Here is a 138,382-nt window from a genome sequence, read left to right as displayed (position 1 = left end):
CACCTTGTCATCAATCTTTTAGTCAATTTTATTGTCTCTTTCATAGAGACAGAGCTGCTGGTGGACAGGTACAACTGGTGATATTGAAGTAGCCTTGTAGTATGAATCAAAGGAAAGAGGAAACCTTGGATGTAAAGAAGCTTCTGTTCATCCTACTAAAATCTTAACTTCTAGAATATTTAATGTGGTCTTGTACTTAAATGATCTCTATTGCTTTGTGGAATGAAAACAATAAACAGTTTCTGATTGCTTAATGGCTTAAGTGCAGCTGGGGCATGCAATCAATCTGAAAAGCAATTTATATTTCAAAACTGTGGAGGTTATTGCTATGATGCATCTAACCATAATGACAAGGGGAAAATATAACTTCTTTTGAGAGCTGTGGAAGTGCTCTGTGGCCAGTCAGTCAGATGCACTGCCAAGTGTGTCCTAGGCTGTGGAGAACTGAGCAGGGCTAAAGCAGTGAACTGACCAAACTAGCCAAAGAGGTACCTTGGAAACACTGAGGCCTAACTTAGGTGAGTGCATAAAGGGAGAGGATGAGTCCTGGAGGCTCTCCTACCAGATCTGTCCCCCCTGCAAGCAGAGCAGCTCAGAGACAAATGCTCCTAATGGTGATAATTATACAAGTGAAAAAGTGGAAACGGGATGTAGGCAACCAAATGGACCTCTTGAAACTAGTCTTTCATTTTGCTGATAGCATTTGAAACCATTAGCATATCCCAACCAACTTTGGGAGAGGTGAGAGTCTAGGTACTATGTTCCTCTAACTTGTGTGAAACTTGGCCGATGGACAGTGGAGAAAGCCTTATGTCAGTGGTGATAGGAAGGGAGAACTCACCCTTGGACATTCTCTTTGGCCCCAGGAGCTGACTGGGAGCAGCTGCTTGGGTGGTGAGCAGCCTCCAGCACATGCCCAGCCTGGCATGGGTGGGGTGGGGAGCCAAACCTGCTGCTTGGAGCTGGTGGTTCTGCCTGAGAGCAAAAGGGACAGTAGCGGAGAGCTGAGTCCCGAGGAAGTGCTGAGGATACCATAGCTCCTCTGGGAAGAGGCACTGGGATAACTGGGAGTGCCATATCATGGGGAGCAAAGCTGTGCTAGTGCTGCTTGTCCAGCTGTTTTGTTGCTTGAGTTTCATAACCTGCTGCTGCATATGGCACCTCCTGCTATCTGTGGATACCTGAAAACTCACTTGTATCTGCAGAGCTAATCTTCCTTCAGGCAGGAGTTGCTATGTTGAAACGGATGTGGCTCTATACTCTTCTTCCTTGCTCTGGTGTCTGACTTGCATGATAAGCATACAGCTACTCCTTAACTATACAGTTTATAAATCCTGACCTTTACTTTGACAGTTATTAGCCCTAATGCACATGGAAGTAGTTCATTGTAACTTAGCTATTTCTAATTGCACTACAGTTACTCTGTTAGTTGTCTTGTATTGAAAGTCATTTGCCAGCAGGAAACATGCCTGTTAACAAGAACTGGAAACACGCAATATTTCTCTAAAGCAGACTTTAGCAGCCATAGGTCAGACTACAGTCAGCCAAGGAGTTCATCTGACTTAGCAACAGAGGATCCTCAAGGAGGAGACGACACAGGACAAGCATGCAGTGCTGCTTTGACAGACTACTCCTGCAGCTCAGGTTCAGCCTTCCTGAGCCAGACGGGTATCACATAGTTGATAACACATGATGGACCAATCAGTCTCCCCAATGTCCCGTGACAAGGTGTTCCACGGTTTAACTGTATCAAGCTACACCTTTTGTTTTGAACCAGCTTTGCTAGTTCAAATTGATGCTTCTATTCATTGAGATTAATGTCTTTTCACCTCTTTGCCAGGCTAAGGAGTCCTGGTCTGCTTTAGCTGGTTCATGGCTTTGAACCTCCTTGCTTACCTTCTCTGCACCTTTTTAGTTCTGTAACATCCTCCTGTGATGAAGAAACCAAAACTGAATGTAATACGCAAAATGGGAGCAACCACAAATCCATACAATGGTTGAATCTCTCTCCATCTCCCTATTCGATTTGCCTTTTTGACTGACTGAGTGCTGAACAACATTTTATGAGAACTATCTATTGTAGCCCCAAACCCATTTCTGACTGGGAACAGTCAGCTATCATGGGCCTTTAAAGTTGGGCAGATACTTCCCCAGGTACATCACTTTAATTTCATTGGCTGTTTTGTTATCCAGTCACTCAGAACTCAGGTCCTCGTGCAATTCCTCCTCATCAGCCCTGGTCTTCACTGTTCTGAATAACGCAGAATCATCAGAAGACTTTGTAGCTTCAGTTTTTGGAAAAAGAAGCAGAGCTTAAAGGAAAGAAAATGAGGCTGTGAATGCCTGAAAGCTCTAGGCTACTTCAGATCTCTGAGCAAAGGCCATTCTGTTCACATGAATCTCCCTTTGGCCTGTACTGTCTGGAGGAAATTGCTGGAGGAAATAATCAAAGTTCCTTTCCCAAGGATGTTCTAAATATCATCTTCATAGGCTCTGTTTAAGGTACAAAGTGATATAACCCTACAGAGTGCATTTTGTCTGCTCAGACCAAAGGCTAAACACTTCAGATGGAACTGTAAAGTGCTGCTTATTTAAATAAGAGATTCTTACAGCTATGCATGCACTTTTGCCTAATGAGTAAATAAGAAATATTCTGTTTCTTTAAAACAATATACAGTTCCCTTCAGTGCCTGGAGAATTATGCAGGTTTGTGGGGTGTGTCATGTAATAGCAATCTAATACAGCTATGTGGAAGCAAAGGCGTCCCAAAACTTGCTTTTTTATTTTTATATTTGTTTCTGGTTAGTCAACAAGGAGAGCTGACTTGCTCCACAGTGGCTGGCTATGTGCAAAACAGTCCATTAGAAATGGGTCAACATGAAGGCAGGTTCCCCATGTTGGCAACTTCAGGACTGTTCCCCATCAGGGAGCAAGTCACACAAACAACTGCGCTGCCTAAACTGCACTCCCCTCTTCCCCGGGGAGCTTCCTGAATGCTCCTATTCATCCCTGTCTGACAGCTGACTGATGGATGCGGGTTCTTCTGGCTTCTCACAGCCATCTACAAAATGTATATATTGATTGGATCATCTTGGGATAGATTGGAATAAACTCATTACCATAGGCCCCTTCTATAATGTAACAAAGCTTTTATGAGTCAATGGCCTCCTCATCCTTTTTTTTAAAAAAAAAAAAAAAAAAAAAAGACTTTTTGCAAACTTTGGGATAAGGTTCCTGAAGAACTTACTGTCAGCAAATGATAAGTATTTTGAACTAATGAGGCGCTCTAAGAAAAGAGCAAAAATACATACTGACAAAGCAGTGGTTTTTTGATACAAATAGAACCAAAAATACTGGTCTCTTTCAGCGGCTACTGTGTTAAATGTTATAGTATCCACTGAAACATGTGGTTGCTGCTGTGCTAAATTTGCATTTGCGGGCACCATGGAATTTGCAATTACTGCTCAGCAGTGTGAGAGCCTGCAAGGCAGTGACCACTAATAAAGGGCTCTGCCAACTGATCCATACCAGCATTTGTTTTGGGCATAGAGTGCTGTTTCACTTGCCTTCTGCTGGATGAAGTCTGGAAAAGGGAAAGGCTATCTGGAGTAAAAAAGGATACTGAATGAGTGTGCTTGATGCATATTAAAAATGCAGCATGTTAGTGCACAGGGTGCTTGTTGGTAGCCCCCAGAAGATGCGGTGCTCTGCTTGGCATGCTCAGCTCACCATGCACATTTATTATAACTAAGCAAGTGAGCAACTGGAGTAGCTCTCTCCTGTTCAACAGCTTCTGAATTAAAAAGCCAGTCCAACTCATTAGTTCCTTTCCAGGTCAAAGCTGTGTTTTAAACAGACAGACCCAGTGGGGGGAAGTAGTCATGTAAAGCAAAAGAACCTTTGATAGAAAAGGGATTAAAATTAGCATTTAAAATAACTATCTCTTGGCTCTGTCCCCTGATGTAACTGTTTTAAAAGTTAATTCTGATCCTCTTATTTCCTAGGCTGCTTTTAGCATGGAAAACCAAAGAATTTATTTGCAATTCTAACCTGTGCTTTAACAAATGGAAAACTCAGAGAAGAGTTATTGGAAGCCAGTAATTGCTAGACAACTGTCACACTACATCAGATCTGTGATCCTTCCTAGCACTGAAAGTGGGTGATTCCAAACCTCAAGAGACAGAGTAAGAAACTAAAGGAGGCAGAGGTGGGGCACTCTGCCTAGGTATGTCATATTGAGCCTCAATAGTTAGATGAATCCTCCTAATAAAATCAGAGTTGTAGCAGACCACATAGGGTCAAGTCCACTCAGATCACTGATAACCTTGGTGACTGTCATCCTCCTACTGCACCAGTAATTCTTCAAGGGGACAGCTGCAGGATGTGGCTATGTCAGTAATGTTATTTTCCTTTGTCATCCACTTAGAATTACACCTCCCTTACTGATGGCCAGAATAAAAACATACTGATGGATGCACACAGAAGCAGCCATATGGTACTTATTTAATTACAGCTAACAACTTTTGTGTGTGTGCCAGCATATGTCAGTGCTTCCCATGGCTTATTTGAATATGATCTACAGGTTAGGCAGTGAAAGGGAAAGTGCAGTTTGGCTTTACAGCCTGCGGAGCATACGGCTGCACCAAAAGGTACCACGGAGTGAGGGGATGCCTTGTCCCCGTGGGAGCTGCCATAACTCAGGCAATGGGGCAGGGGCGCTGGCTGTGTGGGGGAGATACAGGAACCGCTCCTGCAGGGCTTAAGAATACTGAACAGGAGAATTAAAGCCTTTAGAGATGGAATAGTTTCTGCTTTCATAATATTTTTCTTTTCAGTCTCCGCAGGAGTTGGCACAGCTTGGTATGCTACAAAGCAGTCTTTTTCCCTTGTTCAGAACATCTTTAATCCTTGGCAGGACTGTCTTAACTCTGCATGTAGATAGGAATAAACTCCAGCAAAGCTGGGGCCTCCTGCAAGGCCACTTGCTTGGGTCTGTCCACTCCCGGCCTTTGTGTGAGCATGCACGCTTTCCCTGCATGATGTTCTTGTGACAGACCAGTGGATGTGAAGCAGAGCAGGGGCAACATCCCATCCCACAAGCACAATAGGAAAAGGAAGTAATAAGTCTCTAAGGTCAAGATGGGGAGTGGTATTTGTGGACTTGGAGGAAAGGCAACTGAAAATGCGCAGGGAGCATGTGAGCTTAATGACTGCAGTGAAAGTGAAGACTGTATTGATTGTATGATCAGCCCATCACAGGGTGAGTGTGAGCGGTAAGTTCTGTGCTGGTGTTTCAGGCTCTCCTTGCCAGAGTGGAGCTATCTGAAACAACTGCAAAGTTTGGCAGTGTGACCTGAACTGGCCGCATCTGCATGAATCCAAGAGCTCTTCTGGCTTCACTTTGTTCCCTGGGTAGCCCTGCTGCCATCAGGAGCTTTATGGCAGCAGAAAACCAAGAGGTACTTATTGCTGGAATATCCTCCAAACTGCTTGTCTGCTCCAGGCTTCTCTAAGTGCTGGATACATGCAGCAACCTGCAAAGGGTGGAGCCCAAAGCACCCGTTTGTCACTGGGAAAAGTCTTTTGAGGAAAGCAGAATAATAGCAGAATGCCTCACCAACCCTCTTTGAAGGTAGCAGTAGGCTCACCATTGTAACGGAGGTTGTTAGGACCTAATCTCTTGTTTAATGAAAGCTAATTGATTTCTGTGGGCATTTGGTGCCTATGTACATTTTAAGATCTAGATTTTTTAAGAATTCCAGGTAAGAATACAAAAGCAGTGTAAAACATCTAAGGTCATGTGTTTCAGCTAGGGAGACAACTTCATGCTGTTAGCAATATGCTCAAATAACATTTCAAAAAATCTTTCTGAAGAGAAAGAATCGAGGCGATAACAAAAGTAATAATTGCTGAACTTGCTTCTGGACTTTCTTCTTCTGTTTTCAAAATACAGAAGTGTTATTGTGCAAGCTGATTCTGCAGTTTCTTGATACGGATGGGATTATGATATAATGCAGATGGGAGCAGTTGAAATGCTTTCAGATGAAGGTGACAAAATCAGATTAGCGTAGTAACTCGGTGACGTTTCTTTCCTTTTTCCCCACCCTTCCTTAAATGGTGCTGCTATTCTACGGCAATAGAAATCCTTCTGGAGTTTTATAGCTGACTCTGAGCTACAGACCTTTACTACTCCAAGAAGAAGAAAAGGGGAGAGGTAATTTCTAAAATGAAATTAAATTAGCCACAAAATAAAATATTTCCAAGACACTTAATTTTTTGTCAGTTCAGAGGACCTTTCTGGATTTATGCCACCTAAAAATAAAATACCAGTACACAGTTCATTACTGTAGTTCTTTTAATATTTTATGTTGCAATTAAGAAACTGTAAGGAAATGTAATTGGGTCTTGTTATGCCAAAGCTGTTAATTGGAATCTATTTTGGAATGGATTCTTCTAATAAAGAAATAATATGCTTTGAATAAATACTAATCTTCTATAATCTGTTATACAGCTTATTTTTCAGAAACACTGTAACTGGCAAAAAGATGAAGTTTATTGGCTTGTTTTTCTTCTGTATGCTGATGAACATGCTAACAGGTAAGATTGCTGCTATATTTATTCTTGTTTAATTTTTCAAGAAACCAGAAATTTTTTTGTTGTTACTAAATAGAAGGAAATGAATTAGTATCGAATATTGCTTGTGTATTAGTTGTGCTTGCTCTGGCTGTTAATGAACAGTATTTGGTTTATGCTACTGAATGACTGCAAACAAGGAATTCTTTATTCAGCTGTTTCATGAAACAAAAGGTTTGTCTACAAGTAGGGACCTACTTGTGCTTTAAAGAACTCACCAGCTTCTAGCTACACAGCAAACCTTTTGTAAACAGAAAGCCCTTCTGGATGAGACCTGGTACTGACGAGTTTTCTGTTTGTTTACAGATGCCCGGTCAATCCAGGATGGAGATGGTAACTCTTAATGTGTCTTTCCTTTCTTTTGCATCACTAACAATTAGAGTCATTTGTAACTCCCAGACCTGATCCCTACCAGCGATTTCAGCAGGAACGCTTACTAACCTCAGCGGGCTGTGATTCAGACTCTGTTTTCATCTAGTTCTGGTAGAGAAAGAGGACAGAATTTTAAGAAATTTCTTTAGAAAATCACTTAAAGGCTGACATATTAGTAAGCATAATGACAGAGCTAATATAGTTGCAATCTTAAAATAAAAAAAAAAACCCTGCAGCAAATATGATTCATTAAAGGCAAATCCTCAAGGGCGTTACGGTCAAGTCATTAGTTATCTGCTGTATGCAAACATAACTTTAAACACACCAGACTTCTAACCACACTAGGCTCTGAGAATTTTGGCTGTCCTGAACCTTAATACTAGGTGTGTGTTTACTTGTTGGCCAAAAGTAAGTTCCACAGCAAAAATCTTAAAACTTACAAATTGCCACAAATCCAACTGAAAAAAGAAATATTGGAACAATTCCCTCAAAGTTGCACAAATGTGTCTGCAGTAACAATGTCCTATTGTTGGCGTGCATCTCAGTATAAACGGCATGATAGCCGGTAGCATCCTGAGTACACAGATACAAATATGTAGAGAGTATCATAACAGATATGGAAAAACAGAAATGTATACAGAATAACAGCAGAGTAGGATCTTAATTCGGTTACTTTTAAAAAACATTTTTCCTCTGCTCCATTATCTTTCCTTATATCTCTAAACATCTATTGACTATATCACCTGCGTTTTCACAAATATAAGGTATAGAGGGTACTATTATATCCATGTGCAGTAAATATTTTTTGTGGCAACTGAAGTCAAGTGTCAATCTAAAAATAAAACCTCCAGGTAGTATTCTGTTACTCATTATCAGCATTTGTTTTTTTCTTTCACACTGGGCCAATTGGCAGACTGCAAAGTGAATCTAAGGTCAGCTGATAAAAACAATGAATTCTGCTCTGCAGACTGCATTTGGCTGGCTCATTTGATTTGTTATATGCCATCTGTGCTTGTGCACTGCAAATTTTACTTCTATGAAATTAAGGTCTAAGGACAGGATTGTTGAAGGGTCTTAATTCTCACTAAAGACCCTGGTCAAAGGGGAGTCTAATTAATGGAATGACTCCCATTTATTTAAATGGGCTTTAATTTATATCAGAATAGTGGGTTTAGCTCTGTAGCACAGAAGGACATTTGTAACTATGGTCTCAGCCAGTGTTCACATTTTTAATGCGCTTCTGTGCTTGGCTGGATTTGGGTCCAATGGAGGTCAGCTCTTGGCATTTTCAGAACTTGCTTTGCTCTCCTTTCCCTGCTGAATTTGAAATCTTTTTTCAGTGAGTATCTCAATTTGCCTCAGATATTCCTAGAATATGTGGCCATCCTCAAAGTGGCAGTGCCTTTCTCCATTTACTGCCTGCTGAGAAGAGGCGTGATCTGAGGTCTGGGGCGATGCCTGGGCAGCCCCTGCAGCCCCGGCTTGCGCTGTGGTTTGCCCGGCTGCGTTTGCACTGAGACTGATGGGGAACAGCTGCCTGGCTTGAGGCACTGGCTCTGCTGTCAGAGGGATGACCTGTGTGCAGGCAGCTGTGGGCGCAGACCATAGAGTGATACCCTTGTTCCTGCCCATTTTTATGTGGCAGAAGAAATGCAGTAGAGGAGGAATGGGAAAAAGTGACTTGCAGTTGCTTCTTACTTTCCAGCAGTCAGGTGCCTTTCTAGGAATTAGGTAGCCTCAGGAAGTGTTGAATTGCTCCAACTGCTGAGAGCCCTATATACGAGTCTAGCGTCCCTTCTTTCATGCCCTCTGCCATGTCCAACTGTCATTCCTGTTGCAGCTGGAGCAGAGGATAATGGCTCCATCAGAAAACCACCCCTTTTTGAGGAGAGGGGGGTCTAAGAGCTGAACCACATAAAAGAGCACAGGTCAGAGGAAGTCACTAGCCTCCCAGTAAGAGTTAGATCCCTAAACCATGTTGGCTCCTAGCCCTGAGCTTTAACAGAAATGCTTTGTATTTTATTAATCTAATTCTGCAGTTTTTCATTGTAGATCTCTACCAGGAACCTGTAGCCATGCCATACTGGCCTTTCTCAGCCAATGACTTCTGGTCATACGTGGAATATTTCCGGACCCTGGGAGCCTACAACAGGATCACTGAAATGGCCAGAACCTTCTTTGCTCAATTCCCTTTTGGAAGTCATCTTGGTTATAATGTCCCAAACCACGAGCACTAATCACTTTGCTCATCTCTGCCGAAGCGGGTGCTGAGATGTTTAAGGGAATGTGTGGCTGCCAGTGAATGCACCAGAGCTGCCAGTTCAGGCACTTGCATTATTTTCAGCACTCTTTAAACCCTGTAGCAGTCATATATACTACTTCTTGCTTTATAAAATCACAGACAAAATTAGCTTTCTTTTTAGAATTTATGCCTTTGTGCAAAACCAATAAACTCCTTGATTTTTGATTGTTGTTTGTTTGAATTTTTAAATGTACAGTGCTCTTGCAGACTTGTGTGAAGATGCTGATCTCTTTGATCATGTGCTGCCAGATCTTTTGCTTTTAGTGTCAGACCCTCTAAACCCTGATTTTGCCCTGTTGTGCTTGTTTTGTCTGGTTGCAGAGCAGAAGAGCGTTATTTGTGCTGCTAGCATTGCTGGCATAACAGACGCTACGTTGACAGAGGGCTGGGTATAAAAACACTTTGCTACAGTGTGCGCCGTCCCCTCCACTTGGTGATAATGCCTGGTCTATTCTCTGTCTTATCCCCATTATTGGAGATGGAGAACCAGTGTAATTTACTGCAACAGAGATGCTCCTTGCAACAAAATAATGCTCTCTTAGCTGTCTCCAACTAGTTCAAAGTTATTTTGTTCAGTTCAGCAAAGGTTTTAACCGCTGGGCCAACCTAGGCCTATTTGCTCAGCCACAGCTGAAAGAAGAAATAGTCTCGGGGTTGCAAAAAACCAAAGGATGTTGTTTGTCTTCTGTTCGTACAGTTTCTCCTTTCTTTTCCCCTTCTTATTGGCAAGAGGGGACAGTAGATTTTCTTGCCTTGTTTTCAGCAGCCTTGCAAGGGGCAGCTTGCTGCCAGACCTCCCCTCCTTTGCACGGTGTGGCTACCCGGCTGTTGTTCTGCAGTGACAATTTTCCTCTGCTCTGAGCAAGCTGAAATGACAGCAGGGAAGAAAGCTTTTTGCCTCCAGAATACTGCGGGCCCTGTTCAAGTACAACTGGTGAGCGCCCCTGGGGGGCCTGGGGCTGCCCCTCCACCCAGACAGACAGACACCCTGCCGAGCGCCCCGCGGCGCAGCACCCACACACCGGGGACCAAGATGGCGCCGGCCGCGCCCCGTCGCCATGCCAACCGCCACGGGCCCGCCTCCGGGGAGCGACCATAGAGAGGCTGCACCGCCTAGCGTACAGAGCGGCCGCACAGCTGCTCGAGGACGCCGTAAAGCGGAAGCTGAGCGGCGGGCGGCCGGAAGCGGGGTCGCGGGGGTGAGGAGGAGGGTCGCGCCATGAAGCCGGCTGTGGACGAGATGTTCCCGGAGGGTGCGGGGCCGTACGTGGACCTCGACGAGGTGCGGGCCTGAGCGGGGAGGTGGGCTGGGGCCGCCGGGGCCGGGCTGCCGCGCCGCGGCGGGGCTTCAGCGCTTGCGTTTCCAGGCAGGGGGAAGCACGGGCCTGCTGATGGACCTCGCCGCCAACGAGAAAGCGGTGCACGCCGACTTCTTCAACGGTAAGGGCCGCTGCGGCGGGGGCAGCGCCGCCGGCCTCCCAGCACCCCCGGCCGCGCTGGCGTCGTTCTGCCCCGCTCCCTGCTTGCGGCTCTCGCTCCCTGCGTTTTTAATGGGCGCCGCTCATAAACAGCCTTCCCAGGTTAAATCCTGCGGGCGGCAGTGAAATGCTGCCTGCCTCTCCTCTCCCCAGCTTCTTGACTGATTTAAGAGTGTGAGGTGGTTTAGTGAACGAGCTGCTCTTGTAAGCAAAATTTTGTATATGTATGAACAGGAGTTTACTGATTGTTTTAGGTATAGATATTTTTTAGGTAAATCTTTAATCTCGCAGGATATATACATGTTTATATAAGTGTGTGCGTGTGTATAAAGCCAAATGGAACTTTGGCTTTGGTATGTCTTCTGCAACTGAATGTCAGCCGCTCTCACACTCACACCCACGTATGTATATTGTTGTTTAGCTGGTTTTAGTTATAGATGGAAACAGCCATCCAGCCATGTAGGTCATCTTATGTCTGGTCAATAAATGCTTTTAAAAAGTACTTCTTCACAACTCAGGAGTGAATGTCTGACTTAGATATGTTATTGAGTATTTGCTGTTGTGTTGTTGGTGTCACTAATAGTGGTGTTCCTTCTGAGATTAAGTAGCTTTCTCACGCTGCTCAATATTTAGAATACAGGTGGGAAAAAAAGCCCCCCTTCCCCCCCCCCCCAAAAAAAAGCTAAAAATAACTTTAGTTTTCAACATACTTTATACAATTGTGAGGCAACTCTCCATTGTAAGAGCCAGCGTATTCAGGAACAAATATTTTCTTGAAGTTCTGTCATAAAGCTGAGATGTTATATCCCAGAGCTATTCTAGTTTGGCACTCTCCTAAATAGAGATCAGGTCTCAGTTTATTGTATAGCAATGGTTGTATTTGACTTCTGTAAGAACAAAGACTTTGTTTCAGTTATGTTGCTAGTCTATGCTCAATACCCAAAGAAGACACAAAACTGAGCAGTTAAGTAAGGTACTTCCCAGAATGACTAGAGCAATTGTGCTTAGATAGCTGTATTGCACTACTGTGAGTGAGACTAGGATTTTGTGGGTTGGGGGGAATGGGGGTGGGAAAGGCAGTGAAAAATGTTAGCAGCATCTTCTCAGCTAAAAACTTTTTTTTTGGAAGTGATTTTTAACAGTAATTCATAAATGTGAAACCAGAAACTGTCAATCTGTGAAGCTCATAAGCATGTATGCTGGGATGCTATGAACTGAAGCCAAAATTCTGCAGAAGTGTCTGCACCTGAGATCTGTGCCATGCAGTCGGCACTTGTTTAGTTCTGGAGTCTGGGCTTCGTGGCTGATCCATTCTGAATGTGATAGCTACTTAATGTATCTAGTTTTAAAAAAAACCCAAACAGTTTTTCAAGCTTTACTTTGCTTTCATGAATTTAATTGCAAAGCTTGTATGGTACAAGTGAAGTAGTGTGTTTAATTGACTTGTGGTACCGCTTACATACTTGAGTCTGCCTTCCGTCTCTTTCTCCTCCCCTGCTCCAATGGGACCCTTCTAGTGATAGTGTGGGAACTGTTACATACGTAATTCATGGGGATTTTTTTCTGTCTTTAGTCCAAATAATGAAAAAAAGTACTTGTGTAGTATGTATATGGTGTGTATATGTAAAGCAGTTTAATATTTTTAAGATTAATTTACCTTATTTTATTTTTCCTAACTAGATTTTGAAGATCTCTTTGATGACGATGACATCCAGTGAACTTAGTCTTCCAGCTATGCAGTGCTGAGGTGTGGAATTCTGCTCTAGGATCACCTGTGGTGTCCATTATTTATTAAAAGAATCAAAACAGAAAAAATGGGGGTGGGTGGGAAACAAGACACGTAAGCTTCTTGGGAATATGAAAACCAGATCGTTGAAGATAACTGTAAAAGGAATTGTGGACTGCCACCTCTAGGACGCTGTGTAGGGGGTTTTTTTGTTGGTTTTTTTTGTTTTGTTCCTTGTTTCTGTTTAATTTTACTTGCTGATGTGCTCATTTAATAAAATCTTGACAAAATCTCCTTCTGACGTGTACTCTGAAAGTAGTAGATAGTGCTGTGTTCTGAACTTGCATACAGGACTGTTATTTTTATGAAATCATTAACTGGTGCTTTTAGATATTATACAAAGATACCTGGCAAGGCATATTACTGCTTAAGAAGGTCTTGTTCATCCCACAACATAGGATTACCTAGGACTAAGAAGGTTACTTTTCTGAATAGTGTCTTTGATGCATGTATTTACCAGTACAGCTAAGAAGATTGTGTGTTTTTTCCAGTTTCAAGTTAGATATTCAGCTTCTGTAGATACTGCAGCTTTAATCTAGAAGGCACAGGAATAAAAAGTAGTAGTTTTATCATGATATTTTAAGGAGGAAAAAATGTTATGGCTCTGGACCATGGAAATCCTTGGATTTAAACATCTAGTTTAATTGTTGAAATTGATTCTTCTCTTCATTCTGCAGAGTATGTATTTTAGGATTCTTTTTTCAGCCAGCAGGTAATGTGTTTGTATTGAGCTGTACAGTGTATATGAATCTTTGTATCAGATGATTTTTGTTGTGCAGACTTTGACACAGGTTTTCATTTGTAGAAGAAAAGCAAATATATATGACATTGTGCCCTTCAGTGACCACAGTGACTTTGAGAACAAAAGGAGCAGAGGAGTTCTTAATGTTTTGTTTCATACTCAAGAACTTTATCCTGTCTTGTCTTAAATTAGTGCTATATTCCATACCATTCCATCAGAGAAATCACCCTTATGACTGATCTTTCTTAGGATCTGTATTTAAAGTCCAAGATTGTCCTATGTAAGTGGAGAGCATACCTAAATGCAGTCGATTGTGTTTTATCAGACTTAGTCCACTGAGGTTGTCCTTACTTGAGTAGAGTGTATGAATTACTCAAATTCAGATAATCCTGAAGTAATATAAGTCATCAGCAAATTTAAGTAATTCTTAGATCCTCCTTTTCAGTAAGGAAAAAAAAAAACATTGTCAGTGTTAGCTTTAGCTCTTTATCTGAATTTTGTATCCAAATTTGATGAGGGAGGGAAAGGAATAGGGAAGGTTGTACGGTGAAGCTTTTAACCTTCAGTTCCTCTTTAGTTTGACTTCTGTTTAGATTGTACCCTATCAAACCATTACTACTTCACACTTATTACCTGGAGTGCTGATAACTGTCTGTACTAAACAATATGAAAAATCCAGAATGAAACCCTTCCCTCTCAACCTTTATATACTTTCTTTGCTTGTTCTTTGATCTTAAAGCTATGTATCCCCTTTTTGAAATCTTAAATGTAACAGTAAGTATGCTGACCTCTAGGCTTAAAAACGTAGACATGACAAAACTGTAGTCTTACTGCGCATTGTGTAGCAGAACTGTGTTGTTACACAATAAGTCATCTTACTGTGTTCCTGTGGATTTCTTAATATCCCTTGTTTCATCATTCAGATGATACTAAAGCAGTATTCTGACATTTACTCTTAGTGTGCGACATTACAGCATGTCCCTTCGGAATAATGTTGCTGATGCAGCTTCCTTTTCATTTTTAGTATGTGCTTGCTTAAAGAGGAAGAGTTAAGCTTTCTGCATCAAAAGCTATGTAAACATTTTCATTGCTGAGTGGTAGCAACTTCATTTGGACTGTTTTAGTTTTGCACCTCGAAACTAGTTTTGAAGCAATAAGCTGTTACCAGTAAATGGAGGCTGGAGCAGGCACCGAAGATGAAAAAGTTTTAATTAAGAAACAAATGTTGCCTTCTTTTCTTTTCTTTTCTTTTCTTTTTTTTTTTTTTTAAGCTTCTTACTTTTGGTGGTGCCCAGTTTCTTCAAGATAGCACCTGCTTTTGTTTTGGAACACTTCCTTGTCCTAGTTTAACATATATTTCTACTTCATTTTTCGTTTATATTTGTTAAACTGTGAGAAACTCAAGCCTTAAGTTTGCTCACAGCAGGCAAAGTATATTCCATTATATCAATCCATTCTGAATAGTTAATCTTCCTACATGAATAATGTTTCAATCTGTTCCGTCCTCTTTTTAGAGACATTCAAACTTCAGCAAAGAGCTGGTTTGAAGGTGCTAATGCTAGTTTTGCGTGATCAAAACATGGAACTGATCTTTATGAAAGTGGGTAGAGTGCAAGTAATCCTTGTGGGCCCAGCACAGTCTAAACTAAAGAAGAGTTTTCATTCCAAGTCGGTTTTTGTATTTGCAGCTAACTCCCTACTTTGTTCCCTCTGCCTCCAGAATCTGTCTGTCATGCTAAAAACAGTGTAAGAATTACTGATGATGGGAAGTGGTATGTATGCTATCTGTAGGGAAGGAACTTACTCTGTATCATGTGTAAAAGTTTTGGGTGAGTAAAATCCCTTATGAAGAATGCTGCTGAATTTCATGAGCTGTCTTAGTGTGCACTGATAGCAGTGCACACTTGCTGTGAATTCTAGTTAACTGTTTCACATTGCTTCCCAGGTGCAGAGCTCACACTTAAGGTCTCATACCTTCCATGTTTTTTTTCTTTCTGTCAGCGTGAAGTGAAGTGAATGTGAACATTCTTCAAAGTCGGAGCAGCATACCAAGGGTTGGCCGAGGCACTGACAGCCAGTGCCACACCAGAAGGCATGCAGGGAGAGCACGTGCAGGGTATGCTGTGAGCACCTCCACTGACTCTGAGAAAAGTGTACGAGTTTTGTGTTGTTAGCTGTCTTTATATGCTAAAGCACTATCTTCTTTGCAGTGAGAGTGGGTGAGTGGAGTGTGTGTGCATATAGTTTCCTCCTGAAAAAGATTGTATATTTGTAAGAATTCTCATTAGGAACTGTGGTTTGTTTGGATACTTTTTGGAGTCATATTAAAATGGAATGGCCAGTCTGGAGAACAGAATGCCCTTGAGTGTTGAATTGCTTCTGAATTACCATTTGTCAAGTCTTTCTGTCTAATTAGTCTGCAGGCAATTAGCCTGTTGTCAGGAGATAATTGCAAGGTGTCAGAATCTCTAATAAAAATTGATTTAAAGGGCATTTGTCTGCCTTAACTATTTCACTTACTGAGCTTTGGCTGCTACACGTTTAGTGGAGATTGACAACACTCATCATAGGTGCTTGAGTAAAAGAATGAATCTGACTTATCAGCATTTAACACACAGGTAGGCTGGTGTATGTTACTTTATAAGCTGCTGGATGCTCAGTGTATCTAGACTGAAAAGGTTTATGGAGGTAGCGAGTTTAGTGTCACGAGTTGTCCCACTGACTTCTGTGGGACAGCTTGCAGTGTGTGAAGTTGAGCGTCTGCCTGAGTCTTGGCGGGATGAGGTCCTAAGTGATAAAATACTTCAGAATGAGCACAGCCAATTGTGCAGCACAGGTGAAGGGAGAAATGGCTGTGAAACGCTTTCCTTTTGATAGTCTCACAAAGCTGATTCTCCATTTGCAGGTAATTGGGAAGTGTTATAGTATATACTTAAGAATGTGCAGTTCACTTTCAACTGAAAATAGTGTCATTGTGAGGATTGTTTTTAGAGAGTTACAAGGTTAAAAGCTTTACTCTGTACATAACATTTGTGTAGTGCTTTTTCTGAGCTAGCTACCAGGCTAGCAGGAGAACCTGGAGCTCCAGTGCTCTTCGTGTGCTCTGAGAAGAATAGACAAGCTCAGACCTAGTGTGGTATTGGGTTTTCCTGGGTTCCTTTGTTTGGGGCTTTTTGTAGTTGACTTCTAGGGAAGGAAGAGAAAAGGGTTTCCTTTCAATATTTTACTTGAATAACGGTAGTAGGTATTTTTCTCAGTAAAGAAGGAATTGATTTAAGATGAATAAATTGAGTTCTTTGAATAAACTGAGCTTCTCTGGGGTGTTGGGAAGCTGGCAGTCATCTTCCTCTTCTAAATGCGCAGTTGTTCTGCACATCAAAACAAGCTTCCTAGATGACAATATGGCACTGTTCTCTGCAAGCCCCCACCCTTCTCAGCAAAGAGGGGTGGAATGTGACTCTACTGTCAGGGCTCTTCTGAAAAAGCGCTAGCATAACACGAGTTGAAGTCCTTGGCAGTAGGGATGGGTCTGAGGACAAGGATGTGCTTCCATGTTACTACTTCCAGTTTTTCCTCTCTTACAGACTGCCTTTTGTGTTCTCTCAAATGTCTGTCTTTGCTAAGCAGTAGAGTCAGAATCGTAATCCAAATTAGGGCTCTTTTCTCAAGTTACTACAGGGACTTCAGAGCACAGGGACAGGGAGACAGTGCCTTCTAAAGCTTTTTAAACTGACAAATAGGAGCTATTTTTTGTGAATATTTTTTCTTGTTTATGAAACTTCATTTTGCATGTAGCAAACTTTCAGTCATCTGTAACTTTAATGATGGTTGCCCTAGTTTGCAGTTGGGGCATGCATGTATGAACCTTGTATAACTATGTAAGTTGTTTTGAGAGAAAAGAGCCTGGTTGGTATATCACTGTGAGCATACAGTCATACAGTTTACAGTATTACATACAGATTGGGTCACTGCAGGTGAGGGACTGTGTGTCAACAAGGGAATGTATCAAAGCTTTGACCAAGCAGATAGTCATGTACAAAGCATCTCTGGTACAGAGAGGAGTTATCCATACCAATGTCCAGGTAGTGTCCCTGATCCAGCTGAAGATGCTCCCATGAGGGCACTTGCAGGGGAAAGCTGGCCCTCAGACACTGGCTGTCCTGTCTGAGAGCTTTCTCATCAATGTGTGCTCTGATTCACAGATCACGATACAGCTTGTTTAGCAACATGCTGCTGCAGTCTTTCGGCTGGCACATTCTGTCTGCGAGATCTGCCTCCTGCCCCTCTGTGTTGAGGGGCAAGAGATACCTGGCCTTGCCTTTCAAAACCTGGAAGGACCCTCCATGCACTCATCTTCAAGTTGTTTGTTTTTCCCCTCTGGGTGTCACAGATGACACTGCTAAGCTGGCTGTGTGGTCTCTTACTGCTTTGAAATATTTTCTGCATCACTATGGTGCAGGTACTGTGGTGTGGTGGGGTGTGTTTTCACCTCCTCTGTGATGACAGATTGTCTTTGCCTTAGAGTATGTAACAAAATATGGTGCACATCTAAAATAGCTTCTCTAAACAATGACTTTTCAAGGAGGTGGAGAAAGTCTTGCTGGCCTAAGGACAGATGTGTGTTCGTTCATACCCATTCTTCCTTCCCCTTCCTGATTCTGTAATGGGTTTTAGAGATGAGCTTCAAGTGGGATCTACCCCTTTTCCTCCCTCCACAGTGTCCTTTTATGACTTTATGGGAAGGATCCCACAGATTTCCTTTGGGGAGGGAATTGTCTGGTATACCACATAGAGGAAGTTATCAGGTGGTGGGTTGGTGGTGTTTGTTTCCTTTTCATTGGGAATAAACCTTCCTGCAGGCCCCCCCCCCCCCCCCCCCATTGGAATGGTGGAAGATTAACAAGCTGAGCCTGCAGGCCTGACGTATGTGTAAGAAAATTACGCAGCTGTCCTGAAAAAGCAACTGCATTATGTAGAACTGGTATCCTGGCGTGAGTCTAAGGGTGAACTGAGGATGAGGTTTTCTGACTTATAATCTCAGCTGTTATCAGGCTGAGAGTCTTTTCATCATATACCTACATCTAACACAAACACATGCCATAAAAACATGGCAGTCTTGCTCCTGGTTGGGGTACACTCAGGATTGATTCCCTCCTAAGTAGTCAAAGGGTAAACTTAAGTTTGATGGCATGAAAGTACAATGATTGATTAGGTAAATGTGGGACTTTATTCTAATTGCTGTGTCTTTTTCCATGCCTAAGTGCCTCTAGCGAGTTTACATTTGGCAAGTAAATATGATACAGTCTTAGAGAAAAAACATCTATGTCTCTTTCTTGTAGCTGTTCACAGTTCAGTGCAGCTCCTGTTTGTATTCCTAGTAATTACTGGCACAAGTGATTACATGGGGTTGAGGCACAATTATGATCAGCTTATAATTGTGTCTGAAAGGGGCATGAATACTTTCACAGATGGTTTCCCTGCTGGAATGAGAGACTCCTAGCCAGACTCTCCTTTTTCATGCCAGCTGTAAACATGTTACTTCTCACTAGCTGCTAGTGCAGTGACTTTGATCTTTTATTAATGGGTGTTCTTGCAAGAATTTTCTAATCCTACCCCTTCTCTCTGCAGTCTGTGGGGTTGTGCTCTTCATGGACTTGTGACACAGTGCTAGTTCAGAGCTTTCCAGCTGCTTAGTGTCTGAGCAGCAAGGCAAGGAGGAAAGGGTCAAAAGGACCATTATGATTGAAGGATCCGAGTGCTCTTTTTATAACCTGCCCTTATTACAAGTGACAAATAAAATGTCATTCTTGGTGTCTTAGTCATACTATTTGTGGTCTAATAGAAGCTGCTGGCAACGTTTACACCAAGAACAGTCTAATTTGTGTTCCTATGGTAATACATTAGTTCCAGAGACAACACCAGCCATTTAAACCTGCACAGCTAGAATGACAAAATAGTGAGACCTAATTTTGTACTGGGCATCTACTGTAGGAGTGGTGTGATTTTTTGGGGTTCTTTTTATTTGGTTTTTTTTTTTTTTTTTAATGCATTTAAATTTGTCTGGGAGCAGATGGTTCTGGGTCCTTTGCATATGCTAATGTCATTCTCAGCTGTTTTGTTATATTTTAATTGGTTGTTCAAAGCACTGCAATCCAGGGGAGCCAGCCCATGCCTGAGATGACAGTACCTATTTTGGGCAGGTTTGACACCCCAGAAGATTATGGAGGGTGAGTATAAACACACAGTGCTTTAGTAATGGAAAAGGCTGCCTGCATTTAAGGGGGGGGGAAACAAAAAAACCCTGAGCTCTTTGGCCATGACCTCATCACCCTCCCAAACCCCATGGGCAGCTCTCCTCCAAATGCAGCACGGGGCCAGGGGGCAGCTCCCTGCCCTTGGGCTACTGCGATCAGCCTGGCTGGGTGCCTGTTAGAGCTGCTTCAGTCGGTGCCTGCCGTCCGAGGAACAGCTGAGGCGTCGAGGAGAGCTGCAGGTACAAACCCATAGCATGCGTAGGGATTTGGACACTGAGGTAGCCATTAGGACTTGCTGAAGACTTAAGGCCTGGTGGGGTCATGGCCAGCCATGCTCAGCTGCTCCTTCTGAAGCTCTCTAGCACAATTTTGGTGCAAGTGTCTCGTTGAGCACCTGCAGGGCCTGGGCCTGCCTCAGGAGGTAGTAATGGAGCTCCTAAGGACGGCTTTAGGGCTTGACTCCAGCTGCAATGGAGCAGGAGTGTTTCTGCACCTGCCCTGCTCAGTGCAGGCTGTGGCTGTGTTCGCGTCGCTTATTGGGGTGAGCCCCCGGCAGGAGAGCGTTTGTCCCCAGGGATTGCTGGGACGGGGTGGCTGCCGCTTCTGGAGGTGCAAAGTGGCTTTTGGGCGGATCAGTCTGGTGTTGGCTGGTTTCTGAGGTGCCTGGAGGTGACAAGGGGTGACACAGGCTGCATGGCACATCCTCGTCATGCAGCAGAGAGCAAGCGGGTGTCTCTGGGGGGCGTGGGAGGAACGTGTGTCTCTGCTAACATGCCAAAGGGTGAGTATTCTGGTGAAACCATGTTTGTGTATTGACAGCTCTAATGGTGTGGAAAAGTCAGTATAAAAAACACCAGTACTTTCAATGGCTTTCACTTACTGTGTCTATGGTGTTTTCTTTCCTGATAAACATACAGTTAAGATAGAAACTGTACTGTTCTCTCTTTAAATGGAACTGGGAAGTCTCTACTTCCCAGATCTTGAGGTTTAACTCTGTTAAATGCTTTTGAAAATACCCTGTGAAGACAGAAGTCCTACTGTGCTTGAGGAGGAGGGAAGCTGAGAGAAGGCTTGCAGCAGAGTTGCTTTGCTGTCTGGCTGCCCTGTTACAGCTGTGCCCTGAATTACTGAACAGGCAGTAGCCCTCAAAAGGCAGACTGCCCCCTTTTTTATGCATGCTTACTGCTCACAGAGGCAACAGTGTTTGTGCTTGTGTATATTTTACGCAGTATTTGCACGTAAGCACTACTGTGTTTGGAGTGCCACGCAGCACTTGGGGGAGAGTGCTTGTTAAACATAACTACAGGAGATCCCCACTGCAAACTGAAAACAATCTGCTGTGTGATACAGTGGGAGAAGTATGCGGGGAAATAAGGTGCATCAGGCAGGAACCAGCAGTGTGGACAGTGCGGGGGTATAGGACTGCTCATGGCTGCAGGGGTGCTAGAGTGGCGTAAGCACAGCTTGTGAGGAGCTGGGGTATTGCCAAGGCGGGACTGTGTTCCTTCTATTCAATATTTGTTTTCAGCAAAGCAAAAATGGCCTGGCCACTTGTATGTAAGAAGTCCAGTTAAGAAGAGAGCTGTGTGAGTCAGAAGCGAGAGCAGAAGCAGTGCAACCTAGCAGCAGCAGAGCAGCTGCCGGCAAGCCCACCCCTCACTCTCGCTGGTGCTGCCCTTGCCCTGGCAGCTCATCTCGCACTCTAAGGGGGATGAAGATCTCTGCAAATGCCTTGTGGCCAGGCTCAAGCCTGGAGTGAGGGGTGCCAGCCTGGACTCCTGCCGTGGCTGGGCAGCATCCCGTGGCCTGGCTCTGCCAGCGGCCCTGTGTGGTGGCAGTACCACTGAGCGGGCTGATGTGCTTTGGTGGGTACGGTCCTGCCTTGCTGCTTCACCCTTCCCATCTGGAAATGGCTGAAGGTCAGTTCTCTCCTGATGGCAAGTTTGTCAGCCCTGTGGTTCCCTGCTCTGGACCCAAAGTCCCCGAATCTCTCGGGTACCAAATTCATGCTCGGTGGCTCTCTGTGAGCAGAGCAATGCAGATCATGGGGACCTTAATTCCCATGTCCCTAGGCAGCCTGCGAGGAGGCAGTCCTGCACATGAGGCTGCAGTTTATAGGAGAAGAGTTTGGAAAAGCCAACTACAGGGGTATAAAGAGGCTACACACTTAATGACATAGATAAAACACATATATGAATATTCAGCATCCTTGTGGGGCTTTGTTAGCTTGTAGCCATGATAGTGTATGTGTGTGTAAATAGAGTATGCATTTTATAAATATACTGCTGTCACTCCTGTGACATTTTTATGAGTATTTCTCAATACGTGGCCTCCGAGCACACCTACAGCTGGGACAATGGAACCAGGATGGTTCCACGATGGTGACTCCAGGCCTCTTCCATGTGCTGCAAGGTCCGATGGCATCTGGCTGCTGGAGTGGGATGATGCGGAAGGTGAGCGACGCTCTGGGATTTGGAGGGACTGCTCGAAGGGATGGTGTAGACCCAGTCCCTGAGTTTCTGTCACACACTGCACTTGTGACACTACAGCCATGGTAATTTCAGGTGGGAGGTGGTGTTGGTGTGGGTGGATGTTGTATTGATATAGATCACACAGATGATGGGTCTGTTAGTGTGGATGAGAAATCCTGGTCTCTCCCTCTAGCTTTAAGCACACAAATGTGCAACATCAGATGTATGTGGCAGTGTGAAAAGCTGTATTTAAGTCTCTCAGGTCCTAGTGCATGGGATAAAACTGTAAACATATATGCTCCTGCTGTGTGGTAGCAGGGAAAGGAAAAATCCATTTTGGCTGCTTCTTTAGGAACCAGTCTTTAAACTAGTGTTTTTCTGATGTTTATCCTGACTGTCTTTTAGTGCTTTGGTCATTTCCATTTTCACTGCCTCCAGAAAATCTGCGTGAATATATTTGAAAAAACATTGCAAAAGCTCGAACTTGCTCCTTTAGATTTAAGCCTCTTATGTTATTTGATCCAGCAATTGCTGCATTTTTAAATCTCCTTTTGCTTATGGATTAGTCCAGTTTCTTCCCCCCCCCCCCCCACTCTCCCCCATTCCCTCACCATTAATTCACACAATAGAAGTTGGGTTTTTCCCAGTTGTCTGAATTCAACATGATCAGCTAAAGCATTTGTTTAGTCCTTGCTAAATCTCGTATGCGCATTTCGGTGTTCAAAGTCTCCTGGGCTACAGGAGCTTCTCTCTTTGTCTGGCCAGTCATGATGAATTCAGACTTGACAGTTTTGGGTAAACACTCTGGAAACCAAAGTTCATTTCCTTCAAGAAGGAGGCAATGCAGTGTAAGGTGGTGAGATACTAAAGCCTTCATGGAAGCTGGGAAGATGGGCAGTTTCTCAGGAAAGCAAGAGGGAGCCATGTGCGTGTTTACTAGCTCAGGGTGCCACCGCCTTGTCATCTGGGTTGGTACTGCGCTTTAGTCTGCCAGCTCCCACTGCAGAGCTGGGGCGCTCTGGGGACTTGGGCAGCTACTGGCATGGCTCTCTGCTAGGAGAGCTTTCATCTTAAATTAGAATCTATTACTCAGTGCAAGGAGCTGAGTTCTTCATGCGCACTGTGCAGATGTATGTTGTAAATCTGGAGCAGTAAAATAGGCATGAGAGCCTTTATCTGGATAAAGACTCTGGCTTTAGTCTTTATGTGGCCTGAGGACCAGAGTGAATTTTGAGATCTGTTTGCAAAACTAATACTTGCAGATGTGTTGCTGGAGAATCTTGTTTGTTGCTGCATCTGGCCAGAGACAGGGGAATTGCATTCCTTGAGATGCTCTAGCTGGTATCTGGCTGGCTGATAGTGGAAATACCAAAACTCAAAACTAAAAAAAGAGAGAGAGAGAAACCCAGCTTAAGTTCAGCTTTACTAAAACACACAGACTGACTTGACTTGTTTAATGGGGATTCAATCACCTGAAGGAAAGGATAATTCTGTGATGGAGATGATGTGAAGGACTCTCTGGATGTAGTCAAAGCATGTTTAGATACTACAATTATCTCCACAGAATCATTGTCTTAGCTCATGTAAATCAAATAAGCTGCTATTCTAGTGCCATTCTGTTTGTCTGAGGCTTCTGGACATGTGTATCTGTGTCTGCTTCTGGGACATGTCACTCTTCCTGGCTCTGGGCTGCAGAGCTGATCTCCCGCATGTGTCTCCAGGACTCTGCAGAGCTCCCCCCGCCTTTGCCGTGGGTCCAAATCTGGACAAATGCACAGAGTTCCTAAATTCCACCTGGACAAAACTTCTTAGGAGAAAGGAGAAGATTTCTCCTCAGGAAGGAGGGTATATACCCTAAAAATGGATGCGTGGAAACCTTCTGGACAGTGCTTTCAGTAAAGCTTTATCTTAAATACCTTGTATTGTGGACTTGGCCACAATTGGCCAAACCATGTGTTTGCACATTCCTCCATTGCTGTGTCTGGAGTTCGTGGGAGCCCAATGCCTTTGGGAAAGCTTCAGTTCTTCCGCTAATGTTTCAGCCAGCGGATGGTTTCTCCAGTTTCCCTGCTAAACTTCCCCCCCCCCCCCCATCCCCGAGCTACCTGGTGAGGCTAAAAAAATGTCCCTTTCTTTAAACCGTTCCCAATGACACATATAAAAATGCTGGGACATTCTTACTGAGAGTTTTTTATTGTTATTTGTAATGTGATAATTCACTGGAGTGTAGAAAATGCTGCTTTTGGAAGTATTTTCATTTGAAGCTCTTAACGCTGTTCCGTGCTTGTAATAATACATTAGCTGTGATGTGTGTTAGCTTGTTCTGAAGCTTAACAGGAGTCATCGTCTTTGAACATATCTGAGAAGCTATCAAATCATCTTTTAGCTGAAAGTCGACAGACCTCCTTGGAAAAGGAGTTTGTGGCAGGACTGTTACTGGTCTCAGCCTTAGTACTCTCCGCAGCATTGAGCCAACCTTGCAGAGAGCTGGGGCAGATCCCAGGTGTTAATCCTGGTAGCCCTTTCAATGTGTGAAGCTGCACCAACTGAAGCTCTGCCCAACTGACATGCTAGCCTTTACTAATGGCCTGCTTACTGAGTGGGAAAAATGGTTGCTTGTCCTCAACTTCTGACTGCACTTGGGAGCTATTCAGGTAGGAGATGGGACAGGATCTCTGCTATCTTGCCCCATGCCTACAGCCTCTGGGCTGAACGAGATGACATCACTGCCAGGGCAGTGGCTTGGGAAGGGACACCTCCACCCTGATGTCTTCTCTGCCCAGGAACCTCTGGGGGCCTTCTGCTCTCTGGGTCAGGGATGATGTTTGCAGGGGAGCTGCTCTTGTTTCCAAGTGTTGCCATCTCTGAGACCAACAGGTCTGTAACCCCTTCAGGATGCCCAAAGCCACATGGTCAAAGGGCTGCTTTTGTTATGTAGCCTGGTGGGTGTCCGTAAGGCTTTTCAGATGAATAAAAAGAGAAGATCCCTGCCCCGAGTATGCAATCTAAATTAGAGATAATGTTGGGGGATAAGCATAAAAGGAAAACCAAAGCATTGAAATCAGTAAGAGGTAAAAATCTGAATACATGTAGGGATCTGGGTTGAAGAAGGGAAACAACAGACCATGGGTGGAAGTCAAAGTCCTGATAAGATAGGGGGATTTCAACAGCAAAAACAAGCCATCTGTTGCCAGTTGAAAATGAGAACAGATAGAGTTTTCATGAATAGTTTTCTCCCTGTTCTACTCAAATTGTAAAATGTTGGCTGAATTGTGTGACAATATTTTGAATGAATTTTTAAGTGGTTATTTTAAATTTTGTATTTAAATGTAACAATTATTTTAGTGTTAAATTTTTCTAAAAAGCCAACCTATTTCAGGAGTTACTGTTTCATGATGTTCTAGGAAGGGTGTTTAACTTTGGACCCAGATTTTTGTAAGGAGAACAAGAGCAGGGGTATGAGTGAACTCTTGGTCCCACTGATGAAGTCCTTTGTATAACCTCATTGATTTCCCAGGAGATAGGATTCCACCCTTGGCAATTGTAGTACCCGCAAAAGACGACTTTCCAAGAAGTATAGTATAGCTATAGTGCCCTAGAACTCAATTTTGGGGTTAAGCCACCGTGTCCTCTCCCATGTACAACCTCCTGCTTTAGTGGAGATCCAAGTCTGGATAAAGGAGGAATCCCATGAAAGTAGAATCGTTGATGTTGTCAGCGTAGACGCCGTTGTTTTCCCCTTCCCCGTACACTTGAAGCCAGACTTCTTCCCCGGCACTGAGGTGAAGCAACACAGAACCGCTCGCTTGGTCGACGTTGTTCTTCTGGAACTGGTCGTAGGTGAAGAGCACTGCCTTGTCCTTCTTGTACAGGCTGACCTTGACGTCTGACAGGTACACCGTGAGGTGGTAGGCGAAATAGTACATGCCGGGGATGCTGCAGTGGAACTTGCCTGTGGTCGCGTCGTAGTGGCTCTGCTCATTGTAGAAGATCTTGCTGAATAGGATGGGGACGTTGGGGTGAGGAGCTCTGCCCGCGAGCCCCACGCTGAAGGCGGAGCGGTAAACGTAGGCACCTTCTCCCTTCTCCCCTTTCATCCCTGGGTTTCCTGGAAATCCTCTTGGGCCTTCAACTCCACGGCTTCCTATTTCGCCGTTGTCGCCTTTGGGGCCTTGCTCACCTAGGGGACAGAGCTGGGGTTGATGAGGTGGTTTGCGCTGTGCCGGCAGCTGCTACGCACTGCCCCAAAATACAGAAGGAACAGCTCGACATCGTGAAACGAGGGTTGTCCTCTAAGGGAGGGCATGGTTGCACGAGGAGGCATGGGGACGTTATGGCTGCGGGCATGTGAGGAGTGCGTGCCTGGTGCTTGGCAGGAGGAGAGGGCGAGGGGCAAGGGAGTTACCTGCACGCAGGAACACTGCAGGACTGTTTAGGAAAGGCTGGATTAGTTCAACATCCCCAGGACCTGAGACAGCAGGTTTAAAACCCGCTCTGCACCATGCTGCGGTCCTCTCTGACGGTGCGGCGAGCACTCCTTCAGGCACTACCGTGCTGTGTGTGTGCAGAGCTGCTGACAGCGAGCGTCTGGAAAGCCTCGTTAATTAGAAATGAACAAACGACCAAACTGAACCCTTTGGCTTGCTGAGAGCAGCCGAAGCACGGCCCATGCAGCAGAGAAAGCAGGTCCTCCCCCTGCGCCGTTTCGAGCAGTAAGTGCTTCGTTACTCCCAGCCACAGGGTTTGCTTGTTCTCTGGCCTCTTTTTCTCCTGTCTTGTGCTCTCCCTTCTTTAAGAAGGGACATGTTGTTTATCTGAAGACAGCTGGGAGATTTGGGGTGTACTGGGCACTCAGGGAAATCAGTGGTAGTCTTTCTGTTGACCCCCCATAAATATTGTATCTGGCTCCTACTGAGACGTCTTTCTCCCCTGAAGCTCAGGAGAGGCTCTCGGAGGCTGGGTTTCGTGCTTGGACGGGTGCTGCCTGGACAGAGGAGGACAGGGCTGAGCCCAACGCACGGGCGCTCCGCGTCACGAGCCTCTCCTGCGGTTTCCACGGGTGGGTGCCGGGGGGTGTGTGCGCTCTGTGACCCCCACCCTGTCCACCCACTCGGGGCTCCCGGCTCGTGGGGGCGCAAGGCTTGGGGCTGCCGCGGGCTCCAGCAGCGACCTTCCCAAAGCTCCTCACCAACCTTGCTCGCCTTTCTCTCCCTTTTGTCCGTCTTTGCCGTCCTTCCCGTCGCGGCCGGGGAGCCCGTTGTGGCCGGGGTAGCCGGGCGCTCCCCCCATCCAGTTGGCACACGGCGTCTTGGGGTCGGGCTGGGTCTCCTGCGCGGCTGTCTCCGTGCCGTGGAGGGTCGCCAGCAGCAGCGAGCACAGGAGGAAGCGGGCTGCGCCCCACATCCCGGATCCCGAAATGGACAACGCCTTCCTCGCCTTTAAAGGTTAAAAAAACCCCAAAAAACAAAAAAACAAAAGAAACCAATGGAATAATGAAGGGGCACACAATAAATGAGACTGAACTGACATGCCCAACGGGAAGCAATTCTGCGTGGCAGAATGACCCTTCCGCGCTCAGCGCTCTTCTGGCGTGAGCTCCGGCACGGGGGGTCGGGATCAGGCCCCCGGGAGCAGCGGCTGACCTCGGCCCTGGAGGAGAGCCGGCGCGGGGAGGAGCAGACCCGGAGGTACTCGCTCCCCAGGCGCTCGCAGAGCTCCTCCGCGCTGGTGTGGCCGTCGCCGAGCCCGGCAGACATCGGGATACCCGGGGCTGGTGTCTCTGCGATGCTCTGGTGAGTTGGTGACAACGCGCTTCAACCGCTGCTCAGCCGAGCGACCGGCTGACTGAGAGTACGGGTCTGGCAGCGCTCGTGTCAAACCCCGCAGCCTTTGTGCTGAGCAGGTGGCTTCTTGCTGCCTACAGAGTTTGCTAACCTTGGTCTGTTTAATGGCAGCAGAAATTACTGAGAGCTTCAATCGCTTCCGAGTGACACAAACTTTAATACTTTTTTCCACTGGAGTTATGCTGTGGGACTAAAACACCATGATTTGCAGAGCACCTAGGAATTGCGGAGTCCCATTCTTCCTTGGAACCAGTTGCTTTGCTACCCGAAGCAATTAGTGCAGCTTCCCCAAATGAGCTGCTTGGTAACGCGCTATGGCCACCTCGAGGCTTTGCTCTAAGGCTCACGGAGATCCATGGGACCTCCGCGGGTTTTGGATCAGGCTTTTAGGAAGCAGGCACTTTAAAATGACCATTGTTGTGTGATAGTGCTCCCTGGGCAGAGATTATACCCTGGAACAAAAAGGTATCCTGTTATGAGCGTTTTAAGTGGCGTAATGGGCAATAAAAAAGTGAATAACAGCATGGCCATTAGAGTCCCTTAGCTCTGTAATTTCCAAGAAAAATAGTATTTCAGAGTAACTCCTTTGATGGGTTGATTTTCCTTATGAAAGCTATTTAAATGTCATATTTTAAATAATGTCTTACTAGCTCTGGCATAATGGCTTCCAAGGAAGTTAAATAACAAAGAGGTTACCACCCCTTCAGTTTTTGCAGGATGTGTGTGTGTGGGGGGGGCTTTACGGAAAACTGCAAAGTTCTGCAGAATAAGACTCCAGGAGGCAGTAACAAACAAAAATAGGGAAGTCTTAAAACCGTGCCCATTTCGCCTGGCTCTGCCACTCCAATAGCCACTGCGCTGGGGATGTCACCCTTGTCCGCAGGCAGTTTCGGGGCTGAGGTGTGCGACGCCTGCGTGTTTGCAGACCGGGCTAGCTACTGCAGCTTGTAATTCAGCATTACCGTGTCTTTGTGCTTTGGCAGGGAAAAAGCCCTTGTTCCTTTGGAGCAAGGGATGTGGCAGAGCCTCCTGAGCCAGGGCGGACAAGCGAAACGGGTGTAAAGTCCTGACGGTGGTGGCTGAGGAGGGAGCGCTGCCGGGAGCGCCTGGCGAGCTGCGGCGTGGGCACGCTGCGAGGCGGCCGCTCGGCCGTGCCGGGAGCGGGGGCCCCGCTCGGCTCAGCTCCCCGCGCCTGCCTGACGGCAAACCCTCCCCAGAGCCGGCAAGGGGGTCGTGGCCCCTCGGCTGTGTCGCTGCACTGCGAAAGCATGACAGCATTAAATAAAAACCTGTGCAAAAATCACATTTCTTCGGCTGTGTTTTGGTGATCTTGTTTGCGGTTTGTTCCGTTTTCTCTCATGTTGCCCAGGATCGGAATAGCTTAAAGACTTCAGCGGGGGCAGGGCAGGGTGGGGGGTCGCCTCCCCGGCTGGGGCTTCTCCAGCCCCCTCCGAGAAGGCGCCGGCGATGCTCAGCCCGCGGCATCCCTGCCGGGCTCCTCGCTGTTGTTGTGTTATGCTGTCTGCTTTTCTCCCTTCTAATACGAAAACCAGTGATAGGCAAATACAAAATGAATTTCATGAGAAATTACTGTAATTTGACTCTGATCGTAAGCGCTCTGCTTACTTGAGAAACTGAATTCTTTGGTATAAGCGTGTCTCGTGTAAGAAAACTTCTAAGCCGTGTTTGCTAGGGCTGAGTTAGAGCACAGCTACGGCTGTAATAGCCCGTTGCAAAGTCTTTACCGCTTCTTGTTGTACTTCAGTCTGACACTCCTTAACGTAACATCAAATGATCTGCAGATGTGGTTATGTCTGAATGCCAGCTGCACCTTTTCGGACAAGTGATAAATAAACTAAGAACTTTCAATGTGCTTCAGTTAATATAGAAGCTACCAAGGGAGTAAAAGCTCCTGTGCATTATATAGAGTTTGTTTGTTTATCAGCGGATATATCATCCATAAGAGTAATACCATTAAGAAGTGCTACATGGTGACTCAGACCGTGATTCAGAATTAAAATTTCATATAACACTATATATACATACATATATGTGAGAGAACTCTTTTCACAAAGCACAGAAAAAAATATCAAGCTGTGTGTTCCTACTCCAATATTTCCTTGCAAAGGGAACTAACCAGTGGCTTGGGTTATGTTGATCTCTTTCCCTTTTGTAATCACATCTATGTAATCCAGATAGCGTACTTTCTGCTGGCGTTACAGCGGTGACTTGCTCCACGGGGCTCACAACTGACGTCGGAGGAGCACGGGTTTCTGGCTATGAGCGGACACCACTCGGTGAGATCTGGACCCAAACCCCTCGCCCTGGGATTCTTCTAGGGAAGAGGTGAATCAGAAGGTAGCACTGCACTACTTACTGTAAAAGCCACGTATTTCTCACTGTTCTTCCTGACCACTTTTGATTTAGGAGTTTTGATCTCTAAATGAAGAGTGTCCCTAGAAGCAGGAGTATAAATCTAAATGAGATCTGCTATTCTTGGTTAAAATAGTTGCTAGCTATTCTGAGAATAACTCTAATGAAGAAAACTTCCTGTGAACAGAAAAGTCTGTATGATTCAGCCCAAAAGAAGAGAAAACAGAACTTAAGGGGAAAAAAAAGTCATGCTTACCAGCTGTTTTGAGTCCTAGTTGGCTTGCTGCAGTCTCTTTGGAAATGAAGTCCTGCTACTGCATCGCTATCCCTAAGGGCACGGGGAGCTGTCAGCTAAGATGCTGTGTTTTCCATTTGCTATTGCGCATGCTGATTTAAAAGTTGGGATTTCCCATTAATTTTTCCTGGCCCTCACTTAGTTTAGGGCCACTTATGTAAAATCCAGTCACAAAGTGAGAGCTTGAAAGATATCCTTAAAGAGGAAAAATAGTGCTTTGGAAATTTCAGAGGAACTGAAGCAGAAGTGGGTTGTTAGAGAAGTCTGTATTTGAAAGCTGAGTTGTCAAGGGCTTGACTTTTACAGTCCCCTGTGAACAAGCTGCAGCTCGGTGCAAATCGGGAAAGCTTGTTAGCAGCTGATGGAGAAAGTGTGTCTTCAGGCTTGCACTAATGCATTTGAATGCGTTTTTTGCAATGCGTCAGTAAATGAATTATTGTGTGAGATGCTTTTGCTTCTCTTTTAATAGCAAGTGCCATTCCAGCACGGAGGAACGCGCAGCGGCTCACGGCCCCGCCACCAAAGAAGGGAATTGCCGAGGAAAGGGGCAGTGCTGCTGGGGGAGAGAACTTCACTTTAAACAAACCGAACGACTTAGTCCTTCTAAGCGACTGGCACCTGTGAGTGCTATTGTAAATCTTCAGAGTAATTTTAGCCCCGTGGATGGTTTTCAACCTATCACAAAGTCTGGCTTTAGGCCAAAACAAAGTGGGTTTTTTTTGTATTTTTTGTTTTTTTTTTTCCTGTGTGTCTTGCCTTCCAAACTGGAAGCTGTGGGATGTTGAACCTAAAATAGATTAGGCTTTTCTCTCTGATCATTCCAGTGCAGGTCAATGTTAACTAGATGTAACCTAGACCAAACCTTTCACCTTAAAATTGGGTGAGAGTAGTTACTTTGTAGAGGAAAGGATGCAAGTTACTGCTGCCCTTAGGTCCCTACGCAGCACTAGAAGAAGAGGTGCAGTCCTCAGGAGCAAGAAAAGTTCATCCAAGTGAATGTTAACAGGACAGTGTTCCGCACTACCGAGTTGTCAGAAAGAACTGGCTGTCCAGAAAGAATAAAAGGATGTTTAAATAAATGCATAAATAGCTTCTTCTATGTGCAGCTGAGAGTCAGCAAGGGTAGGTTATAAAGTATAGAGGAGAAGAATGAGAAAGGGAGGAGCTATAAGACAGCTACTTTCTTTCTCCCTTATTTTGGTCAAGCTGCTAGTCCAGCATTTGAAGAATTTGCTTCTTTTTCTTTCTTTCCCCCCTTGCCCTGCCTCTTGACAATGATTTTTCCAGGCAATGTTGAGACTTGAAAGAATATTCCCTCATGCAATCCCGGTAAAAGGTGACAGGGATCTAGCTGGATCCATGGTTTTCTTCTAAACGTAGTTTGCTACAGCTTACAGAGAGGATTCCATCCTGCTAATGTGAAACAACTTCCCCTGAATAAAATAGTGGGCTTTGCAAGACCCGTTCCCGGGGCACTTCGCGGTCCGGCCGGCTGCACGCGGCAGCTCTGGTGCCTCCCCTGCTCCCCCGCGGCATCACCAGGAGCTCGGGGCCGTGCTGCAAGGGCAGAGCCTGGGCGTGCTCTGCCAAAGTTTCGTCTTGCCGGTCTCAAACACCGTCAAAGTGTTGTTTCCTGAGAACTCAGCGGAGGAGTGGGCTCTTGCAGCTGAAATCTGAACTTTTTTTTAAGCGGAGATTAGTTTTTCAGCTTGCTCTCCCCTGGGTGTGGGCAAAAGCTAGACTGCTTTCTATGCCAGCTCTTGGCTTGGACTCCGAAATGCATGATTTGGGTATTTATTAGGCTGCTAGTATTTGAAGATTGGACCTGACACATTTAATAGGTAATGTTCCAATTAAGGAATGGCATTTCAGTGCGGTTGTTACAAAACTACTGTGGCGACAAACTACTCAGTGGCCACCAAGCAGCTTCCAGGATGCTATCGCCGCCTTGCAGGGAACGTGTGGAAGGCCGCGCTCTGCCCGCTGTGTGTCGGGCGCTATCACCAGCAGACGCGACCTCTCGAGGCGCCTGCTCGTGTCCATGTCCTCCTGCGCCCGGGCTTTGCAGATTGGCGCCGGCTCCTGTCCCCGCTGCAGAGTGAGATGTTACAGGATGCAGCGAGCTACATCTGGCCGCGGGCCGCGAAAGCGCGCAAACCGCTCTGCGTCCTGCCCCGTGACGAGCAGCGTCCCAAACCGGGACGAGACCGGTGGCCTCCGCAGCTCGGGTGCTGTTCAGAGGCCGGTGCTCTGACCGGGGCTGGGGGTCTTTTCGGCACAGAGGGAAAGCTGCTGCCTAAGCGATGATTATTAATTCCTGGAATACCTTTTCCTATTTGCACTGTACGCGCCAGGTCTACGGCGCGGGAAGCACTGCCGATGTCTAATTTAGCCAGAAATTCTCTGGGTGAGTCTGACCTGGTTTTCTCTCCTGGGCCTCATCCAACTGCGGAGATGGATCCAAGCTTTCACTGTGAATAAAAACAAGCAGAACGTTATATTTAGCCATCTATAAACAGGAATAAAATAAAGCGTGAGGCAGTCGTCGTATCAACTGTGCTCTGCGAGCGCGGTCCCCTTCCCCGCTGGGACGATGTGGTCGGGACAGAGCGGCGCGGCGGGAGGAACGTGCCGTTCCCGGCAAAGTGTCGCGGTTGCCGGGGTCGGTCCGACCCTGCGGTCCCGGAGCCTCCCCTTGCAGCGGGAGCCGGGCAGGGAGCCACCACCGCCTCCCCACGAGGGCTGAGCCTTCATCCGCCGGGGCCCCCAAGGGGCTGAAGCTGCAAGCTTGCTTTCACCGGCCCTGTGTAATTTAACAAAGACGTGAGCTGAAATTTCTGCAGGCAAAAGGCGGCTGCCGGGGGCCCCCTTTCCCGGTGGCCCCACACTCCCCGGGGCCGGCTGGGCCCCGCATGCCCCACGGCCGGGGACAGCGCGCGTTTTCCCCTGCGCTGAGAGCAGCGAAGGCTGTTTGCTCCGCGGAGCGAGCTTGCTGACACCTCGGAAAATGCTATTTTTGTGAGCGTGAGGCCACGGCAGGGCTGCCGGTGGTAGGATGCTGCAGGACCAGCAGCAAAACCCAGCAGTCGGGGAGCCCTTCGTGGCCACAAAACAGCGGTTCTCCCCCGTTAGGTGTGTGGCATCGGGCTTCCCTCTAGCAGCTATTGCTACGGGGGGAGAGCAGCCGGGGAGGCCAAGCCCTCCGCTGCCCGCGGGCCGCCTCGTCCCCCCGAGCCTCTCTGCCCTCGCCGCGTAAATAAGTTTCACTGCCTTTGAGCTGAGTTACCAATTTCTCGACCCGTTTCCCACGGACAAACGGGCTCTTTCTTTCCCCTGTAACTGGCAGTGGAGGCAGAAAAGCTTGTGCCGGGCTGGAGCAATAGCGTCTTCTGCTTCCCAGCGCTCGCAGATGAACTTCCTCCGGCTCAAGGGATTTCTGCTTGGCTCCCGGTAAGGGATCTTTGCTCATCGGGGTTTCTCATGCAGAAAGGGGCATAGATATGTTCGTCTGGGCAATAGGGGCCTGTAAATATGACTCACAGTTTCTTCTCTTAACATTACAGCTGGTGCCAGAGTACTCATTTCTCCGTTGGGGGGTTTGGGTGCCGCGTTGGCTTAACTTTGCTGTGTCCGCCCCAGAAGCAAAGCCAAACGTCTGCACGTTGAGCCTTCGGGTCTCCTGGGCTCTGTGCTACTCCCTCCAGCTCCTGTCATCTCTCACGCAAACGTACAGCTGAGCCAGTGTGTTTCAGCACAGTTTAGCCTTGTTTGGGGATTTGGTTTGGGATGGGAAGTGACTGGGCAGGGAATAGAGTGAAAACCTCAAATATCTGGTATGCAGAGAACTCCTCCGAAATACTCCGGTGAAAACTTCATCACCAAGCTCTGCGTCCAGCGGTGAGCTCATCTTTCCTGCGGGAACCTGCGCGAGTCGGCTGCCAGCTCCCCGCTGCAGCCTCGCTCTGCTAACCGCCCCGCTGAGACAGTTAATGAGATTTCTGCTCGCCCATTAAAACCAACGGCTCAGTCCGGGCAACTGGAAGGGCAGAATTCAGATGAAATATCCCGCGCAGCTGATAATCGTGCAGTCTCCTGCAGTCTGTTTGCATGCATTGCAAAGCATTTTCAAAAGTACATACATTATTCATTAAGAGAGCATATCTGAATAATTTAAATACGGCGAACAACCGTTTTTTTGCATAAATGAACTTCCACCTTATCCGAATCAGCAAGTCCCTTCGGCTGTGTGTTCCTGACAATAGATGGTGCTCACGGCGTTCCCCAGCTGCAGCCTGCGCGGCAGCCGCCCCGGGATGCTGCCGCAGCTTTCCGGAGAGCCCGCTTCGGGGGCGAGGGAGGTGCTGGTGGCCTGTGCTGGGGCTCTGCTGCCCAAGCAAGCCCTTCTGAGCGCGTGCCCAAGTGTGCCTGCCTCCCTTCGTTCAGCCCAGAGCTTACTGCCTTTCTAATGAGCGTTTCTACACCAGAACCCTCTTTTTGTACATTCAGATCTCTTTTGCAGTCATCCTCCCCCTGGAAAACCTGCGTACTCAAATGAGCAGTGAGCAGTCGCATGATGGTTTCCTGATGGTGTCTGAAGACATTAAGAACGTAGTCAGCTTTCGATGGCAATATTGGCAGAAGGTGCTCCTGCATTTTCGGTCTGCTCGGTCCAGCCATGTCCGTTTCCCCATCTGTTTGTGGGACTGTGCTGGGAACAGGAGCAGAGATTTGACCCAGCCTAAAATAAAAAGGAAACTGAACAGGTAGGGTTTTGGGTAGGGTTTTGTCTGGGTCTTTGTTGCGTTGGTGCAGCATGACTGGGGGACAGAAACAAGTGGTGGCTGGCGGCCTGCTTTTCATCACTGAGCTGCCGAGGGACAGAAACGGCAGCATCCTCCACGGGGTGGCCATGGCCTCCTCGCTGCCCTTCCCCACAAGGCTCCCTGCTTTTAGAGCCTGTACCCCGTGCTCCTGATGTGGGGTAACACCGTTGCTGGGAAGAGCAGCACACGAAGAAAGACTATGCTTGTTCCAGGTCTGGTGGGAAAGGGGAGTGGACATCTTTCCTGAATTGCAAAATGCAGATGAAAGAACTGAAGCCAGATCCAATATTTGGCAGTACAGTGTCAGGAAATGGAAACTCGAAAGCAAGAAATCCGCAGGTCCCCCTCAGTGCTGGGGTCTCTGCTACTGACGTCAAAGCCAGCAGGACTTTGCTGCTAGCGTGGACACCTCTTCGTGCCCATGCCTGACGGTGTGCAGGAGTGTTTTGGCAGGCGCTGAGTTAGGTGAGCTTTGAAACGCCCTTGTCCCTCTGTAAGTTACAACATTGTCACCTACTTGGAGCAAGGCCGGCGCAGACAAACAGCCTCGCTCGTGCGAAAGGGGGAGGTTGTGCAATGGCACGTCCAGCCCTTCCAGCCGCCGCGCCGTGTAACGGCCTGCGTGTCCGCTTTCCACGGGATGGGCCCACGTTGCAGCAGTGAAAATATTTCCTAGCCACAGCCCTACAGAGCAACCCGAAACTGGTGCAGAGCTAATGCGCACATGTGCTTGGGAGCCGGCAGCCCCCCGAGCGTCCGCTTTCTCCTGGCCGACCTTGGCCAGCTCTGCATCGCTGGCGGGAAGGTGATGAAAACAGCGTAGCTTTGGCGGGGAACCTGCAGTGGGGCAAGGCATGTGCAGGAGGAGGATCTGCTAACTGAGAAAGTGCCACGGGTGCAAAAACCTCCCAAGGGCAGCTCAGAATTAGCCCAAGCACGGGAGGCTATGCCGAGCTTCACAAGCGTCCTGGGAGAAATGCCCAGGCTTTGGGGGGTGAGTGGTGCTGCCAGAGCCTGCCGAGGCTGCCCCGCCAGCGCGGCCCCGGGCACGCAGGGAGGGCACCTTGGGGCAGCGGGTGCACACCGTGGTCCTGCCGCGCTGCTCGCACCGGCCGCGCAACCACCCTCGGGAGAGCTCACTCACGCTGACGGCTGCTTTCGGCTGTTGCAGCCCCCAGTAAATGCACGTCTCCCTTGGGGTCTCCAGGAAGAGCTCCTCGGCTTTTGGCGGTGCTCCTGGGTTGCCATCTCTGTCTGGGCTCGTGAAACCGCAGCCTTAATCTGCTGTGTTTCAAAGCACTGCCTGGGGACTGCGCCCAGAGCCAGCCTCACGCGGGCTTCTGGGGCAGCAGCAGTGAGCTGCAGAGTGAAATAATGGCCTGCCATCCTACTTCTCTTTGCGTTACGTAAATCCACAGGAATAGTTTTTGGCAATAATGGTTTCTCCATTCACTCCAGTATTGATCCAAAGCCACCAGTCCCCAGTAACCTCCGCCTGGAAGTAGCTGACTCCCTGCTTTTTGCACAGTGATCGATGGAGCTTTTACAATGCTGGTTTTTGCAGGTCTGCCTGGGCACGGCCCTGGGGCAGCTCCGAGAGCCTCCCTGCAGGCAAGGGATCTGCAAACTCCCACTCTGCTTTGCAGGAATTAATGCAAATGCCTGGCTTTTAAGAGGCGAGATGTGACAGATGCCCAGCTCTCCCAAGGATGTGCCACTGTCCATGGGACAGCTTTTGGAAAGGCATCAGTCTGGGCTTGACGAGGGAAAGCAGGGCGTCACCTGCTCCTCACTCCATGAGATGCTGGGGCTGCTGCATGCCATGGTAAGCTAAGGCCCACCGTGGCCATCGGAGGTGGCACCGCAAGGGTGCCAGGCTCACTCAGCTGCTGCTTCCTTGCCTTGCACCTGGCACGGCCTTGAACTTGTTTTGCATCGGGTTCACCCACTTTTTCCACTTTAGGAAAAAAAAAAGGCTTAACTCTTTTGGTGAAATTCATATTTAGAAAATAAATCCTTTGATCTTCTCTTTTTCCCTCTTTCTCCAACGCACACACAGTTTTCTGCGTGTCACCACCCTGTCGCCCTGGCCTGAACCACAGCTGAGAAGACTCTGCGGTGCAGACGTGACCGCAAGCTGACACGGCAGGTAGGCTGGACAGCCCAGGTTGGATTTTGGCACCGTTTTCCCAGTGCAGGACCTGCACTGTCATTCTGGGGAGCAACTGTTGGATATTGTCTACGAAATGCAGTCCCTGTATTCTGACCCCAGGGCCAAGATTTTATTTCATGACAAATAGCCCCCGTATGACTTGCAGATAATCTGTGTTTTGTGGGTGATGTGGCTAATTTAGCACTGTGGTGAAGATGCATATCTGGTCGGGCATCTGGACAGGCCAGGACATCACTGCTGCAAAGCTGGCGTGTGCCACTCACTCCTTTATAACATGTATCTCCACCCCAGCCTGGTAATTTACAAAACTGGCCAAAAATCTTTACTTCAAAACACAAGTAAAGTGCTAAGGGATAACAGCTTCTGCATTTCACCCATCATTTGCAAAATCGAATCACTTGGAAGCAAGGACATGATTAATTAAAGTTACTACATATCCTATATTCTCCATAAAATGAAATATTTTTGTGGAGTATGAATAATGCATATTTCATCAAGAAACTGTAAATCTGACCAAAAGTGATTACTGTATGTTTTTTTCTATGGGCATATCAGGGTGTAAATCAGCATAAAATGCTCTTTGAGAAGTCACACAGAATGATACATCAATGACACTTTCAATGGATGTTTATTTACGTTTAGGAGAACGCATTTATGGTTGTTGCAAAGCTAGTATAAGACTTATAAAAATGAATAATTAAAGACATCGTAAGTGCTTGTTCTTCTGATGTGAACAGCCAAAACCGCACTGTGACTGGTTTTAGCAGTAAATTGTTTTTTTCTGGAATCAAATTACTTTGTCTCTGCTGTGCACTTTGCCTCCCTTTCATTTGAAAGACCATGACAGCTCCCTTTTAGCTATCACAATATTTTATATTTTTCCAGCTTTGGAAACTGTCTTTCAGTCTCCCAGCCCAGGAGTCAGGCCACCAGCTAGGTCACCGTGGCAGGGCTTGTTCTCGCTTGCATTGCAACGTCTTGCACAGCATCTGCCAAGACGCTCAAGTGCAAGATGAAGGCCATGGTCTGGCAAACGAGAGCAGGCTTGGGTCCTCACGCAGTGTCACTGCAGAAACGCTGACAAACTTCTGTTGAATGTAACGAGTGCTGTATTCAAAGCATGCATTTGCTGGAGTAAGCTACGCTTAGCAGCCTCAGCTACAGGCAGAGCCCTCGTGGGCTACTCTTGTGTGCTTGCAACTCAAGCCCACCACCCTCAGCAGAGGCCATGCTTCCTGCTGCTACAAAACCTCATGTTTTAAAAAGTCTTTTTTTAAAAAAAGCCTCTACAAATGCACATGCAAAACATGCAGCTGTTTGTGTTTGCAGAGACCCAAGCCCATGGTGAAAGACCAGTTATTTGCTGGTATAGGCTGGGTAGAAATGGGTGCCACGAACAGCTAGATGTACATGTTAACTACTGCACCCGCACCTTTTGTAACTGTAAGTTAGGAAAGCCACCTCAAAATTATTCATGAAGGCTGCTGTTGGCAAATGAGTATGTTGATTTTCCTAAGTGGAAGGTTTTAACCTGGACTGTAGGTATGGATAGAGTTTTTTTTTTCAAATAGAGGATAAGTATGAAGGGACAAGCAGGATATAGAGCTCAGGGAACAGGCGTGTGTGTGAGCAGCTGAGATGCTATGTGGTCCCAAAGATGCCAGGGAAGACTATTAGGGCCTCATCACTCTAATTTCATCATCACAGAGATGCAAACTCTGCAAGGATGAGCTGCCTTGATTTCACCTTGGCCACTGTCGAGAAGGGGGAGTTTGCAAGAGACTTTTGCTGTGCCTCCCTGAGGAAGACAACGTGGGGCCGGGCAGCAGTCGTGGGCCTCCCTGCCCTCAGTACCGGGGCACTGAGAAAGGCCCTCGACAAAAGCCACGGAGCTGGACAACCTGGAGAGAAAGCATTTCTATATTAAAAGGCCTTTTCTGGTGCTCCTCTGTAGGTTTTTAACATGAATCATACATCACCACCTGGCCAGTTGCCTACAGCTAGCCATCAGGCTCGCTCTCCTGCCTCCTGCTCCTCTTTGCAGTGTTTTCTATGGATTAGGTTCAACTGTATAAAGTCATCTCCTTTTACATTTATAATCCCTATGAGGCTGGTGTCTTTAGTCGAGATTATTCCTTCTTGTTGCTTTGGCAAGCCAGTACCAACTCCCTGCTGTCTCTCTTCTCAGATAACACAGAGTTCTCTGAACAGCAAGGAGAAAAACGAAAAAAGGATCTCAGTTGTTTCTTTCTGAGATAGTTACACACATCTGCTTCACTGAAAATTCCCCCGGATGCTTCTCTTTTTTGACTTTCTGTATGTTTGTATCCTTAAGACTCCGCCTGTGAAGCGCGCTGCTGGCTCATTGGTTGAGATGGGTATAGAGAATCTTTTTGATAGAAAAAAGGAGGAGAGGAGAAGAGGGGGCTTTTTGCACAACCATGGAGGAAAAATGAAAGAAATTCCAAAAATCAAACCAAGGTGGGACACGTACATTCAGCATGAAAAGCACCCAAAACCCTTTAGTCTGGGAACAGAAATGGCCTGTATTAACCCCACAAGTCCAGATAAAATGTGCAGTGTAATTCACATCATGGCAAAAACAGTCCCTGTGCCTGACCAAGACTGCTGATGCTAGGCAGAAATCCGTATTTGCATTATTACGTTATTTTTGGGAGGGCACGCCAACAGCCGGGCCCTTCCTCAGCCCATCGGCTCTCTCAGCAGGGCCACCGTCGAGCAAACTTCTCATCTGTGTGATTTTGGCCGGGGTCCGTGATGTCCCTGCTGTCGGAGCCCCTCGCTCCCTGGCACGTCGGCACCGAGATGGCACCCTGCGCCGCCCAATTGGAGGAAAGCCGCGGAAAGCACCGGGAACGGACCGTCCCTGTAGCGGAGCGAGCGGGGACGGAAGGGCAGCGCCGCCGCAGGCACGGGAACCGCCGGCTCCCGGGGGGATCTGCTCTTCCACAGCAGCGAATGATCCGCGCGGGCCGTACGCCGGCCTGAGCAGTGATGCCGGGCAGGATCAGGCCCCAGACCATAGCTCGTTTGTTTGTTTTCACTTGGCTTTGTCTCTGCAAATATTTTCGTTAGACTGAACCATAAATAATTGCTTACAGCTTTGCCATTTTGGTTTGTCATGAGCCTGCAAATATCAACATATGTTTATTGGAGATAATCAGGAAGCTTTTTGTGCTTAGTGGCTTCACCAGCTCTCACTCTGCTCTTCTTTTTGTTCCTGGGCTTTGTTTGTCTCCTACCCTCCTCTTAGTGCATGTGCCTTTTTAAATACCTCAGAAAATAATTGACTTCAGGTCTCCATCATTTTTTATGCTTATTTTTGAAATGTAGAAAATCAGCATCTTAAGCAGTGTGTGCCTCAGCCTGTGTTTCTTAGTGATTGCTGCTTGTATGATGTGTTGCTTTATGGTTCAATCACAAGTGTTATGACGTTTCCCCAGCAGACCCTGCCACCATCCCCACAAGATGTTTTCTACCTCAATAGCATTTTGCAGTTCAGGAGTGCAACATATTATAACAGTCTTTCCTGTCCTTCGGGACCACGTGCTCACGCTGCATTACTGGTAGCTTTAAAATGCAGAATGTTTCTGACTCTCTGAAATTTAGAGAAAGAAAAAGAGTAACCCCAGTGGTATTGCTCAGCCTAAGCATTTCTCCAAGACGGCGATTACCATTAACCAAAATGGCTCTCTTTTTCTCTCTTCCTTCAGCAGACCCCTCACATTTCAAGCAAGACATACAGGTCCCTTTGTAATGCAGGTTGGTGGAGGCTGGCTCTCCTGTTTCCTAGAGCAGCTCTGTTGTCTTCAGGGAGATTTCTTGCATCCTTTTCAAAGCAGAACTGACAGTGTTGCATTGCCTACAAGAAATCTTCTTCCTTCTCTATTCCATTTTACACAGTTTCTCCAAATGTGTTTGTTATTCTTCTTGTCATATCCTATATTGTTCATCTCATGTTTGTTGTTTTCTTCTTCTTCTGTGTATTCATATTTTCTGTCTATCCTAAGCAGAACATGATCCCATAAACATTTGAACCATGTTTTCCACTACCGGTGTTAGAGGACAACATAAATTAGTTGTTACAGCTACCAATAGGTCTGTGGTTGGAGACCCTGTGTATGATGAGATTTAATTGACAGGTGGGCTAGAAAACACTAGTGAAAACAGCTGATAAAGGAGTGTATGGGGAAACTGTCTCAGCTGTAGCTCATCTACATCAGAGCATCTTGTCTATGTTAGAGCTGTGTGCTAGCCCAACTCTGGGTTCAGGAGGTCTTCTGCTCTTTCTCTTGAATGAAGGTTACAAGCTATGATGGTTCAGCAAGCTTCTTGGGTCAGTCTGTGAGTTAGTTTCTGTTGCCTAACAGAACACTGATGCTTCTGGTAGATTTTAAGCTCAATATTGCTAAGCTTAGTCCTTTCCACTCTTGCTATCTGGCTCATTGGCTTCTTCACAACCTCTTCTGTTTCAGAGCTCAGGAACCTGATTTCTGTTTCTTTCCTCTTGTGGGAGAAGCTAAAGGTGTTTCCTATAATGACTTCCATGCATAAAGCAAGGCATTAAGTTAGCAGTTTTAGCAGGGAGACTGTGCATTTTGCATCTCATAGTACAACTTAGTGCTTCCCAATAAGCTTGTCTTTGTAGGTGAATGATTATCACTAATTCCTTGTAACAGACTGGAGTTCATGTGTAGTCATTGGTCAATTACTTTATTTTCTAGGTTGTTAAACTTCTGTCTGTTGGGTTTTAAACTGGAAGCAGTCTTTTATAAGTATTTTGAAGTCTTGGTTGTGTTCTTCTACTGCTTATCACCATTTCAATATATCAATTATATAAGTCTTAAAACTTGGTGTTTGTTGTAGCCTTCTGTGACCTGTTTTGGGGGCAGGCTGAACAGCTGTCTCCTAAAGCAATACCTTGCAAAGACTGTGGAGAGCTAAAGTTTGGTGGTGTGATTTCCCCACCACCAGAGGAGGACAGCTGAAGCCTCCAGCGTGGGAAATGGTCTGGCATTTGCTCCTTTGCTAAAGATGATGAGTCCTCTTCCAAGCATGAGGAAAGATTTGATTTTCCCCCCCCCCCCCCTTTCTTTGTGTACTTGTTTAGCTCTTCTGGGCTTGGACATGGGAAATGGGCTCCATCCTTTCATTTTCTGTAGAAAATGAACCTGGCCTGTTGTGTCTGACTCTTCTTTTACCTGTGTACTTTAACCATTCCTTCATGTTATGTCTGAGTGCTGGCAGGATGTTTCCTGGTGTGTATGGGACTGGATGGTTAGGGTCTCACAGTCTGCTGCTGTCACTACAGACACCTTAGATGTGAAACCTGCACTGCCCGATCTCTGCCTGGGATAGCACACACTGAGGGAGGCTTTCAGCAGGGCTGAGCACCTCTTCCGTGTCAAACTCTCTTATCAGAAGATACCTTTCACTCAAGCTCAGCTCATCCTCTGGAGCAGGCATCGGTAGGAATTATTTCCTCGCTAAGTAGTCTAAGGATTACCCATTGGCACTCGGTGTACCTTGACATTTTCTCCCACTCCTTGCTGTAGTTTTGTGCTGTTGCATTGTTCAGGGCAGAAATCTAGTCAAAGGAAGCAACTATCCCTTGAGCAAGCGTCATATGAAAGTCTCTCTTGCTGTTAAGACAACTTTCTTCATTTGGCCCTCTCTGTATAGAGTGCCGCTGAACTCCACTGTGCAAAGCACATGTGCTTTATTTCTCTACAGAAAAGATCTTTATCTCTTTTCATACTTCTGCAAAAGGGGTTTTTCTTCATGCAGGTTCAGCAGGTCTTTCCACAGGTAGGATGCTGGCTGGGTTTGTGTTTATTCTTACCATCTGTGCATGCCTTCTTACTTTCGCTTCCTGCTTTTCACATGGTTTGGATTTTGCAATCACTTCCACAGAGCTCATATTTCTGCCCTGCTTTGGCACGTTGCTGTGGTCTGTGGTTTCTGTACTGGTCTGCTGGGAAATCATCCTGTTTTCCTACCTAAACCTTGCAGCCTGTCTCATCTATGTTCTGTGGATTCTGCTCAACTCCTGCTGTATTTTTCTGTGTTCAGAGAGGAATAGTCTAGCAATTGTTGCCTCAGTTTTAGGCTTCTGAGCCCATTACAGTCGGAGGGTTTTCCATATCCTCTAAAAGAGCATGTTTAGTTCAACTGTGTCTGGGCCATATATAGAAACTTCTTCAGAAGTTTCTTTCCTCCTTTGTGTTTCTCTCTCTCTCTCTCTTTTTTTTTTTTTAAATCCATTATTTTTCCAAAGCTTAATTCCACCTATGAATGCAATAATCTTAAAATCCATGTAGCACAGTATGGTAACTTGCTTACTGACCTCTGCTTAACTACTGAACGGACCTGCTGCCTCTGATTTAGAAGTATTAAATCAAAATTGTAGCTTTTATACGTCTTCCTTTTCAGACTCAATCTAGCTCCTCAAAGAGCTGAAGCTCTTGCTTGAATCTTTCCCAGCTGCCAAAAACGCTCAGGAGTCTGGGGTAGGTTGCCTTCCACAGCTGCTTCTCAGTGCTGTGCACCTGCTACCTCTGCCTCTCCCCATCTGTGTCCAGACAGCTCTTTTGTGCTCATCCCTTCACCTTTGGTATCATGCAGCATCACAGTCACCAGGAAGAACCTGGGAGTTCGAAAAGGATGAGTCATTAACGTAATGTAGGGGAAGATGGGAAGACTTGCCTGCTTCTGCAGGGCTGCTCCCACTAAAATAACAGCAGCTGCTCTATACCCAAACCACTTCTCAGCTGCAGCCTCACAATAGTGGCAATTCAAACCCCTCCCATACGGGGCTGCAGACGACAGCCCCATTCTATAAATATGTCCATATGGGTCTTCACTGACCTCAGCCGTTTTACTGTACTCCAGTGGGTAAATACACATGCATGAGGGAATAAGGCCAATGACTGCAGATGGCCTTTTGCCAATGCATTCAAAGGACAGTTGAGAAAAGCTTGACTTTTCTTTCAAGGAAGCTGCTGTCAAGGATGGTTGCCTTTTCCTCAAACAAATGCTTTGAGGGGACTCTGTTATTCACCCCCCTGTGCTGCGTGGCGAAGGCAGGTGACCTGACATCTTTCACTTGACGATATTCAACTTCACCACTGCTATATTCTAAAACCAAGGATTAAATCTGTTATCAAAAGAAAGTAGAAGATGAATCACTTAATACTGAAAACAGGAAGTGGTGAAAGACTCTTTATTTTTATATAGCTTGGTTGACTACTGAGAAAATGAAAAGTTATCTACTGTTCTTACCTAATACTGACTCGTTTCCTGTGTTATTGTAGTTAATGTAGAAGTCATCTGCCCTTGTAAATCTCATTTCCTTTGGCTCTTTTCTTAATTCACAGCTTCCCCTTCACACAACACTATATAAGTAGCTTTCAGGTTGCATCCCATTTAAAAGTCATATGTTTTCAAAAAGGAGAGGTGCGGGAGATGTGGGCTGAGATAGCTTAGGAATAACTCCTGTTGTGAAGCTCACGGATTTGCAATTGGTGTCTATCCAGTGAAAGATGGAAGAATAATGTTGAAATACAGGTGGAGAAGAGAGTTACCATGAAAGATGTCACCTCTGCATCAAATAGCCTGCTACGGGCCAGGCCCTGGGCTGGGGCTAGCTAGCATCACTGCACTGAAGTCAAAGGAGTGACACCAGTTGACATCGGCTAATGCTCCAGCTCTTAAAACTATACTCTGTCATGCTGTGCTGGGAAATCCAGTGCCAGCGGGGCACTTGTGACAGATGGGGAGAGCGGTGCTGGACAGCATGCAGGTGCTGGGGTGGCCTGGCTGCTCTGGCACCCGTTGGTATGAGGGGAGCACAAAAAGCCCTTCCAAGTGATATGGGCAGGCCCCGGAGTGGAGAGTCCCCTTTGCAGGGGTGTTGTGTACCAAGAAGCATGAGTCAGACTGCTTCTATGGTAGGTTTGCAAGCTGTGCGGGTGGAAGGATAACTTCATGGCCTGAAGAAGTAGGCAGGCTTGATCTGAGCGTTTCCTTTTCTAAGTATTCAAGGGCATTTCTCTTTGCTTCTTTGGCTTGGGGGATTTTTAAGCAAAAGAAAAGGTGATGAAGGGCAAGAGTGAGCTGTGTTTGTGCTCTGGGCTGGGTGGGCAGGCAGGCTGTAAGGACAGATTTTTCTACCACTGTTTTTAAGCTTAAAAACTAGTCACGCTGCTCCCTCTTGCTGGGAAACCTCTGTGCTTTGAGAGCCCGAGTGGATGTGTTTGGAGGGTAGTGGGGAGCAGGCTGTGAGCGCTGTGCAGCCCTTCCTGCTTGGGGCAGGCTGTCTCTCGGCTCTTGCAGTGCTCAGAGCCACGTCCCACCCTTTCCCTTCAAACGGCACATCAGGATGAACCACTGCAGGCTTTAAAGGCCGTCAGATGGTCAGTCCACTCCTTTCTTGCCCTGCTGCTGTTTCCATGCAAGCCCTTCGGGAAGGGTGAACTGCTGCTGTTACCACCCTGGCTGTATTAAAGTGAGAAGAGAGTTTGGCCTGAAACATAACTCTGCATCAAGTGTATGCCTGTGGGAAATGTTAGGGGAAAAAGCGCTCTGAGGACGCTGGACTTCGGAGCTGGGCAATGAAGGTGCTCGTGCCCGTGTTTGCAGAGCCTGGAGGCTCACAGCTTTACACAGGTGAGGGACGTGGCCTGTGCCGTAGAGGGAAGCTCTGTGGCAGCGATTCTGCCCATGTTTAAATGGAGCAGGGCTGTTCTGCAGCTGAAACGGGCCGTGGGCAAGCAGTGAAAGAAAAGCATTGCGGCAAGAATGTAAATAAGAGGCAAAGCTCTGCACGGAGCAGGGAAGAAATCGGAGGCTGTACTGAGAAGAGCTTTTGGAAAGAAACGTTCACAACCGAAGGAGGTGGTGAGAAAGCAAGACATCAAAGCAACATGCAGAAAAGTTGTGTTGCATGGAAGTGTGATCAGGCCAGGAGCAGCTGAGAGCTGAGTGGTGAGCAAGGCCTGGCAGTAAAGAAGCAGTACCAGCACCTGAGCTATGGGAGATGAACAAGGCACCTTCCAAGGCAGTTGGGCATCAGGGCTGAAGCATCCTTTGCCAGAGGAAACTCTGTGTGTATGGCGGGGGGGGGGGGGGGGGGGTGGATAACAAGAGTGCTGCTGTAGTATCTATAGTGACAACTACTCTGTTAAAAGCATGAAAAACAAACATCAACATGGTACTATAAATAAAAATATAAGAAGAAGGCATAGGAGAAACAGGTAATACCATAAGACTGAAAGAAAATAGCTACAGTAATCGTGAAGAAATATGATCCTACACGTCCAAATAATGGTAGAGGAGTACAGTTATTGTTAGCACTGGAAAAAAATTAAGGTGAAAGTAATTCAGGCCAGTCTTGCAGAAAATAGTGGGCAAGATAAAGACTGGCTTAAGAAAAGACTAATGTCCTTCTGAGCTATTCCTTTTCCAGCAGCCAGAGAGTGAAATGGAGGAAGAAATGAGCCGGGCATGAAAGATGTTTGCCACTTTCCTCAACTTTAGAAAGATATTTCATTCCTTTCTAAGGAAGCATTATAGAAAGCAGCAGGAATCACCTGGTGCTCCTAATGTGGTAATTGCAAGCATACAGAGATGTGTGAGTGAGGAGGCTCCTGCGGTGCTCAGGGAGCTGGCAATAGTCTTGAGTCAATGCAAGAGGAGCTGGTATCCTTGTCACTCTTCTGTGATGTTTTTTAACCTTGGGACGATCCCCGGCGAGACCAGCAGCGCTAGTGGATGTGGCCGGACGCGTGGTGAAGGGCCCCAGTCCAAGGCGTGCAACAGTTCTGTGGGCGCGACTGTCACGCGGTGGGTAGCAGCACTCTACAGCCGAGTTCAGGTAGATGACATCTGATCTATACTTTGAACACTACACTCTGCAAACAGGCTGTCAAGGCTCTGTGCTGGAAACCTTTCTGTATCAAAGCAGTTCAAACAGATAACCAGCAGTGCCTTGCCCTGCAGTAGTCAGAAATGAGGCAACCTTGCAAAGCCTCTGTAAATAACGGCAGCGTTTCCTGATAACTGGCTGTGCTAGTGCTCTGCTCTCATGCCTCTGCTGCCATGCTGTTGGACTAGGCACAGTTCTGCTCCCCCGCACCTTAATACCGAACAGAGGATTGCACTGGGACGACTTACGTATTGCTCACAAAGCCAGAGGGGTATTAAGGGCTGCTAGCTAAGGGAACGCTGTGTGAACGCTTAGGAGGTGTCTCTAGACTCTTATTTAAACACTTCAGAAGCAAATGGTGTGGGTGTGATGCATCCAGGGAGAGCCATGTCCCAAGTATCGTGCTTGTGATCGTGTTCTCATGCTAGCAAATACACCGGAGTTGCTATAAATCACTGCCTGGAAACTCCTGTGCATATCTTGTCAATCAGTGACACTTCTATTTGTCCTGACTCTCTGTTTATCTGAGTTCTCAAGGCTGCGGAAGAATTCCCTATATGTTTTCCTTTGACAGTATAAACATCGCTTATCTCTTGCCTCAGCTGTGGGCCTTGCAGTGGGCCCTGGGGTCCAGGAGTCATTCCAGCGCTTTTGGGGATGTGGTGCTTTCCAGCAAGCGCTCGGGTGCTAGTGCTGATCCTGCAGAGCCCGTTTTGCCTTCAAACGCTTATCAATAGTATTCAGTAGCGTTGAGTTAGAGCCGATCGCTTGGGCAGGTAAGTAGCACCAGCAGCTCTCCTTTGCACCGTGCGTGCGCTCAGTGCCCCCTTTCTGAGCGTGGAAAGCATCTCCCCCCCCGTGCTGGCACGCCGCATCTCCCCCCGTGCTGGCACGCCCCGGCCGCGGGCGGGCGGCCTCCCCTCCTCGCCCCGGCGGCCTCCCCTCCGCCTCGGCTTGGAGGCAGCGCAGCAGCCGGGACCCCACAGCACCGCCAGCTCCGGCTGCCTGGCCGCACCGCCGCGCCAGGGCGGTGGGGATGGAGGAGGGTTTCCTTGGCTCCTGGCCACTGAGCGTAACCAGCGTAACCTACGTGTTAAATATTTTATTTCAATTGTTTTGATCGGTTAAGCTGCTGATTTCTTAGGGCGGGGATGGGCGGAAAGCACAAAGTACATGGCGAGTCAGCACTGGGCGAAATTCCGTGGTGCCAATGGAGCCACACTTCTGACAGAGTGGTTAAGCAGTGTGTCAAGTAACAGATTTTTTTGGCATATTTTTTTCCATTTTTCCACATTTTCTTTCTGAGAAACCCAACAGTTTTATGAAAACTATTGGCGAGTCCATTGCAAGCATGATGGACAGCTATGTGCGAGAAGCATGCATGCTGTGAATTTTAAGGAGAGATGTTTTTAACTCTACTTAGCATATTGGGGGCAGCCAGGGGTGTTTTGGAGGAGGCAGCAGGCAGGAGGGCTGTGCTACGAGGAGGAGGGTGCTCTCCTGCTGTGGCAGCTCCCACTGTGACCCTCTGGGCAGTGGGAGAGGAAAACCCTTGCTGGGCTCGTATCAGCTGGTGATGCCGGGATGTTGAAACAGCACGGAGGAAAATATTTTATTTTCTGCTGCTGCTAGTAGGGGAGTGCAGCAGCCACCAGCTTAGGGGACACAGCTGCTTCACATAAAGCTGCTGTCATTTGCCTTGCACTCTTAATTGGCAATGTGCAGGTGACAAACCCCATGCGAGATGGGCACATGGGCAGTGTGCTTACGGGGCTTGAGTTCATTGCCTGTGATCAGGTCAGGGCAGCAAAAGCAGTTCTGTAGCCACGTGGCGTTTCTGGTGCAGGAGTTGTGTGGCTGCCAGTCCCAGGTGTGACAACAGAGCCCGTCCCATGGGTTATTCTGGAAATCGGTTCCAAAGAACTATCTTGATGTTAAAGTCTAATAATGGATGGGCAACCTGTCCTGACAACCTCTATACTATGTCTCTAGTGGAAAAAATCCTACATGTTTTATTAAATCATGAGGTTGTGTGGCTCAGTGCAGGCAGGACTTCAGTTCCAGGCTCCAGTTTGTCACGTTCGTGCTCATCTGGAGTAAATGGTGCTGGTACAGCCAAGTACAGCCAAGCTGCATGAGCATCAAAGTGCCTACGAAGTGCCTTTCCAGGCAGTGTTGAAGTAGGCATTGTATCTTTTTTTTTTTTTTTTTAATCCTATTTTGGATGTAGATAAAAAGCTGGCACACCAGATAGTCAAGCCTTGTTGGACACCTTTCCTTTCCTTTCTCAACAGATTACTTGTGCGTACTATGGGTATGGGCCAAAACATAGGACATCTTGTAATCAGCATTTCTGGTACCCTTACAGCAACCTCTTGTACTTCCTCAGGAAGCCAACACTAAGATCTGGACTGAAAATGAGAGAGTTTATTTGTTGATCTTAAAATTCCCTGAAGAGTAGGCTCCAGAACTGGAATGGAGTAAATTTGAGCTTTGAGTTTCAAATGAACCATCACAAAATATGAGTCCCAGGCTAGAGACTTAAGACTCCCCACTTCCCCGCCGTTTCTCGGGACATCCTAAAGCTCAGAGTCAGTCTGTGGCATTTTACCATGTTGAGCAACAGCTTGCTGTGACTGTGGCAGAACTCTTTGCACAAATAAGGGTTGATCAACATGCCTAAGGGTTGTAAAATCTATCCCTAAACTTTCACAATTTGCTATCTGAAAATGCAGATAACTGGCTTGCAAATCAGTTCAGGATCTCAAGCTGTAAAAAGTTTTAAAGATGCAGGTACTTACATGATAATTAAACTATACTTAGGAGACTAGGGGAAATTGCTAACTCTTGATGCAAAACAACACATGGTGGAAACATCCTGCTGCTTCCCTGTTAAGGACGGTGGAAGAGCCATACTCTTTCCAGCCCAGCGCTGCACAGCATCATGTCGCTGATTACACCAAAAAAATTTTATGCTTGCATAAATTCAAACCGCCTTCCTTGATCTAAAGGAAAGAAGGGGTCATAGAATAATATGAAGTCCTGGTGCATTGTAGATATTTTTAGTATATACCTACGACTGTACTGGAAACTCTTTAGCTGGGATGAGGCTGCTCACCAGTGGCTGAGCATCTGGCTCCTTACGTACATGGTACCATCAATTTCAGTTAATAGGATAAATAGAATAAACTGCTGCAAAGCACAAAGATGGAAAAAACTGTATTTGGCACAAGCATGCCCAAATGGCATACATCTGAACCTTGTAAAATCATGTAGTTTGTCACATGTTCTCTCTAAAGGAAGGTAAGAAATGATTTGCTTCCTTAAAGCTTGCCTAAGTGTATCAGTTGATTTCAGCCCTGCTGTGGTGAGCTAGACAACCCAGCTGGTCTGCGTGGGAACACCCCACGCCTACGCGAGGCTGTGCAATGCCCCCAGAGCCCTCTCTGTTATGGACGGCAAACGGGGACTAGCTGTGTTTGATGTCCTCTGGTAGGCAGAGCCCAAATCCCAGGTCTGACCTAAAGGACTCCTTCCATATGCTGCGATCGCATGCTGGGTATAAAAAAACTCTACAGACCAGAGGAATCTGGAAATGGTGGTTTTTTGGTTTCAGCTCACCCAAGGCACGTGCAGTCTGTTCTTTTCCTGTTCAGCATGTGGCTGAGCAGCTGGGTCTGGCTGCAGCAGTTTGGAGACCCTGGCCAAAGCGACGGAAGGTGAGCTGGACACCCCCGTTGCGGATGGCATGGTTGCTTAATGCCTGGGCTGGGTGGGCAGCTAGCAAAAAACCCTGCATTTCCATTGCAACCTAGTCCCACTTCCCTGTATGGCAAAGTGGTGCAGGAGCGGCAGTAGGACAGGTGATAGCAGATGCGTGGGCTTAGACCATGCCTACACCATTGCATGTGGCCTCTTTCTTTCATACCGTCCTTCCTGCTTGTAACCACAAGCCACCAAAAGTCTTCCCCAGGCAGAACAGCTGCTTCTCCTGCCAAAAGCCAAATCTAATTACAGGGGTGACCAGGCACCACAGGTGGTCTTTTCCAGCTCTGGTCCTGCTAGGAAATGCTTAGTGCAGGTTTCCTCCCGTGGAAGTGTACCTAGCAAGCATGGGACGGGCACAGTGCTTTGGCTGCAGCACACAAATCCAGAGAAGTGTAATCTGAATGCTGGCAGCCCTGTGTCTGCGGCAGGATGACTGCCCCTGCGGGGCTGGCAGCGGGGTGCTGGGCCTGCACGGTTAGCTGCAGGCTGCCAGGGACCATAACGTGCATTTGTCCTGAAGCGCTTTCAAGCTAGGGCATTGGTTTTGTACATCTTTAAAGGTTTCTTAGCTGAACTTAAGAGTTTATCTGAGTTTTACCACGTTCATTCTTCATCTCTGCATATACAAATGCTGGGCAGAGGGCGAAATAACTATGCTGGATCCGCTGTTTCTTAGTTCTGGTTTGAGCTGGTACACCCACTCTACAGCAGCTGGCTTGTGCACCCTGTTTGTCCTGGACTCTGGGAAGTGGGGGACAGCTGTACGTCCTGATGAGAACTTGTGAATGTTTTGTCGAAGTTATTTTTCTGTACTAAAAAAATCTTTTTTTGTCTACCATTTAAGAAAAGCCTTTTTATTAGAATTCCAGCGGGAAAAGTATTTCAAATTGACCAGTCTTCACGCTGGAGGTCTGGCATTTCACTGGAACTCTGGTGGTGGTGTTTTTTTTTCCATTTGTGTGTTTACAGCGTTTCATGGCAAGCCAGTAGCGATCCTGTAAAACTCCCTAAACCTACTGTGAAGTCGTACTGTGACCCAATATAGTAGAAGTAGCCCTCTTTACTATTTTCGCATCATCAGTGACAGGTGCTGCTAGGACTGGTTCCAGTGCTGATCCTTCCTTTCACAGGTCTGACTCCCTGGGGTGCCTTGTAAGGAAATGGTTTGGTGCTGTCACTCTGATCACCAGAGACTGCTGACAATCACATGGGATGACTCAGCCAGCCCCATACCAGCTCACCCTGATTTTTGAGCTGAGCGGTTTGTGTTTCACAGGGAAGAGGATAAAATGAAAACTTGGCTGTAAAAGAAGTTTCCATCTCAGAACGATTCTGTCTCAAAATAGGAAAAGGACCGACCAAAGCTTGCGGTGTGCTTGGGGCGCTCTGAAGCTCTCCTGGCTTTAACCCGTGACAGTTTACAGCGCGGAGAGGAGAGGCAAAGGGTTAGTGTGGACGGCACGAGCCCTGGAGGGGCGGCTGTGATGCGAAATGGAGCCTGTGATACCTGGCGTGCATCTACCCGCCGGTGTCTGCAGCACGCACCACCCGATAGGCAGGGAGGGCCAGCCTGCTCCTCGGGCACCACACTTGTCTGGCTGGATAGGAACAGGCTATAAAATCCACCCCAGATGTTAGCAGTTGTGGTTGGCCAGCTGCTGTCTCAGTTCTGAACAAAAACACGTTCCGAGCTGCTTTTAGCTACCGCAGCAGCTCTTCTTCCTGTCTCAGGCTGTGGTTGGGTGCTCGTGGCGAAGATGGGGAGGCTTTGGTGCGCTACCGCTTCAGAGCTGCGCAAGGCAGCCTTCGGGGGAGAGCGTTGCCTCCCCCTGCCCTTGTGGAAAAAGGAGAGGGGAGGAAAAAAAGGGGGGGCGAACACACGTGCTCATGCACAGGTACGAAGAAACCCTACGTAGTCACAGACCAGAGTGCAGGGACCCTCCTCGGCCGCTCCAGTGCAGGTCACGCAGACGACTCTGCCTGCCTTCAGCGAGAGAGGCAGTTTGGATGGATGCTGCATGGAGGTGGGGGCAGCGGGTGCTGGGGGGCAGCTCCCGCAGCAGCGGCCGCCGAGCACCGCCTTGGCCGTGGCCTGCTGGCGCAGAGCCCCGCGCGGCCGGGGAGAGGGGAGCTGCGTAAGTGAACCTGCCTCCACGCAGGCGCCCCGCTGCCCTGTCTGGGCTAGGGCTCCCTGGGTGACGCTGAGACCAAGGCGATGGACGCAGAGGGGTGGTGCTTCTCGGGGCGGGGGGTGCGCCCGGCCCCGCTGCAGCGCTCCTCCCTGGCACTTGCCCCAGTGCGAGTGGTGCCACCAGCTTTACCTCTTGGCTGTGGCTGCACAGGGAGGAAGGCTATTTGTCAAAGTCTGGGATGCTCTAATGAAAACCAAGTTTGGGAGCTCACGGGAGACAGGCTAGCCCAAAGCAAAGCCTGACCGGGGTGGGCTGCTGGCAGCCCCTTCTCGGTGAGAAAGCTGCACCCTGGCACCTGCAGCAGGCAGCAGAGGGACGCGCTGCAGGCAGGAGGTCTTTTGAGGGTGACCACCAGCCTTTGGCGTCCCGAAGGAATGAATGGTGACCATGCCCAGGCTGCAGGCAACTGCGTGGGTTGCCCCCCGCCGTTCACTTGGAGAAACAGGAGTCGGGGGGGAAGTAAAACAGCACTGCGAGGAGGAACAGGCTGCTGCCCGTGAGCCGGGGCTGGCAACCACTGCTCTCGTCCAAGGAAATTCCTGGTGCTCGTCCTTGACCCCTCCGACTCGTCGGGGGCTGCCCAGGGGAGACTTTCTCCTCCAGCAGGACTGTGGTGTGGCGGTGCAACGCGGCTGCGGAGGGCCTGACCACCCGGAGACAAGTTTGCGAGAAACTACAAAACCTCCCTGGTCCTTTTGTACTCACAGCAGCTACGTACAAATACCTGACTACCTCGTTGCTACTTCCCTGGGTTTGTGGCTTGCAGTGTAGGTAGGGCTGGATGTTTCTCCAGAGTTAAGATATGGCTTTGGACATTTGAAAGAGATTTTAAAGGTATTGCAGTTGTGTTCTGAACTGAACCACGACAAGCTGGTTTTCAGACCACGGCGGCTTCTGTAGCAATAGCTAGGACCTCAAGATCCCCTGCCTGAGGCTGTGCGATCTGTTGGATTCAGATTGTTTTCTAATCAGCAGAGAAGGATGGCCTTGTTTGCTTGGGTATAAAGGCTAATTTACCTTTTTTATTCTAATCAAGATAAGGGGAGTGGGGAAAAAAATCATCCGCATCATCAGGTTCTGTTAAGCTGTAAAGTATGTGAACTCGTCTCTAAACAGTATCTCCTGCCATCTTCTCTGTATTTCTCAGTAAGTCTTATTTTCCCCATTTTAGACTCACAGGGCTGCAGACGTTAGCAGCGCACATGATCCCGTTGGAACGGTGATCGCAGGAATCGTTCTGGGTGTTACCTGTTCAGGCTTGAACCCGCGTCTTCAGAACAAAGTCAACAGTACCTCCCCTGCGATGGTCTGCGTCTTTGGCTTGGCTGGAAGATAAGCGGGAGGGAGTGCCGTGGCCTTTCGCACCCGCGCGTTGCTGCGCGTCGCAGCCTGGCTGTGCATCGCCTCCCCCGTGCGCGGTGCGTGGAGGGGAGCAAAGCTGCGTTGCCCGCGTCTGCGCGTGCCCCCTCCGCCCGGCTGCCGCGAAAGCGGGGGGACGTTTCTCACCCCGAGCGATCCCAGCCGTGGGAAAGCCGCGTTTCTCCGGTCTGCTCTGGTTCTTAGGAGGGAGCAGGGCGAGGCGGTGACATGGGTAACAACCACCGAGAGGAGACAGAGGCGCACGTAGGACAGTTTGTTCCAGGTCTGTTTTGAGAGGGACCTGCCACATCCTAATCTGTGGATAAGGTGACACTTCCCGTTTCTGCTTGCAACTTCTGCATGCTCCTCGCGTGGGGAAGCGATTTATGGGGACATGGGTGGGACGATAAAACTAGCATCTGGAGAGAGTGGGCATCCTTTAATATACTGTTATCCTTCCCTGTGGTTTTGCGCGTTGCTTTGACTCTTTCCCATTTGAGCTGCAAAGGCCCGAGGTGAAGCTGGAAAGCAGCTGGGCCCCTGAGGAGGAGGAGAGGCTTCCTCCCAGGTGCCGTGGGCTGCTCTCTGCATCCCTGAATTACGTCCCCGCTCGGGGCCTGGCCCCTCTCCCGCCCCGACAGCCGGCAGGAAGGTGCTCCAACCCCGCTCCTCGCTCGCGGTACCGGCCTGGGGTCTCTGCTGGTGCGCGCGGGAGGTGCAGCAGGGAACTCGGCCTGTAGACTGATGGGACTTGTGCTAAATCTTTGCCAGGTAGCATCCTGGCCTTAAGTGAAGTTTTACTTTCTTCCATGTGTTGCAACCCAGTGACACAGAATTTCCAGCACAGAACGGATCTGGCTGTCTTCAGCTCGGGCTGTGTGCGGACTTGCATTCGTAATGTTGTCTGCAACTGCGATCCAAGACAACTGAGCCTTCCTAGTTGCTGCTGTGTGTATGCACTGCATGCCAGCAGGGACTGTAAATCCTTCCTTGTTGTTGCTGCCTGGGGTCTGCCATTTATCTACCAGTTAAATATGTCACTTTTCTTTGAATACCAACACTGTAATGCTAAGAGATAAATACAGTATGGGCATAATGAATCACGGGCTCTGGTAGCCTTGCTCAGTCCCAGGAGACTCTGTCTGAAGCTGGTCAGAGGATAAAACGCTGTAGCCCAACTCTTGCTTTTCTTTACTTTTGCCTGGAAAGTGCACCCACGGGAATTCAGAAAAACAAGACTCATCCTGCCTTTGCAAGAATCCAGGATCCCGAATGGGAGGGAGGAGGAACGCGAGCGGGAGTGTGAGTAAACCCATTGGCACTGCTATCTGCTCTGCCCAGGGTGTCTCACTGGCAAGGGGGCTGGTTGCTGCTGCTGGCCAGGAAAGTCCAGTGAGAGTCTGGCCAGGCACTGGTTTTACAGAAGACTTGGTCATTATAGGGCATCCCAAGCTGAAGGTGAGTCAGTGCCACCACCACCATCCTGTGAAAAGAACAAAATGAAATGGCCAATATAAGCAGAAATGTCTCATGTAGAACACGATGCAACCCTTTCCTTCTGCTTGGGGTAGCTTAGGCTTTAGCCTAGAGGCCTGTGTCCAATTTTGGGCACAGCGTGTCAAAAAAGGTAAAGTCCAACTGATGAGGAACCAGAGATGGGCAGCAAGGATGGTCATGGAAACATGACCTCTGGGGACAGATTGAAAGAAGTGGCATTGTTTAACCTAGAGGAAGGCAGGCTCTGGGACACTTGTTAAGCCTTTACGTATATAATAGGCTGCTGCAGAGAAAGACAATAAACTGGTCTGCATGTTGACTGGGGGTAGGAGAAGGACTACAGCAACAGAAATTTTGACTAGTCACTGGGACAAACTTTCCGTCTAAGATAAATAAGCCCTGGAAAAAGTATTGGTTGGGGAATCTCCATCAGTGGATGTTCTTAAGAGCAGGTTAGATAAAACTCTGTCACCAATGCTGATTTGGGGCAGCAAGTATAAACAACATGGACTTTGGGGGTCTTCTGAACCCCAATTTCTATTTTTAGTCAGTTCCACTGTGCTTTGGGGCTGCAGGAGAAAATTTCTGCTATTGCACAGGGTAAAAATATCCCTGCATGTCCTAAGTGGTGGGACTTCTGTGTAACTACTCTGCTTAGCATGTGTGGTTTCCCTTGGTTTCAAGGAAAATCGGGTTAGACAGCTGAGAAGGATATGACTCTTCATTATAAAGCTATTAAAGATTTAATCAAAGAGTTAAGGAAATCAAGACATGAGAAAACATTTTTTTCATTTAAAAACCATTCAAAGCCAACTTTACATGCCTCTGAGTAAAGGAGTCTCAGAAAGGATTCCTTTCAAAACTTTTATCTGTGATTCTTGAACTCTTAATATTAGTGGTCATGAAGCATCGATACTGATCACTTCACTGAACAGCCGAGCACTTGTCTTAGCATTTATAGCAATGCACTGGTAAATATGCCACGCAAACTCCTCCCTAACAGTTATAACTAGTAGTTGCATGAATGCAGCCAGAGGGGCACAAGGCTGTTTCAGGCCGTTTCAGCCCCTAACCTACAGAGCTATCTGCTTCTTTCCCCAAAAGCCACGAGGGGGACTGGAAACCCAGGAGTGGTCTAGGCACAGCCTGAGCTGGCCTGGGATGTGGCTGGGCCGGGGCAAGGGCATGCCGGGGGAAAAGCCCTCGGTTACGATGCTCCCCCTTCCAAGCTCTGCGCCTCTCCGCAGTGACGGATAGCGAGAAGTGCCCATGACTTCTGGCAGTTAGGCCGTGGCAGCCTGCTCTCCTGCAGTGCAGGAAGACGATAGCGCGGATGAGGCCTGTGCTCCGCAGAAGGCCCTGCCGGGAGGTAGGAGTCACAGGCATGGAAGAGCAGCGCGGTCCCGTGCATCCCTCTGCAGCTTGGATGCTCGCCCCGGCTGCCGCTGTGGTCTTGTCTGCCGGGGCAGGGCAGGCAGATAGGTGAGGCTCGCCCTGGGGCAGCTCCCCGGCTCCAGGAAAGGCTGCTCTCCTTTCCCTGCAGTTCTGCAACAGCTGCCAAAGGTAGGGAAGGCCTCCCTCCGCATTGGGTGGTCCTTTTCCAGCAGGGTCCTGGCTCGAAAACTCGGCGCAGCGAGGGGGAGGGAAGAGCAGGGCACCGGGAGGCGGCAGGGCCAGGCGACGGTGCTCCCAGGCCGACCCGCGTGGAGCTACGCTCCTGCCGCGAGCAGCGCAGCACGCGGGCGGCGGGAGATGTAGCTGAGGGACTTCTCAGCGCAGTCGCGTGCTTGGAAGTGGAGACGGAGAGCGAGCCACTCTGTTACTGAGCTTGGGCATCTGATGGGGAGGGCGTGAGGCTTTTTGTCCAGACCTTTGCACTGGTGTCTTCCTCCTCCTCCGAGTCTAAATGCAAAAGGACTGGGAAGATGCTCAGTGAAGGATCTCATCCCAGGATAAGACTTTTCTTAGCAAGCATCCACATAAACCTACCACAATTAGTGGTAGTGCAGGCTGGCCAGCTGCCTGGCTCACTTCTCCCCCAGATTAAAGGAGCAGCACAAACCCATACCGGCTTCAGATTCAGCCTGTGTGTAAGGTTTAACCTGCTCTTAAACCATTTTATGTCTATGCAGGGCAGCGTCTGCCTCCCCCGACACCTGGGCTCCAGTGCTGGAGCGCCGAGAGCAGCGGGCCCAGCCGGGGCCCCGGGAGCACGTGCCGTGCAGGCAGACCGCGGGAACGCTGCCAGCGCTCCAGTCCTGCACACCATCACCGCCCGCCCTCGCGGTAATCCCTGTCCCCTGTTCTTCCAGGCAGGGCATCAGGCTGCTTGCAAAGAGCATCCTACCCTGCCTCTGCCCGTCTGCTCCCTCCTCTCTCTGCAGCCTGGAAGAGGCACCAGGAGTCAGGCAAATTGTTTGCAAAAGCTGTGTCTCCATGCCCGGCTCTCCTCGGCATGCCTGGCTCCGAACGGCACTGGCTGTAACTGAATTACTTGCAGAAAATGCAATTTTGCAATAAGTGAACCTGTATTCTGCAATATCACTAACAGTTGTTGTTGTTCTTTTTCTGAGGGCTCATTTCAAAATACTTTGTATGTCCTTACAGATATTTCATCTCCTCTGATCTCAGAGCGCCTTTGGGAAGACTTTGCTGCAGCAAACCGAAGAGCTGGAAGAGGAAGAGCGAGGTCTGCGTGCAGGATGCTGTCGCCTGCCGTCAGGTGAGATTAACACATGGTTAGACGTGCAGTTTTCACCCAGACTCATAGGGCATGACCCCAGACCTGTTAAAGGCAGGAATGTATGGGTACGCCTCAGAAACCGTGTGCTTGCTCTTTGGTCTAGCAGTGGGGGCAGCAGCGGGGCCTATGCTGCGGTGGGTACCACGCGCCGCACCCTGCGCAGCACCCGCTTCCCCTTGCTCCGCGGGGTCGGTAGGGAAAACCACCCCGCCACGGAGCTGGGGCAGGTACCGCCACTCGGGAGCTGTAAAGCACCCCTAAAGGTCGCGACACAGGCATAACCATAACCATAACTGTAACTCCCTTCTTACTCGTCCAGTGAGAAGACGCGACTTGCTACCAGCCAAATTCTGCCTTCTCTTATGCTGGTAAGAGGCAGCTGCCAGGGAAGCGCAGGGATTTAAGCAGGATCATTGTTTTGGCGCACGTGGCAAGCAGCTCTCCTGTTCCAGGATCCAAGCTTTTATAACAACACTAGTCACATTAGCAGCTCGACTGGAGCCTAATTAGTGTCTAACTTGGCAAATTGTATTTGTGCACACTGCTACTTGCTCATGCTTGTGTCTTTGACGGAAAAATGGAAGAGTCTGAAAACAGCTTATGCCTAAAGCTAGTTTAAGCCAGAAGGTGCTTGCGAGCCGTATTTTCCACGCTTTGGGCTGCAGGCAGCCCTTGGGTACCTGCTGGGCGCTGCTGTGCTACGCCGTGGCGTTAGGTGTCCAAAGGTGCCCTGGAGCGCGTCGGAGCAGCGAGCAGAGCGGCTGCAGGCGGCACGGCGAGCCAAACTGCTCTCCCGGAGACGGCAGGCAAGCACCACGCCAGGGAAAGCTGCTTGGCTCTGTTTGGCTTATGAAATATTGATAACGTCTGCTTTGCGTATTCAAAATCAGCCTGTGATAATCAGGATAGATGACAGCGCTGCTATAACTGGGCCGTATGTATAATAGGGATAAATCAGCTCACTTTTTGTTTGCTTCCAAAAAAAATCATCTCCTCGCGGGAGCCGGGCAGGGAGAAGGCTTTGCAGACTGCCGCCAAAGCGCTCCCACGGGGCTGGGAAACTTTCCCACCGGGCAGGTACGAGGCGAGAGACCCTCTCTCCGGTTCCTCCTTTGTCCGCGCTATTCCTGTCGGATTCAGCGCTGGGGGATGGGGGGCTCCGTCCCGCTGGGATGCCAGGAAGGGACGTGCCGGCCAGCAGCCAGCCCTGGGCGCCGCCGCGGGAGGGGGGCTGCGGCGCGGTGCCTCCCGCCCGCCCGCCCTGCGCCTGCCCCCGGGGCGGGGGGGTCCCGGCGGCCGCGGCCCGGCCCCGCGCCGCCGCCGCGCAGCGCCGCGCGGGGGAGCGCCGCTTAAATGCCGCGGCGGCGGCGGCAACAAAGGCGGGCGGCGGCGGCGAGCGGAGGGGCGGCGGAGCGGCGCGGCGCGGCCCCCGAGCGCAGGTGCGCGGCCGGCAGCAGGCACGGAGGCGGCGGTGCGGGGCGGTGCGGGGCGGTGCGGGGGGGCGGCGGCTGCGCGGGGCGGCAGCGGGGCGCGGGGGGCGGCGGGGGAGGCTCGCCGGGGCTGCGCGAGGCTGCGGGAGAAGCGGGCGCGGTGGCCGCCTGCAAATAGCTTCACGGTTTTTTTCTTTTCTATTTTTTGTTCTTTATCCTTACAAATGCCAAAGGGAAGATGTTAAACTTTGTTAGCAGACCCGTAATTGCCTCTACCTGCAGCTGACTGGGCGGCTGCTCCTCTGCAGCCCGCCCGCCTTTGTCCTCAGTCGCTGCTGCCTCCCCTCGCACCGCCGCTAGCGCGGGGACGGGGCGCAGAGCCGCCGCTCCGGCCCCGCCGCCCCCCGCTGCCCGGGCCGCGCTGCGCTGCGCTGGCGGAGGCGGCGCCGCCCGGGCGGTGGAAGCGGGCAGGAGGCGAGTGAGGAACGCATCCCGTGCTCGCAGGTCCTCCTTCTCCTGGAGTTTGTCCGTGTCCGCCTCTGGATCTCTCCTTTGGGAGACCTTTGCTGGTGCGGGTCGGCGCGTGCGGACCTGCGAGGTGCAGCAAGGGATGCGCTGGAAAGGGCCGGGCTTGAGAATTCAGAGCAAGTCAGGTTACGGAGGAGGAGAAATATCTGTTTAACTGCTGAACTTTTCTTGTCGTTATTCACTGCCGCTTTTCTTTGAGGGTCGAATCTTTATCTGCTTTATTTATATAAAGCCTGTCTGTGAGTAGGCACAGTAAAGTAGAAACTGGAGAAATAAAGGAAGGGAATCTGCTGTTCCTTTAGAGGAAGTGTTCCTGGTGTTATTCTCATAACTTTTTACTGTAACTTGATCTAATCACTGATAATGTCAAAACCAAAATATCTGAGTGGGAAAAAGTGTTGTCAAAGGGCGGGTGAATGTAACAGCAGACTTTATTTGCTTGGCTCTGACGGGCTGAGAAGTCAGAACTGCGTATTCCGAGCCATGCTCCTTTCTCCCGTGTTAGGCTGTGCGACTCGTTTCTGTCCTAGTGGCACGCTCGCCGGACTGCGCTTGCCTAAAAGGTCAATAAATAACCTAACTGGATTTTAAAACCCTGTTTACAGAAGGGTTTGTGGAATAGCTTTCCTGGGCCGAGCTGAACTGAGCTAACTTAAACATTTGGGAGCGCTCTGTGGAACGGCTGCACCATCCTGCCGTTCTCCCGAGAAGGGCAGGGAGATGGGGATGAAATCCCAGCTGTGTGGGATTAAGCCCGTTACAGAGGAGGAGATGGGAAGGAAGAGACTGCTTGTTTTCTGACCTCTGATGCATTTTTGATTCTCGTAGCTGGTCCTGTATCTTAAAAGGTTGGCCTCATCTGCTGGAGTGCAGGATAGGATAAGGTCATGAACACGTATCCCTAGCACTTCATAATCGCCCCTTTTGCCTGAGCCACAGCATTAGTGAAGGTTTCAGTGAAGTCCTGAGCGACTTTGGAGTTTGTATAGACATGAGTGATGCTGAACGTTCCCCAGGAGGAAGAATATTCCCAGGAAAAATGCTGCCTAGAAGGCCTCTGGGACAGGAGCCAAGAGAGTCTAATGAGGCAGACTTTTTTTCCTGTTAGTTTTAGCTTTTCCTCTTGGAGGGTGAGGGCTGAGGGGGCTGGCGTCAGCCGGCCTGGGGCTCCGAGGGCACCAGCCTTTCCCCGAGACTCGTCTATTCTGGGCAGCAGATCTCCTCACCTCAGCAAAAGCTGCTGCTTGGGGATGATGCAGGTGCGGAGTCTGGTTGAATCATCTGTTTTCTTCTGGTTTAGCTAATAAATCTGTTTGCTGCTGCTGGAGGTGATCGTGCTGCAGAGGCGAGTGGCTCGGTGGCACCGAGGCGTGTGCGCTGGGACGAGCTCCAGCACAGCCGGCTGCGGGTGCCAGCCAGGGACGCCCTCGCAGGGCTGCAGCTCCTCCGCTGACAGCTCAAGGTAAATCTGTCCGCGCTGGCTTCTTGCGCGCATCTTTACAGACCCTTCCTTTAGGTTGGTAAAATACTCGAGTTGCTGTGGAGAGCGCTCTGCTTTGGGCTGTGTCCGTAAGGAACGGTGGCTGTTTGGTGCAGGCTTTCTGGGTCTGTTGTGCTGTTTTTTGCCTGTGTGTTCATCTCTGTGACAAAAGCTGTAGCTGAGCTTAAAACTCTTCTCGCCAAGGAGACTGACACCCGGTCTAGCGAGCTGCCACGTGTCAGCTGTGCTGCAGTCATCCGCCGTGTGTGGATCTGTTTCCAGCTGACAGCAAATACAAGGTTAATTTTCTTCGTTTAAATGGCCATAAAACAGGATCTTCTGTCCTCTGCCTTATTCCTGTGCAAACAAATATTTGTTGATGAGGCTTAGATAACACGACTGCCTGTTTGGTAACTACTGTTTGTTTGGAAATACTCTGTAAGTTGGTTAAAACCAAACTGTGGCGACGGAGGCGTACCGTCATTGACTGAGACCTAATTTTTTGGAGACAAACTGGGCAAGTACTTGAATCGTGGTTTGTAGCAGTTGCAGATGGTGTTCAGTACTGCAGGAGCTGGAAGGGCATGGGGGGAGACTAGAGTTCCCCGTATGACATGGCAAGCTGGATGCAGCCCGTAATGCTTCATATCTTTCATGGTCTCCTTGAGACCGTGGCTCAAGAGGTGCTTGACTGCACAAGTGGGATTACTGTATATTCAAAGGCTTGTTTCCCTGCCGGTCTTTGTGGGAGGCTGGATGGCCTGCTGAGGGACAGACTTTGCCAAAGGTAGCATATACGTGACACCACCCGTGCAGGTGTCTTAACCTTAGATAACTGTGAAGCACAAGTCTCTTCCTGCTTCAGTTTTGCTCCTGGCGGGAGGAAATGCAGAATAAGTGCTGGCCAAAATCCACGTCAGGTTCTCCTGCCCTCTGCTCCCAGGCTGGTGTGGCTGGTTGGCCCTGAGGAGGGGTGTGAACTAAGGCTCTCCCACCTTCCTCTGCTTCTCCTGACCCGCTTGATCTGTTGCCTCAGCAGCTTTTGAAGGGATGGAAATGCTGCAGTAAGGTTGGAGTCTTTCACAGGAAAGTCTAAGCTGCAGGCTAGTGTAGCACTAGGTAAAAATATCTTTTTCCTATTCTCAGCTCAGCATTTATAAGGATCATGAGAAAAGATGAGACAAAATCATTTTGATGATGCCTTACAAAAAGCACGGACCCCTCCTGTGGTCCTTGGATTTGCTGGGGTAACGTAAATCAGAATTCTGCAAAGGATTAGCAGTCAAAGAGCATTATGACTCAATTTGATACTTTATCTTAAACATAGCCTTTCTTAGATTGCTGACCTACTTTCGCTATAACTGCTTCAGCGTGCACAGGCTTTGTTTCTGCATCGAAGGTGGTATACGTCCTGCCGAGCTCCTGGACAGCTCTTCGTGTTTGGAGAATGTTTCCTTTGAGATTGCATACAGATTTACTAAAACTCCTGATTGCTATGGATGTGCTTGAAGCTTGTGCCACTTGACTGGCAACTTTTCTGTTAAGTGCTACTATAAGTGATTCCTCTGAATGTTCTTTCAGTTGCAAATGGGCTGATTATATTGATTACAAAACTAGAACATGAAAGAAGACACTTCCAGTATAAAGTGCTCTTAGATGTTTAGCCCAGCAGGAATCATTGTGATCAAATGTTCTAGTTACTCAGGTGATTAAAAACTTGGAATACTTTGTATGTTTAGGCCACTTGCTGATAGGTGGAATTAAGGTTTGTTGCCTTTGTAATAGGCACACTGCAGTTCAGCCTGTAGTGAAATGTGAACCCCAAGCTTCCTTCATAAAGTCCATCCCAGTGGTTCACAGATTGTACTGATGCAAATGCAGGTCTGATTAAGTTTGTAAAGTTTAGACTGTGCTTTGCTCACTTGATCTTTGGCAATACTTTGCTCACTGGATTATTTGGCCCTAGTGTCACATCTTCTTTCTGCAGTGCTAGATGACTGTCTTTCTCTGGTATAGGTGCGAGTGCACGTTGGCATGACCTAGTTGTGCATTGGCTTAGGCTGGAAATCAGAAGAAGGTTCTTGCTATCAGAGTACTGACACTTCAGATCAACCTTTCAGTTGGAATAGCTGTAAACAGCAGCAAAACTGCTTTGGAGATGGACTGTTATTGATTTGCAAAGGGTTTTATATGACGTACTGACCTGCAGGAGAAGGGCCTTTGTGAATGAGGACGTCCTTTCCAGCATTATGTTCCTGTTGGCTGAAAGCCTTTTTAGTTGTCATGCTAACACATTTTTAAGAACTCGGTTCTTTTCTGAAGCTCTTCTATGAATTAGTGTACCTCGCAGTACCAGCTTATCGCTTCAGAAACGCAGTGGCTCAAAGGCTTATCTTTCTGCCCTGCTGCCAATACCTCTGCTGAAGAGCAGCTCCCTAGGGGAGAATTGCGCTGTCACCTGGCCGACCAGCACGTGGCCAGCAGGGAAGAGAAGGATGACAGAAAAGTGCTGTCAGGCCTTGGCCTTCAGGGACCAGGACATAGTCACGATAAACTCTGTGCCACTACCTTGGGACACTTAGCAGATACTGAATCATGACCAGTCTGTTAAAGACAGTGGTAGCAAAAGGCTCATCACAGGTATGGATAATTGCACTGAAGTCTAAGCAGGATTGCAAGGTTCCCGTCTGCTCGATGGGGACAGCCTAATTACTGACTTGGTTTTGTCCGTTAGCTCAGCTGCCTGCTGCTGAGGACTGTGAATGCAAAGCAGTCTGTTCCTTGCTAAATTTGAAGATCTTAGATCCTCTCTGGGGGCTGGGTCCTCATCTCCTGACGACGAGTGCTTTGACGCAGTGAATCGGAGCATGTGCATCTCTGCCATTTTGGCAGTTTACTTCTCCAAAGGGTGATTTTTGTTTGTTTATTAACTTTCCTGTCTATTGACCTTGACTTTGTAGTGGGTGAAATGTTTCTGCTATTCTGTCCCTTTTCTATTTCCACTAAGAACTCTAGGTCAACCTGTTCAGAGTTTTCCCAAGCATCAACCAAATGAAACTGGTACAATTCCTGTTAGTTAGTGACAGCAAAAGTCGACAGAAGTTCTGGTTAGCTTTCCTTCTGCCCCAGCTTGGGAAGGCAATGAACAATAAGAAATACAGCAGCTGTTGGCATACGTTTCTAAGAAAACCCTTAGGGCATTGATCTATGTTCAGCTGCACAGGAGAACAGGACTCTGTGCAGTTTATACTGGGATGGGGAGCTGGCAGTGTTGGCTTCCTCACTGAGTAAGGGGAAGCCTGGCATAAACAAGTCTCTGGGTGTTACATCTAATCTGGTCCTAAGAGTTATCAGGAGCTCACTTCTAGAAGTGCCAGGGCTGTGTGGTGGAGAGCCTTCGTGTAGCACAGGGAGTCAGTCTGCTGGTTTGTCTGCGTGGGCTCTGAGTGGTGCTTTTGCTCAGCTCAGGTTCGCAGGTACCTCGGCAGTGGAGGCTGCCTGCTGAGTTTTTGCCCTGTGTGCTTGGCTTTGGGTGTTTCTGAAGTTGCAGCTCTGCTAGAAAGTTATCAGATGCTGAGCTTAATCATTTGCTCATGATCTATCCCTCAGAATTTATCATAACCTCTGTTGGAGGGAAAAAAAAACCAAAAAAAACAAAGGTTGCACAGAAAACTGCAAGATAACATCTTGCTTATTCTCCTTTCCTCATACCTTAAAGGCCCATTGGGGAGATCTTTATTTAAAATAGAAATAGATTGCACAGCATATTCTGCCGCCCCCCCCCCCCCCCCCCGCTTTTACCAACAGGAGGTTGAAGGGCAGGGAGGCCTCCAGCTCTTCACCTCTGCCCTGGTGTCCCAGGAGCCTTTGCCCGCGAGCAGTACCTCCGTAAGTGCAGGAGGAGAGAGCTGCACTGTGCTAAACTGTCTGTGCACCTTTGATGTGCGCTTCCTCCAGAAACCATCAGCTGCTGAAAACTGAACTCGTCTGCCTTGGTTCTGCTTGCCAATATCTACCTCTGCCCTACTGCAACAAGCACCTAAATCAGGCTAAGACGGTGATGCTCCCCCCCCCCCCCCCCCACACACACACACTCCCACCTTAAATTCTCATTCAAGGTCTCATAGAGATAAGTTCATGCGAGTGAGTTGATTCATCTCTGTAAAAATGTCCTTTGGTTCACAGTTATAGCACAGAGCTGTTGGTTCTGGACCAGACTGTGGTTGGCATTTTGCTGGTGAGCAAGGTTGAAACACAGAGCAGGCTGTAGCTAGCATGCACCTCTCTGCCTGCCTGCGTTATCCAGACCTCGTGCAGGAAGGCCTGGCTCGTGCGGAGCTGCTGAAAGGGCTCAGGCTGTTTGCGGAGAGCTCTGGGGCTGCGTTCAGTGCCGTGCCTTTCTGCGCTTTACCGCAAGCGTTTAGAGGCTGGACCTGAGCGCGGGCTCAGCGCTGTGGTTGGCAGTGGGACTTTATGTCTCCTGGCAGAATTGCCATCTGCTCAGGTACTCAGGCAAGGATTTAAATCTGTGTTGTGTGAACGCAGAAGATCTGACCTCCAGATGAGTGATTATTAACCTCGGTGGTCTTTGGAAGGGGCCCACGGGCAGCCGGAGCCTGCCCCAGCCAGAAGGTGCAGCCAGCACAGGCTTGTTGCAGGATGATGCTGTCTCCGATCTTCGCGGTCCCTTTTGCCATGGCATCGGGAGGCATTTTGAAACCTTACCCAAATCTACGGTGCAACTTCTAAATACGTGTAGACAGCTACTACAGACTGCTTGTGCGAGAGAGGCTGGGCATGATCCAGAGACGGTGAGCAGTGGCAGCATCCCTGGTGACATTAGTGGTTGCCCGTGCTCTGCTGCGTAATTTGGTAGAGAGGGTCATCAGCTGAGCAGGAACAAGTGAGGACATCGGTATTCTGCTGGGCTCAGGCCCTCACGTGGGGCAGCAGAGATCAGCAAAACTCTCCTAGTCCTGGCTGGGCAAAGCTTGTTGGCTGGAGTACTGAGTTGGAGACTGGCCTGTCAATCTGTACAACTGTAAAATGTTGCAAAAAATTGAAGTCGTTGACAGCACTAATTAAAATTTTAATATGCGTTATGGCTTGTCTTTTGTGCCATAATAACATAGCATTCGCTGATTGGAAAATCAGAGTGGTTCAAAGCAGCCTGCCTGCAATCGTTAGATTTTTCTGGAAATACCCTATGCGTACCAACACCGTTCGCAGTCGATCAGAAAAATGTGTTGACAATATAACAATGGGATGGAATGACAATAAAAGATTGTCATGGCAATCTTGCAGCAATGATAACTATTTTACTAAAGTGGATCTCTTGGGGACTAAGAGATCTCTGGTCATTGTTTTCCCCCTGCAGATTACGAATCTTGAGGAAATGCTTTTATCTTGAAATAGCCTTTAATTCACAACACCAGAATAACAACAGTTTCTCCGTTTTTCTAAATTTGTTTATAAGACATAACCCTCAGGAAAGGCTACTAAACGGAGGATAACGTAGAGTTCCACGTGCCTTCTAAAGAGTAATTAGGCACAGAGCATCTTAAACCAATTCATTTCCAAAGAATGGACACAAAATCGCGAGGCTTTCAAGGACTTCTAGGTCTTTGACATGGTCAAAGTGTACTTGAAAATGTACTCTGATAGATCAGAGAAGAGATTTTCCTGTTACCTGAGTTGCCTTGTCTATCAAGAGTATTTGAGAATTTGACTTAGAACTTTTAATTTTGGACTATGTTTTTCAGAGCAGACAAATAATCACTCTGCTCCCTGGGTTATTCCTGAATGTCTGCCATTGGTGTGGCACACTGAATGTTTCAAAGCTGCTCCTTTTGCTTGTTTTACCCAAGTGAGGATGTTCCTGTGTGAGCTAAATTGGGATGTTAGGATTTCATCTTTTTTTGAGGTATTTGGCTTATGTTCTAATTAAGAAATAAAAGCTTAATTCTGCATAACTTGAAGATTTTACTGCTGTCCAGGGATGGATAATTAGGGTGTTAGGTTCTTGATTCTCCTTATGACCTGATGCTAATCCTGCAACCCTTTGTGCTTGCAAGGGATCCTATGGGAATTAGAGATCTGGATGTACAAGATTATAGTTTTTAGATTTTATATTATTTATATTTCAATATAAATCCTAACCCAGCTTTTATTTCCGCATTAGAGATTGAGTATGAAGAATTGTGAGGGAGCTGGGCATGTCATAACTGAGATCCATCAGCAGAGATGTAAACCTTGTGGTCTGGCTTCTCTGTACTGATTTTTCACGGGCAAGTTTGACTGAAATACTGTGTATGTTTTATGAGCGCCTGGAAGGTGTTTCATGGGTCTTGGTTTCTTCCAGGACAGATATTGTGTCTGTGAATTTAAAGTTCATTTCCTGTTAATAGTTGGTCTTGCAGTCTTGAAATTCACTTTCTACAAATGTTTATGCCAATAAAAGTGTGGAGCTTTCCTGGGGAGACCGTAAAAGAGTCACCAGTTCTGCTTTAACAAATTCCTTCCAAAACTTGATGGAATTTATAGAATCTGTGTAACTTTGCTTACTAAGCTGCCTTTTGCCTTTCTGAGTAAAATGCTTTCTGGAAAGGAATCGCCAGTAAGTTATATTCTGTAAGTAACTTTCAACATACACTGATGGGACAGGTATTGTCCCCCCCTGCAAAATTCCCCAAGCAGGGCAGAATCCAGAGGAAAAAAAGTTGAGAAAATCCATACTAGGCCAAATGAAAACATTTTCTCTTATGTATTTGATTTTCCAGGATTTTATTACCTAGCACTTGACGATATTACACTTCCATTGTTTTAAAGGGTCCTGCACATTAAGGAGGGTTTTGTGTTAACCTGGAGAAGATCACTGTTGCTCTGGAGTAATCTTTTGGACCAGAGAATATAGACAAGCTAAGGACAAAATAGTCAAGGCAGCTTGAAGGCATCAGAAATGAGAAGCAGAGTAGTCTGAAAACTATGGTGGCATGTCGCTTCAAAGGAGAGCTTCTTTAGGATTTTGGAGGTGATGACATGCTTTTGGATGCTGGGAGGGAGAGTCGTCTTGGGTAAGAGAAACTATGGGTAACCTGAGTGTAGTGAGGGAGAAAACGACAATGTGTGTGCTTGAAAGACGCCAAAGGCTGATGGTGGAGAGAAGGAAAGGAACACGTAATAAAGATGGCATCGGACAGCGTTCTTTACGGAGCTGCTTTGTGGAGAAAGGCCCGATCATGGAAAGAAGTATGATGGAGGCTGGAGCTCTTTGCAGGAATAAGATAAACAAGGGTATCTACTGTAGGAAGGAGTGGCAAAGTGGATTTAAGATTGAAAAGGACTGTGCAGGATCAAGGAGATGAGCAGAACAGAGAATGGATTCAGCTTGAAGGAATTTCGAGCAGAGATGAAGCAGATAGTCCCAAGGACATGTTTTGGTGTCAGGGAGGAAGGGGAATTCCAGGCGACAAAGAGGGGATTGACGGAGAGAAATGTTATTTACGCCTGTGACTTGCAAAAGCTGGTTTTGAGAGACATGGGAGTGGCAACCCAGAAAAGAAGAAAGAGCAACATTGGGAGAATGCTTTAATTCAACAATGAATTGCATGATGAGTTAGTCAGACTTTCTTTTTATGATACAAGTTGGTGACTTTGAGATGGCTGGAACTTCCTTGCTCTTCAAACTTTAATGGGTGCTTAAAGAATAACTCTGAAGCACAGGATGAATAGTTCACCTGTGGATTGAAAAGCCTGAAAATGTAGCCAGCACTTGACTTTGAGTAATGGCCCAGTGTGTTCTGTTTATGGACCTTCACGGTGTTGACTGTGCTGAGCCTCGCTGCAAGACTGGGCTTTGTAACAGGGGGGCTGAAAAGTGGGATGAGCCCTAGGGGGGGAAGGCAGATGGGAGAAACACAAAGAAGGAATCTCACTCTTTAGATTTATCTGCTAATTTTCATAGCAGTCGCTATGTGCTCTCTTTTCTTTAGTTCTTTTACAATCTAGTGTGGGTGTGGTCTGGGAATGTTTTAGGTATTCTGGATGGGGTTCAGCAGTTTCACGTGTGTTTAGGAGCACCTTTTTAAAAACAGAGTGAGAACTACTCCAAACCTGCATTTGAGGTAAAAATCAAGTTCACTTAGAAATGAGACATAGCTCCTTTCTGTCTTTCCTCACTCAATTTTGGATGCTGCTTCTCTTTCCACTTTTACTCTAGGTAAGTGCAGGTGATATGGAGGTCCTGTCACTCTGTTCTTGCTGTGATTGTGATCCCTGGCAACCAGGGAGAAATCCCAAGAACAGGTTCTCATCACCATCTGTCGCAGGTTTGTAGTTCAAAATTCACACGTGTAACCAGTCCATTTGCAAGCCACCAGTCTCTGATTTTGGCTGGACCCTAGGGAAGGGTTCCTGGTAGGCATTTTAGAGAGATGAGTTCAGCTTTGTGTTTCATTGTAGTGTTCAGGTAAATCACTGTGGAAAAACGCCAGCGTTGTCCATCTGAAAGTGAGTGGTGTTTTGCAGTGAAATACATGCTTTAAGGTTGGGAAACTCTCCTCGTTATTATGGTAATGTAATCAGATAAATATTTAATTAGATGGATGGATAATCATATAGTTACAATCTAAGGAGAGAAGTTCAGAAAAGGCAACTAATTTAAATTAGAACTTGAAGCCAGAAACCTGTGTTAAGCCGCAATGTGGACACTCTTAATTTGGGTTAATTCATGCTGGAACAGCATCTGCTGCTGTCCGAAGACCTCGCTCTCTCTTCCCAGCTCCCGTCCGTGCTGTCTTGCTCTTCCCCCGGCCTCTTCTTGATCACTACAGCTCTGTCGCTTGCGGATCCCCCGTGGTTGCTTTAACTCACTAACCTGGAAGAAAACCACCCCGGGGTGTGAAGAACCCCATCCGTGGCTCTCAAGGAGCGGCGTGAGTGTGCAGAGGCCACGAGCGTGTGTCGTTGTAGCCCCTGCGTCCTGAGGACCGTGGCATGTGTGCTCGTTCCTGCACGTGGCATCTCTAGTCACCTGGTGCTCAGAGGGCTTGGCAAGGCCGTGATTACTTTTGGAGAGCCTAGCTTACCATTTTTTCCCTAAACTCAGCTGCCTGAATTTCAGCAACCACAGGCTGATGCTGTTGGTGGGGATTTCATCACTATCCTTTTCCATAGTTGGCTCATTTTACTAAAATAAAAATGCTCAGGTTGTGCAAGGAGGTAATCACCTTCTACTTCTCCCAGTCTGAGCATACCCCACAGGTATTGCCTCTTTGAATACTGCATGTCATAATCTTGCAATTATTTTTAAGTGTTTCTTAGATCAGCAGCCTAAAGAGCGTCTTGCAGGCATGCCCAGAATACAAAGTCTGCACACCTTTTTTCTTTGCCCAAATGCCAGCCTAATCACATGCTCCAAGAAACCACCTCCCCCTGCCAGTATTGCTCCTCTTAGCCTTTCTCACCACATACCTTATTTATTTATTTTTAAACAGGTACCAGATTGTGGTGTGTTGGAGCTCCCACAACTCGCGCCAGAACGTAATGGGGTCTGCTCCTAAGCAGCTGTCTCCTAGGAGCTGGCTCGCCTTTGGGTCTCACTCATCCTTGGGAGCCTCTGAGCCCACACACATCCTTTGCCTTTTTCTCTTAAATTCCATGAAAAAAACCTCTAGAATTAGTAGCAGAATGGGTCTAGACATTTCTTTTTTTCTTCTCTGTAGTTGCCCTTCTTCCATCCTTCCAAAACTGAGGTTAGCTATTATTACTGTTAAAAGTAATTTTAATGAACTTTTTATAGGCAGCTACCTTAAGACTGTTAGGTATGTGTTTGTGTCAAAAGATAGGTGTACCAGTCCATATGTGTTTCTTTTTTCCCCAAAAGAGGCCCTTTCCCAAAGGTGATGCTGCAGGCCTGTCTCTGAGCACTGGACAGAAAGCCGTCTTGAGTACTGGTTCATGCCGTCTTGGGCGCAGCAGGTAGATGAGGAAGCAGAGTGGATGGGTTGTATAAACTACCCCCTTGTAAAGGGTTAACCAAAGCCTGGAGGAGAGAGGCTAGGGAGAAGCTGCTTCAGTATTATTGACTGAAAAAGAGCAGTTTTTCACCTCTGGTTTGGGGAAGAGGATCAAGGTGGCTGAGCTTGAAATGGAGGTATTATTCATGCTTGTAGTGCCTTGTCTGTGGAAAGTGGTGAGGAAAATTATGTCTGCAAAGCTGATGGATCTGAAAAAAGGATCCTAGAGAGACGTTGCCTGGATGAGGCTGCTTCTGGGTAAAAGCAATTGGCTTAGGCACGATTTGCATAGATAGTCTTTCATCCTGGCCTTGATGCGGCTCCCGCCTGAAGTCTGGATGCCGTGGGAGCTGTTGCGTGGGGTCAGCTGTCCCTCTGCCTTGCTGCTAGCGTGCGTCCTGCTGGGAGCTGCCTCTTGTGAAGCGGGAAGACAAGGCGCTGCTTGAACCTGCCTCCCTAACAGACAGGTTCCTAGCCCTGTTAACAGGGAGGTGGTGGCAATAGTGGGAGATTTCTTAGCTGGCGTGTCCTATTGCTGCTACGGCTAAGGTGCGCGCTTCCCCTGGCTGGCGGCGAAGATAGCAATCAGTAATGAGTGTTTCGATTCCGGCCCTTGAGGGGTGTTCCTGGGTAACAGAGGTTAAGGTCTCGCAATCTCGGATGTGCCAGGCAGCGATCGCATCCTCCCCAAACTCCTGCCAAAGGCACTGCCTCAGTGCCTGCGCTTCTCTCTGCTTTCTTGGCCTCTGAGCCTCTTCTCTGTGCCCAGCGGAGGAAGGATCCTGCCAGTTCTGTGTTTTATCCCGAGCTTGTGGGCGAGTTAGTCTCACATGTGGGTTGGCATGCTGTGCACGGGCTGGTTTCCCTGAGGGTGAAACGCTGTCGGGCTTGCTGCTGGTTCCGCACGAGCTGGGTGAGTGCCTCCTCTTCTGCTCCTTCGTATTCAGGGGCTGGCATCTGAATTTCTGTCTTCTGCAATGCCATTGAATTTGTCCAGTGTTTGCAAAGACCTGTTTTTCCGAGGTGGAGATGATTTTTCTGTCTAGGTGTAAGCTGCACAGAGGAGGGCATGTAGCTGGCGTGAATTGTAGCGGTCCGCAGTAGTCCTAGGCATGTCCTAAAAGTTGCTTTAATAAAGGGAGAAGGGCTCTTAAATGAGAATGAAATGACTTGTGTAATTCACTCTGAAATTCTTGCTTTCTGCTCATCTAGTTTCAGCAGTGGTTGGTGTCCCAGGTCTTTCTTGTGCAGGATTGTGAAGTGATTGAAAAAGTAAAGGTGAGCAATGGCCTCTTGAGCTGAGGGCATTAGGCCAAGCGAAGTCACATCGCATCGAAGTGAATGTAATGTGCATGTCTTTTTTTTTTTCTTTTTTTTTTCCATTCTGTTTTGTAGCAGAGATGGTATCCTAGTAGTATCAGGCACTTCAAAAACTTAAATATAAATGCAACAGTTTACCTGGTATTAATGGGAGGCTTATCAAGTAGTACTGGGTCCTTGTGGAACTGTAAAGCTCTCAGACATGGGTCTTAATAGTGCAAGAGAAGGGCTGTAAAGTCAGGTGCTCAAAATGCAAGATAGACCACTATTTAAGTCATTTACATAGCCCAAATGTATCTTTAAATGTGTGCTACAGCTTCTGATTACATAATTTTACAGCTTTTTCCCAGCTTGTAAATGCCTTGCTTATTGTACAAAATTAATTTTTTTTCCTCCTCCTTGCTGCTCTGAGACAATGCTCTATTCTCTGTGCACTTAAGCCTTGCCCCAGGACACAACCACAAGTTCTCTAATAGGCTTCTCCGAGGTGCCCCTGGTGAATGTCTGTGTACCTCCATTCGTAACGTGTTGACAGGAAAGCATCTTGGTACAGGTGGAGACACCTGCGGCACACGTAGGGTCCCCAGGTGATTTTGGGTTTTCTGCTGGGAGATTGCCGGGACCTGACGCCTCTAAATGCATAGTGCCTAATAATCTGACTTCTGTGGAACTCAGTTTTGGTGCTGAGCACTCAGCCCGCGTGCAGACAAGATTGTGGGTCTGACCTGGTGCAAGCGTCTGACAATAAGGAATATGAAAAACTGATTTTTAAGATGTTCGTTTGGTATCACAGCAGCTCTAACAGAGGTGGGGCAGGAATCACTTCTCTCTGGCAGCTTTAATTTGCCTTTGCCCTGACACTTAATTTGTCCTTTAATGCCTTATTTACTACACACTCAACTTCTTCACTGAAAAAACAGGAAGAAGCTTGCTTCAATGTTCTGCTTTAGAGAGCACTTCTGTTGCATGAGGAAAGTGTCCTGTGGCAAAACGAGGCACGGGATTATAATGTTTATCAGATTTGGGGAGAAAGGAGGGAGCTATTCTGTTCGGTGCTGGGCTCCAAAGTCCACCATGCAGATTTCAGCCACTTGAGTGACCAGCGGGCAGTGGCAATGAAACACTGATCCTCTGTATAGGTCATCGGTGGGGAGGACAAGTTGATCTGAAGCCCCTCAGTACTTTGTGCCAGTTCCCAGCAGAGCCATCTTCTGTCCTCCATGTTCCGCTCCCCTGGGTCAGGTAGTCCTCTTTTACTCGGACATCTTCATTCCCACATCATATCCTTCTCTGACGGACCTGGCAATCCCTGTTCCTGTTGCGTTTGTCTCCTCCTGACCTCTAGTCCCTCTTGCTCTTCTTTCTTCCTTGTTCCCTTTGGTCCGCTGCCCTGCCTGACCTTCTGTTTGGCTTCTTTCCTTCTGCATTTGAATTAGAAAAGCTGGCAGAGGGAAGTAAATGAAGTTGCAGGCAATTCTGTAACTTTGTGTCTGGTCCTTGCTTGGTGCTTGGAGTCTGTGCTGCAATCGCAGGGAAAGTTTTGCTCGGTTCTGGGATATCCAAGTGGTGACCAGTGGGTGCAGCTGCCCTTGAGCAGCGATCCAGTGACTACCAGCTCCGTGTTCCTTCCTACACAGCATGTGGTCCAGGGTACCATGACAGGCTTATTAACTGACTATGTGAGTCTTGGGTCTTCAGCTGATGACAAAGTAATCATCATGATGAAGGTAAATATATTCATATTTGGTCTATTTGGTTTGGATTCCAACTCCTGGAACTATGAATATGTACATGCCTACATATATACAAATTACGTTCCCCATGACACAAGGATACTTGCAGACAATTTCCCTGCTATATGCTCATGCAGATTATCCCTGTGATCTGTGGTACCCAACCTGCCCTGTGGATGCTCAGTATAGTGAGGAGCGTGCTCTGAAACCACGCAGCAAAAGTGGGCCTTCCCTTCCCTCGGGTGCTGCGCTTGCGCTAGGATTAGAGGTTGGCCATCTCTCTCCTTTGTCCATGTGGTTCTTGGTCGCAGCCGTGTGCGTCTCTCTGTGTGTGCCTTTGTGCGTGCCGTGTGTCGGACCACGTACCAGCCGCAGGCTGGCAGCGTGCAAGCTGCCGTGTGAGCTGGGCTGAGTCATTACGAGCTTGGGAAGTGCTTTCTACTCAGCCTCGTGTGAACAGCTTTTACTGAGATGCTAGCCACAACCACGGGATAGTTTTAGAAGAAGATGTTCAGAGCATGCCTCTGTGTCATCTCAGAACTGCTTGTGCTCATCTCGCAAATGCTAGCGTGACTGCAGGCTAATTGCACTACATTAGCAGTCTTAAAAAGATTCCTACATCTGTGGCTTGTTCTCCCTGACCTGAGCAGACCTGATGCCTGATAAAAAGGGCATCCTTTTATATTATATTATATCCTTTTATATTATAACACACCCATTCGAGGACATTCCTCTCTGCACAGTTTGTCTAGCTATGCTTGCTGTTTCCTGGAAAAATTTCTCTTGATTGTTGTACGTAGGTGCTGTGTTTTTATTGATGGCATAGATGCATTGGCAATTCATCCGGAATGGGTAATTGATAGCTGAAGCTGTGCAAATTCTAAGCATTGACCAAGGAATCGATCACTTGCTGAGAGTATTCAGGCTGCTAGGGGAAAAAGCATGGTTCAAAACAAGGCTGCTAATGTGGGAATGACATTTTTGCTCCATTCTTTATTCTGACTTGAGGCAAATCACCTCGCTGCTTCGTGCCTCCATAAAAATGGAGACAGCTCTGTTCTGTCTCAGGGCCCTGTGAATTACAAGGAGATTTCGTGGTCTTCTGAAACTAAGCGTCTCTTCAGAGCAACATACCATTTAATTCTTCCACTCTGGGGTTTGCCCGGGGCGCTCCGTGTGTTGCTGTGCCAGCTGCTGTGCCAATGTCAAGTCCAAACAAGGATCATTTTGTTGGAGACGGGGACTGTGCGGATCCCCTCTAGCTCCGGTGATGCCACATTTCGCGGTCCCTGTCTCAACAGGCCCGCAAAGGGCAGGAACCTGGAAAGATCTGAACCTGGCACTTGGAAAAAAAAAAAAGTGGGAGAGTGCCGTTCCGTTAGTGGTGCAAGTTGTAACTGCTGAACAGAGGAAGGACCAAGTCGAAGGCCAAAAGAAGCATACGTATAGCATGGTGCTTTAGAGGTCTCTCTCCCCTTTCACAGAAGCATAACTGCAGGTGCAATCAGTATATTTTCACTGGCTCCCTTGCTTCGCTCCGGTTTGTGGCATCTCTTGCCTCCTCTGTGTACCCAAGGTTTTACAGCGCTAGTCTCCAGTTGCTCCTTCTTTTCCTTCCAAGCCCCACAGGCTCTTTCCCCTCGCCTGTGACGGACTTGCTGAGCTGACGAAACAGGTAACTTTCTGCAATGCCTCAGCTCAGTCTTCAAGTTTAAGTGTAAATGAGAGCAGAGGATTTGAGATCCCAGCAGGCCAAATTCTGTCCTAACAGCTGGCAGTTGAGTATTTTCTGGTTTCTGCTCTCTGGCAGGAGACCATGTAGCTCAAACAACTGTGTTTATACTAATATCCTCTTAGCCAATCTCCCTCCTCTGTGTCAGCCGCTGGAAAGAGCGAGCGGCTGGGGTGTTTGGCCTGGAGGCATTCTTGGATTGTGCGCTGTTTTTCTGGTAATGGTTTAATGATTTTCTATTTAACTGTAATTAACCTGACAGGCAGGGTTTTGATTATTATGTTTTAGAAGAATTGTGGTGGCAAGGGCTTCTAATTTTTGGATGAATCAGCATTAACAGTGAAGCAATAAACAAATATTTCTTCTCCCAGAATGCGGAGAGCAGAAGGGTTTCTTCTGTCGGAGGAGCACTTGTTTTTGTTGCAGCTGGGTAAGGTGGAGGAGACATAATTTTTCACCTGTAGGAAGAAGATAAACTATTCCCGCTATTCCAGATTTCTGCAGGCTGCTGGTAGGAGGGATGCTGGAATGGAAAGTGGAGCCTTGCTGCTTTCTTTCCCTCCTCCTGTTCTGCTTATCAGTAGTTGCTGTGACTGTTAGTGCCACATACCTGTCGCATTGAAGACTGAAGGTTCGTAGGGTGTTAGCTGACTTCCTCCAAGCAGATAAACTCACCTGAGCAGGTGCTGGACCGTCAGCATCCTCCAGTGTCTGTCAACACAGACCCTCTGTCTGGGGAGGGAAGAAGAATTAACAAACAATAAATTTGTCTGCTCTTGCTCACCTTTTTTCTGCCTCTGGAAGGTGGAAGGATATGCTTGAATTGGTCGAGGTATTCAGAATAGCCCTGGGGGAATAGCTTTGGGGAATGTTTATAGCATTGTTTCAGGGTGAGGGTAGGAGGGTGTGAGTAAACTTCAAATTTCTCAGCTCGACTCTGGCATCCTTGATGGTAACCTCCCTTCTGATAACACTCTGCTGGTGGTGCTCGTGCTTGCCCTGCAGGTCGCTGTATGCCCCTTTCGAGAACAAAACCTTCGGATTGTGTCAGCGTCTGGCTAAACAATACCTACGGAAAAACAGGATGGTGCCCGTGCCTGTACTGAATGAACGTGTGGCCGACCTGCCTCGTGTGCTAGCCTTGGATCTGCGGGGTGGGCGCCAGGCAGGTTTTGGGGAGCTTTAGCTTTGGTTGGGTGCCCTGAGGCAGCTTGTGTACCCAGGGAAGCCTGGGCCTCCATGGGAGGCTCGAGCACCGGCCGCTGCCCCACTCCACCGTGGGGCTGGGCGGCTCTGGCACAGGCGGTGCGGAGATGGGCCCTGTGCTAGCTGGGTCTGGCCAGCCACTCCTCCCCTGCGTGCGCATCCGGGCAATGGTTTAAAAATTATCCAGGACAAAATAGTCTCATCTCCAAGCTGTTTGTAGGACCTCCTAGTGCCTAGGGAGGATCTGGTGATTTCTCGCCTTCTGTTTTCTGCCTTAGTAAAGTACTAGCAATTCATCAGACAGCTGACATCGGACTGGGCCACCATTTTTTTAGCTGGTCTGTGTCCCCCCCCTCCCCCCATCTCCTACTCAATGTTAAAAGAGAGTGGGCTAGTTCATTTTCCTTGTCTTCCAAATTAAACCCTCTTGTTCCTTCCCTTCCCATTCCCCTGTTGAGGAGCTGTACTGCAGCTAGTCCTGTCTTGCAGTCTTTGGCTGAGAAGTCCAGCGTTAAACCACGCAGAGGTGATATGTCGCTTTTGTTAGGGGAACAGAATTAACCCTGTTGTGCTGGCTGCATTCCCTTCGGCTCCATGTATCCTGTTGCCAAGAGCTTTCCAGTATAAAGCAGCACTGTGGTGTTTTAAGCCAGTGCTGTGTGGTGGTGCTCCAGCCTGGTGACCTTGCAGGCTTGGGTTCTTGAAGACTAGGGAGTCATAGGGAACGTAGCATAAGAGACGCTCAGTATTTTAAAGGAGGAAAATATGCTGCTTTGTGGAAGCAGGTCGGGCTGCTGGGAGTCCTCTGCACACATCTGGGCTGTGACTTGGCGAGCGTTGGCAACACGCTGCACATCCGTGTTTACGTGGGGAGTGGAGGCAGGACGCGCTCTTGACCCCAGCTTTGCTGGGGGGGTTTTTGTTGTTTGTGAGGGGGTTTTGTTGTTTTTTAACAAGTTCTGTAAAGCAGAATAAAGGGAACAACTGCATGAAGCGTCTGTTTGGAGCAGCTGCAGGCTAAAATGGGGACAGAGATGACTGTGCTTCAGCCTGCAGTCGCCCTGTGTGGAAAGGACTCGAGGTTTTCCTCCTCTGCCGGGGGCAGCAGGAGGAGAGCTGCCTTGCAAAAGGCTGCTGCAGGGAAGATAGGAAAGGTTTTTCAGCCCAGAAAAGCGGGAAGATACTTTGGCAAGCCTCACAAAAGTGAGGCCCTTCCTTGCTAAGGCTCAGTAGGTGGTTTCCTAACGTTAGCTGTTTTGTTAACAGCCTAGGCCGTGTCTTATCAGGTAGATCTGTTGCCTTTTCCATGAGAGGTGGCAAAGGAGATGAAAAGTTTTCTGAACCCCTTTCTGTGCGCCAGATTAATTAGGTTTCCTGCCAGCCCCTGGGGCTCCTTATCAAAAACTGACAATAAGAAACAAAAATTGTGCTTGAATGGGCAAGAAATAACGCAGACCTGTGTCTCAGCCAGATTCACCTCTTGCGTGGCAAGAAGGCTAGTACGCGAGGCATGCCTTTCCCAGGACCTCGGGGACTACTGCAGGCAGAGCTGCTCCTGCTGCACCGACATGAGCAACCACGGGAGGTGAGGATGCAGTACTGCCAGGCGCGCTGGTGCTTCCCCTGGAGAAGGGGCACGCTGGGGTCTGCTGCAGCCATTTACACCTCTGCTGGGGGTGCAGGTCACCTAAGATAGTGTCATGGGGTGGTTGTGTCTGTTGCTTTACGGTGTGAGGAGTAACGAAGCTGGGCGCCCAGTGCAAGTGTCCTTCAGGTGGGAAGCGTCTGCCTGCTGGAGAGTTCAGCGGGGGAGGCTGTTGCGCAGGAGCTCCCTTGACTCCCTCCCTGCACGGGTGATGCTGATTCCCAGCCTGCACATTAGCTTTTGCCTCACTGTGAAAATCTTCCCTTTTTTTCTGTCCTGACGGACATGTTTTCTAGCAGCCTGAATCACTTTCTGGGTGGTGTCCACATCTCTGGCCAGCGTCTGTCTGTAGGTCCGAATGAAGGCTGTGTCTCAGACTGCTCAGATGCAGGAGCTAGAGCACCTCATTTTTGTTTGTTTGTTTTGTTCCAGACTGTTTTATTGACTTTAGCACCGGGGGGGGGGGGGGGGGGGGGTAAGTATTTTCTTCTGGCTTGTCCCCTCTTGCATCAGCAGTGCTGTATTGATGAATTGGCCAAACTGTTCTCGTGCTGGTGGCTTGCAAGACAAATGATGAGGGTTCGAGCCCTTCTGAGGGAGGCTGCTTCTCCTGTGGCTCGCAGCTCCTGACAGCCAGTTCAGGTGCGTGCTGTGCTCCTGCCTCCGTGTCCCCAAGAAGGCACAGCTGGGAAGGGCCAGGCTGCCAGCGGGCATGCCTGAGCAGGCAGCCTTGGTGTCTTTGCTGTCAGCCCGGAGCAGATGAACTGGGGCAGCGAAAGGGGTGAAGAAGTCTGTGGGGTGGCTTTAAAGCCATGTGCTTATCTGTTTTGTTATCTGGGCATGAATGAGCTGAAAAACATTGGGAAACACAGGAGCGAATCCACCAGTGTGGCATGTGCGTTGTGCTGCTGCACCGCAGGGCAGATCTGACTCTGTGTCCTGCAGGGCTTGGGCTTGCAGGTCCTGGTGCTGCCCTTTCTCTCAAGATCGAGATCGGTTCTTTTCCCATTTTTGTTCCTATGATTTCCTTCCCCAGGTGCTCTGTTGTATTAAGTGCACGTCAGCTTGCTCCTCTTACCTCCTGGAGATGCGGTGCTCTGTGCCCTGTGAGCGGGGAGGAGGAGGGAGGTAGCTCAGCAGCTCTGCTGGTTGGAGGCTGGGCTGGAGCACTGCCCTCTTCCAGGCTGCAGCTGCCCGAGCTCCGCGTCTGTGCCTTTGGTTCCACACCAGACGCTGGGCGTCTCTGGCTTTGAGGGCCTCCCCTAGTTTGCTGTTCAGTCACGTATAAAGGAAGACTCAAGCAAGTAGGGGGGGGAGGGAGGGGAGGAACCAGATGTGGAATGTCATACACTTTTAAAAATAATGTCCCTGGCCGTGTGCTGCTGGGACACATCTGCCTCACTGTGTGGCTAGTTGACCTATGTGTAGGACTACCTCCATTTCTGTGGTCCTCTCCTCTGTTTCCTCTTCTGTTCAGTGCTTTTCTTTCACAAGAAAGGTGTCTTTACCTACCAGCCACAAAGCCTTATATGAATATAGCCTGTAGCAAGGGGATCCTGCTAATCTGCTGAGGTTGCTGGCTCGGTATTTCCTAGAGTGGCGCATAAATGCGCTAGGGCTCAGACTGGCAATTACTCGTGCAGTGTTCCCACACTCCACTAAAATTCTGCTTACCCAAATTACCTCACCCAAAGCTGCCGTTGCTTGCTCTGATGCCTCAGCTGCTGTTGGCTGAGGTGGGTCTCAAAGGTGTGGTGACCCATGGTACCACTGTTGTTCCGAAGCAGCACTGCTTTCCTGCCCCGCCGCGGTGGCGTGGGGGCCTCGGACACTGCCAGAGTTGGCAGTGGCATTTGGGATATCATCATATTAGGACTTTAACCTGTGAGCGCTTTGACTCCCTGCCTGATAGCAGAAAGCTGAGCTGCTGGACGCCATCGGTCAAACGTATGCCAGGCCACGTGCCTAAACTGGAAACTTGCCCCAGGCAGGATAATTTTGCGAGGAGACATTTTTAGAACAGACTGTATGCACTTGCTTGCTAAAATAGTCCTGTGATTAATATCTTATTTAAGAGGATGTTAGGACACTTGCTATAGTTAGACTGTGTTTCTTGTAGAAGTAGAGGCGACGTTAGAAATAAGCTCTGCCAGGCTCTCGCGTGCTTTCTAGCGAGGGTCGCTGTGCAAGGGCAGCGCGTCCCTGCTCCGTGGCATGTGTGTGTGCTGTGGGTTTTGCTGTTGGTGGCCCAGAGGGTCAGGGGTCCACAGGATGTGCTTTGCCTCTGTTGTTTATATAGGCTGCATCCCTGAGACATCCTTAAAGCCTTGGAAGGTCACTTCTAAGGGTGATTTCTGTTGTTCTGGCTAGAGTCCTGGGCGTAAGCATCTTTTTCTCTGTCCTTGGGTCTCGACTTTAAACTCTCAGAAGTTCTGCAGCCAGCAGATCTTTACCAGCAGACTTTGCCTTCAAAATCGGGTTTCACAGTTTGCTTCTCCAGGCTCCATTAACACACAGCTTACGTTTAAAGATGTTGGCTGCTCAGTCATCGGTCTTGCCCAGGACTCCCTTGCCCGTGGCATGGGCGCAGCCACAACAGCAGTGTGCGCAGGCTTTGTGCGGTTTCCCTGTCTGCGTTGCCTTGTGTGGTCCCCTCCGTTACCTCTGGCTGGCAGCTGTAGTCCCAAGTCCAGCAGCTCCTGATCAGTCTGTCTGACTGCTGCGGCTGTGTAACACTCTTGCTCTTAACTTCTTTCCAGGCCAGAGACCTCTATTAGAAGTGAGCTGGCAGCATGAGGAATTGTGTGCGCAGCTCAGATATGACTGCTCACAGCATAATAATGCCACTGCTGTCTCCTATCGCATGCAGAGTTGGGAGGTGATAAAGGAAAGAGGAAGGCTTCTCCGCTTTCCCTGTGCACCTATCCTGTGTTTCTTTTTTAATGCAAAATATTTATTCAGTTCCTTGTGGAAGCCTTTGGAGATGTTGGTTTGTATTGGCTAAACTCCAGAGAAAAATGTCTGAGATCCAGTGTTATTCTGACCTGCATAAAATGAATGTAAGATGTGTGCTGGGGTTAATTCTGGCTAGGCCTTTCCCCAAAGCCCTTCAGAGATATCGCTGGTGGCAATGGGTTAGAGTATCAGCTGGCTGCTTTCTAAGCTGACATCTCTGCTGAACATGCCTGAGGGCCTGAGTGCTTTCGTTGCTGGTGCTGCTCATTATTACTTTTTTCCCTCCCTCTCTCACTCCCTCTTTCCTACTAACATGCTGCCCCTTAGTACAGCACTGTAAGCGTTCACTGTCTCCTTGGATGACCAGCTAGTCCAAAGGATTTGTGCCACGTGTTGAACAGTCCTTGAGCTCTGTACTTTTGCGTTGGGCCTGATCATGCCAGTAATTGTGCAAATGCCATTTCCCTTTGGCGTACGATTTGCATACATCACTTAAGAAAAGCAAGGCTCTTGGGTAACCTGAGCCTGGAGAGGGAGTGGGGAAGGTGACAGGGCAGGAGCCTTTGGAGCATCCTGAACTTTGCTTGATCCCATTCTTACACCACATTTTCCTGCACAGGGGAAACAAGGAAGCAAATCTGGTGGGGGAGTGGGGGTAGAGGTGACTGTAAATAAAAGTACTGAGTTTATGCCTGTCATCTTGTGCGAGGAAGGTTTGAGAGGACTTTACTGTATGGCTGCTTGTTTAAATCCTTAGCTTCCTGACATCAGGAATGCCAGATGGGGGGTGGCCTCTCTGCTTTCCTCGTCTGTTGGAGTTATGCTAATATTCCCTCGCCTGGTTAAAACCTGAATCTTTAATATGGAAAATGCTTCACTCTTCCTTCCCTCCTGGCCAAGGAATGCTGCTACTTCTCCGTGTTGCATTACCTTTAGCATTGCAAACTGAAGTGCTTTGGCAGCGGTGGTGCTCCAGCAGCCTGCTGACCTGCCGGCCAGTGAGCTTCCCTGTGCGAAAGCAGCCCGACCTCGTGCCGGTGCCTTCCTGCTGCCCTGGTGTGCTGCGATGAGGCGGTAGGTCCTGGGCAGGTCAGGGAGCACGCTGCGGGACGTAGGGGGTGGAGAAGAGAAGGGACATGGCAGACTGGCTTGGTCTTCCTGGGCAGCAGTGAAGAGTGACCCAGTATTGTTTGGGTTTTGGTTGGATGCTAGAACTGGGAGTAGCTGAGGTTTAAGACCAGCTCATCTCTCGTGCACAGCTTTCACTTATTATGCAGAGAGATCCCTTCTCTTAACATGCCTAGGTAATACTGAACAAAGAGTTACCTTGCATTTGTGCTGAGAGAAAGCCTTTAGCTCCTTTTGAAATGCTCAGAAGTCTTTCTCTTGAAGAACTAATACGGTTTCAGACTATACAGCCCAGTTAGCCCTGGCTTGTAATATGCAAAGGCTGCTGGTGGAGCTAAATATTTGAGAACCAATAAGGTGATGTATTTGGTCTGTAATATGTGCATCTCTGTCAGGGCAATTTTTGTGTCAGTGTTTACGCTTTTTAACGCTGACATACCTGAAATGGAAAGGGACCTTTCTCTTTCCTCTTTTGGGCTCACCCGAAATACTCAGTGCTCTGTGTGATTGTCTGTCCACAAGTCTCTAACCCTAGCTGACTTAGAAAGGTTCAGCACCTTCTTTCTGCTTGGCCTCCTGTGGCTAAGCAAAGCCCTGCTTGCCGCTGGCTGGAGCAGCCGCCTGTTTGAGCAGACAGCCCACTGATGCGTTCGGTCTGGGTGGTCAAAGACGGAGGAGAAGCGTAGCAACGTGTGAGTGAGATCAGAGGCTCAATGTGGTGCGTTTGGATTTGGCAGTGGTTCTTAAAGGTGGGTGTCCCAACCAGTCAAGCGCAATCAGCAAAACCTTAGACCAAATACTAAAGTGCCGTTCCCTTTAATGAAAATAGGATGATGCATACATACCACAGGACTCTGTAAGGTAACGGGGTGGTTAATTCTGCATACTTGATTCTGAAATGTGGTGCCAGCACGTCTAGTTGTTTTTGTTGTGGTCTCCCACATGCTTTAGAAATGGCTTCACCAATGGTATCAGGTTTGGTGAGCTTTCTATATCAGTAATTGATATAGATTTGATATAGGTGCCCAGATAAGCGCCCGTGAAACTTCCATCCAGCTTTTCTGTTCCCACGCAAATGTTTTCACCTCTGTTGGCTGTAATCTGCCAAGATCTGTAGAACAACACTTCCTTCTTCACCTCTTGCTTGTGTTGCCCCCTGTGAGTGAACCTGTGGAGAAGAGGTATGAGAATTGGGAAGCCACTACAGACTGAAGAAAAGCGGCTTGATTTGACTGAGTTTTGTGTAGATTGCCTGGGTGAGTGGTTTAGTACTGAATTCTCTCCAAGCAGACCTCCAAGGGGTGGTAATTTTTAGGCCAGCTGAGGAAAGGGTGCCATGTTAGCTTTGCCTGGGTGCTGGTGTGATGCAACTCTGATATTTGGTGAGCTTTTAAAGCCCTCCAAAAGAATACATAAGGTAAGCTACAAGTGTGCCTATTTCTGTAGTACAGGTCTTAGTCATATTTGAGACTTTGAGACAAGATAAAGCCTTATGGAAACACAGACAAGTTAAGTCTTTATATGCAGCCCAAAGCGAGAGGAACCTAAAAATTGGGGCAAGCTGTAATTTTGATTCTGTATTTTGGAAACAGTTGTTGCTGAGAGACTTCAGAGAATATTCATTAAATTACTGAATTTCTTTTCCCTGATGACATACAACCTTGGCCCATTTGCTTGTGTTGGATATCTTAAGAAAAAGGTTTTATTTCTGTTAAATCACTTTCTTGTTCTATCTTGAATGCATTATTCCCTAATTCAAGACTAGTTGGGAATGGATATGTATCCATCCTGTGTGTGTGTATGTATGTGTGCATATATATGTATATATGTGTGTGCATGCATATATATGCATGTACACACACATTTCAGTGCAAGCAGAAGAAGCTTAGTTGAATTGTCTTGATGTTTGGAAAAAAAAACAAAAAGGCCAAGGAAATGCAAATTAGCAAAGTCCCCTCGAACTATTGTGGGCTTATTAGGCTTTTCTGTAGGTTTTTTTAGCTTTCATGATGGAATGATGGGACTCTGTCTAAATGAGAGGAGCTAATCCAATTGGTTTACCTAAGGGTTTGGGCTCCCCTACTAGTTTTGCCTGAGGGGGACACTGGGCTGCTGGCACATTCCCAATAATACTCTGAGGTCTCTTTTCTCCTCCAGATTACTGCCATGGGGGTACCCTTCCTAGAAAGCAAGTTTGTGTGTCGGGGGGTTCCCAGTGTGAAGGACAGGGCTGGTTCTCGGTGCTCCTGATCCTGGGAGCAAGCCTCACCGCTGGATCTGGGAGGTGTTTGGTAGCCAGAGCAGTTGTTTTAAGATATGCGGATGTGGTTTGTGATTTTGGCTTTCTCTGTGCTTGCGGCACAGCTGTTGACTTACCTGTCTTCAGTAAGTGAACAGAGGAATTGATTCCCCCTTTTTCACTGTGGTGGAGTAAAAGCAGGCAGATTGGTTTAAATAAAATAAATGAGGAACTTTAACCTAATGCTTGATCTGGGCCACATCAAAAGTCAGCCTTGTTTAAAGTTCAGTGGCCTTTAAGCCTGACACTATGCATTGCTGGGCATGGATCAGATGTTGAACAAAAAGAAAAAATTGCCTTGCTTGAGATAAATTGGACGTATGCTAGAAAAGGCATGAGATCACCCTTGCAGTCTTTATTGCTGTTTGTGATAATACTGCCTGTGATATCACTATGGTGTCAGAACAGCAGATTCTTGCTGTAAAGCAGTTGAGCACGTGGTCAAACCTTGTAGGCTTCCTGCATGTCACTCGCCGGTAGCTAACACGGAAAGTGGATCACCTCTAAGAGCTCAAAGGGATTTTGCTTGTGGGTAAAGGGAGCCTGGGATCCTTGTTTGCACGTAAGTGCATCTACTTCTGACATGAAGTTGGTTTTAGGACTTCTCCTTATACGTGTGGTCTGCCTAGCTGTTTTATTACGGGAGACGAGAACTGTAAACAGTATTTACCGTACAAGCTAGTCTTGGGGAGACAAGTGTTGTGGTATTCTGCCCATTCTGTGTGATTTGTAATGGTTTGTTTCAACTGAATGTTGAACATCTGGCCTGGCATTGAGGTTCAGTCCGGACCCTTGGGGGTGGGGGAAACCTCAGTGAGGCGTTTTGGCCTTCTCAATTTGCATTGAGGATGAGTTACTTCTTAAAGAATTGCCTGGATTTTGCAATTAGGCTTCCTAAATGAGTGCTGTGTTGTAGATTTGATTAACGTTGAAGTTGGGGGCATCAACTTTAGTGATGTACGCTGGATCAGGAGTGTGCTGTTAAAGCCGATCTGCTGGTTCTCTCCCCCCCTCCCCCCCCTCAGCCCCGTATTTATATTGAGAGATACTTTCTGATAAAACAGGATTTGTTCAGGTGAAACCAGACGAAAAGAAGCTTTCCAGGAATGGTCTAACACCTACGGGTTAGGCCAGCTACTTGGTTTGTTGCATTGCATAGCAGCAGGATATCTAAAGAAATTCTAGTCATAAGGAGCCCTCCCCAATTTTTTACTTTTTTTTTTTTTTTTTTAAGCTTCTGTTTAGTATTTACTCTGTGAAGATGATGAAATCAGGATTGGCAGTTCTATGTAATAGCTGACCTCATGAGAAAACTGACTGAAATGGCAAAACGCTAACACTGATAGCACTTAACTATCTAAACAGGAACAATTTGTGATTAAATGAAAAAAAAATGCAGTGGAGTATGGACTCTTCTAAAGCTATCCATCCCAGGCATAAAAGATGCCTGATTTTTGCTATTTTTGGGGGAGTTTCCTTCAGGGAGGAAGAGCTGGCTGGCTTCTTCATGGCCAAGTGGCACGAACGAGTTGGGAAGAGAGCTGCATGCTTGTGGAGCTCGCTCCTAGGAGCCGCTCTCTTGTGTGGCTGTGTAGGAGCCCAGTTCTTAGCAGTAACTTCTTCCATCTGTAGCTCATCCCCCCCTTCTAGCAAAGGGTTTGCTTGCCTCAGAGGCAGGCAGGCATCTCTCGTTTCTCCAGGAGGCTCAGGCAGCTCTAGGTTGTACGAGACCTCTCTGAGACTGCCGCAACGTGTTGCACTAAAGACGTTGCGAGAGCCAACGTTGAATGGAGGAGTTATGGCAATGTCTGGGGCCTCCTTTACTGTGCTCTGGAAGCAACTTATGCTTTTGTTGAAATTATCCATCTATAACTCTTCCCTGATGCCTCTAAGTTGTCTGGTGTTGATGAGAAACTCATTTGTGCTGAAATTCATGGGCTGTCTTGCTGCTTCTCTGTGTTCGCTGCCCCCTCCTTTCTCTGTTTCGTGCACCTGCTCCGGCCGCGAGCACGGTGCGCTCAGCCCATCTCCGCCGGTCGCCGTCACGCTGGGCATCGGCAGTGCCTCCCTGCTCCAGAGCCCGCTCGCAGGTGGTGCCTGCCGGCCGCCTCCACCCGTCCTGCGCGGACCGCGGGAAGGTGGGCCACCGATAGCGACGGCCTGGGAGAGCGGGCTGCGGCTCTGGGGAGCCGGTGGCGGCGTGGGCAGTGACCGCGTCACCCATGTCTGCGCGTGCCGGCAAGGCAGGGCCGTGGCCTTTGCAGGGTCCGGGCGGCGGGCTCTGGCGGGCGGGAGACCGCTGCGAGCGGGAAGGCCTGGGGGGAAGCGCAGCCTGCTCCCCCTGAGGTGCTCAGCTCAGAGCCGCGATGGCAAGCGTGCCCCTGCGGGCAGACCTGCAAGTTTGGCTGGCCGGCCTCGTGAATGGCCACGTTTCTGAAACGCTGACTAGGAGGAGGGAGCGATGTGTTTGGGGTGATGGGAGCTCGACAGTGCTTTGCAGGCTTCAGACACGTTTCTCTATGAGAGAGGAAAAAGCAGGCTAAAAACTGTTGCAGAGGGAAATATTAATTAGACCTGAGAGACACTAAAATGGCCTCTGCTGCACTTGCGGCCTCTCTCTGAACTTGAGTAAACTTTAATTAAATATACCTTAATTTCAGGACCCGCGCATTGTCTTTCCTCCAGCAACTATGTTAATCCTCCTTAATTATTTTGCTGCACTTAAATCAAATTCTACCATACACATAACCACACTGATCCTTCACTGGGACACCTGTGGTATCTAAGAGGGGCAGAAAAAGTGAAATCTCTGTTTTCCTGGGAGAAGGAATCTCGATGGCTTGTTTCTGGCTGGTGTACCCCATGGAGCACGCTCTGGTCAGGAGCTTAGAGCTTGCGCTGGTGCTAAGACCTGCGCCAGGTCCTCCACCCTACTCAAGAGTCATGGCTGCATGCAGGAACCAACAAATGTCTCAAAACTAAAATGTGTTCTCAGTTGTTGGATTCTTAAGTGGCATATCCAAGACTGATTTTGGGCAGGATGTACCACTGAACATGTTTTCCTTTCCTAAGCTTTTGGGCAGGGGGATGTTGAGGAAAGAAAATAGCAAGGAAGTTTTAAAAGGAGACTTGATCAGGAAAATCTCATTGATGTTTTCTGTTTTTGTAAATACATATATGAAACATCGAGGGCTTCAGGAGTGTTTAAGTTCTTTAAATGCGTCTTGATTGTGTCTAGAAGCCCCGAATGTGTCTCAAAAAGTAAATTGTGCTATATACTTATGTAATTTATAAAAGCAATTTTTATTCAGAACAAACACACTGGGCTAGATCTTCTGTTACTTTAATCCCACTGTTTGGAGACATGTCAAATACTATGCTAGTTGAAGACATGGATTGATGCTGGAAGTAGACTGTCCATGTGCATGACCTACCGGCAACAGGAAAGGTCATTTTCCTGGCAACTTCCTTGTGGGCTTATTGATGATAGTAGTTAGATTTGAAATGATGTTACAAGGGGATGGTGTTACCAGATCAATAAATCAAACTTGTGTTTAACAGGCATGTCTTTGAGTTCCTGTTTTTATAACTGAATCAGCTGTTTCTGGTAGGAGATTGCATGAGTTAACTAGATTTGGCCTCTGCTCATGCTTTTCTGAAAGCTCAGCATCCCCAAACTCACAAGAAAACAGTCTGCCTATTCCTTAAATTTTGTGAATCTTAGGTCCGTTATAATGTAATGTATCCTGGGATTTGTCTTTGAAATAGTAGCTTGGAATCGGAAGTAATGCAGAACAGTACTTGCTGTTACTCGTTATGGAGTACAGATAGGGTGTGAGATCACTGCATGGGATGGGACTCGGGGACTTTGCTTGGCAAAAGGTATATCTGACCCCTGCTAGCGAACATGCTTGGAGTGCTGAGAACCTGGCTGCTGCTTCCACAGCTCCAATCAGTGACCAGGGCGCAGGGTTTGGTATATGGATTCCTGCACATCTATTATGTCTGGCTTCTCTGTCACAGTCTGACACTTACTTAACTTGGACAAGGTTTCTCTATAGCTTTTGTTTAGTTATAGCCAGCTTTCCTGTGGTAATTTCAGTCTTTGTTTTACTAGTTGAAACTGATGGTGCATGGCGAGAAGAGGTATCAGTTTAACTTGCTTCATGCTGTGTGTAGGAGAGCGCAAAAAAGCAAGTGTTTTTTAGGTCTGGGGAAAACATCTGACTATTCAAAGCTGTTTCCCCCTCCTTCATTTTCTATCAGAGAAAAAATAGTTAGTTGTAATTTTGAGCTTTCCATTTCCCTTCCATGACTGTAATTTCCTTGTATAGTTAGGATTTTTTTTTTGCCAAATAAGTAATTGAAGTTATTAAGTGATTTTCACAATTTATCTGAAAGTTGCTTGTTCTAATGGGTGTTTATTCTAATTATGTTTACTGTAGTCTGGGTATGCTTTTTTCCAGCAGCTGATACCTGGCAAGCATTCTTGACATCTGTATGTCTCTTACATTACAGCGTTACGGATTTCTTAGTGAAAGCGGATTTATTTTGAATGCAATGCAGAAGTCTTTTGCTTTAACATGCAGGGGCTTGGTCAGTGCTTATTGAAGTCCATGGCGAGAATTGCCGTTTTACTTCCGTAGCCTAGACTCGAGTGACGTCGGTCTGGTAGCGCACGGCTGGCCGGTGCGAGGCATGCAAAGTCCAGCTCCCACTGAGCGGGATGAGCGGGGAGAATGGAGAGAGGAAGCAAATCTGAGCAGAGCTGCTGTACCAAATCTAGAAATGGTAGACCTGCAGTTCAGCAAGTTTCTCTTATTTCACTTAGTTTAGATTGAATTAGTGTTGTTTTTTTTTTTCTGAGCCAGTTATAAGACCTTTATTGCATTGTCCTTGAAGAGAGAGAGATATTGTGCCCACCTGCAAAAGGCTGGCAATTAAGTCATAGAAAGACTATCCTGAAGGGCAGCATAGCTACAGCTGGCATGACGTACATCAGTTGTTGTGGAGCCAGAGAATACCAATTATGTGTCTTAATGTGCAGTGATATTTGCAGAGGCAATAAATTTTGACCTGCTACTTGCTACTAATTTAAAATAAAGAGATGTTTCACTCTCATTTCTGAAGATAAATGTCCTGAAGAAACATATTTGAGGATGAGGGGGCAAAAACTGACTAAATGATTTCTTTGGTTTGAAGGCGTAGTGTTTTATGTAAACTCAGTAGTTCTAAATGAATGATCAGACTTTGAAGCTGGGGGGAATTTCTGCTGTTGACTTCAACGTGGGAATGGTTATGATGAAGCTGACTGATACTGAAAATCACACCGGTAAAGTCATGACACGGGAAGAGTGGAAGTAAAGGAGAAACAATGCATTTGGGAATGAGTACTGTTCATACAGGGTGTGAAATTCTTTTTTTTCTCCCATTTGAACCTGAAACTGGCAATTTCGGAAGTCAGAGGTGATTGGTACTGGCAGTGTGCCTCAAATACCTTGCTGCATTGAGGATTCTTCTCTCTGAAAAATCTGAAGTGCCAGCATGGCTTGCAGCAGCCTCTCAGGGCTGTGCACCCAGTGAGGAGTTGCATCTGTTTTACACCAAACTCTGAGAGCTTCTCCCGGTCTGAAGTGAGTATTGCCAGCGCTTGGCGGTGATTTGGCACGTTCTCTGTTCAGGATCTTTCCTGCTTCGGAACCTGAGCAGAACTGAGAGAAGAGGTTACAACCTTTTGCAGAAGTCTGGAGCCGTGGGCAGGCGCTCCCTGCCTGGATGCATTTGGGGAGGTGTCCCTGGGGGTGCTTGGGCCCTGGCAGGCTGGTGGCACGGCGTAATTCTGCTTGGAAAAGTGAACTGGAGAAATGTGTTCCTGTGGCCTTACTGCGCCTGAGTGGAAGCTGCTACCGGAGCCCTCGATTGAACTGGGGCATGCTGGGCTCTGGGGTGGGGGGTCTCCTTCCTGGCCATTTTCGTTGAGGAGGGATGGTCTGCACACGTCTGCGCCCAGAATAGGAGGCCGTGTTTGTAATGGAGCAGTGCCAGTCCCACCAGTCAAGGATTTGGCCCCGTGCCTGAGATCACGAATGCAAAGTCCCTCTCGGTGGGTAACCCGCCAGACGAGACGCCCAGCTAGCCGAGAGCCCTGTCCTTTAAACAAGCAAACAAAAAGTATTCTCAGCCACTGCGTGCCTTGATCTTTTGTTGTTTTTTTTTCCCCTTCTTTCCCCGTATCCTAAGAGTGAGGTTGTCTGTGGTGGCGCGAGGCCAACCCTAAGGGACCACTCGATAACCCCTGTGCCAGGCTTTCCCGCTGGTGTCACTGGCCGTGTGAGCCCCTCTAAGGGAGTGAGCCGTAGCTGGACCCCTCTCCTTGTAGCAGTCGCTTTCTCACCAGCGCTGAAGAGCACACGCGCTGCAGTGGTAATGACGGTGGCTTTGCCACGCGTGTGGCGCTTCCGCGGGGCCTCCCTGGTGGCTGGGAGCCACCACCTTCTCGCGGCCCCGCCTTGCTCCTCAGCGGGACCCTTTAAGAGGACTTCTACTGCAGCTTGTAGCTGTAAACGCCACAGTCTCGTCCTTCATGTGTAAAATAACTGCCAGCGTGCTCCACGATCGCCACAGACGCGTTACAGAGTGTCCTCCGTGACCCTCGGATACTCGCTATACCTACCGGAATCGAATTAGCCTGGGAGGCGATGCTGGACACCGCTTTTATTTCACACTGCAGCTGTGTTTTACACTTTGATTTTGTTTTACGTTAGTTGGAAACTTCCAGCCCCTCCTGAAGTCAGCTGGCCCCTGCATCTGGTGGAGCTTCCCTTTCTGAAAGCTGAAGGCTTCCTCGCCCCTTCCTCCTCCTCCTCGACAGGATGTGCGGTCAGTCCCAAGCAGGGGTGAGACCCGATTCCTCCCTCGGGGCAGCATCCCTCCGTGCCGTGCCGCGCTGGAGCGTGTGTGGCGCTGGGAGAGGCTGGACAGTCGCGGCTGCCGCCGTCGGTGCGGCGACACAGAGGGCAGTGCCCAGCTGCAAAGCGCCGTGTTGCCCTGCTCACCACCCTGGCTCCGTTAGGAGCGAAGGTGTGCCTAAACCTCCTTTTGTGTTGACACCAGAGCCCTGTGGATAAACAGCTTGGCGTGTAACTTTTCCCTTACCCGTCAGAGTCCGGGACTGGCAGTGCTGGTCCAGGGGGCGGCTGCAGAGCGATTAGACCAGCAGAGCTGTACTGTAAAACTCTGTTGAATTCCCTCCTTCCACTCTTGGTTTTTTAATATTGAAAAAAAATAGTCCCCACATGCGTACATTTGTTTTTGCCCTGGATTTGGACAGGAGTGTAATGGCAACCTGAGGCTGGCTTCTTTGGAGAGCTGTTTCTCTGACCTGATGGCTGTTGCTGGACACACTGCGGCTTGGTTTTGGGGTGGTTATGACTGTTAGGGTGTCACTGAGTGCATGGATTAGCTGATTCAGTGCCCCAGAGAAGATTCGTCATTTGGTTATGTAACACCGGCTAACACAAAGTGATTTATTGGGTCTGAACTCCAACAGCTCCAAACATGCACTTCATGTAAGACCGTGCCCTGGGATGGGGTGGGTGAGGCTCCGTTTGCTGGACCCAAACAGTGCAAATGTCCCACCACGCTGGTGGGAACCAAGAACGAGCAGCTGTGTCGGTGCGGTTGGCTTCTTGCCTTCGGTGTTGCCGGCCATCTATTGCGGTGCGGTCTTGCAGGTGCCTGGTGGAGCGCGTGCTAGAGCGCTCTCGTGAACGAAAGCAAAACTGCTGCTTTTTAAATTTGGGCAGAAGGGAAAGCCCTCTGGTGCTCCGTGTCATGCAGAGTCACCTTCCAAAAGCAGCAAGGGAATGGACTTCGGAAAAGAGAGGGAACAAACTGCTGATGCAGCCAGAAAGGAAGGCCTCTGACTACTAAACTCACAATTTTTTGACACTTAGAAATAAACAAAAATGAAACATATGTGCTTACACTCTAAGCCCTGCTCCGTGCCCCACTGAAATGTGCCTCTCATGTTCTGAAGGTTTTTTTCAGCTGTGACACCGTCATAGCTTTTCTGGCACACGTAGAGTTTTTTTTAGTGCATGCAAGATGGGCGGAATGATTTATTCCCGTAGCAGGTGACTTGTTCTGTAGCTTTTCAGCATGTCATCTGAAATTTAACTCTGCTCCTCCCTTGAGACAGTGCTACTTTTTTTCCACCTGTTTTTTGTTCTGTTTGGTGGTATTAGAAGCACTTACTTAAGTGTACGGCTTAACAGCATTTTTATTTTCACATCACAGTGAGGTTTAAAAAAAGAATTGCTAGAAGGTGAGTCTTCTCAGTTTATGCATTTGCAAAATTGAGGTCCCCCCACCACACATACTCCATTTGGATTAACTGGCCAGGCTCAGTAGAGTAACAGATCTTCTGAAACTGTCAGGGTCAGAGATCTCTAGCTCTAATAAATCTGTTATCACCTTTCATCTGATGCTATCAGTGTATTAAAAATATATTTTATTTCTTTGCAAAATGGCGCGATCATATCTTATTTAAAACTATATAGGCTCTTGTTAATTTTTTTTACCAGGAGAAGAAGTGGGAATATTAAGAACAGATGTGGATTTAAGATGACTTCATGATTCCTATTTTTTTTTTTTTTTTTTTTTTTTTTTTTTTTTGCTTCCTTCAGTTTCTGTGAGTATGTCACTTTGTTTTGAATGGAGAGATGCCTGCCGTGCACCTCCATGTCTTTCCCCTTCTGGTATCCTCTTCTCGCACACTTCTGTGCAAACTCATTCTGCCTTTTCTGCCGGTCACTTCTCCAGCAGCTCCTTGGAAAGGTTAGCTTCGTGTGCTCCACCTGGAGAAAAATGGAGAATGGGGGCAGAATAGCAGTACTCAGGAGAAGTAGTGCAAGTAGCATGATAACACATTATGGATGATGATGGGTGGAAGAAGGGTAGTATTAAGAGCTTTAAAAAAATGAATATAAGCTAAAAGGTATGGTTGAAGTGTAAAATGTTTGCTGTGGTGTGAAACAGTTCAAAAATACTGTAGCAAATTGTTGGAATAGAGCTATACCACTTTTGTGTTTAAGCATGCTAGCAGGGTGGGTACAGATGGGAATGGGCCGTGCATAAATGAAGGAAACCTGGAAAGGAATATAGATGCTGCACCTTGAAATATGAAATGCTTATTGCAGTACCCCAAAAAAGACTGAGGAATGAATTGCTAAAATAAAGTCTTTGCAAATTCATCGAAGGCAAGGAAACTGCAGGTGACTGATTCTGCTGCATGAGAGGAGGGACCAAGGAGAGGCAGAGCAGAACAGGTCGAAGTGTTCCCTTCGTGTGGTCAGCCCCAGAGGTTGCGTTTCGGCAGTTGTCTTTTAATTTAAAAGCTTTATTCGACATGATTGCTGAACATCTTGGAGACAACTGGTCTGCACCAGTAGTTCGAAGGGAGCTCAAGGATGGAGCTCCTCAAGTACTGTGGGGTGGGACCCATTTAGTTTGGCCTCTGAACCGCAAAACAGAAGGTGCCAAACAGGATGCCTTATTTTAAAAGGGCTCTGAGATCTGTCACTTCAGACCAGTCACTCATTAACCGTGTGTAGGATACCTAACACTTGAAGCGGAAGTCCTGTCATCTCTTTGTAGAAGACAGTCACACTTCAAATATATTTGCTTTTTTTCCCCTCTTTTCTTTTTAAGAAGTTAGCAAGCCTACAGAGAGGGGAACAGCATACTTGGTTTTGCAAGTTTTTGATGAGATCATTTACCAAAAGCCCTGGAAAGAAAAGCTAAGCTGACCTGGGCTAAGACAAGTCCTGTCTCAGCTTGGTTACTGCCTGATGGAGAGGACGCGGGGTGTGTGGAGGGGGTGAGGCTGCGGCCACTGCCGGGTCCCCGCCGGGCTTGTTCCGGATCCCTGCCGCTCAGCCGTCGTAACGGACCCCGGAGGGACCGGCACGCTTGGCTTGTGGGCCTGGTTTGCTCCGTCTTCGGAGGACCACTGAAACCGGAGGAAAAAATGAAAAGCTGCAGCGAGATCTGGTGGTGCTGGGACTAGGCAGGCAGCGGCAGAGGAAGCCCGTGTTAGCAAAGGTAAAATAACGCACTTAAAGTTCGCTTTGTTTTTCTCCTCTGGTGCTGGGGAAAACTCTCGGTGAGTCATTGCAGCTCCCAAAATATCTTGAGGTCGTTACACAGAACAGAGGGTGATGCTTGGGAACAGACTCGGAGGAGTTTTGGAAGGAGAGCAAAGCGGGGCCATCGCTCCAGCGCCCCGGGCTCGTCCCAGCACCGCCGGAGGTGTGCAAACCCTGCCGGGCAAGGGGAGACCAAGTCGAGCGAGTCTTGGCTTGGAAAAGAAATGAGAGGGGAAAGGAGGGTGTTAGACACGTACAGCTGTGAATGGCATGGAAAAAGCAGAGACAGAAATGATTCCAGGTGCGGTCAGGTTACTGGTCTGAACCGAAGGGGAGCAGGGACTCTCCTTGCCCAGCACGGGATTGCGGGATTCATTGCCTTGGGCTGTTTTGAAAGTGTGAGTGGTTGCGGGAAGCAATTAAACAAATGATGGGCGTTATTACAGCTGACAATAAAGCTGCATCCCTAAACCATGTTGGAAGCTGTGTGGGATTACTGGGACAAAAGTATTCTCTTAAATTTGTCAGTGCTTGCATGGTTCCCAAAAAATCCGCTGGTCACTGTAGGAAACAGGTAAGGGCTTGGCTGACTTCTTGTCCACCGCAGTGCAGTCACTGTTGTAAGCACTTTTAGGGAAAATCTGCTTTGGGTGGTGGAAATATAGATTGGCAGCTGTTCTCAGCTACCTAATTGAAGCAGCTGCTCTCCCCCACTGTTCAGCAGACAAAAATAACATGACCTTGCCTGCCAGTATATACCAGGACACTGCTGCATGCAGCTCCCTGGGTGGCTGAGAGAGTCTCGGGTGTAAGAGGAGGCAGGCTTTTGACACCTTTCTGGGCGTTGATTAACGCCTGAGTTCAGGAAGATTCTTGAGCGTAGATAAGATGTAGTGTGGATAAGCGTGTGGATAGGATGTAATTCCCTGAGTGCCTTGAAAATACTGCATAGTCTGTTCTCCGCATAGGACCAAAATTTGCCCCTAGAAGATTTACACCGTAGTGTTAGCCAGCCTGCCTGCCCACAACTGCTGCACCCTCTAGGGTCTGATGCTGAGAGTTGGGCTCTGGGTCTCAAGGAGGCAGCAGCTATTTGCCCAAGTAGATTTTTTTGGTAGATGTTTTGGGGTTCGGGTGGTGTGTGTGGCTTTATTTGTCCTTTCTTTTGTAGTACTGGTATCTAACACTTGTGCTTTGGCTAGAGATGGCAGGAAATAAGTTTGTCACCTCCAAAAGAGCACATTTATACTAACCGCTGTGATGCAGAAGTATACCCAAATGATTTACCTACAGGTCTGGAAAGAGGGCACCGCTGATGTGTGCCATCCTGCCTTGCAAAGCTTATCCTTTGCCTGGAAAAGCAGCTGTTTTCTCACTCGGCAGAGAAGATAGAGTGCAGATTACTTGAGAGGAATCTTACATTAGGACACTCTTTGCGCAAGTAAACTAAATGATACTGTATGAGATAGCTGTAGTAAACTGAACTGCAGTGAACATCTGATGCACAAAAGGCACCTTGAAATGCTGTGGTTCTGCTAAAATGTATTTGCTTGCAGAACCTACTTTGCCAGCTTACAAATCGAAGCAATATAACTGTTCACGTTACAGTAATGTATGCAGTTATCGAAAGTGGGGACTGCCTTGTGCCAAGTGCTTACCGTGAGCTTTGCAGGTTCCTCTGCATGGGTTGGGTTGGAGAGGAGGTGTTTGGACCTGTTTGGTCCCCTCTGCTGTGTGGCATCGGGAAGAGTGCCCAGGCACGGTCTGGGAATGAATTTGCAGTTCCTATGAGACTCTTCCCTCGCGATGTGCCTGCCACTCTTCTAGATCATCCCAGCCTTGGGAAACAAAAGCTGAGCAGGACCGCCTGGGCTGCGGCAGCTCGGGAGGGAAGGTGGCAAGGGCGGCTCTCAGCCAGCTGGTTTTGCAGCAGTGCTGGCTCAAGTGCATTTGCCACGCTTGGATACTCGGACACAAGGGGTCTTGGCCGGCCATACTGGGCAATTAATGCCCCTCTGCCCCCCTGCCCCGGTCCTGCCTCTGGTTGTTGTAGGGCAGCTGGACATAGCTCTAAAAATCTCACGAGAGTCCTACTTGGAAGGAGAGTAACCTGCAGACCCAGTGGGGAGGGTCTCCTGAAGTCAATGGCATGGTGCTATGGCTTTGTCCTTCCAAACAGAAGACTTTTGGTTATGTTTTCTAGAAGTCAGACCGTCGTTTTGTGTAGATAAAATACGGTGCCAATAGAATCAGGTTGGGGGTCTGCATGCAGCGTGGTTAAAGGGAGGTGTTTTAGTGTCTTATGCTAAAAAACTGACACAGATGCTTGACAGCTCTATTTCAGCGTTCCTATTTCTGTCATTTACAAATACAGATTTTCAAAACACTTGCTATCTAAGTTTGGTTTCCCCGCAGAGCCTCTGACAGCGGTGTCTGACTCATAGCAGTGTTTTCCTGTTCAGCAGATTGGCTTGTGTGCTCTCCTGCCTTTGCTGTGCTCTTCCTGTCGGCGAGGGCGCCCAGATAAGCCTGGGCGAGCTGGCCCAGCGGGGACGGCGGGCGACGCGGAGGGGAAAGGAGAGGCAGGAAGGATACCCCTGCTATAACCGTTGCAGGATGGGAGCCGCGGACGGCGCGGGGAACCGTGCGTGAGCTGCTCGTGGCCGAGGATGCAGCAAGCCCTCGTCCCCTGCCCGCGCGCCCCTTCCTCGCCTGCTGGAGCTCGCTGCCTGGAAGGATGCTGGTGAAAGGCCTCAGTGCGCCTCTCTAGCGCTTGTTTCTCCAGCAAACGAAAGATGAGATAATCTGTCAAGGAAAGGGAAGTTACTTCAATGAAAACTAGAATTGTTGGTGCTTTTTTAATGTTGTTTGTAGTTTATGAAGTGAGGATGGAAGAACATTCGCTTTTGAGCCCTGAGTTGCTCTGGGAGAAGTCAGGATGAGCATCTTAATAGAGTTAAAATGCAAGTAATCAGCGTTAGGACACTTTAATAATTTAGGACTTAATCCGGTGAACTGCGGCATTTGTAATTTAGTGTATGTGGCATTGTGCTGACTCAGGGCTCCTGCAAAAGGAAGTATAAGCTACTTCTCAAATTGTGTAGCACTGTGTGAAATCTCTCTTTTTCTTACTGCATTTCCTTGGTAGCATAAAGCTGTCCCTACCTTTTTAAAGCAAACATGAAGTTTAAAATACATTGGTCTAGACAGTATTTTGGGAGGACCTGTGGATAAAACATTGTGTAATAAAGTAGCTTTTCCATACCACTCGCTCTTACTTGCTCCAGAAAAGAAGGATGTTCTCTGCCGTTGCTTTTGAGGGGGATTGTGTGAAACACTGAAGATCGGCAGAAAAATCTTTCTCTAGGAAAAGCTAGCTTTTTCTTCCCCTGCGCAGTGTTCATGGCTTGAGTGGAGCATCAGCACTGGGATTCCTACTAACAGTAGGATACGTCCCTCATACAGTGAAGGAGCCCTCTTCACTGAGGAGGTCACCAGTCTTGCGGGAGCACAGTGAGCAGGCAAGCCGCTGGCTCCCAGCTTAGCTGAGACTGGATTTCTGGCTAAGAAGGAAGGTGGCTGTTGCAAGCAAAACTTTAACTGTTCGTTTTGAGTGGGCATTTAAGCTTTTAAAAAACTCATGTGGTAATAATATCTTTGCTGCTGGCCCTGCCAAGCCTGGATAACAGTTTTTGTGGGAACACAGTGCTTATCTAAGAAAATACTTGTTCATCCCCAGGGCCATATGGTTCTTCTGTAATAGCTTTTCTCTCTCTCTCCCTCTCCCTCTTTTTTCTCAGGTGTTTCTTGAACTCTTCAGTAAGTCTCCGATCTGTCATGTTTTGGAATATCCTGCTTTAACCCTTGGAAGAAAATTTGCTAACAGCCAAAAATGACTTGAGCTGGAAAACTGCTGCTTTGTCCAACAGGTATTATATATATTGACACTTCATTGCCTTCTAAAATATCACAGCTGAGCACAGCTTGCTTTCAACGGGTTGTTCAAGGAGGGAGTTACTGCCAGTGCCCCTCTGAGAGGTATAATGATCTGTGCATTTTGATCTACTGAGCACTGCAGGGCGGTTCACTTCAAACCATTTCACTAGGGAATACAGCGTTGCAGAAGAGGCATGTGGGGGGGATCTGAGGCCTGGCTAATTTCTAAAGAATTTTCTGTTGCCAGTATTTTTCTGTGCTAGAAAAACAAATATTGGGCAAACTTAGGTTTGCCTGGGTGGGGAGGTGCAGACCCAAACTGCATGTCTGTTGGAACCGATAAGGAGTGCACAGCTCCAAGTGTGCTTAGTCTTGACTGAGGGGTGGCCGCAACTCCACACGTGTAGCAAGACTTGGAAATGTTTCCAGGTGACCTACACAGAAAAGGACAGATGTTAAGGCAGAACGAGAGGACCTCGGAGGCGATAATGGTCAATTTTAAGAGCCATGTGCGTTTTCCTTCCCTCTCTGCCTCCTCCACCTGTTTGCAAGCTTGGCCCAAGCACTCAGAAGTCCCTGGATGATGGACGTGGTGGTATTTGTCCAGTCCTGGTCACAGCCCTCCAGCACCTGCTGTCTCCAAACCATTCCCATATTCTGGAAGCAGATTTGGAACAACACATCCAGGAGCAGCCATGCAGGGAAACGAGCAGCTGCCCTTCTGTCTTCTGTGGTCACACGTGTCACTCATGAGGCATTTATACCTCAGCATATTTTTTTCCTACGCCAACCCATTGTGCTCACTAGATTGAACTGCCTTTTGCACACTCCTGCCTGTTGAATTGCCCCCCTTTCCAACATAAGCGATGGGAGCTGGAGCTGTCTGCTAATATGAGGACAGGCAGCGCTGTATGACACGTTCTTGCTTTGCTTTTTCAGGGTGATATATCCTAGAAAAATATTTATCAAAGCACAATTATGAAGCCCAAACACACCTCAAATCCTACTGTGGATTAATTGGCTCCCAGCAGCTGTTTAATGAGGCTTCACATTGGGAATGCACTCAGCCCAGTGCAGATTTGCAGAAGTTTCCTATGAAGTCACCAGATGTGTCAGCACCAGGCTGGTGAAACTCCTGGTGTTGATGTACTCATGCTTTTTTTGCTTTTTTTTTTTTCTTTCCACAGTTATGTGCTTCATTATTTGGAAACATCATTTTCATTAGTGTTTGTGCCTACGGTCAAGTGGAAGCTGAGTCCTGGAAATACCAGTGGTGGGATGTGGGGTTTTGAGTGGCTGGGATGGGAGATAAAGGAAAGCAAAATGGAGACATTCCCTACTGCTGGTGTGATACTTGCTGTGTTAAACTTGACTGAGTGGCAATGACCTCAGATCACTGTTACATAGCATGTGATGGCATAACAGCCAGTTTAGAGCTCAGTCTGAGTCCTGTGAAGTCTTCTCATTTGGTATTTGTGGTGGTGGGTTTTGAAATGAGATCTTTAAATGACCTGCAATTTTAAAATTGCCCCTCTCTCCTCCCTGTCCCCTCCCCTTGCCCACACACACCTACATATAACTGTGTGTGTGTGTATATATACACACACGCGCGCGCGCACCTTTGACTGAGATGTGTTCCTCTCTCCCAGGACCAGCTTTGTGCCCTGTGTTAATTGTCCCGTTTGGATGCACCGTACACTATGGTTCACATCAATGTGTTGAAAAAAATTATGTGTATTCTTGTGGTGCTGCTGGTCGCTCTGACAGTTTGCCTGTGGAGAGAGACGAGAAGAAGCTACTATGTTCCCTTGAAGACTGAGAGTGATGATTTGCAGGTTCACAGGACTTTGGGAAAATGGAACGCAGTTAAATCACAGGGCTTTTCCCATGAAGCAGGCAGTGAAATGGGTCAGGTACCCAAAGCTTTGCTCAGTAACCAGAATAAAGTAAAAGACGGCGCCTCTGTGTCAGTGGAAAAGTCCAAGAAAGCAGCAGACTCTGTGAAGGTGTGGGATAAGGACAGTTCATCCAAGAATCTCATACCCAGGCTGCAGAAGGTCAGAAAGAACTATTTGTCCATGAACAAGTACAACGTGACTTACAGAGGGAAGAGGAACTCTGCTAAACTCAGCCCAGAGAAGCTGCTGTGCCAGCTACGGGACAGGGTGAACATGACGATGATACAGGGATCAGATGGTCCGTTTAATACCTCTGCATGGCAGCAGTACCTACCAAGGAAAAGCCTCAATGAAACAGTGGGCCGCCTGGGACGTTGTGCTGTTGTGTCCTCAGCAGGGTCTCTGAAATCATCTCGTTTGGGACCAGAAATAGGTTGGTATTTTTCTGTTAGGACTAAGTCAAATAGCATTGTTTCATAACTTACATTGAACAGAAGGGATCCGTGATCACACTCTTACCAATAAGCCTTTTCTTTAGTCACAGAGGTATTTACATAAGTTGAAATATTATCCTCAAAACTCTCCTGTAGTTAGTGAGCATTGTAGCTTAGGAGGAGATGGGTGTAATAATTAGATACTCCCTCTGTGGGGGTCCACACTGCGCTGTGTATGCTGCCTTATGATGCCCTAGATCACAGCACCTGTGAAGTGTTAGACCTTGGGCTAAACTTGGCCATAACAGCTCTCATGATCAACCCCTGGTGGCAGCAACCATGTCTCAGTGATAAAAAATAGAATGGGTTTTGATACAAAGAAGTTGCAGTCTCAATTCATGAAGCTTTGGCTGTGGTATAACATTATCCTCCTTCAGCAGGAAAACAAGAAATAGAAATATTTACCCAAATAGGAAAGCCCCTTGGGAGTTGAGGGGGATGCGTTGGGTTGAGAGGACATGATTTACGTGTAGGTATTTCCATCCTGAACAGTTTACACCTGTGAAATCTTCTTTCAGTTCTTTTGTGTTAACATTAGATACAGCAAATACTGGAAGCCAGAAAAAATGTCTTGCGTTTGTTTCTGGAGAGGGTGTGAGGTGAGTTGAGTAATGGCCAGGGTTCTCATTGGTGGCAGGCCAACAGCTGGAAAGCATTCTTCAGAGAATGAAGTAAAGGAAAACACTCAAGGGAAAGGCCTCTGGAGGTACTGAAAACCCAGCTGGACACAGTCCTGAGCAATCTGCCGTGGTTGACCCTGCTTTGAACAGGGGGGTTGGACTAGACGGTCTTCAGGGGTGCCTTCCAACTGTGTCCATGCTGTGATCCTATTTATTGGATCATGGGTTTCAGAAGTGGCACTGCAGAGTACTTGTCCTGAGCCATGAGGCAGCAGCTGAGTTTGGGTGGCCCAGAAGGCCAAGGTCTGCGCTGTGCTGGTGCCTCGATATGCTAAGCAGCAGCGAGGCCCGCAGCTGGTGCAGGTTTTCTGGGTCACAGCTTTGACCAGTGTACTTTTTAGCATTGTAGAGATGGCTGTGTGAGATGCTCCTTCAAACTTGACTCGGGTGGATGCCTTCGCTGCTCTAAGAGCAGCAAAGCTTAACTGCCGATCACAGGGCCACACCGTGGTGGTTGTGCTGAAGCTACCTCACTGGTTCAGAGCCTCTTCCTTAACCTGGTTGAACCTTCCAACAACCACAGAGCAAGAGATACTTTAACCAGAAGGACAAGACTGTCCCTTGCTCTAATGTAGGGCTAACTACAGGAGAAAACTTGAGGGCTCTATTTTATCTCCCTTAAACAAAGATTAGTGATAGTTTGCAAATTCCTATATCTGACCATATTTATTTGAAGTTTTAAAGCCTATGAATATTCCCTTCTGTAGAAATTGTTCTCAGACTTCAGTGTGTTTGTAAGTGATCTGTTGGATCGGGTCCCTTTGGCCTGTACGAAGCTGGAAGTAATCTTCGTCCTCTGAAGTAGACAGATAGTCCTTTAATACACTACTGATGGACAACCTAGGCAAAACCTTCAGAATCATAGTGCCAAGATGCTCTTGGGAGGGTAAGGCCTTGCTCTGCTACTTACTCCAAAGTTCCTCCTCTAAACTTCTGTGTGCTCCACCGAATAGGTAGGCAGGCACTAGAGTTAGGTTGAACAGTTTCTGAAGGGTGTTAAGATGCTACAAAAGATGCTATGAAAAAGATAGTGGCAATATTAACCAGGAGAGAGGTTACCCTGTAGTAAAACTGACAGTTGAGAGTTGATTGACATAATTGTTTGAGCCTCTTAGAGAATTCGAGGCCAGGTAGGCTAAGGCTTGGGAAGTCAGTTGTGACTTTTTCTCTGAGTGGCTCTTTTGGATTGTTTAGGTGCCTCTTGAAGTTCAATAGCTAAAGGTTTCTGCAGAAGTGACCCAAATCTTTTTGGTTTAACACAGAATGACATAGCTGTGACAGAGCTGCCTTGATTGCAAAGGCATCTTTGGTAGACTCCTGCTTATTTATATGAGACTCCTGCTTGCTCCTCCATAACAGGATTCTCTCAGGAACTGCAGATTTTGTTTTTTAGTGTGTTGTAGTTCGGTTCTTGAAAGTGCTGGATTCAATACCTGAGTAGCCAAGAAGTATAATGGGCTGTGCTCCAGCTGCTGCACAGTTGAAAGCACCTCATACATGGAAAGCAGTGCCATTGTCCCTGCAGCCAGTCTCTTAGTCTGTCTTTTAAACTGAAGCACCAGTTTGTTCCAGATCGCCACGGATGAATTCTTAAAAGGTCACCGTCTAATGTGCCAAAGGCATGTTCCATTAACCCCTGCTGGTGTCCCTGGCTAGGTTGCCTCCTGGCCGAATCTCAAACTTTAACCCTTCTGCTTGAGAGGTCATCTCTGCTAATGTAAAGTTTTAAGCACTTAAAGCCTAGAGACTTGTCTCACTACAACCCCTTGAGCTGTATATAGAGAAGGATACAGGAGAGTGTGCGTGTGTTTGTATACTTATTTTTTCTAACCTATTTCCACGTAGGAAAAGGTATAGCTGTGTTGGAGGAAGTTGTTCAAAAGGTACTAAATCAGACACGCTGAAAATCAAGCTTTTGCTTGGATGAGCACAACAAATTGCTGAATTATTATTCCTTAAAGGCCCAGAAAATATTTGCTGTGTGTAATCACAGTGATTGCTTTAAGAAGTGAAATGAGCAACTAGTCAATGGAAGAAGGCTCATGGGGTGGAAGGAGGAGAAGCTTGTGAACAGGCAGTTCATTATTTTCATGGGTGCTTAGTATTAGAGGAGGTTATGAATCACCAGTGAAAGATGGGAAATACTGAGTGGCAACATAACCACCCGGAGACAGATTGCTTCACAGAGACCCAGCCACTCTGCCTGTGCTGGGCTCTGCGCGAAGCTCATCAAATGGCATTCATTAAACATGATTTTAAAATGTAAATTTAGGGCATAATCGTGCTTGGTTTCTGGCTCAGATTGTGTGGGGAAATTATAATTCTGTGCTCTACTGATATAGGTATAAGGTAGGATGTGGAATCAAGGGTCTGTAATGGTAGCCACAAAACTTTTCTATGTGGACACCATTTTTATTCAGAAACATCACTTTTCTGGGTTTTCTGTGTTGTTTTGGAAGGGCTCTAAACAAGATCCACTGGTCTATGAGAATAAGCAGCTGAGAAACTAGTCCTCTCTGCAGGTAGTTACTGATCCTCCAGAATTGCTTGTGTGATCACCCCATTCTTCATGAAAACGATCAAGATGGTCAGACTGCTCCACAGCTGGTTCGGGATGGTGCTCCGCTGCCATCAGCCACAGCTGGAACAAGCGGTGGTCGCAGGGAAGCTGGGGGCGTTCGTGCGTGCCAACAGCCACGACCCCTCTGAGCGCGTGAAGGGTTTCCTCCCCGAGTCGAGCCAGCAGGTTAGGAGCGGGCGCTGTCAGGGTGAAGGGCACGTGCACCTTTCCCGCAAGAGCAGCGGCACCTCTGGCTTGAACCGCTGGTGCGGCAGTCTGGGTGGCTGTGGGGGCGGAGGAGGAGGCTCAGGGATGCCAGCAAAGGAAAATGCAGTGAATCCCAAAGCTTTTAACAAGCCATGCCTGTTAAATACGCAGCAGTGGTTTTATTTCGGTAACGTGGGCGGTATGCTGGCAGGTGGAGCCAGCTCCATTTGCCCCCGTGGTCGTTACGCATGCTCCTCAGGCTGGCAATCCCCCAGGCTCCAAGAGAAGACACCGCTTCTCCATTATTTCCTGCTTTCTTATTTTGCAGCCAGCTGTGTGGAAAATCAGTTGTACGTCAGTGCATGTCCTCGTAATGTGTTTGGGAGGCAGGAGAGGGAGGGGGATGCCGCGCTCTTCTGTGCGCTGTAGGTGTTAGGGCTGCTCTCTCAACCAGCGAGCAGGTGGTATTTTTTAAAAAGTGGATTTTTAAAAACATATTGATCATGAAGTTAGGCCAAAAACTTCTTCCGCAGAACCTGGCTTGGTAGTTCTAGCAGTTACGTGGAAAGTCTTCTGTGACTAGCCAGACTGTATCAGAGATGCAAGCGAATAACTTACTACACGTCTCTTTCACATCTCGGAAGACAGTTGAAGCTCACTGGTTTTCACCCCTTTTTGCTTTCAGACAGTCATGATGCCGTCTTACGGTTTAATGGGGCTCCTACCAAGGGATTTCGAGAAGATGTGGGGGAAAAGACAACGGTTCGTCTTGTTAACTCCCAGGTAGGTCTGACAAATGCATGCCAAAGGGACCAAGCTCAGCAGAGCTGCGTACATCTCCCTCACGTACCTGGGAGCTGAATGACGGGCTTCGCTGGCAACATCCACATCCAAGTCCCATCCATGGGACTTCTGTGCACCGAAAGCTGCAGTTCATCTGCCACTAGGATTTCTTTAAAATGAAGTTGGAAAAAATAAGGATTTCCATGCAATTTCTCTTCTCCCTACCAGATATGTATAGGATGGGACTCTGACCTCCCCTGTAAAGGGTGACAGTGGGCAAAGCTTTTTCCCGTAGTTGAAATACATGCTGAGGTTACTGCAGTTAAATTGTCATGTGCTAGCTAACCTGCATTAACCTGTTTGCAGTTTACTCCAGGCACAAGATAATTTGATTTTTGGCTTGGCCAAAATCCCCTTTCCAAGTGAGGGCTATCAAGCCCAGTTGCACGCTTGCTGCTGTGCTTTGGGCGTGCAAGGCACAAGCAGGGTACAGCAGCTCAGCTCATGCAGCTGAGCAAACTAAAGCATCTCAGGAGGTGAGCTGCGCCTGCTCTGAGCATGGGCATGAAGACTGAAGGGTATTTATTTGGTTTTAAAAAAGAAAATGCCTCTGCTCTGCACAGCGATGTTGCAGACTCTGTAGATAACGCATTAACCAGGTTTGTTAAATGGCTGCAGGTAACTGGTACAATACATAGCTTTGAAACTCTAGCCTGCACAGAGCCAGGAGGGTGTATGAACTCTTTGGTGTGTGAATCAGAGATTCCCTCCATCCATCCAGGACCTTGGTGTAAAGCATGGCAGAAGTTACCTTTTAATGCAAAGCATCGCTTCCTAAGTGCAGTTCTCCCTGGCTCTTTGAGAGCTCTTTCTTGAGGTGAGGCACCCTGTGCTGATTGATCTTTTGACTTCACTCAGGCTTTGAAGCAGATCCTCAGTTTTTAAGAGCCAAGCTCAGCGATGCAGTGTCAGGGACAGTAAACCACCTGTTCAGGGGCTGAGTGAGACCCACCACCCAGACCCTTGCTCCTCTAGCTACAGCCTCGGAGATTGTTTACGTCCTGCTTCCATATAGCTGTTGCACTTAACATGCTTTTTTGTTTGTTTGTTTTGGAGAAATTTTCAAATGCAAATTGCAGTAGTCTGTGCTGGTGAGAGAATGGAAGGGGAGAGTAAAATACAAAATTGGGCCAAGTCACATAGGTCAAAACTGCTGCAGCATTGCAGTGCCGAGAAGAGCACCCCCAATTCAGGAGAAGAGGAGGAGGCAGCAGGACCGTGAAAGATGAGGGAGGCAAACAGGGGAAAGAGGAGGGACCGAAACTTAGCTTTTGTGCTCCAGAACTGGTAAGGTAGTGTGCTTTGTTCATCGCAAAGCTGAGATCTCTAGGCGTGGAGCCATCTTGTCTGCTCCTGTCTCATGGGGCCTGTGGGCACTGCCATGGAATGAGGTTTGAAGTTTCTCGGCGTGGCACCAGGACCTTGGCCATCCATTTTAAGGGGAAGATGTGGAGCCAATGTCTGGCTAGCTTTCAACCAGTTTCCCTAGCTCATTTTGTGTTTCTCTTGAAATACGTTCCTGCTTGTTGTACAAATGCTTTTGCTAGCTGTTTCTCCTCCTGGGTCTTGCCTTCTCCACTTGCTACGGTGCTCTGCCTTGCTGCTTTTTACATCTCAGTTCCCCTGAGCTAAAACAGCACTCAGAAGTGGGACAGGCTGTCCTTTCTGAAGCAGTCTTTTCTTAGCAGACATCTGGGTGTTATCATCCTTCTTCCTCTGCCCTTTTCGACCTCTCCATTCTGTATCTTTTCCTTCTATGTGTACTTTTATAATGTCAGATGGGTGTTATCGCTTAAGAAAACTTTCTCTGGAGACGTGGCCATAGCCAACCTTGTGATATGAAGTCATTTACCAGTGAATACATGTATGTGACCTATGCTATACTGGGGTTATCTGCACAGGGAGAAGAATAACACTGTAATTGCACAGCTGCAATACAGCAGTAGTAACTTTTTATGTGACTGCTCTTATTTTGGATTAAGCATGAACTTGAGTTACACCAATGTAGTTATAGCCATGTAATTACAGTGCATCTGTTCTCCATGCAGATCAGCCTCCAGCTATGGGTGACATTTTTCATCTACCATCATCCCCTCAAAATGAAGACACCAGTTTAGAAAACTGCGATTAGAGGGAGAGCAAAATTTTTGCAGCTCTTAGAGGCTAAAGCTATATTAAAAATGCGGTGTTGAACCTAGCCACTGCACAGGGCAGAAGTCCCTCTGTGAGAGTAAGGCAGGAGTTGCTCTTCTGGAGCTTCTAAGCAGAACTGTGAACTGGGGCCTGCTCTAAGCACAATCCCGGTTTTCTCCCAGGATAACTGGGTGGGGGATTTGTTTTTATTCTGTGCTTTTATTTACACACTGCATATTTCAATGCAGTTCTATTCACGGCAAGATCTTAATCAGCCACCTTCCTCTTATTGGTGTTACCTGACTTTATTTTGTCTTCAGCCTTGCTGCACGTACCTCGCAGAGGGCTGCTGTAGGCATCCCTGGTGAGAATGTGGGGCAGAGCCTTCGAAAGGAGCTGGAGGACAACTTGCACTTGGGGCAGGAGGTCTGAAGGCTAGTAGGGGTTCCTGGGTGGGTTCACTGCCAAAGGAGATGAGGAGTACTGAAGCTGGCACCATGGCTGGGCAGCCTGTATTTAGTACTTGCGTGACTTGTTCTTGTTCTGGAGTTGGCTTTTTTTACGTTGGAAGTGGTCACTGGAAGCAAAGATGGGCGTATGGATTGGCTGCTCTTACGTTGGCTCCTGTTATAGATCGATCCATTCCTGAAGTGAAGGATATGAGATATCCTGAATCTAATTTGTCAAAACTAGTCTGCATTAGATCGTATCCCTAGGGCATGTGCAGCCAGTAGCCTGAAGTTGCTTAACAATTATTTTAATGTAACTTTATGTAGTGAGCAAACCATATAGATTAGGGAACAGTCCCCAGTGGTTTGCTGACCAGCAAATGTTGGGTTGCAGGGGGGAATGGTTTTAGCAGTAGAGTGGGATACCTTCTGCATCTGTGTTGAAAAGGAAATATGAATAGACTGGTACTGGGAGAAGAAATTTGGGATTCTCTGATTTGAGGAGAATCTTGGTAGTTAGTTTAAGCTTGGTAGTTTGTCTAAATAAAGAAGTTCTTTAATATTGTCCTGCTTATTTTCTTAGACCTTCCCTGTTACATCTGTACTGCCTGCTTTAATGGCATTTTTTCTTGCAGTCTAATGCAAGACAGATTTGGTCTGAGACAGCATTTGCATCTTAGAGAAATAAGGCTGAAGACTTCAGGGGCGGCTGGGAAGCACCATTATGTAGCACTCGGATCTTTTCTGCAGAGCTGGCGAAGGAGGGCGGTACCTTGTTCCTCCAGCCCCTCTTGGCAGTCCTCCGTGGCTGACTCCGCGCTGCGATGGGGCACGCGCTCGGCTTTGGCTGCATTTGCTGTTACTGGCACTAATGCGTCTGTAGGGAGGAAGAGAAAGGAGATAGCGAGACAGTGGTGGGAAAGGGGACCTGTGTTTGGATTACAGGCCTGTGATTGTGGGACCGGAGCGAAGGAACGTGTTTTGATATGGGCGGTAAACATAGTGGGAAGGCAGGTGCTGTATTAGCAAGATATTTGCTAAACAGTGAATTGTCTAAATAACAGATCTAACCAGAAAATCACTGAATTAGTTAACTAATTAGGATTGGAACAGCTGGGAGAGACAAACAAATGTGGTAGCAATTTAAATGACATTTAACTACTTGGCAAGATGCAATCACTCTATTAAGCAGAACAAATGGGCACTAAAGCTATCTAGTGAGCCAGATTCCTGGAGTAAATTGGTTAAGTCACTGATAGGTGACTAAACTGATGCTACAAAGAACGATGCTTTGGCATAGGGAAGGCAATGGCAGTGGCCTTACAGCTGTGGAGGTGCCCCCACCCAATTTCTTTCTCCTCTGCTGTGGTGCAAGTGGGCAGCTCCTCGGAGGTGGGGGTACCTCTGCTACCTCGCGTGCTAGAACTTACTCCACCTTTCCTTTCCAAATAAACTTTCCCTTCTTTGAGTGCTGATGCTCCATCTCTCTTGAATGCTCCTTTCCCATCAGTCATCTTTTTTCCAGGAAAAGTTCCTGAAAGATTTCTAGCCTTTAAATAGAAAGAAGGGAATGAAAATAAAACACTGATGATGCTTGCCTGGTTTCAGTCCTGGCGTGGTGCTTCGTCCCCCTCTTCCCTGGCGAGGGGCTAGCCAGCTGGCCGCCTCTCTGTCGCAAGCCTGCGTTTCCGGCATTGGCAGAACTGAATTAAAAATTCACGCTGCGTGATTCACACCTGCAAACTCCAGCTTGGAGGCATGCTTTTAACCAGTGACCTAGATATTTTAACTGCTAGAAGGAAATGAAGCCATGCGGTACCCACGGTCAAGGCTAATCCTTTGGAATTAAGAGCAGATGCAAGGAAGCCCTTTGCGCTGTGGCGTAGCGCACATCTGGGCTGGCCGGACTGCCCTTGCGCCGTGGGTCACGGGGACAAGCAGAAGAGCAGTTGGCTGCTAGAGGCACCCTGGGTACTTAGGGATAGATTGCCCGGCTCTTAATTGGATCCTAGGAGAAAACCAGGACAAGTGGGAGTTGATTTTTATGACAGCGCTGCTCTGAAGCGGATGTTTACAAGCTGCGTCTGTATGGAGTGTGCTTATGGGAAGGGATGGCAGAGCAGCAGTCCCTGTCTCTCTTGATTCTGACTGTTTACTTTTTGCTGCAAACCTGAATTAGCCAGGGGTGTAAAGAGCTGTGCCAGTTGTGTGCAGGGGGTATCTAAAGCATACAGGGAGGGTGGTTCTTTTATTTTTTATTTTTTTATCTTTTGCTCCTGGAACTATCTCATTTTGTTTATCTGGGAAAGCTTATTGTGCTCCGGGCCTGGTGGAGCAGTTTCTATCTGCTGCTGCTTTCGCTAGGCAGGGTGCTTTGCTGTTCTGGTGCCTGCCTCCTCGCCGCTGCGCTCGCGGGGTTCAAGTGCCCCTTGCCTGGCTGGTGTCACGCAGCTTTGGGGAGCTCTGGGGCGGTTCAGCGTACACCAACGTGCGTGGTGCGGGCTGTGGTGTCCCCTCTCCCACACTGGCGGTCTTGCAGGACTGCGCAGGGAGAGACGTTAGCCATGGGCAAAGCTTTTTGGAACAAGCGCCACGTACACTTGAGGTTCAGTTGAGCGTGACTCTGGAGCTGGCAAAGTTTAAATGTCTCCTATGATGTTTTTTTTCTTAATTAAATCTAGATATTCATGCTCGGTCTTCTTTCCTGCAGCGCCCACGCACTGCGGGGTGATAGCATCACCCCGTAAGCAGCCAGCGGTGCCACGTAACCAAGGTTCCCATTGAAGTCAGTGTGTTCGCATTAGGCTGGTACTGGACTATCTTGATGCCTGGTTGGCAGCAATTATATTCTCACTTGCTTTTGGTAATTCTAGCAATTGAATTCATGGTACGAGCTGAGCCACTGTGTGGGTCCTGTCCTTGCTTTTTATTAAAAACACACAGAGACAACCTTTTTGTAAAGCGTGATGAGAATTTTTCACACGACTCTGCTAAATCTTTTGTTCCTCGATAGGACTGGCGTAAGCACTGGAATGACGTGACCGGGAGTTGTGTCCTTGCGCGAGTAGCTCAGTTACCAGCGGTGGGGGGGCTGCAGCAGTATTCATGGATGTTTTACTGCTTGACCGCATGCTTATTCGACAGCAGACCGAATATGTATGTATTGTATTTGTTGTTGTTGTTCAAGCTGGTAACAGTGGAGGAGCAGCAGTTCCTGACAGACGAGCTATATAACACTGGAATCTTAATTGTCTGGGATCCGGCACCGTATCACGCAGCTATTCATGAGGTAAGGCTGCGTTCGCTCTAATAAAGTTAGATTCACATGCTTAGGAGGAAGTGAGTTAACAGATGCCCTTCAGACATGTGCAGGCACTCGTGTTAAAACCGTTCTTGTTTCCTTCCTCGCTGCCGTGGCTATACCCATATGTGCTTCTGCAAATGTGCCCCGCCTGAGTGTGCCTACTGGAAACACCCTCTCCAGATCACTGCCAAGGCCCTGGGGCCACATACGGTGGGTCACCACCGTGACTTTCCCAGGGCTGACACCACAGAAAGGGGATCACTGCTGGCTGCAGCCGTTGCAAAGTCACCGTGGAGGACTGAGCTTCTTTCTCTGCCTGTCGCTCTAAGATTTGTTGTCAGTAGATGCTTGGATAGTTAAAAGCACCGGTTAGACATAAGAGATACTTGATGCATTGTGAAAGGATTAGGAAGCCCTCTTGAGATCTTAGTGACTGTGTCTCCTCTTTGTGTCAGCTAGATTTTCACTTGTGGGTGTCGTAATCCCTCTAGAATTGCCTTTGCTTTTTGAGTACAAAAGGCTGTTATTTGAGAAGTGATACACTGCCAAGGCTAATCTGGGGTGCACGCAGCTAGGAGTGAATAGGCCCATCCCTGCTTTTATTTTTGGCTCTTTCTGTGCCTCAGAGGTCTTTGCCGTTCCTTTCCCTGGACAGCCATTTCTGCTTTTCTCACCAGCGTTTATCCTTGTGTCTAGTTCCACATCTCCAGGACACACAAGGTGTTTGTACAGTGTGTTCAAGAGCGAGTTAAATTAGGATGGGTTATTTTTAGCATAGGGAAAAATCTCTAGAGGACTTCAAGAAAACATAAACCCTTCCTCAATATTTTTACTGAAAGTGGAAGTGTTGAGATGCAAATCAGCTCAGCCTGTTTTATAAGGCTGTGCTGAAGACGCTTGTGTCCGAATAGGATGCTTGTTACTGCGAGAGTGCTGGGGGAAGGGGTGTGATACCATGTAAGCGCACTGCTCAACATCATCTCCTAGTCTGTAGTGGGCATGTGTGGGGGTGGGTGGGGTTTTTTGTTTGTTTTTTGGTGGCGGTATGTTTTCAAGTCTTTTGTGTGTACACCTGCTGCTCGTCCCAGCATCTTGCTGCGGTTTGCTACCCTCTCTGTGGTTGCAGTGGCTGTGTGGTCAACCTGATCAGGGAACTGATCTGGCTCAGACTTTATTTCCATATTTCTTTTGTTTTTGAGACTGGTCCATTGCTTGATGTGGTTCATAGCACAGTCGCAAACAATTGTGTTGATGCAGCTGTGGGCTTCAGCTAGAGAGGAACCAGCTGCAGGACATGGTGTGTGTTGCACGGGGGAATGCAGAAATGTGGCTGATATTTCTAACAAAAAGACTAGGGCTGTAGGATGAAGTTATATATGAGGCTAATCTCATTTAACGGTCCTTCATTGCTAAAGAGAGGAGTTTTGGCTCCTCTTGCTCTCTTTGCTGAGGCGAGTCACCTTGCTATCTGAAGAGCAGATATGGGGGGGGGGAGCATGAGTGTGTGTGTGTATACACATAGCCGGACCTTTTTCCCTTGGCAACAGCAGCAGCTTAAGTCATCTTAAGTACTCTTATTTAACATTGATTATAGGAAAGAGTGTGCTGGAAATAAAAGGCTCTGACTTTCTCTCCGTTTTCCAGTGGTACAGAAAACCAGACTACAAATTCTTTGAAAACTACAAGCTGTATCGGAGTAAACATCCAGAGCAGCCCTTTTACATCCTGAATCCAAAAATGCAGTGGCAACTCTGGGACATTCTGCAGGAGAATTCGCTGGAGCATATTCAGCCTAATCCACCTTCTTCGGGAATGCTTGGTAAGACAATGACCCTCAACTTCTTGTTCAATTCGCAGGAACAGTATGCCTGTTTTAAAGACAGCTATGTGTTTATGTTGCTCAGTGCCAAAGAGCTTATCAGAGTTGCTTCTACAGTGTTTGTCTTATGCCAGAAATTAAGCTTCCTGTCTTAGAAGTAGCAGCTCAGTTGTGTTAAAATAAGCAGTTTGCAGCACCCCTCTGAAACAGCAGTTACAAACATGGCCTGGTTCCATGGGGAAGCAGGAGAACAGATTGCAACCTGAAGATGTTTTCTAGTGTGTTTTGCTTCTAGAGCCAGAGCAGTTCGCATGGGGTGCTGAGATGAAGGATGTGGCTCTTGTGGGCTCAGGTCTTGTCAGGCGAATAAACCTGTCTACTGCAGATGAGATCTAAGTGTTTACCTGCTCTGTTTGTAGTTAAAGACTTAATGGAGGGTTGGTGGTGATAAGATTGAAAAATCACCCTGGAAAGGTCAGTGATATTCCCCGTTACTCAGCATGTTAATCTTGTTTGTCAGCGTGCTAAATTCAGCGCCTCTGAGAAGAAGCTTATTTTACATTCTGCTGTTGCAAAGCTTTTCCTTCCTATTGGAAGGCAAATCTCATCATCAGCTAAATGAAGAGGGGTGAACTTCTCGGGACCAACGTGTATCTGAAGTGAGAGCATAGAAGTATGGTCTTGTTTGCTATGGGGCTATCGAAGTGCTGTACTTCAGCCATTGCTCTACTCCTGTCTTGAGGTGCCTGCCAGAGGAGCAGAGGCACATGTGGACGTGTGTTTAAACAGAGAAACTTCTTATTTCTGCCAACCAAATTTCTAGTTTTCTTCTTTGCTTTTACGTACCACCTATTACATCATTATTTGGATGCGTGCAAGACAAGAGCATAACAGTACAGTCACTGGCTTCAGGAGCAGAATCACTGTGAACTGAAGCAGGGGCTCAGAGGCAGGGCTCTGGCCCAGGTCTGGCAACGAATTCCTTTGTGGCCCAGCTTTGGGCCAGGTTATGCCCTCGTTGAAACAAGTGACCTCGATGGACAAAAGGGAGCAAAAATGAGTTCCGGTTTGCAACTCTGGGTTTCTTGGAAGGCTCAGTGGGAAGGAAAATTGTCATTTGAAAAGGTGGATGAAAATGTTTTTAAAATGCACCTTAGTTTAACAAGTGGCTTCACAAATGGGTTCCTCTCATGTCGTGTGAATTCAGCGTTCTCCTGACCATGGTTCCTGAAGTCTCTGAGATAGTGCATGAATCTTATGGGATGTTATACTTTGGTTCTATTTCCCTAGTACGTTCTTGCTATTTCTTGAACTTCTTTGGCTAAGTAGGCAATAAATATGGCTTATTTCTGTCAATTTTCCAGCCACAGCTGTGTGTGATTCTGGCTTTTGGGCTCCAGAGCTGTTAGTGTGCCTCTCAGAAGACACAGGAGGGCAGCACTGCTCTGTCTCGGGGAAGCTGCTTGAGCTTGAGGAGCAGCTTTTTGTTCAATGCCTGTGTGCGTTCACACCAAGAGCCATCTCCAAGCATCATCACTTTTATATCTTCTGCATTAACTGGAGGCAAATGGGAATGGTGAAGGCCTCATCTCTGCTTTTCCAAGCAGGTTTGAGCTGGGCAATTTGCATCAGCTAATGTAGTGCACAGTTGGCAGATGCTCAAGTCTCCGTGAAGGTCCTAGAGAATGGCAGCAGTCTTAAATGTTGGCCTTTAGGTGTGGCCGTCACTGTAAAATACCTGCTTTAGTCAGATTGATCATATGCTTTACAAGAGGGAGTTCAGAAAATAGCCCCATCGGACTTATTTTCTTCCTCTCTGGTCTGAGCTTTCAGAAAGGAAACCCTTCCCGTTGGACTCGGACACTTCTTGCTCGACTGTCTTGTCTCTCCTAGGTGTTTCACTACTTCTGTGGTTTTAACTGGGCATGTCTATTTTCCTTCCCTCCGTAGGCATTGTGATCATGATGACTCTCTGTGACGAAGTGCACGTGTATGAATTTCTCCCCTCCAAGCGGCAGACGGACGTTTGCCACTACTACCAGAAGTTCCACGACCGTGCCTGCACCATGGGGGCTTACCACCCCCTGTTGTTCGAGAAAAACTTGGTGAAGCATATAAACCAGGGGACTGACGAGGACATCTATATTCGTGGGAAAGTAACTTTGCCCGGCTTCCGAAATGTACATTGTTAGCAGATCAGTCTGTGTTGTGTTTAGCCATTTTCCTTGACTTTTCTTGACTGTCGAAGCACTTTTTAAATCAGGGTTGTCAAATTTGTTAGGTCTAAACACTGGGGTGTTTTGACAGCTCTTCTGTATTGCAACACCTGCTCTTAGGACTTCTGTTGCATACCGTCTTTGAACTTTAAGGCCCTGTAACGCGTTGCGGTACGTCCATTTGGTATGTGTGTGAGCCACCGCAATAGGCTCACTCCTCGTGGAGCCAGGCTCACGCTGCAGATGGGTGTCACCATCTCAACTGATGAGGGTGAGCAGGAAACACAAGAGATGCTTTCTAAGCAGAGGTCGCCCAAGTCTGGATCAAATGCTGATACAAGTCAGGCTGATTCAAAGGGATTGTGACAGCTGACAACCTGGTCCATTTAAGGACAAGAAGTTTAAAAACTTGATCCTCTAGCCCTGGAGCTCTTTGGAGCAGGGGCAACTTATGGAAACACTGTCTAGGCTGGGTACTGATAAGCTAAACTCTTAGTCTAAAATACTTGATTTTATAAACAGTTAGAGCAACTGTGGCAACTTCCTTTCAGATTTTAAGAAATTCCAAAATCATGCCGGTAGCTTTAGTAAATGAAGGGGAAGGCAATTCAGTGATTCATGCAAGATATTTTTAAACTTTTTACTTTTTTTTAAAAACCATTTGAAATAAATTTATGCAAACATTCACTTCTCCAGTACAGTGTTCTGCTTGGTGCAGAAGAAGGCTTATTTCTGAAATACTTTTGGGGAAGATGTTCCCCAAATGGGAACATCTGTTTTGTGCCCAAAAGGCACAAATGGGAGCCTAAAGCACATTGGTACCTCACTGCAGTTGTACATGGCCTCTCCCATGACACCATGGTGGAAGCAGCCCCTCCATGGGCTCTGTGCATGTGTGAGGAGCACACGCATCCTCACCTGTCCTGCTCCGTACTGCTGCATTTCGTGATGCCTGTAAAAAGCTCTTTCTTCTGTTTTGAATAAATCCTGTGAAGTCACTGGCCCAATCTTGCCTTGCTGAAACTGGTGTATTATAGCTACTGCTTGGACCTGGGAGGTGCACAGCAGGCTCATGCCTGAGCAGGCAGAGTTGGGGCTGCTTACGTGCCCGTTTCTGTAAGAGGCAGCAGCTCTTTGCCCCCTTCATGGTGGGAGTGCAGCTCTCCTGCTTGTTTCCCCTGGCGGGCAGCAACCACATTTCAAACAGAGCAAGCTGTAAGGCTGGCTTTGCGCACGCTCGCATCTCAGCTACGTGGTGGGGTAGTGCTGCGGCGAGCACGACCTGTCCAACGGGAGGCTAGGAGTCCTGGCTGGATCCAGTAGGTGATCCATTTGTACTCTTTTTAGAGGGTTTTTTTACAGGAAGTATGACAGAGCTTAAAATAGACCAGTGTTAGCCCTTCTTTATTTTGTTTGCTGGCTGCATAGATACAGATCTAGTATAAACTGCAAGTGGAGACAAGTGTGGTATTTAGAAGAGCCAAGTTTAAGTTAGTGGGCAATAACAGGCTGTAACGAAAGCCTTGTGCCTCCTGAAGCATCTCCTGAAATGGCTCCAGGACGCGAGCAGCTTTCTCTCCATGTATAACGCTGCGATTCCCAGGTAGCATCTGAAGTGCCAAGTCCTTGAAAAGATGTTTCACAATGTTGTGGGGAGGATGTGGGGAAAGGCTGGCAGGGCTGGAGACGTGGGGAGTGAGGGGATGGTGTCATTTCTTGAGGTAGTGGAAGCCCATTAAAGATTATTAAAGCCTGTTGATGGTTGTTGTTCTGCTCCTGAGCGTTTCGCAGAAATATTCTGCAGAAATACTCCTCCATAGCCATGACTTCATTTGTTTTCCTTCTCCCTGAGGACAAGTGGAGTCTGTAGCACTAGCAGAAGCTATGGTCTGCAAAGTACTGAGAGGGAAGGGGAGAGGAAAGGGAATGAAAGGGAAAAACTGAAAGGGGATAGGAACTGGGACACTGCAACATCACCGCTGAATTGTCCTGACTTCAGTTTTAAACTTGACATTATCCAGTAGTCTACGTATTTCCACAGCTCTGCTTACTAATCCACAGAAAGTATATTTCAGTAAGACAGGTCAGTGGGGAAACATTGTCAAGACATCTCCTCTCCAAGTGTGGACTCTTGGGAACCCATAGCTGTCCTTGCTTGCACTTCTGAAAACCTCGCAGATGCAGATTTTAAAAGATAGTTTGAAAGATCTAAAATTCTAAAAATAGACATGATTTCTGGATAAAATCTCAACCTTTGAGGCTTTTAATAATTAAATGGTGGGGGGTTTCTTAAGACAAGTCAGTAGAAACTGTATTGTGATGTTAAGATGTTAGAAGTTGAAAGGATTTTTCCCTCTTAATAAATATACCCATCTTACAAAAAGACTGTAGTCTTCAATGTACTAACATGCAATAAAGAGCAGTGATTATTCTGGATCTAACACTCCACCCAGAAGCCATTTCTTCCTCTTTACTTTTAGGTATATTAGCAAATCATGACCACGGGTGCCAAGCATTTATCTTTTAACAGTCAAATCTAAAGGAGATAAGGTGAGTGCAGCTGTTGGAGGGCTTGTGATTGCTCCAGAAAATACTTAGGCAATGCAAAAAAGTAATGGTAGTATGTTACTGGTAGAGTAATACTGGGCTTCATTTTCTTTGAAGGAGAGCTTTCATTGTCAGGTCTGGCAAAATTGTGCATTTTTTGTTTTGCTTTTACAAAAGAAAAAAGAATCAAAACAGATATTTAAACTGTATACGCCTGAGTCAACACAGCCTTCCTCATCTCCCCAAGAAGAATATAGTGGCAGAGTGGGAACTAGACCTGACAAGACTCTGACTTATCAACAGTGACTGTTTAAAGCAACACATGCTGGCACTCGCGTGAGAAACCCACGCCACCTTGGCAGAATGTCCCCGTTGTTTGCTACGTGCACCCTGACAAAGATGCAGGTATGCGCAAGAGGTGGTGGCTTCTCTGTTGCATACCTCATGGTCCAGCTCCGTTGCCCTGCACTTTGGGTGTTTGTTTTCCCTTGTAAATTTTGCTAGCACGTGTTTACGTGCTTCAAGAGACAAGGCAGAGCACAGGAGAATCAAGCTTCACTTTGAAATAGCATGTGTGCAAGGAGGACGTACGTATCTTGCATCCTGGCTGACGCTGCAGGAGCAGTCTGCCATAGACGTGGAAATACCCTGGGGGGTGTGTGGGTGTGTGTGTGTGTGTGTGTGTGTGTGTGTGTGTGTGTGTGTGTATGGGGGACGAAGGTGGGAAAGAGCCTTGAAGGGGGCAGGGGGGATGTTAATTAATGCTGTGAGGAGGGAGCTGCCTGCAGGGCCTGTGGCCAGGATGGGGCTGCCCAGTGCTAATGAGCTGACTGAGAACTGGTGAGAGCAAGGCGGTGACCCAGCCTGCCTCGTGCCTCACTCCAGGTGAGAAAGAGCTACTGGTTTCTCAGGATCTGCAGAGCAGCACTCCTTTTTGAAGAGGGAACTTGGAGGGAGCAGGATGGGCTTGTTTTAGCTTCTTTTTAAAATGCAGATGAAAGAGAACTGGTAAGTGTCCCTCTTTGGTGTTTTTTTGTTATTGGACAGTGGGCAGTGTGTTTTCAGTGGGAGAGCAAGTGGTACTGCTTGCATGGGCGGAAGGTCGAGGTGGCTCAATAGGGTGTTGTGTCTCTGTGTTTTGTATGAGGCTCTGTCTACCTATTTGATCTCTTGCTCTCCACACTTATCTTGTAACTTCCTGTGTGAAAAGGGGAGATTTTCATATTAATTGCATCTTTTGATAGTCAAGTCTGTCTTGGAGCCTCTCCTACACTTAACACTCTACCATTAAACTTTGTTCAATGTGCAATGAACACAACTAATTCAGGGGAAGAAAAAAATCTAAGCAATGCACATTTGAAGAAAAAAGAAAAGCTGTTTAAAAATGTCTGTTTTAGCAGGGGGATACATGGGTGCTTGCAAAGGCAAAAGAGTGAACAGAGAAAAACTGACCTCAGAAATGGCCTGAAAAAATGCATGTTTGATGCAATTTGTTACAAAATAGTTTTGTGAAAGCCAAAGAAGATGCAGTCTGTAAGGGTTGTGATGCTAAATTAATCTACTGCTGTATTCATTTTCTGCATAAACTTTAGTATGTTAGCTGGCACAAGGGGACAAGCAGATGCGTGTCTACCTACAGCAGCTGTTTTTTAAGTTCAGAAGCCCAGGAATTGACAGGAAGTCCCTACCGTGCTGCTAAAGTGACACTGAAAATGATTTTCAGTATGCTATAAAAATGGATGGGGGAAGAGGAATGGAGGGGAGTAGCAGAGGGAGCTGACTGAAAGTGTTTTATTTTGATGCAAGTAACTCCTGGCAGATAGTGGGGCTGTTCAAAGAGGAACAGGTATTTCCCCGAATGCAGTGAGCTTGGTGCACTGTCTGTGTGCCAGTTCTGAGCGTGCCGCCTGTTCTGAAGGTCAGTGTACATTGAAAGCTGTCCTTCTGGGAACAAAACCAACTTGAAATGTCGTTATTTCCATTCATGTAAAAACCTTGCAGCGCTTTTCCTGCTTGGCCCGAGAGTCATTTGCAAAGACAATAGCAAGGCACTTCCAGGAGCCAGCTTGGTTTTAAGCCTGTGACAAAACCTTTTGCAGCAGATGCTGCTGGCTGTTCTTCATGTTTGAAACTATTGCAGTTTAGTCTGTGGATTTGTAGTTTGTAATTTTAAGGAATTCTAAAACCTCATTTAGCTTTGTAAAGACCCTGGGGTGGAAAGTAGTTTGCTGTAGCAGACCAGCAGATATGCAGGGAGCTTGCAAAACCTCTGGCTCACATGGGTCAGTATGGCATCTGGGTGAGGGACAGAATTAGCTTCTACCCCCTTCAGCCTGAAGGATTCAAAAATGGTCAGTAGTTATGTTACTCCTTCTACATATTCCGTTGTATTTGTGCAGAAGACCCTCGACAAGGTGGTCATTATAACAGCACGACTGAACTATGTTGAGCCAAGCTTCTTACTAACTCTGTTCCAGAAATGTTTTCTGGTGCATGTTGTTACCATGGCCAAACAGTGAAGCAATTTGTTCTTAGAGGAAAGGAGTTTTCTAGATATTTTGGAAAACTCCCAGCAATCAACTGGAACATATATTTGAAAACTCAGTTTTGTGATGCAAGAAAAACCTCTTCCAGTTTGATGCTATTTGTATGGGTTCCATGACTTGGGACTCAAGCTCCTAGCTGGAGAATTTAAGGGAAACGGATAGGAACTTCTTTGCTTAGAACTGAGATATCCAAAGCAGTCTGAACAGGAAACAACTTGATCTTGTTAAACAGGTCTGTCATGGCAAGTAATTGAGCCTGTCCAGATTAATTTTGATGTGTATTCTAGAGAAACTTTTTTTCCTTATTTTTAATAGTTGAGTAAGAGTTGTAACTTGCATACATAAGTACAGTACAGTGGTCTCTTATCTGTGCTTTTCCCACTTCAAATCCCAGGCGTTGCTTGCCGAGAAAGCTCAATGAGTGACTTGGGCAATGCAATAGTGATTTGGCATTCTTGCTCTTGAGTGGTGTGTGGTAATGCTATGGATAGCTGTATCCCAGAGCACGTGTGAGATGTGTGTGTTCAGCTGGTCTCCAGCTCTGTGATGGATCCAGCGATGCCAGGCGTGCAGAGTGCTTTTTCTGTCCATTGATTCAAAGACTTCTGTAGTCTCCCTCAATAAACTTTGAAGCTTGAGCTCTCCTGGGCTTTTATTTGTATGCTAACCCTTAATTATCTACATTGTCCTGTGATGGGGGTCCTGATTTCAGCTGAGGCTTCCAGGTAAGACTAGTCACCCATAAATCTTTCTCTATAACTAAGATTCAGATGGCAGTAAATAAAGAAGGAAGGGGGGGTGAGGGGAAGAGGTTAGTTGTGTTAACTAGAAATATTTCCCTGCTTTGAAGGTGCAGAACAAGTTCATATCGGTACTATAAAAACACTGAGACTGCACGGAGGGGATAAGTAAGGCTGTCTGCTCATCATGCCCCTTGCACGCTTGCTTGGGGATGATATAAACATCTGTGTGCTGCTGTGAAGAACAGCAGTGACAGCAGAGCTTTCTGCTCAGTGCCAGTTTGTCTGTCAGAGGGAATTTTTTAGAAACTGAAACAATCTTCTCTGTTTTTGAGACGAAGTAAGTTCCTGTGGACTTCATAAGCTCTTCAGCTGTATTGGCATGAGGTTTGGTTTAATACCCGTTTCTTGTGAGAGGCCTGTCCTTTTGGTTTCCAAAATGAGGTCTCAGACACTAGCTGTTAGTGAACTGGTGTTACTGCCTTTGAACAGCAACAGCAGTGTACAGGACTTGTCCATGGCTGCAGCTTTAGAGTTGTGTCATAGGAGGCCAGCCGTCTCCTCTGAGCTGCTGTATTCAACTTGTGTTCAGATTTGTGCTATGCTGGTGGCCCAGGTGGTCGAGATAGGGCCTCTTGATCCACATGGCTTTGGTTCTCTTACCAAGTGGAGATGACACAGCTGTAGGAAAAGCCCAGAATCTCCTTTCCTATCCTCTGAAGAAGAGCGTGTCCGACTGTGTCCTGCCATTGTAGGACAGACAGCAAAACCTCAGTGGCAGCCCATGGCAACTCTGCATGGCTTGAACTGAACTGTGGCAGTTCACAGGCAGGAATGAAGTGGGAATGGCTGCTTGGCATGTAGCAATGTGAGTGTACCTATCGCAGCAAGGGATGCTAAGCCTCAAAATGGATATGTAACCATAAACCAAGCCTCCGTGCTCACTGTTGGAGTGACTTCTCATTGACCCTACGCGGGCTGTGCTGGCACATATGTGTTGCACTGGGTGGGACGCTCACCTGGGCTCGGCACAGCCCAAATGAGAACGGTGCCGACCTCTGGGTTTCCCTTCTCGTGAACCTCAAACGGTTCCTCTGTCCCTGATCATCCAGACAGCGTGCTCCCTGGCTGTGTCCCGCGAGCCGGCAGGCGGGAGCACTCTCAAGGTGGCGATCCTCAAGGCGTTCAAAGCAAACGAGGACAGAACGGGCGAGTGCGGGTGGGCCTGGGGTAGGGCACACCACCTGCAGCTGGACCGTGCACCTTGGCCGGGGCGCCGGTGTCCCGGTCACAACATTGTCCAGCCCTGCATGCAACTCGCCTTCTGATCACCTCCCAAGTCTATGCACCCAAACTGAAGCCCTGAAGAAATCCTCGTTTACTCTGATGTGTCTGTGTTAGTTTTACACTTCCATTTGAAAATGAGATATAATGATGGTGCTGTAACACAGTAGCGTCCGATGTGGTAGAGAATGCACTTTTTTCTTTATATATATATATATATATACACACACACTGTACTGGGAGAAAACTGCAAATGAGTGGTCTTCGTAGTGTGTGAACAAGGAAGTGGTGTGCCAGGAAATCAGCTATTTTCATTGCCTTTTTGCTATAAAAGAGACAATACAGGAAATGGCTTTAGGTTCAATTCATTTTCAGTTCTCTTGTATAGCTATTAGTATCAAAACCACGCTTGTGGTGAGTTTCCCCACCTTCGTGTTTGGTTTTGACCAACTGTTGTCACGCTAAGCGTGTGACACCTTCGCATGCGCTGCGGAAGGATGGAAAGATTTCCAGTGACTCGATGGGGTCTGGATCAGGCCTTCGGTTGTGGTGGTGGCCAAGATTTGGGAGTCTGAGAAAAAATTAGCTTTCGACATGTAGGATGCATCTGTGTTTTTGTTTGTTTTGTACCTGTTTGGACAGCGCTTGCCTGACTTTAATAGTGGTTTTTCAGGGGGCCTGGAGGCTCGGCTCCGTTGTAAGCCACGGGAAGAAGCACGAGCGGGCCGAGAGCTCGAATGTGAACCACAGCTGATGGCAGGCGGTGTCCTACAGCGCCCCGCCGAATTCCCGTGTCACGGCTCTGACGTCAGCTTGCCGTGAAGTCTGACCTCCTTATCTCATGAGGGACTATTTTCTGTGGGGTTCAAAAACTGGATGTTCAAAGCTGATCAGCATTTAAAGCTATGTAGTTAAAAACGCCACTAGTCTGGTGCTGTTGAAAGAAACATCATCTATGCTATGTGGTTAGCAGAAGAGAGGAAATACAAATGAGTGTGTTTTGTTTTGTTTTTTAACTGACTGTCTTGAAACCCTGAAAGTTTGGGACTGGGTTAAGAACAAGAAAAGTCTGCTGAGATTGAAAGCTGATAGATTATTTTATTCTTTTTAAAGCTGTCGTTTATGACGTAAGGACTCGAAGCCTGTCACAGTGCGTGCTTTTATCTGTTTTCTAAAGTTACGTGGAAAGGACCTTGGGAGCCTTTCAGGAAAGGTCATAGGAGGTCTCTGGAGATACAGTGCTGTATCTTTACACAGCAAAGAGCTCACGTACCTAGCGTCTGCTGTTTGCTCATGGAATTAGATGTGCATTTTGGCAAAGGCCACAGCACTACCCTGCCCCTATTAGACTCGTGCAAACAGCATTGAACACAAAGGCGTATGGTAGGTAGATGTGGTATGTGCCGGGGTTAGCTGTACAGTCCCATCCAGTCTTCTGTCGTGGTCATCTTTCACTGAAAGATCCCTTTTTTTCCTCCAAGGAGTGCCAGCAGCGAGACGAGTGCCCCGGGCAGCAGTGCCCTGCTGCTCTCCGCAGCTCGTGTCTCCCTGCTCCCCTGCGATGGGCTCCCGTGTAGCCTGCCCGGAGCAGCGGGGTGGCCCCAGCCGGCCCAGACCTGATCCCAAGCTCATGGTGCTGTTGAACAGGTACAGCCAGACGGCTCAGCGTGCTCTGAGATGACGTTTGGAGCTTGCGGGGAAGCAGCAGGTGAACAGGATTAAGAAACTTGCACTTTGGTGCGTTTAGGCCCCTCGGGCAAGTCGCAGTGATGGGGTGGCTTGCTTGCTAAGGGACTTGTTCAGATGACAGCTTTTCTTCGCGTTTCCCCGGCTGCTGCTGCGCCTGTGCAGTGCTCTGTGAGGGCTGGTGGAGATCGGAGCCCTGCTAGCCCATTCAAGCCTCGCTGCCTGCTGCTGCCCCAGCCCTGCTCGGTAAGGTAAGCCGGTGGGAAGCGGGTGCTCCAGCGGATGGGCAGCTGGCCGGGTCTGCAGCCGGCCCCTTGGCTGGGGAGGCTGGAGCACACCAGTGAGCAGGGAGCAAACTGGCTGCTGAGGTGCCCCGGGGCGCTGCAAAGCCCTCTACCCCGCTGGCGCTCCTGGCAACGCGCTTCCCTCCTCTGCTCGCGGCCACCAGCGAATCAGTAGCTCAGGGAAGAGTTTTCTGCTGAGGTCCCGGGGCAGACGCAGGACGGGGCTATGGCGCTGCAACGGGTGGCGGGAGCAGGAGGGTCCCTCGGCCCCCACCGGGCCGCCAGCGCCGGGGAGCGTCAGGGAGGCTGAACGCTGCGCCCAGCTGGGCTCCCACGTGATGCCTCCTGCAGATGTTTCCAAAGCAGCCTCCATCCTTGTTAATCCTTGGCAAAATTTCAGCTTTTGTTTGGTCCCTGACAGGGAGGAAAGGGGCAGAAGGGCTGTAATAAGCTTTCTCGTACTTATTTCGTATCCTCTAGAGAGGAGTCTTGCAGCCATTCCTGCAGAGCTGCTCCCTCATTTTGTCCTCTGTCTCTTACCCAGAGAGAACATGTACGTTGTGAGCTGAAGATTTGCTTTCTTTCCCATTGCCATAGAGTCACTTTTTAACTTCTTGTGCACAGTACTTCAGGCCGTGCGGCAGATAAATCAGCCGTGGCGTGATGCTCCGCCAAAGCAGCCTTGCCTTGCTGCAGTGGGATGAGGGTGGGAAAGGCTGTGGCCAGGCAGGACCACGCTTGCCTTCGTGGGCTCTAGTGATCCCCAGGTTGCCCGTGCCACCAAGGAGCCAGATGGTTTCTGCAGATCTGTGCTTGATATTTCCGCAGCTTGCGCGTTATGTGAATGCTTTGTTCTGTAATCTTCCAAAATAAGCCATAAAGCATCTTTTGGAAAAGATCATACAGCAATTAATAGCAACTGAGCTGAAAATATCAGTTGAAGGCCTGCTCTGCTCTTGCAAAGTGTCATCTGCTGGCGTTCCCAGTTGCTAGCAGGGGGCTTTAATCCCCAAATGTGCTCCGATATGATTGCGAGTGGGTGGTCCCAAGGGAGCAGCTGAGAGAGAAAATAGTGAATATACACAGAAAAGGTCTAAACCTGGGGCCGTGCGAGGTCAGCCTCAGCTTGGCGCGCGTCATTGAATCACGAAGTTGTAATGCAGGAAGGTCTTTAGAAGGTGTGTGTGTGTGTGGGGGGGGGTGCCTTTTTAGATGGGCTGTGAGCTGCTAAGGAAGAGGAATGGGGAGTACGCACAAACTTGTGTGGGAGCAGATGCAGACACCCCTTTCAGCAGAGGGGAGCTGTGTGCAAAGGCAGATGCCTCCAGCTCTTGTACCTGACAAACCGAGGTGGATAGAGCTGTTTATTCCCCCACTCCCTTTTTGAAAGCCACCAACTGCAGAACCATCATTAGCCTAACGCTAAATTCAAAAGTATTTGGGAATGCCTGTGTGTCATCTTGCTGGAGGTTTCTGGTTATGGTGGAAGTTGCATTTCAAAGCTCCTCTCTGGACCAGCAAAAACGAGAAATTTTGTATTTTTTTTTTTCCTAAGGAGAGCTTAAATCCCTAAATGATTACCAGATAGTTACAGGGGCTTTTAAATACCATGGCCCAGCTTGGCAGGGAAATGGCAGTGTGACCCAGCGCACGAAAGAGGCTGCGCAGGAGTCATTTAGCGTTAGCTTGCGCAAGGTGCGCTCCGAGAGCTCCCCGCAGGCTTGCTGAACTTCCTTTCCCAATTAAAAACTTGTTCTGTGTTTATTTGCTAACGTACAGGTATCAGAGCAAGTAACTGGGGAATGGCATGGAGAATAACAAGAGCTGTGAAATGCATTCCAGGAAAACTTTATTAAACTTTATTTTAAAAAAAGAAAGCTGTCCAGTCATGTATTTCTGAAGGCCCAAGCACCTGATGCAGCACGTCGCTGCTGGCAGTTGTGAGTGCCCTAGTTATATATAATATATATATATGTTATATTTACTTGCACAAGGGAGAGAAGCACAAAGCTGCCCAGGGAAGGAGCAGTGTTTGGGGTGAGAGCAGTGGCGAGGAGCCCTCCTGGCTCCAGGGATAACTCGCTGCGTCCCAAGCGCTCTGCTGCTGGCGATGCTGCCCCACTGTGCAAGTTTCTCCGTAGTGGTGACCAGAATTGCCCTCCGTATTATACTGCTGGTATTTCGGTCTGACGTAGAATTGCATTTTAATTTTAAGTCTAAGAAACATCATTTAATCTTTTCTGATAATGGCTAAGTGACTGTGTGCTACATTGGGATCCACAAACCAGAAGGGCCCCGTGGGCTGCGCATCTCTATTTTATTATAGTATGTTGTCAAGGCGTAGGGATTCCTGTTTGCTCCACTTGTAGCCTCCCTTTCACCCTTTTGGGGTGTGATGGAAGTCTCCAGATACTTCTCACCTACTTGTGCTGTAGATTCAGTATTTCTGCCAGTGCAGCAATGTCCTGCTGGAGTGTGGAGCACAGATTGGAGCTGGGATCCTGGAAATGTTTGCACCTGGTTAAAAATGTAAGCAGGTATAAACAGTGGGGATATTCACACCCAAACTATAGAGCATGTGTAAATGAAAATGGTTTTCTTTCATTCAGCTACTATTTAACAAAAATTGCATTCCTTAACTGAGTTCCTGAGATTGGTGCTTTCTTTTTCTCTCCAATCCATTCAGGTCCTTTTATGTTGATTAATGCTTTTATTATTGCCTCAAAGACTGTCTGCCGGGTTATCTGTGTAACAGTCGAAGCAATCAAAAGTCATGAGTGTAGTCTAAAAATAGCTTTCTAACATCTGTTACTACAACTGTTCCTCGGTTTCTCTCTCTAGACTGATAATTTGATGCTTCTAGATATCTGGCTGAAAAAAACCCTCCCAAAACAATGCATAAATATTTCAAATGCCTATATTTTGGGGAAATGAAACCACAGCATTTTCCTCCCCCCTCCACAAGGAGATACTTCCCACAGAGAAAAATAGTATTTTAAATTGCCAACAGCCTCTGGAATGTATTATCATACAAATTATGCCATTGTAGCTTTCTCATTACAAAGCTAAAGAATAGATTATTTACAATGAAGAGTCACTTCTCAATCTTGAATTGTGTGGGAGCCTTGAGAAACATCCAGCTTGATAGTTTTCAGCCCTGAAGTAATTTAGTTTAGTCCTACTACTTTGAGGAATTTGCCTGTACCCAGTTCATGAATTTTAGCTGAGATTATGAAATTGTTGCATTCCCAGATACCCGAACGTATCTGGAATGGGCCGAAGGGTGTCACTGCATTGCACTGCGTTGTCACTGTGCTCAGTCCCCCTTCACTTAGTGTTACAGAAAGTTAATGTCAGTAGTTTTCTCTTGTGTCCCTGTTTATTTTAATAAACTGGGAGAAAATATCACCATTTTAATATTCTCAGCCATATAAGTGTGTGCATGTGTCTCTCCCCCCTCACACTTTTTTTTTCCTTGATTATAATTTTCCAGCATACTTCCTCCCGGAAGCAGCAATTATTAATGTTTGCTCTCTCAGGACTCAGTTTCTCTGCTCATCTCTGAGTCAACTTTCCAATTACAGATTAATTCATCCAGTATTGCTCTTTGCTGCTGTGGGCAGTAACGAGAAACGCACTGAACACGGACTGATGCTTGCCGGAGGGAAGAAGTAACGCGCAGGTGGTGCGTCTTTGGGGCACTACTAACGTTGCAGAGCAGCTCGCCATGCATGTTTACTGAAAGTGCTGGGTGTTTGGAAAAGCAATCGGGCCGGTGGGATGATGTGTTTATCCAAAGTAGCTTTGCAGTCTGAAACTGTGTCAAAGTCCTAGGGTTCAGGTGAACCCTGCAATGTCCTGGCACATGTCGTCTTCCGCCAGCGCTCTCTATCCCCGCTTCGAAGCGGTCCTGGCTGTCCCTCTGCAGGCACTTTGTTAACCTATTCAGGGGGACGTGTGGGTTGCTGGAGGTGTCCAGTGTCCTGGGTTAGAGATGATCACGAACTCGCAGAAGGAGTGTCTTGTTATTTGGATATCTTGAGATTATTCTTCTCTGGTTATGAAAAAAATGCAAAATTTTTTCTTTACATTATTCAAAATAGAAAATGCTGTTATAAGTGTTCTTAGAAGCTATTGGTGGAAAAGAATGAAGGTTAAAATGTTTAGTCTTGCTTTCACCAAGATGAAATCTGCAGGATTTGTAGTCCAAACCTTGGGCTTACTGGCATGAATACTTGTCTTAGCAACTGGATTGGTTGTGCCGGAAAAGCCTATGCCTGCAAAATGGAAAAATGATACTGGCTTTGGGATCATCTGTCAATCCAAAGAAATCCCATGTGCTGCCAGTATGTCAGTAAGTAGGTAACTAAAGGATTCAACATATGAACACACTACACAGTCAGGTTTATTGGTAAAGAGACATGAGCCAAAATCCCTTTGGATTTACCTGAGCTGCATTGAGGAAAATTGCTATTCCTGGAAAGGAATAATGTGATTCCACATTGCCCAAAGGCAGAAGGGTTGCCCGGCCTAGGGAGCTGCTGGTGAACGGAGAGCTGAGGGGAAGTTTTGGCATTGCTTGCTCAGATCTCACACGTGTTCTGTAAATAAACCTCTGCCCCCACAGATGGGTGTTGTCTGTTCTGGTTTAAAGCTGGAAGGATCAGACCTAACCCCCTAACTGGGAGTTATGGCTCTCTTCGTCAGGTTGCACTCATTTAAGAGAAGTTCACTGTGGTGGAGCGTATTGCTTTTTATGACCGCTTATATGTGGTTATAAGAAGGTATAAATGTTCTAGCAGGGCTAGATGGATTTAATCTATCCTCCCATATTTTATTTACTTAATTCTTATCTGGAAGTGAATCCAGAGGAGTACAACTAAAATAAACATCCCATCTCTGCTCTTGGAAAGGCAAATATCTCCTTATCAGACCTGGCATCATCTCCTATGACCTGCGGGGTTAATGAGCAACTTTCTGCTGCAGCTGGGGCAGAAGCCTCTCTGGTTTGGTATCGAAGGGAAAGTTCAGTCATGGAGGCATTTCCCACCAAGAGAGGCTCAGAAATGTGTACAGTGGTGAACAGCCTTGGTACCAACGTCTGTACGAGGCAGATGTGCGCAGCTCGGTACGGTGATGTGCGGTCTCCACGGAGGACAGGGCAGGACAAGGCTCCTCTGCCTGGGAACAGTGAGATGTTGGCGTTGCTGAGCTGGTTCATGACACCAAACCAGGAGCCAACTCTATTAAAATTCAGCATATTGCATTCAGTGTAGTTCATTATTTTGTTGGCAATTACAGATTCAGATACAGATATTTTGGCACTGAAAAGTCTGTCTTATCATATTGATTTACTATTTTTTTTTAAAAGGCTCATCTTTTTAGGAAAATGATATTGAAACCCCAATATGTAGACAAAAGATTGAATGAAGCATTATTATTACTGCTTTGATTAATCTTCCTTTGTTCCATAAATATATTTTCATCATAAAATAATTTAACTTGGCAAAAAAAGGATGATGATGAAATAGAGCGTTATGCTTATTTGGGTAATTTTGATAACTAACTAGTTTCAAATTATCAAAGAGGTTTCTTTGATAGCAAAGAAGTATTTTTCTCCTAATTGAATGGTCTCAAATGGTCTTATGTTTTCCCCAGAGCACATTTATCTTATGATGTTCTTTCAAGATATATCTTACATACAGTCAACAGAGTAGTCAGCTAAGAGTAAAAGATCTAAGTGGTTTTACTGCATTTGTACAGATCTAGCTATCCTAGGTGATGAGGAGGCTTAGGTAGGCATTTTTGCCCCCCCCTCCCTTTTTTCATGCTTGTTAAAGTCCAGGGAACTTTACTAGTAGCAGCAGAGCACTTGTAATAAGCCCTGAGACTGTCATCAAAGGTAAAATGACAGAGACCTTCAGCAGACATCACTGTACTGTCCCTGAGCTCCAAGTAAGCACTGACAAAATTTAAGTGTCAGGCGCTATGGTTTCCAGTGCTTTTGCTGCTAGTTTTGCTAGCAGCTTTTTGTTGCTTTTTTTTTTTCTTCCACCTCATTTGTATTTCAGTTTTAAGATGGTAGTTTTTATCTTGAAATGGCTACTGGATTATTATTTTTTTCAATAAAAGACTCTGATCTAACCAGGAAATATTCATTATCGCCTCGAAAGGGTCGTTGGGATCTCGACACATTTTTTTTCTGCGGCTGAGCTGGACATCTTGTTTTAGCCCAAACACAGTGCCTTTATGCTCTGTGTTATGGCAGCGCAGGGCCAGGAGCGGAGATCCTCCACTCGTGGAAGTGCTCTGTCCAGCGTGGCTCTTGGGAGGTTATTATAGGTCTTTCCTACATTGTGTGATGGAAAAAGACTGTGAAACCTTCTGTTGAGATATTTGAGATCTCAGTGTCTTTCACATGAATTTTAAACTGAAAAATATTTCTCATGGGTTATTTATAGACTAATAGACTCATAGAGTTTGGCTCCTGTGAGGCCCAGTGTGACCTCATTTAGAGAGCAGGCCTGAGAAATTCACCCAGGGATACTGGCTGGGAAAGCATTTCTTTAATTTTTTTTTTCCCACTCAAATGTACAGCTAACTAAGGAGACTGGATCCTGGGCAAACTTAATATAGCTTCTTAATAAAATGTAATTACATTGACCATATTGATGCTGAGGGAACTACTCAAAAGCCTTCAAGCACAGCTATGTACGTGTGGGGGACTGTGGGCTGGATATAGCGGGAAATGCCAGTGCCCCTGAACCTGTACATTTTGAAAACTAGCCTGTTAGGTTATTTCCTGAATGTAGATTTCTACCTGCTCTTGTCCAACCGGTGTGCTCTAAAAAGCTAGGAAAAAAATATGTATATATATGTACATCCTTACAGACCAAGAACAAGGACAACTTCTTCTGGAGAAGTTAATTTTCATGCCTGAGTTACTCTGTATACAATTATTTCCTTCTTGGTTTCTATTATGCTGAAAAGCTTGCAGCATGGTTGGGTTTGAGGTCTTGAAGCTTCAGGGAGTAAGTTAAATCCATCCTCTGCTTGGTAGTGCACATGCCATGGTGTCGCACGGGAAGCGTTTCACCTCCGCGTGATCGGGAGAAACTTCAGTGGAGAAAGAGGAGTTTCTCCACCACTGTGGCAGGCCCTTGGCCTGACTCCTTGCATCCGTGGCCACAAGTGGGTCTGTGGAGAAGTATTCCTTACCAAGGGCAGCGCCAGAAACAGGAGTGAGTGGGATTTGCAGGATCCATAGCATAGCTACTCTCAGCAACAGCAACAAGCTCTCTTGGGGGGAGAGAAAGAATTTGAGAGACTAAGGGCACACTTGACATGTGGATGAGAAGCTTGATTGGGGAGTGTGTGTGTGTGGGGAAACAACTTAGGGAGAAAGGGCAAGGAAAAAATTGAAAATGTTTCTCTCTTATCAAGAAAACTCCAGCAAGAATGAATTAGTATATCTAAAAATAAAACATGGAGTGGGGAGCAAGGGCTTAGTGTATAATTGACAACATAGACGGAGAAATTCTTGCAGGAGAGTTTTTTCTTTCCTTTCTTTTCTGTTTTTTTTAATAGATTGGAAAAATTCCCCTGTGCTTTCATTGCGAGTCCCTTCTGAACGGTGTATGGCACGCACGCTCCTGTGCAGAAATGAGGGAGTCCAGACGAGTAAAAGTTTCTCAGGGAAAGGGCATTCACATGACCCCTTTAGATATGGGAATTCCCAACTTTCAGACGGAAAAAGCAATATGCAGTTCACATGGCAAGGCTGTAATTAAAAAAGACTGGATTTTTTTAAATGATGCTGCGTGATGGCTCCTGGGGCCAGACCCCGAAAGGCACTGCAGTGCTGAGTGCTGTGGCAGCTCGTTTTTGCAAGGGCTCTTGAGTTTCTCGTAGTGATGAGGAGGGAGCAAGCAGTAGGACAGAGGTGGGGCCTGGCAGCCTCATAGACCCCTCAGATGACCCTCCTCGCCCCCCTCTTGCCCCGTGCCATCTCCAGCTGAGCACCATGGACCTTCCTGGGGTCCAAACTCCCCAACCTCCCCTGCATCTGGGTGCTGCTGGCTCTTTGAGCTGCCCTGTCCCCCTGCACAGGGTGGTGCCACTGCTGCAGCCCCCTCTCACTGCTCTTCTGTGGGCATCTCTGATGGGCTGCCACCTTCGGCAGGGGAAAAAGGAGACTCCGTGGAGATGACTGCCCCAAAATAGCCCTATTCTAGGCACTGCCACCTCAGAGTTGAATTGTGTGCTTGGTGGTATGTCCCGTATGTCAGATGAGGGAAGACCAAGATGCCTCAGCACTGTACCCAAAAGAGGCAACGTACTCGGGGGGAAGGGGCTTGGTGGTGGCCAAGAAGGGGCTCTGGGCATGCTACTCTGTGGTCCCACAAAGCAGCTTCTTGCGTTTTGGATTCCCCTCCCAGAATCCCTGCTGGAAGGTGAACTGCTACAGAGGTTTAGGAAATTGAGCATTGGTGTGATGATTTTTTTTTCCCCCCTTTAAAATGCCAAGGCAGGTAGAGGCTATACGGAAGGATCTGCAGCCCAATCCTAGGGTAAAGACCTTGAAAATCAAAGGACCAAGGCCTCAGGAATCAGAGTGGCAGCAAGCCTGTCTGCTGCCAACAGCATTTCTCTTCATTGAGAATTCCCTTAGTATTCAGCTGGGGAAAATGTAAGTATGACCTGGGAAGGAAGGATGAATCAACTTGTTTAGATTTTGGTGATAAAAGTCTTTCAGTCTCTCATGAGTAGTCCTTCTGTCTTCATAAACACCTGCTTTCCCATGCATTTTTATTTTTTATGATTGGTTCTGTGCTAGGTCCACAGGTGAGGTTACGATATGACTTGATAAATAGCAACACAGTGTGATTTACAGTATGGTATGGTCATTGTATGAAGCAAAGGGGTATCTAAATTATGGTATCTATGTTTAGCTCACACCTGATTTTATCTTCCAAAGCCAATGGAAGAGGCATTCCTATTGGGGTAAACAGAGACAGCCATGCTCAATCAAGCTGGGCAAAAATAGACATGAAGAAACAGGCAGTCCTGTCATTATAGACGGCCTGCAGGAATACCTCAAGTTACTAATTATATTCAGCTCGTGCAGATGTGCAAGATAGGACCTTCTTCCTCCACGTATGAGTCACTCCCGTTTGATGTAAATGAATTGCCAAAACCAAGCAATTTCCCAAACTAAAGCCAGGTAATTGTTCACTGCTTGGTGACTGAGTTGTTCTGAAATGACCGCAACAGATGTTTAAAAAAGAAAAAAATCAAATGCGGAGTGGGGTTGAGGGAAGGGTGAGGATGTAGCAGGAGGAGGAGAAGGAGCTGTGGTAGGAGAGCGATCATTAAGAACATTAAGGAGCCTGTGTCCCCATCAACTTAATCTGTGACATCAGCTGGTTTCTTACTTGTTCCTGCAGTGTGACTGGACCTTACACCTGACACAGCTGAGGTGCGAATCTTTATACAGCCAACACAGCACACGGGGATGACAGAACTGGCCATAATGTAGCCAAGGGTTTAAAAAGTATCGTTCAATACTACTTTTGTGGAAATACTTGTTTGGGACACTTTCCTTTGTTATTGACAACTATTTGTATAAATCTGTTTCATGTTCTTATCATAAAACAAGACTGTGTGCGTTTTGAGTAGTTCTCTTCTGTGTCTTATTTTCTACTTTTCTTTTAATAGCTTCTGAAATTCTTGCTACATTGTTCATCCACTTAGGACTGTGTAACTATGTCGGCTGGTAATTTAGTGAGTGTAATCAGATCCTTTGTATTCATTCCTCCCCTGTTTCCTCTGCAAGTATGTTTTTCTTTTTGGATCATAGCAACTATTGCTAGAACTCTTTGTGGCTGGCACTTACTGTGTTTTTAGCACATTAAGATCACAAGCGTGACATTTGAAGGAACCCTAATCAGTTGATTCTTTTTCAATGTTTTTGCCTTCAAAAGCACTTCAGGCTTTAATCTCATACCCGGGAAGTATTTTGCAAGGGTTCGTTAGTGTGAGTAGCAGGCTTTGATTTACTTGATGACAACATGGTAATTGTGTCTAGTGTCGGCAGCTGTCTGACCAAAAGCCATAGAGAAATCCCATCTTTTATCAGCATCAAAAGTGACATGGCAAACACACTACCATTAGGACATAGCAACAGGCCTCCTTCAACTTGTTAAGATCTTTGCTTTTGCCTTTTTCCCTAATTATAACTGTAGCTTAGGGTGCTGTAGGCTTGCAGCTGGGTCAAGCTGTCTTTTACAGAAGCCCTTGGCCAGCTTGTTGTGCTGTTTCATTAAGGAGACAATTTTTGAGAAGTGGAACATCTCTGCTAGCTGGGGGAGGCGAGCCCCCATGGGGGAGAGTCTCTCCTTGTGCCCACGCCCAAGTGTCGACACCTCTTTATTTGTAGCATGGCTGTGTTACGAGGAGGCAGTTTGTCAGTGAAACATCACAAAATGTGGGTGGTCGCTTCCGCTGGTGAACTCGGCCCCATTTCTGTTCACCAAGGGGTCCTGCTTGCAGGGAGCTTATGATGCCGAGTCGCAGATGGTTTAGACACGACAGCATGTTACCTGTGAACTGAGCATGTGTTTGCGTTTTTCCTGCTTTCTGTTTGGGAAAGGATGTGGTTTTTGAAGCATCTCTCATCAAACGGTCTTCACCTGGCTGTGCCGGGGCTGGCGGTGCCTCCCCGACGCGCTGCTGTGCACGGCCGTTCACAGGTCTCTGCTTTGCTTGCACTGGGGAGGGCGGTGCGGCAAGTAGTAAGCTCAAAATAGAGGCTGAAAATTGTTCTCTTCACTGTGACTAAAATTCAGCATGCGTTCAAGCTGTTCTGCCTTAATTTCCCAGCTTCTGATGTTGAATAGCAAAACCAAGCAAAAATGACGGTGCTCGCCACGCAGGAGGTGCGGGAAGGATGGGACGTGCTGCCAGCAGAATGAACCTGGGGGCAGCGCCCCTGGTTCTCTGCGGTTTTTGCTAGAAATCTTGCTTTGGGCTGGCGAACTTCTCCATTTGAAATGGGTATGCAGGTCTTCTGAAAGAGGAAAAAAATTCTAAAAGAAAGAAACCTTGGAACACAGTGTAGAAAAATTTCCAGCTGACTCTGCTGACCATCCAGTTTTGTTCTTTGGAGGCCTTTTTGGCTGCATGAGGATGCCTGGGAAAGCTGATCTGAATTAACGTTTTTAAAGTGGATTAATTAACTTGCATTAAACTTGTGTGGACTTAGATTTCCAAAGGTCTTACTTTACTAGAGTTTACTTCAGCTCAGTAATATCCTAAAATGACCACTTATTCAGAATTAAAGGAATATAGTGCAGATTAACTACTTCCCTTTAAATACATACCTCTTGTTAACTTGGAATGATTTTCTTTTGCGCTTCTGAATAGACAAGTCCAGAGCCCCAGTTTTCTGCAGTGCAGCAACTCTCTCCCAAGGAAAAGCAGCTCTTAAACGAAGAACTTGGACAGCCCAAAACTGCCTTGTCTTCATTTTTCCCCTGCTGGAAATAGTTGTCCTCCTTGCAGAGGCCATTACATTTTTGCAGAGTATAGTTAAAGGCTGCCCTTCAGCTCCCGTTTGGGAAGATAAAATGGAATAACAAATAATTTAGCAGAACAGACCTGGAAAGCTGTCACCTCTAATTATGCTGCCATAGAAGAGTTAGCTAGAACTATGCTAAGCATCTGGCGTTTCTGGGATGCTCCTGTGTCCCATGGCAGATGCACAACTGATTAGTGATTAAGGATGGCTCTTCTACAGCATTAGAGGAAGATGGGAATCATGGCAGAGCCCGTCTGTTGCGGGGGCTCTCCTGAAGTGTGCGGGGAGAGGGGATGCCAAGCCCATGCAGTGGGTCTGGGCTCGTAGCTACCTGATGTCAGCTGTGCATGTCTTTTGTATAGAGCATTCAGGTTTTAAATCTGTGAAAATGAAGTTGATCCTTTGCTTCTCTCCCTCTCTTTTTTAAAATTTAGTTATTCTTTTATTTCTCCAGTCTTTCTGAACAATTCAGCAAATATCAGAGGCTTGCCTGGACAGAAACTTAGCA

The 138,382-nt window shown here is 47.5% G+C and overlaps 3 protein-coding genes and 1 non-coding gene across 14 annotated transcripts in view; 3 read left to right on the top strand and 1 right to left on the bottom strand.

Moving 5' to 3' along the window:
• OTOS (otospiralin) overlaps positions 1 to 9,472 on the top strand; it is a 13,464-nt gene extending 3,992 nt beyond the window's left edge. The window contains exons 1-4 of one of the 5 annotated variants that reach the window (XM_026109726.2): positions 5,175 to 5,260; positions 6,512 to 6,597; positions 6,940 to 6,966; positions 9,058 to 9,472. In XM_026109726.2, the coding sequence (XP_025965511.2) occupies positions 6,546 to 6,597; positions 6,940 to 6,966; positions 9,058 to 9,242 (264 nt within the window). In that variant the 5' untranslated portion in view covers positions 5,175 to 5,260; positions 6,512 to 6,545 and the 3' untranslated portion in view covers positions 9,243 to 9,472. Of the gene's footprint in view, positions 1 to 5,174; positions 5,274 to 5,630; positions 5,763 to 6,120; positions 6,215 to 6,511; positions 6,598 to 6,939; positions 6,967 to 9,057 lie in introns of those variants that run through there. The other 4 variants (XM_026109724.2, XM_026109723.2, XM_026109725.2 and 1 more) reach the window with 4 other exon arrangements.
• A 984-nt stretch (positions 9,473 to 10,456) lies between these two features.
• LOC112988930 (uncharacterized) lies at positions 10,457 to 12,805 on the top strand. The gene is made up of 2 exons (XR_010390522.1): positions 10,457 to 10,589; positions 12,466 to 12,805. It is a non-coding gene; the product is annotated as an uncharacterized LOC112988930 (transcript).
• Positions 12,806 to 24,210: 11,405 nt separating this feature from the next.
• ADIPOQ (adiponectin, C1Q and collagen domain containing) lies at positions 24,211 to 31,048 on the bottom strand. Its single transcript, XM_026109693.2, has 3 exons — positions 30,511 to 31,048; positions 27,231 to 27,474; positions 24,211 to 26,218 (listed from the first exon to the last, which is right to left on the bottom strand). The coding sequence occupies exons 2-3, from the start codon at positions 27,439 to 27,441 to the stop codon at positions 25,692 to 25,694; spliced, it is 738 nt and encodes a 245-aa protein (XP_025965478.2). The 5' UTR covers positions 27,442 to 27,474; positions 30,511 to 31,048; the 3' UTR covers positions 24,211 to 25,691.
• A 2,859-nt stretch (positions 31,049 to 33,907) lies between these two features.
• Positions 33,908 to 119,650, top strand: ST6GAL1 (ST6 beta-galactoside alpha-2,6-sialyltransferase 1). Of its 7 annotated transcripts, XM_026109685.2 has the most exons (9): positions 33,908 to 33,999; positions 37,432 to 37,521; positions 58,915 to 59,029; positions 100,471 to 100,599; positions 102,256 to 102,937; positions 107,131 to 107,228; positions 113,058 to 113,159; positions 114,819 to 114,993; positions 116,944 to 119,650. In XM_026109685.2, exons 5-9 carry the CDS (start codon positions 102,307 to 102,309, stop codon positions 117,183 to 117,185), a joined length of 1,248 nt encoding a protein of 415 aa, XP_025965470.2. In that variant the 5' UTR covers positions 33,908 to 33,999; positions 37,432 to 37,521; positions 58,915 to 59,029; positions 100,471 to 100,599; positions 102,256 to 102,306; the 3' UTR covers positions 117,186 to 119,650. The 7 variants fall into 7 exon arrangements, with proteins under 7 accessions (XP_025965470.2, XP_025965473.2, XP_025965474.2 ...); XM_026109688.2 differs by lacking the exons at positions 33,908 to 33,999; positions 37,432 to 37,521; positions 58,915 to 59,029 and adding an exon at positions 59,849 to 59,984; XM_026109689.2 differs by lacking the exons at positions 33,908 to 33,999; positions 37,432 to 37,521; positions 58,915 to 59,029 and adding an exon at positions 60,018 to 60,127.
• Positions 119,651 to 138,382: the final 18,732 nt, after the last annotated feature.

Source organism: Dromaius novaehollandiae, chromosome 9 (assembly GCF_036370855.1).
Source record: "Dromaius novaehollandiae isolate bDroNov1 chromosome 9, bDroNov1.hap1, whole genome shotgun sequence".
Lineage (NCBI taxonomy): Eukaryota > Metazoa > Chordata > Aves > Casuariiformes > Dromaiidae > Dromaius > Dromaius novaehollandiae.
The sequence above is the reverse complement of the archived record's forward strand: the minus strand, read 5'-3'. Positions and strand labels throughout refer to the sequence as shown.

Bases quoted from the DNA above. Each gene is read 5' to 3' on its own strand.
- ADIPOQ (XM_026109693.2), bottom strand. From the start codon at position 27,441: ATGTGGGGCGCAGCCCGCTTCCTCCTGTGCTCGCTGCTGCTGGCGACC. The intron at 26,219-27,230 runs GTTGGTGAGGAG...TCTGTCCCCTAG, and splicing joins GGGAGAGAAAGGCGAGCAAG to GTGAGCAAGGCCCCAAAGGC.
- ST6GAL1 (XM_026109685.2), top strand. From the start codon at position 102,307: ATGGTTCACATCAATGTGTTGAAAAAAATTATGTGTATTCTTGTGGTG. The intron at 102,938-107,130 runs GTTGGTATTTTT...TTTTGCTTTCAG, and splicing joins TCGTTTGGGACCAGAAATAG to ACAGTCATGATGCCGTCTTA. The intron at 113,160-114,818 runs GTAAGGCTGCGT...TCCGTTTTCCAG, and splicing joins ATCACGCAGCTATTCATGAG to TGGTACAGAAAACCAGACTA.